The sequence below is a fragment of the Cupressus sempervirens genome, chromosome 8 (assembly GCF_028749045.1).
Source record: "Cupressus sempervirens isolate cs-2001-9-10 chromosome 8, ASM2874904v1, whole genome shotgun sequence".
NCBI lineage: Eukaryota > Viridiplantae > Streptophyta > Pinopsida > Cupressales > Cupressaceae > Cupressus > Cupressus sempervirens.
In genome coordinates, this window is record NC_143125.1 from 298311346 (window position 1) to 298455524 (window position 144179).

At 35.3% G+C, this 144179-nt stretch overlaps 1 protein-coding gene across 3 annotated transcripts; it reads left to right on the forward strand.

Annotated features, from left to right (window-relative positions):
- The first annotated feature begins 13366 nt into the window (after positions 1–13366).
- Positions 13367–85035, forward strand: LOC149542600 (coiled-coil protein). 3 transcript variants are annotated; one of them, XM_089797495.1, is made up of 8 exons: positions 74156–74399; positions 74510–74624; positions 74715–74791; positions 81859–81991; positions 82165–82344; positions 82479–82549; positions 84240–84327; positions 84473–85035. In XM_089797495.1, the coding sequence occupies exons 2-8, from the start codon at positions 74570–74572 to the stop codon at positions 84574–84576; spliced, it is 708 nt and encodes a 235-aa protein (XP_089653621.1). In that variant the 5' UTR covers positions 74156–74399; positions 74510–74569; the 3' UTR covers positions 84577–85035. The 3 variants fall into 3 exon arrangements, with proteins under 3 accessions (XP_089653622.1, XP_089653620.1, XP_089653621.1); XM_089797494.1 differs by having other exon boundaries at positions 74148–74624; XM_089797496.1 differs by lacking the exons at positions 74156–74399; positions 74510–74624; positions 74715–74791 and adding an exon at positions 13367–13657.
- The last annotated feature ends 59144 nt before the right edge of the window (positions 85036–144179 follow it).

Genomic DNA, 144179 nt, shown 5'->3' on the forward strand with positions numbered 1-144179 from the left:
AAGTTCATAATAAATTATTCTAAGTAGTTTACAAATCCAAGATTATGCACTAGATCTCTAGAATATCAAAAAAGGAAAGTTCACAGAATTAGGACTAGAACATGTACACCAATGAGGTGCATTATACCTTTAGGATATCAAAATGGAAAGTTCAAAATAATTTATTCTTAGTAGTTTACAAATCTAAGATTATGCTCTAGATCTCTAGAATATCAAAATGGAAAGTTCACAGAATTAGGACTAGAATTTGTACACCAATGAGGTGCACTATATCTCTAGGATATCAAAATGGAAAATTCAAAATAAATCATTCTTAGGGTGCGGTCCCATGAGGGGGGCTAGAGGATCTATTTTTATGGAGTGAGTGGTCCCATGAAGCCAAAAAAGAATTTTCTACAGGATTAATTGGAATCTTCTCCTAAAAAATAACAATCCCTACTTTTTAGAGTGCAAATTCGAGCGGGTGGAAAAGATGAGGGGCTAGAAATTACTCCACTAGCTTAGCCTTTTCTTTTGCCACTTGTCAATCATATACCAATTTCTATTTCTTTATTAGTAAATATTTTAAACATTTTTATTTATTTATTTAGGAGGTGAATGGAATATTTCAAATAAAAATAATTCACAAGACCACTGCTACCATAAATTATGGGGCTAAAACTTTTTTTAAATAACTTCACTACAAAATTCATGGGACCTCCCACTTTAAAATAGTCCTAAAAAATCTCTAGAACATCTACTAATTTTTTTAAGAAAGCCCCCTTCCATAGGACCACACCCTTAGGGTGCAGTTCCGTGAGCGAGGTTGTGGGATCTATTTATGTGGAGTGGGTGGTCTTATGAAGCCAAGAAAAAGTTTGCTACGGGATTAATTGGAATCTTCTCCTCAAATGTAGCAACCCCTACTTTTTATGGTATAGATTTAAGTGGGTCAAAAAGATTGGCCGCTAGAAATTGCCCCACCAGCTTAGACTTTTCTTGTGCCACTTGTTAATCATATACCAATTTTCAATTTATCAATTATTTTTTGAACATAGTTATTTATTTAGTAAGTGAATTGAATATGTTAAAATAAAATAAAATCATGAGACCACCCACTTTTATAAATTATGGGGCTTAAACTTTGTAAGAATAATTCCAATACAAAATTCATGGGACCTTCCACTTTAAATTAATCCTAAAAATTCTCTAGAGTCCATGGGACCGCACCCTTAGTAGTTTACGAATCTAAGATTATGCACTAGATCTCTAGAATATCAAAATGGAAAGTTCACAGAATTAGGACTAGAATTTGTACATCAATGAGGTGCAATGGTTACATTGATATAAAGATATGCTTTGGGTAGTATATTGAAGTATTAATAATAATAAAAAGTAATCAAAAATGAAATTTTGTATGTTTCAACAATATAAAATTAAACACTTGAAGTTAAATAATACCTATCAAAGATATATGTTACTAATGTGATAAGGAATTTTTCCTACATTCACAAAAAAAATTCAGGGGAAGAGAGAAGCCCAAAAGAAATCAACAAGTTACTCTAAACAGGTCCTCAATGAGAGATCACAAGTATTATGATGAGTCAAAAATTGGACATGATTAAAGCCTTCTATTAGCATGAGTAGATCACTAGCTCTATTTTGCCAAAACCTTTCTTCAACTCCTAGTTCAAAGGGCATTCATAGTCCACTGAGAACCTTCCTTTACACATTCTTGGTTCTAATTCATAGTTTATATAAGTTTATTGATTTATACCTATGATTTTTAACCTTTCCTTTCTTTAGGAATCCCAATATTTGGTTTGAGATGCGACTAGCACAAATTAATTTGAGATATGACTAGCACAAATAGTGTAATAGGACATATCTTAATACAAATAACCATACCATCATAGACAACAAAATAAAAAGTTTCATCTAATCCACCCATGAAAGAAAAATACTCCTTTTATTAGAGATTTCATCCTCCCTTTTTGGATAAAAGAATAATACCACAAGTCACTTTTGAATGGACAATGAATTGGAGGAGAGATTGCAAGATTTGAGGCATCTATGAGATTTTGAAGAATATGATAACATCCCTTATGAAGACCCATTATCTTACCATTATTCCACCAAATAAAATCAAATTGTTTTGAGATTGATCATCTTAGCACCTAGAGATTTACTTGTCCTCCCCTTTTGGATAAAAGTATAATACCATGAGTCATTTTTGAGTGGACAATAAATTGGAGGAAAGATTGCAAGATTGGCATCCATAAGAGTGAAGAATATTGGAACATCTCTTCTAAAGACCCATGAGATTACCATGATTGCACCAAACCCATGATGTTACCATGATTGCACCAAATAAAATCAATATCTAAAGAACCTTTCCTTTGATCCATGCTTTGAGATTGATCATCTAGTGTCTAGAGATTTACATGCAATGAATCTAGGATAAGATGCAAGAAGTGGCCCATAAAGTAATGACATGATTACTCAAATTGGTAGGGCCTATTTTGTTCAATAATGTTGTAGACTATTGAATACTAAAATTGAATGCGAAAACAAATTTTTTTTTTTTAAATGGCTAAGTTATGCTAGGTTTATTTAGTCTGCTCCATGAATAGTTCACATAGAGCATGTTTCCTTAAGAATTTAAGGATGAGGGATTCATTCATCACATCTACATAACCAACATTAAAAGAATCTTTACTTTTTTTAAAGGTTTTGTTAAACTGGCATAATTGTGGAACTAATTGGTTCCATCCTTTTGAAAATAAGTAAAAAAATCTATTTCCTTGTTATCGTGAACACATCTTCTATTTTTTTTCCTAAATCCACCAAGGTGGATTGTAAATTAAATTTTACTTTTGTGAATTTTCTTTTTATCATTTAACCTGTGAACATATCTTCCCATGTGGGTGTTTGTAGATCAAACTTTTGGAAATATAGTGATAGGGTTATCTTTCACAGTAACAATGAAAGGGTGCACCTTCTCACTTGCAAAATGTGACTGTTTTCATGCATCAATATATACATCTCATGTATATGATTTTTATTTTCTTACATCTTATTTTCATTATATGTATTTTTGTTTAATCTGTAAACAATCAAAGCCTTATATTATATTAAATAAGCAAAAAGGATTACAAGATTCTTCATTCTAGCGGGCACTGGTAGGAAAGAATGGAGTAAGAAAACCTCCAGTCTAGCCTGGGACTGAAGTCCTTTATTATACATATAATAAAAGGGACATACCCTAGTGAGAGAAAAGATCAAAATGTCATTAAAATACTCGAGTGAAAAGCATAACAATGAATATCCTTAAGATGCAAGGAACCACGAGCACCAAATAATGTATATTCCTTGGGCAGGAACAAGAGACCTATCAAAAGGGAAAAAACAACAACAAAATCTAAAAGCCAATAGGGTTAGACCTTAATAATATTAAAGGATAGAAGCATAAACCTGATTAGGATAGACTTGTTAGGAAATAAAAACTTCCAAATTCTTAGTTTAATAAATGAGAAGTACCTAATGCCAATGGGTTAGTAAAATGTTTAGAATTGAATTAGCAGTGACCCAAGGCTAAATTTGATTATTATCCAATTTAAGATTTATTTTGATGTAGTTATATCTAATTTTATTCTTTACTGATTTTGAGATTTAACTTTATTAATAGTTTTGCTATTAATAGCTATTTTATTGAGAAATCCATATAAACCTCAACAACCCTTTATAATTTAAGAATTGAATATTGATAATGGGGTGATAGGTGAGAATGCTAGAGTAGAATTCATCTTTCTTGTCTGTAGTGATAAGATCTAATACTAATGAATTGCAAGCGAGTGTCTATTAAGTAAATCCTTAAGTGGTTAAATAAAGTATGAGCAAAATTTAATCTGGTCATTTAACTAGATTTGATGTCCATAAATAACCACAAACGAAAAAACCATACAAAGGGCCGATCTCAAGCCCATCGATTTAAAAATGAATTCTCATAAGATAAAGGTTTAGTATTAATATAAACAAAATTTTACATAAGTAATCCATAATCCATCAAGTACGAGGAAAGCCCTAGATTATATATATTATACTTGTTGCCTATGTAAAATGCAGCACGTCAAAACCTAAAATTACCCTAAACAATATCTATAATTAGACCGAGAGCTACATAGAGAGAGAGAGTAAGAGCCATAGCTGAGAAAAACATAAAGTATGCCCATGATCCTGACTATACTTCATGAGTCTGCTTATCGAAGACCATAATGATTTATGTGGCTTCCCTAATGTTTTTTTCCCTAGAACCAAGTGGGAACTCATAGGTATTCTGCATTTTGCTTGATTTGTCAAAGTTAGGGAGGCAGAACTCAACAACTTCCAAGTCAAAGAAATCCACATCCAGGTGAATATATGCATCAAAGGCATGCAAATTAGTTGTGAGCCACTCCCTTGTTGGGTCCTCTTTAATGCCTCTCCATCACAGCAAAAATTATACACTAGCTTCCATCCTCGACCATTCTCGGAAGAAAAGGATGTTATCTATGACGACCAAGTAGGGGCACTTGGAGACAATAGTGACTTCAAAGCTACCTGGTTGGTAAGCCATGTAGGCTTCAGGCAGCGAGATTTTGAGCTTTTCATCAATGCTAAAAACCACTTCCTCTAAACCTACTAACTAGCTCGGGTCAAATAGATTATAATAGAGTCTGATTATATCCCATTTCTCTACTCTAACCCTAGCTAGGCATCCAATCCATGACCCCAGATGTCATTTTTGGTGTGCCATGAATATTCGTAGTTGAAAACACCTTCCTCCAAAACCCTACTAACCACGACCCTACTCATGTCATCTATGGGCTTGAGTAATCGATTCCATCTTTCGGGTTTGACTGAACCACGAAAGGTCATGGTTTTATTTTTAGTAGCACGATACAAGCAAATATTGGTATTTATTTAATTAGGGGCAACACAAAACCTAATTCAGACAAGGTGAGCTGAATATGAAGATTAGTAAATCTGACACACATTTATAAAATAATAGAAGGGAAGTATCTAGAAAGTCAGGTGGTGATGCCATCTCCATACAACTAAATGATTATTCCTCCACTCGAAATCATAACTAATATGATACCTATAGTCATGATATCTCTGAGGAGGAGATTCAATTTTGCGGAGATATGTGAGCCAAGATTTGCACCAATAAGGATAATCATATTTCCAAGTTGCAAGGGAAATTACATTGAGGGACTAAATCTTATGATAAATATCCTTTACTAGCTATGATTAAATGTTAATATGTTTTCTCCATTTGTATCTTTATTTGCTAAACTATCTACTTTAGAATTTCCTTCTCTAAATATATGTGAAAACCTAATTTCTTCAAATTCTTCTAGTAGTCTTATGGTTTTTTCTAGTCTAGAATTTAATATCCAATTTGGAGTTCTTCCTTTCCTGAGTGCATTTAGAACTATTTATGAGTCTCCTTCAATGATAATTTTCTTGATTTTTAGATTAGAACAAAGTTTTAGTCCTTCTTCTATTGCTTCTAGTTCTGCCATATTATTAGAGACTAATCCTAGAGGCTTTGCTCTTTTTGCGAGCTAGTTTCCAAATTCTTCCTTGATTATACACCCTATTCCTACTTTTTTGAGGTTGTCTCTAGATGCTCCATTGAAATTCAGTTTCTTCTAGCCTTTTGGTGGTGGTTCCCATTTGCATTCTTTTCTGGCTACACTATTGTTTCTCTTATATGTGACAAGTGGATTGATTAGATGTTTCCAATTCTTTTTAATTTCAGCATCCCACTCTGAGAAGGAACCTTCTTCTTTCAAAGTTTTCTTAATATCGCAATTTATGACTTCCACAATGTTAGCCTCAATTTTGTTGCAGAGAGATAGTGGGTTGAGTTCTTCATTCTGAAAGATTTGTCTATTTCTTTCTTTCCATATCTCCCAAACTATAATTTTTGGTGTAATGCTCCATAGTTTTCCATATACTTTATTATCTACTTTTTTTGGCCACCCTATCAAATGGTCTTGCCATTTTTTCAGTAGAGGGGCAGTCTAATTTAGTTTCGATTTGAGCCATATCCAGTATTCCTTCGCAAATTTACATTGGTAAAGAAGATGCTCTGTAGTTTTTGATTCTTCTTTATAGAGAGTACATCTTGACGGGCCTTCAAATCCCATTTTTCTAATTCTATCTACTATTAGGAATCTTTTTTGGATGGCTTCCCATAGAAAGATACCTACTTTAGGAAGCCCTGCTAGATCATAATAGAGATTCATCCAGATGTTTACTGCTTCCCATCTTTGCGAATTTATAATTTGGTTATATCCTTCTTTTACTTTATAGATTACATCTTTAGAAGTTGCCCAGATAAGTCTATCCTCCCTATTTTTGACAATAATCAGATGATCTCTAAGGATATTTTCTAGAATCTCCTGATCTACCTGATGAGACCACAATTTACTAAGGATTTCCATCCTAGGTAGTTTCTTTGCTAGACTAGACCAATTGAATATAATCTTCTACCTTAGTACCCAAGATTGTTTGTAAGTGAATTTTTGCATTACAAGTTACATCAAAATGGTTGAGAGGGGGATACCCATTCCAAGAGTCTTCCCAAAATAGAGCTTTATCTCCTTTATCGATATCCCATGTTGTATATTTAGTTATTAGGGAACAACGCTTTATTAAGAAATTCCATGCTGCTGAACTTTTGGGAGGGTTCCTAGTTTTAAATAGTAATGTACTATCTGACACATTAAGATATTTGTTATACAAAATTCTAGCCCATTTGCTATCTCTTTCTTGATACAATCTCCATAATTGTTTTGCTCCTAGAGCTTCATTCTGCCAGTCTAGATTTTTAATTCCTAGTCCCCCTGCTTCTTTAGGCCTACATATTTTTTCCCATCTTATTAATATTGCCTTCTTCTTGTCTTCTAAGCCATTCCAAAAGAAGTCTCTTAATTTCTTTTCAATTTTCTAATTTATATTCTTAGGTAGTTGTGAACATGAAAGTTGATAACTAGGTATGGTTGATAGAATGACTTTGGTTTTTGTTGCTCTCCTAGCTTTGGTTAGCCATTTCCCTTTTCAGGCTTCTATTTGATTGTCTATTTTTCCCAATGTTTGTTCCCATCCTTGATTTTTTTAATTTCCTTTTTCTAGATATATTCCCAGATATTTAAATGGAAAGGTACCCTTTTTAAATCCTAGTTTATTGCATATATATTCTTCTCTATCTATTATTGTGTTTAAGAAAAATATTTGAGATTTTTTTGCATTGATTTTTTGACCTGAGGCTTTCATATAATTTTAAAAAATTGTTTTGAAATACTCTGTCTCTTTCTTAGTGCTCACTCCAACTAGTATTATATCATCAATGAATTGCTGATGTGTGGTGTTATCTATGTTTTTGGTGAACTTTATACCTTTGATTTTATTTTGAAGTTGCACTTTTTTAATTGCTCTTCCAAAGGATTCCACCATGATGAAGAATAGAAAGGGGGAGATAGGGTCACCTTGTCAGAGCCCTCTAGATATACTAGAAAAATCTTCTTGAGTTCCATTAATAAGGTGTGAGATTTTTGGGGTAGAGATCCATTGAAGAATGATGTTTATCCATTGTTTTGAGAATCCGAAAGCTTTGAGTATTTTACATAGGAATCTCCAGTCTACTTTATCATAAGCTTTTTGTATATCTAGTTTTAATAACATACATGCTTCTTTATTTTTGGATGCTGAATGAATTGTTTCTTGAATGATAGAAATGCTATCTATAGTAGATCTCCCAGGTAAAAATCCTATTTGTTCTTCTGATATTAATTTGAGGAGAAGTTTTTTGAGACGGTTAGCTAAAGCTTTTGAGAAAATTTTATAGATAGTATTGCATAGTGCAATAGGTCTGAAATTTCTTGGTTCTTTAGTCTTATTTTTCTTGGGGATAAGAGTAAGGGAGGTGTGATTGATTTTTCGCTAAAAGATTTCCTCCCTAGATGCTTCCATTGCTTTTCATAAGTCTACTCCTATTATTTTCCAACATTTTTGGAAGAAGAATGCTTGAAATCCATCAGGTCCTAGTGATTTGTCTGGGTTAATATTAAAGAGAGTTGTTTTGATTTCTTGCAATGTGAATGGTTTATTGAGGGATTTATTATCATCTATTGAAATAACCTTAGGTATTGTTTTCAACATTTCTTCTTGTTCTATTTTATTAGAAGTGTCATAATTATTAAGGATGTCTTTAAAATAATCTACAAAAATTTCTGCTATTTTATCAGGATTATCTATTGACTCACCTTGTATATTTTTTTATTTTTGTTATATTATTGTGGGCTCTATGATGTAGGGTGCTATTGTGAAAGAATTTCATGTTGTGATCTCCTTCTGCCAAGCATTTCTCCCTGGATTTTTGCTTCTATTACACTTCTTTATCTAAAATTTCTTCTTGTTTTAGTAGATATTCTTTTTCTAGTTGATCAGTTTCATTATTCATTCCTTTTTTGATAACTTCTTTGTTGAATTTTTCTAGTTTCTTTTATATATCTAGCTTTTCTTTAAATATATTGTTGAATTGTACTTTATTCTATTTAAGAATCTTTTCTTTTATAATTTTTAGTTTGGATACAAAGCAGAACATTTTTGAGCCCTAGAATTGCTCTTCTTGCCACCATTTTTTTATATTATTCATAAAGTTTTTGTCCATGAACCACATTTTTTCACATTTAAATGGGTTTCTGCTAGGCTTGGACTGTTCCTGGATTTCAATTTTAACCGTAATGCAAGAGCATCCAATGGTGTAAGGGCAATCCTATATCACCCAAAAAAATGCTTAGTGTTAGTTTCTGTTTAAAGTGTTTTCATTTCTGGATACCCATTTGGGTCAAATAAAGATTCCAACTCTTATAGTTCCACTATTGGTTTTCTGGGTTAGAGTTTTTGAGCACCTTGGGATACTTGTCAATGTAGAAAATGGGTTACTTTGTAATCGAGCTATAATTATGATGAGTTAGAGGGTGTAAGTTGGAGGGATTATTATATTTGTAATTTAAAACATTCAAAAAAAGAATTAGGTCAAAAGGCTTTATGGTTTGAAAGTTATTGTAGTTTTATTGCCTGGAGACCTCCTAAGAGTGCTTTCAAGTTAGATTTGAGGTATTAAACAACCTTGTATGGGCTTGAAAAATGGGAGATGAGCGAAGCCTGTCCATAGGGCTATAAAGCACTTCAAGAGATTTCTGGAAATGTAAATGGTTTGTCAATCGGAGTCCCAGATCAAAAGTTATGCCTCTTGAAAGTTGGACTACCATTTCTGGATTCTTCAAATTTTGCACTGGCTTCTAACATGATTTCTAGAACCTTTTGTTTTGGCAGTGGATGCCAAATGACATATTCTAGAATGTATTCCTAACTCTAAACCTAATTGGGGTTTATTTAAGAACATTTTTGGCATTGTAAAGGCAGTTCTTGGTGGAGTTTGAGAGAAGGTACTGTGAAGGAGGATTTTCTTCAAGATCTGACCGTTGTAAGCCCATAGGGCATGTCTTTGGGTCTATTTACATGTACTGAATGTAGTAGCATATTTTATTAATAATAATATTTCTCTTTTCCCCTGTTGCATTCATTTTGGTTGTGGTTTGTGTCTTCATCAAGTCGGAAAGTGATCTGATCCTACCATTGGTAGAATTTTTGCAATGATTTCTATTTCCATATTACTTAGCTTTCCATTAAGAAAAATCTTTCCAATCTTTTTGCTATGTAGCTAAAGTCTTTTCTTCTATTATTCCATGTATACACTCCATTTTTTGTAGGAATATCTATGAGAGAATTTCTTTCTATTCATTCTCTGAAATCTTCTGTGGCTCTAGATATTATCTGGATCCCACCGTATTTTTCATCTCTTTTTATATTGCATTAAAATCTCCTCCAATAATAATGTTCTCATTCTGTAGCGTGTAAAGAATTATGTTGATCTCATTCCATACTGCTAATTTGTCTGCTATTTGTGTAGGCCCATAAACATTTATTACTATCATTTTGAGATTAGTTTTTGTGCTGGAAACTCTGCTTCCCATCCAATTAGAATTAGAGGTTATACTTTCTAGATTGACTTCGATTATTCCATATTATTCCAATCCTCTCGAGGCTCCTTGTGATGATTTAAATTCAGATTTCCAAGTTCCTAGTTTCTGTCCTAACTTTAAGCCTTCTTCTTTGTTTAATTTTGTTTCTTGAATTAATAGGATCTCTATGTCAAATAGTGTTAGATTATGCTTCAATAAGCATTTCTTGCTATGGGCGTTTAGGCCCCTAGCATTCTATGTGGCGATTCTCATTGATCCTTGGGAAGGTTCTTCCCCTTCCCACCTTATAGAATTTCGATAATCTTAGTTTGTTTTTTTGCTTGTCTTGCTGCCTCCCTAAGCTCTTTTAATGATTTTTGTCCTTGTTTCTGCTTTTGTTTTCAACAATTGGGTATCTTTAACCCTTCTTGATTAATGGATATACCATTTTTTTCCAAATTTAGTTGATTTTTTACTCTTTTTGCAGTTTCTAATTTTTCTATTTCCTGGTCATCTTCTGCTAAAACTTCTTTAATTAGTTGGTAGTTCATTTGATAATCTTCTACTTCTAGATTTTTCCCTTCATCCCCCATTCTATCTTTCTCAGTTACTTCTTCCCAGTTGGAGTTTTCCACCATTGTTCCAAAATCTTCCCATATTGAGTATTCTTCTTTCTAATTTTCTTGTGCTTCTCCTTGCATGCTCATTTGTTTATTAATCTATTCTATTTTTGTGGATATTTTTTCTATATCTACCAATGTCAATATCTCTATCTCTCCTCTATCTTCATCCCTTCTTATCTCTTCTTTGTCCTGATCAAACATATCCTTTCCACTGCTCAGTGTCTACCAAAATTTGTAACTCTTCCCCCCCCCCCAATGGTGACATTACTCCATTAGGATGATTCTACTGGTGGGATCTTAGGGCTTTGATCATTCTTCTCCATTATTTGATTTTTTTCTTGGTTCACTTCTTCCTCTAATTCCATTTCTATGTAGGACGTTATTTCTAACTATTTGTTGCAATTTTTTCCTTCCTGTTCCATTTTTGTCTCTTCTTCTAATGATTTGAACTATGTATTACCTTTTTTTTCTAATTCCCCCTCTGAATCTGACTTCAAAACAACCTTACCTTTATGTATTGTATGCTTATTTTCTGCTATGATATATTGGTCTTCCAAATCATTCTGTAGGAGCAGTGTCTTATGGGAAAGCATATTTATTTTTTTAACATTGATCTCTATCTCTTCTATTGTATCCTTTTCTATTTTGCAATCTTTACAATTTCTGTATTTTTCTAAAGAATGTTGATAATCTGTATTTGTCGTCCATCTATATTCTACCTTTTCTTCTCTTCTTGAATTTTCCTTTTGAGCCTCTTGAATTGTCTCTGTTTTCTCCATATCTTGGTTTCTTTTCTTATCTGATGCTTTTTTCTCCCTGTTTTCTTCTACTTTTTCTTCCCTTTTCCTGCTTTCCCTTAGTATTTTCTTTAAGTTATTCTTGATGTTTATGCTATTAAAGTGTGTTCCTATGATTTTATTTATTTCTCCTGTATATTCAGTAAAGGTTAATTTATATATTGATTTGTTTGGTATAATTTTCCCATTTGTAGATTCGCCATGTTCTGTTTTTATTAAGAATCTTATCTTGCTTGTTTTATATTTATTAACTTTGAAACCCATTAGAGTTCCTAGAGATTGTCCTATTCATCTTATGATGTGGATATCATTTAACTCTGATGGTATGTTCACACATTCCATCCATTTAATTGTCTATTTTTGTTTATTATAGTTTTCATTAAAATTGGGCTGCCATGCTTAAAAATTTATATGATGCCCTTTGTAAAATAATTTGATAATTCTAATAGTTCATTTCTAAATTTAATATCCTGACATTGTAGAAACCAATATTGATTTGCATGAAGAGTTATGTTACTTACCTTTGCTCCACAGATTTTTGCCAGATTCTGTTCTAGATTGTTTCTGTATTTTGTTGAACCGTTCCAATATGCATGAATGCCTAACTCAGAGCATTCCTGCTATTTTGCTTCACTGTATTTGTCACTGATGATAATAGTGTCGATGTAGTCTACTTTGGTTGAGTTGCTTTGATTGGGGTTTGTGCCTTCGCTTCATTTATTTAATACATACTGCTTTTTCTGATGTGAAGGAACATATGTAGATGATGAGGATGTCTTTGTTCCCTTCTGAGTTTGTTTTTCTATATGGTTTTTCAATATAGATACATATGTTTTATGCTTTTCTGCTAGGACCTGTGATCAAGATGGAGAAAATCCTAAAGGTATGTTATTGGGTTTGGAGATTTGGGTAGGTTGAGATATTTTCTTTTTGTATTTTCTTTGCATCAATGAAGACTTTTTATCTTCTCTGCTGGTGTACTGAGTTTTTTTTGAAAAAGACCTCTTGATTCTTCAATTGCTGGTCCAGAGCTTCGATCTTGGTGTATGGTTTTGGAATCTGCTTTTTGCTACCTTGCTTACTCTTCTTTCTGTTTTGAACAATCTTCCATCTATTTTCATTATTGTTATTTTGATTTTTGTGGATGACGATGTTTCATTTTGCGTGAAGCCTAATTAGGGTTTCAAAGCCTTTTCCACTTTTTTGGTTGTTTGAAATTTTTTTGTTCTTCCTAGATCGTGGAGAGTACTTCGAATTGGTTTTTAACATGAAGAGCGCTTCCCCCTATCGTTTGATATTGATTCGCTTTGTAGTTTGAGGGAGGCCTACGTTTAGGAGCTATCGTGTTTCCTACTTTCTTCGGATTTTTTGTCATGTTCATCATTTTTGTTAAAGATGTTTTGTATATTTGAGTTTCATTATATGTAATTGACTCCACATATAAACAATTAATATAAAAGTAGTAATTTGCCTTTGAACTAGTTATGATAACTCTATCTAAACAAAAAAGTGGCAAGTTGGATTACGTTTTCCACTTTAAAAAATTCAATTTTCTAAAATTGTTTGATTTTTACTAGTTATTTTTCCTTTTTTTAATATGATTAGTCTAATTTCTTGTGTGAAAGATAAAGATGTTTTAATTTTACTATATTAATAAATAGTTCACACTTTTAATTTTATATTCTTTTATTATAAAAATTTAAATAGATTAACTTATATTTTGTAAATAGATAACTTAATAAATAGCTTAATGAATAAAGATTTAATGATCTAAGATTAAACAATAATAAGTAATATAATATAAAAATTTATTATTTTTTAAAATAAAAAATCTATCTGCTACCCCTTGCACCTTCTTTGGGTGCAAGTGCTAGTAATAAAGTTGGTTACATTTGATCACTAATTAAAAGCTGTCCTCGGCTATAATTCCATGACACGAGAATGGACAAAATCTGGAGTTACAATTCCAATAGACAAAATCTGAAGTATCTATTGACAGAGGAACATCCATGGAGAGGACTAGGTAGGTTGCTCCATTGGAGACTTTGGAATCTGCAAGATGGACATTCGAAGTGAAAAGGATGAAGAAGAGGGATTAGACATGAAGGTCATGCACCTTTTGGACGCTACAGATGCCTATCTAAAGCTTTATCACTCCCTGTCTCACAACATGCGTCAGGTATATTCTTTCATTTAAACCAAAGTAGCAAGCATTTTCACATTTACAGAACAATAATCAATCATGGGTTTCTGGGATTTTAATTATTGGATTGACCAAATACGATTGCTTTAGAAGTTAGTTTATTGTTTGTTGTTCACCGACTTTGAAAATTTATAATCGTATAACTAGATGACGTACCGATTTACCGACTTGGGGAAGAAGGCAAAGCCGACATGGAAAATTTATTGTTTTAAAGAGGAAACTAGTTGTATTCTGAACTACCTAAATGGGAGTTTGTAAAAAATGAAATTTGACATATCCACTCAACACAAGGGATATCAGTGAACCAAACTGATAGCAGTGGTGATGCAGACACTCCTTAGATCTGCGAATTAGTGAAGGCATATTCTGTATAACAGAGGAAAAAGTAAATAGAGAAATATGCGACAATTATATCTTATTATCCCATACAGAAACTCTGCTGTTTTCTTTATTCAATAACATGAAATTACATCTCCAAATCGCTTTCCCTAACATCTACAGTTTTCAGCTCCTCCCTTTATGATCAAGAACTACTAAATTAGCCCCTACAAAGACTACAATGAAATATCCAGTTTACAACAGAAACAGCGAGCTCTTAAATCCAAACTCATGGTGACCAACGGTGTTAGAATTTGGTATAGCTCTGATACCATGTAAGAATTTGCCTAAGGCAATAATTCAACACCAAGATCAAGAAGCTCAATAGATAGCACAAGAGAGACTAATGATGATCAAATGAGAATCTCAATAATGATCAAGATGATAATGAATATCTGATGATTTCATATCAGATAATTTGATGAATACGTCACAGAAGTGCTTGTATATAAAGGCAACTAGAATGACTAGGAGTCAACAAAGAGATAAACATCACAACTAAGCACATGTCCACTAAGAGTGGATTATTCTCCATTGAGCATAGGAGTTTGTGCAATGATGAGAGAATAAGTTTACATAGGTGTATCTCATAAAGAGATGTTGTAGACACCATGTGCTCAAATAAGTTGCTAACTCCTGTGTTGTCAACAAAGCAACTCATATGTCTCTGCATATTCGTAAGTAAACTTAAGTAAAGTGCAATAATAATTAATTATTTACACTAACACCCCCCTTAAGTGCAATTTAGTGGAATGCACTTAAGCTCACAAAGCTAAATGCAATATGCAATGTGGGTCTCGGCTACTAGGCCATGTTAGGTACCCATGTACAAATGCAATGCTCTATATACAATGCAATGCAATGCAATCTCTCTGAAAACAGAGAAAGAGGGAAAACCTCAGGGGAAATACCTCCTCCAAAAAGAGAGATGAAGTAGTACAAGATGCATGCAAGGATGGAGTAATCAAAACCCCCCATACATCATGCATGTACAAGCATATATCCCCCATAAGAAAAAATACATGATGGTATCCCCCATATTGAATAATCTCTTGCAAAGATGTCATGAAGACAAAAAAGTATCCAATGCTTACAAACGACATTTCTCCCTTTAGGAAGAAGATACACCAAGTATAGGTGCAACTATACTACCCATTGTGGATAGGAAGATGGATGAGGAATCCATATGTAGTATGCTATGGATGCTGCCTCTGAAGTCTGCTCATATGTTGACTAGTCCTTGATGAATGTAGATGCCACAAGCCAATCTGGTGGATGCCCAAAAGAAGGTGGCAAACAAGGTAACATGTCCATGTAAGAAAGTGAATCAAACTCCAAAGACAAGGAATCATCCTTATAGGAAGATATGGTAAGAGAAGCAATGTAGCCTCCCTCAATGATGAATGCACACCCATGAAAGAAGCTCCTTGATGACTGAAGAAGCTGCACCATGAAAACTAAATGATGTTCCTCCTTGTAGGAAGAAGTGGTGCCAGAGGTGTAGCAAAGAATGCTCCCCAACTAGTAGGAAGAATCCTCAAAAGATATGATGTCTGAGGAAATTGGAATACAATCTCCAAAGACTGATATGTCTCCTTTGAAGTAAAAGAGTCCTCCAACTGCTGAAAAGAAGTGTCCACAATCATGTCAGTCTTAAAAGAAAGATCAATTGGTTGAGGGTCAGAGTGTTCCCTCGCAACAAGTGAAGAAGAATTCTCTTCAACAAAGAGAAGATGGATGTCATCAATAATGTCTCCCACATCTTCAATGTAAGACTCCACAAACAACACTGCAATGTCTGGAAGGAAGTCATCCATGAAGCTGAAATAGGAAGACATGGTGTTTCCTGTTGCACTGAATCAGGAGCATTTGTGGCTGGAACTGGATCAGTAGAAGCAACATGAGCATCGGGAGGTATGATCTCAATTGGAATTGTAGGTACCACAACTAGAGTTACTGGAGGTAGAATGTCCTTTGGTAATAGAGGGACTCGTGGATCTCCATATGCTTCCCAAAGACACATCCAAACGTCATGAGGACTACTTGCCTTACTAAGAGGAGCAAAAGATTCCTTACTCATATTGTTATACATAAAGCAAAGAAGAAGAGAAAGATGTCCCCAATTAGTTTTAGGTGGAAATATCTTCGAATATAGATAAGGAAACACTTTCTTATGTTCTCTTAGATGATCAGTCATCAAAACACTCCATTTCTGATAGTTCCTTTTTGTCAATTTGAATCTTAAACCAAAGTGACACTTTTGACATGACTCCATGAGATCAAATAATGTATGCACCCTCAAAATGCAAAAAAAATAAAAGAACCGCCCCCCCCCCCCCCCCCCCTAATGCATGATTTGGCTCTTTATATTTAGTGCGATTACAATGGCCACTTGCCAATTTAGGGCCTAAGTGGACTTCTGATTTTGCTGTCAACAAGATAAGACACAAGAACTCTCAAGGATCTAATTAATTACAAGTGCCAATAGTCCAAAATGAGACCAAAATTTGAAAGTACTATGTCTACTTAGAATTACTCCAAATTGTTACCAGATTTGGAAAGTGGACAGAAAATCATGCACTTTAAAAAAAAATAGCACCTGAATATGTGTCCAATGAGCCCAAAGTAAGCCTTTGAAATTGCAAAAATCGTGATTCGCAATTTTCAGAAAAATTAAGGAATAGTGATTGCAAACAACTTGCAGCAATGTGTAGATCACAAAATTCTACCAAAAAAAAAAAATTGCTCGAAAAAAGGAGTCCGTATAGGGAGATATTGCTGTTTGAAAATCACCTCTATAATTGGAGATATTGCTGTTTGAAAATCACCTCTATAATTATTTTTCCTGAATCGCAGCTATCACACTTTCAAAAATCAAATGACTCTAGATTTCACCTCAGATGTTTGATTTTGATGAAACAAAAGTCGATTTGGGGTTTTTTTGACCTTCTAAATATGATGCTAATATCTGATTTGCACTAGCAAGTTCCAATCTTGACCTGCAAAAAAAAAATCTCTCCAATGGCTATGCAATGAAGCTCCCGTGGCTTTGATACCATGTAAGAATTTGGTATAGCTCTGGTACCATGTAAGAATTTGCCTAAGTCAATAATTCAACACCAAGATCAAGAAGCTCAATAGATAGCACAAGAGAGACTAATGATGATCAAATGAGAATCTCATATTCAATTATCTGATATCCATTATCATTTTGATCATTATTGAGATTCTCATTTGATCATCATTAGTCTCTCTTGTGCGATCTATTGAGCTTCTTGATCTTGGTGTTGAATTATTGCCTTAGGCAAATTCTTACAAACGGAAGCTAAGGAAATGTTCTCCTGAATTTGGGGATGGGTTGGTCTGTGCCTCCTAAATCATAGAAGTCAATTTTGCATCATTGTCCTCTTCTTTTTTTTAACTTTTGAACCTCCTGGTTCAAAGCTTATTTACATGAAAGTAAGCTTCAACAAACAACAATAACTTAACAATTACATATTTTATTTTGTGATGTGTGAATGCTATTTAACCCAAGATGCTACCACATTTAAGCATCCACGAAAGGGTTTGGGATAGATAATAGAATCATCCCTTTGACTTTAGAAACTAAACCGTAGTTCCCTTCCACCAGATAAGATATGTTTTTAGGTCATCACATTTTTTCTTCTTTCACTTCTGACCACTTGTTGAAATTAAGATCCTCTTCCTTTGCCAATTGGTCTTCGTACTCTTTCTCAAACTCATTGAAAGCTTAATAGTTCTCCTCCACTGGAAATCACTGCTGTTCTTTATACCATTGGTATTGCCTGCACATAAATCATTAGAAACAGAAATAAAGTAAATGGAATAATAATCTTGGACAAGTGTGTTCTCCTCTTTTGCATTATGCCATTGAGGCATGTGTTCCAATTCAGATATTGCGAGATAGCTTTTATCTTCTAGCTCAATGTGATTTTTTTCACAAGATAGATTCTTTTGGACATCATCCTTTAACTCGCACCTATTCATATCTTTACTCTAACTTGCTAGCACCCTTGTTTCCTCCTTAGGAAAGTGATGATCTACTCCTTTTCTGCTTATATTTCTTTGGCTTCGTGTTGCTGCATGTCTCATAATCTTCCAATATACACCATAACTCCTCCAACCCAAACTCTATCTGTTGCAACTCCTTTTGCTGGCCCTTTGTTAACTTCTTTCTTTGTGTCTCTCTCACTTTTCCTTACAACTTGATTATCCAATTTTTATGTTATGATACAGCTCCATAACCATTTCTTCAGCTTTAAGACACAGCTACAACTCTCTTCTCTTATTTTCCTTAATATTGGTGATTCTGCCTATCTTCAAATTTTCCAACACTGATTTCATTTTACACCTCAGATAATCCTCTGCTAGTTGTGGTTGCCACCAATCTACACCCCCTAATTTCATTCTCTCTTTCTTATGCACATCACTTTTCTTGTTATTTTATTTTTCTCCTTTTCTTGTTTGCAGCTCCTCCTGCAATGCGATCTCAAGGCTTGGCAAGTCTTCTTGAGCTCAGCAACATACTTGTGTTCAGCAAATCTCTGCTGTTGAAGAGTTGCTAAACAAACTCATGAATCTCTCCTTAGATCGTCTTTGTGCTCCTATACCAAACTAATGCAGGCACTCCTTAGATCTGCAAATTAGTGAAGGCATAATCCGTATAACAGAGGAAAATGTAAACAGAGAAATATACAACAAACATATCTTATTATCCCATACAAAAACTCTGCTGTTTTCTTTATTCAATAACAGGAAATTACATCTCCAAATCTCTCTTCCTGACACCTTCGGTTTCAGCTCCTCCCTTTATGATCAAGAATTCCTAAATTAGCTCCTACAAAGACTACAATGAAACATCCAGTTTACAACAGAAACAGCTAGCTCTTAAATCCAAACTCATGGTGACCAATGGAAGCTAAGGAAATGTTCTCCTAAGTCATTCGAGTGGATGGAGAGAGAACAAAAATTATTCAACATTTTCAAGAAAGAATTTATAGAGATTCTACAGTACCCTATCAGACCTAACAAATCCTAAATGATTTACAGGTACGCAAGTGGGCATACTACATGAGTGGAGACTAACCCAAGATGATAAGGCTATGGTGTCTGAAAGTAGATAGACAGATAATATGAAGCAAATACCACTATTATCAAGCATGGGATATAACTTCGAGGACAATGGTCTTGAAGTCCATACGGCTTACAATTCTTTATTATAGACATTATAATTATAATTACTATGATGAGTTCAAATATAACTTATCTATAATTTAGAAAAAAGAGAATGTGGTTAGGTGATAATCCACGATTTCAATTGTGAAGGGAAACTAAACATGGCAGAATTGTCAATGAACAAGAAAATAGTTATGAATACAAAGAACAATTACTGACCTCATTAATTTATCAGCGTGTAGATTGGAAGACAACAAAATATTAGCACAAATTTAATATTAGCTGGTCTCAATCATCTTAAATATAAAATCCTCTACAGACTCTGTAAAACTTGGTTTACAAGTCACATTAGTAGAAGTAAAACATATTCAGCTGTCAAAGAGTATCAACTGGAAGAACATGAGAAAGCTAATCGATTAATATGTGATACCTTGGTATAAAAGTGATATGACTTTTCTGAGTATTGCCAATATATATGGGCTAAAACCTAATAATGTTCCTAGCTGTCTATCTACTGATTTATCCTTATTTTTCCAGTTTCTTTGGCCATCTCACTACCTTTAATTAATCACCATCTACTTTTGGAGCTGTCTATTTACTTCTTACTGTTAAATTTATGAACCAGAATTATAAGATTGCAACAATTGAAAACAAATCAACCAAAAAATTTAGAGAACACCAGAAATAATCCTGGGAAAAACCCTCCTCACCAAGGAAACAATCTAGACCCCCCGAAAGATAGATCTTTTATTAGAAATACAAAACCAATTACAAGATCTCAGTCCTTTGAAGTCTTCAATGCTGAATGATCAGAGCTTACATAATTAAACATAGATCACTGCTAAGCTAAGTCTCAAGGTTTGAATTCGAATTCGAGTTCGTTGATCATAAAATTTGAATGAAATTCGGCAAGGGTAAAAATTCGGAAAAAAATTTGATATTAAATTCTAGTTTTATATATTCATGTATTTTTAACTATTACTAATATCTCCACAAAATTTTCAAATTGCTAAACATTGCTAAATAATTTAACTAAATAACTCAATCTCAGTTTAAAATAAAATACTGTTATATTAAATATCATAAAATTTGGATGAGGTCCGAAAATGTTAAAGTTTGTAGCTGCAATAGAGATCTTTATCTCTCAAAATCTGGGCGTTTATTACTGTTATCGTCATCTTCAGCTGAAAATGACACTTAAGTTTAATTTGTAATATTAAATGTAAATGACATGTGTTATTCACATGCATTGAGGCATGAATATTCAAAGAGTTATGATTAATTATAGGAGTTATGGAAATTCAAGAGACCTTCGGTTATAATATGAAGAGTCTCCCCTATTGTTATATATTCGCATTAAGCAAAGGATATTGTACACTTGAACTTTTATTATCAATAGAATGATCTTTTGTTGTGTGGCTGGGTTTTTCCTTTCATTCTAGAAGGGTTTTCTCAAGATATCTTTTGGTGTTGATTTTCTCTCTAATGATTTCTTTATTACTGTATTTCATCTTTAGTTTCTGGGCTCAAGTTTTGACATGGTATCCGAGCCTAGTTTGTTTTAGCAATAATAGAAGCTTGTTCGTGTTGGTTAATATAGCTGTGTTCAAGTCTCTTGTTTTTTGTCATCTCGTAGGTTTGTTTTATGATTCGGTGTGGATCATCTTTTGATTCTCCTTTCAATATTAGTAGTGATTAAATATATATTTCCATTTCTGTCCTTTTGTGATATTATCATTGTTCATATGTTTGGTTGCATTCCTTCAGTTTTTCTTGATGATGTCTTTTCTATATGATCCTCATCATGTTTTCACGATCATCATCACTGCAGTAGTCTTAGGTTAATATCTTGGCTTTATGCATGGTGATTGGGAGCTTAGTATTTGTGCGCATGCAGGAGCTGGTTGTTTGTTTATTAATTTTTCCATTGTGTATTCTTCTAGATTCATCTTTCTGGTAGAATTAGTTGTTAATATTGATGTGGTTTGTGGTTTTATGCATTTAGTTTGGTTTGGATTATATACTGAAGAGCGTTTGGAAAGCTATGGTACATGCACATATATGCATTCTCCGCCAAATTGATGCATTGGTATTTCCATAGATGCTCTTTAAGGCATTCTGTCGCAAATATTAGTTTGCTATGGGATTATATTTTCGAACATCTCATGCTTCTGCTTGTGTTGATTCGATCATATGAGTTTAATTCTGATAAATTTTTTCTTGGGTTCAACAGGGTCTCAATCCATTCACATATTTATCTTGACTTATGACAGTTAGAAAAACCTTCCATAGAGGGATGAGAAGAAGAGGGAAATTTTGGTGGTTGAAATATTTTTAGTGCGGAAGAGAAAGATCAATGGTAGGTATAGGAGTAGGGCCAAGAATAGGTGGAGGCATCTAGAGAAATTGAAACCCAGGGCGCAATGCCAATGACGATGAGAAGCTAATCTTCAAGACAAGTGCTAGTATAGAGGCAATCACTAGCTTTGATCAGATAGGAATCCGCAATGATCTTCTTCGTGAGATATATCAATACGGCTTTGAAAAGCCCTCTACCATTTAGCAGAGAGCTATCATGCCTGTCATCAGTGATTGTGATGTCATTGCTCAAGCTTAGTCTGGTATGGGCAAGACCTCCATGATTGCCCTCACAGTCTGTTAGATAATTGATACCTTTATTCGCAAGTTTTCAAGGAAAATATCTAAGCAATGACATAGACGCGAAATCTCTAGACTCAGATCAATCGTTTGATGTGCCTGTTTATTCCCTATAAGCTACCACACGTTGCTAGAGTGGATAATATTGAGTGCATCCTGTGGAAAATGAACGTGTAATGATTTACAAGCTAGAGGAGTTACTAGAGGAACATCATCAATTTCATGATGATTCCTATTGACATTGGCCACTTTGTCAAAATTTTGTTACTTCAAGAGTTGCTTTGTGTTGATGCGAGTTTTGTATCACTTACATAACATATTAGGATTTGAATATTCGATATAGGATATCAAACATGCAACTCCTCTCTTGAAAAGTTAATGCTCATTGAGACATAACTCCAATGTTCCTTACACTTGTGGATACTCACTCAGTTTTATTAATGTGATTCGCTGGTAATCACGTAGGCGGCCTTACGCAAATTGTTGAGGATAACTTGGACTTCGTTGGGATGAAGGTGATGGTGGTTCGGTTTGTGAAATGTGCGGGGACAAATAATGTTGATGGTGGTGATGATGTAGGATGTGTCTGCCAATGATGATGTTGATGGGAAAGCAATGGTGGTGGAAGGTGAATGGATGTGTTCTGATCCTTGACTAACTTCCCTAACTTCCTTCTCTAAACTTCAACTGCCCAGCTACTCACTATTCTACTCCTACTCCTATGAATGGAAGGTTGGCAAATGGACGGGGATCGAACCTAATGAGAGCTAACCTGCAGCCTTACTTCCACAGGTGCAATGATTCGAAGGAATAATAAACTAGTTTACCACACAAAGCTTCCCAACCAGCCGCTAGGATGCTAGTGGCCTAGTATTGATCCCTATCAAACATTTACCAATGCTACCATACAACTATCCATCTACTTTACTCTTGCTTAAACAACTTGAAATGAAATTTGCTTCAACAACTTGAAAAGAAATCTAACTATGTGGATGTAGAAAACATACAATAACACCCAATGTTCTTAATCAACATGCATATCGCAACAATGAAAAAGAGAGCAATTTTGGTATTATCTTCGCAACAATTTCTCCAACACTTTACAAATAAGAGCAAATGGCCTTTTAGAGGAGCCAAAACTACAATGCACGGTGGAGATCAAAACAAGATCAACGATCTAGATTGGATCCCAAAAACCCTAATTAGGGTTGCCACCCCATCGGCCAATGAGAAGCTGCCACCTCGTCAATGGACCAATGAAAAAAGTTCAAAAAGTGGCAACCAATGAGAAGGCACCAAAATGGTGGCCAATCAGAAATAGACACTTGTCCTATTCTAAAAGAAAGAGAAATTGCCACTTGGGCTTACATCAAATGATCTTCTAATATAACTCTTCCCTTTTCTTTCATCTTCTTAGCTAAGGCAATGAACTTAGCTAGCCTCTCGTTAACTTTTCCCATAGGAAGACAAGGTGTGTGCTTCGACCTGAGTTCCGCTGATTTCGCCACACCACTTGTTGCTTGTAGTATCCTTTCGTGATCCTTCTCATATTCCTTCGCAAATCCAATAAAAGCACTGAGAGAGGAAAGGGTGCCCAAATGCTTTTTTTTGATAACAACCTTTCCCAACTCATCCAACCTCGATCCAAAATCTGTCTCATTGATATCCTCAAAATCAAGTGCCACCCCAACGTTGCTCATCATGGTTGAAATGGAAGTGTTGACGCTTGGGCTGTGCCGTGCAATCTCATTATGTATTTCTTCAAGTGTTCTAAATCTGGTAGTCAATGCAACAAACCAGGATTCAACTATACTCAATCCTCTCTCATCAACCAACCTGGCCCTTTGCAGATATGCCTCTGGTAGCTCAATGAACGCTTATAACCTAGGAATAACCAAATCTTTGATGGGAAGGAAATCTTTCCACTCCTCTTCAAATAATCTGAACTTGTCTCTAATAGCCACTAATGATTGGAATGTCGAGATGAAGGAAGGCAAGAAATTTTGCCCGTCTTGGATTGTATCATGGATCTAATCCCTGACTTCATGTAGCTGAGCTGATATCTCTTCTGAATTGCTCCCGTTGTCTTGAGGAAGGGCTGCCTGGTGCAACTGTTGGATGGGCTGGCAATCTCTTCAATATTTGTTCTCGGCCTCCAACTTTACTATTCTTTCATTTGCCTTCCTCAACCTTTCTCTAATTGATGCTATACCTTCCTGGACCTCCTCACACTCCATATGATCTGTATTCCTTCCCAAGTTATGTTCCACTATTTCATATTCCTAGGCCATGATCTCATCCACTGCCTTGTTGACTGTTGGAATAGCAATCTAAACCTTTCGGTGACCATCACTGTCGTTCTTGATTACCCTTGCCACCATTTTTGCCATTTGTTTTTGGTTCTCGCTATCACCCTTTTCCATTAACCCTTGGATGTCCTTAACTGTATGGGCCATTACCACCTCGCCTCTTGGCATAAGCATTTGCCTCAACCATAGTGGTGTAGTGCATCTCTCCAAATCTGGATTTGGTTCGACTAACAAAGCATCACCAATGGCCTCGGGTGCTTGACTTGTTGCATCAATGTCGATTGGCCCATCTTCTTCTCTACTAGTTTCTGCCATATCATTTCCTTGTTGGTTTTCTGAGAGAGGGGAGTACTCAGTGCTTTCACTATAGCCACTTGATTCCAAATCAGAGCTCACCTCCACTGCGGCCCCTTTATCACTTGAATTGACTTCTTGGCTTCTAGCCTCAATTATACTCTCTTGATGGTGCTGCGTGTTGTCTCTTGGCTGGAGGTTCAGGATGTTCTTTGCTCTTCTCTACCTCCAAAACTTTCTTCTTGGTGTTTCTACCCATCTCCTGTTGCCGGCCACTTCCTTCATTCCTTTGTCCGACTGATTCTGTTTGTCTCTCCTTGGGCCTCATCATCTCATAGGTAAGAGGGATCCCCTGCCTTTGCAGCTTCCTTAGTCTTTCATTATACCATGACTCAGTATGTAAATCCACTACCCTTGTAACTGCCTCCAAGGAAGGATCCTGATGGTCATCCCAATCCACTGGATTCAACTTCGTTCCTTCTACTGTATGGTAATCTTCTCTTAGCACTTTTCCATCATCTTCCAATTGATCCGGAATATCAAGGCCTTTCCATCTGATAACCCTCATCACGTTCACCGACAGCCTTGAGAAAGCTAGCTTTCTCACATGAAAGTCATCTTTGGCGTTGGCCCAAAAGTCTTCTATGGTGGGAACATGCTTGAATTGGTTTCCATGAGATACCTTGATAAGACCATTAGGATCAAATCCTTGCCTTGCTCTGTACCATCCTAGATGATACCATTCCAATTCCTTCTCCATAGCTTCAAAGGACGCTCGATTTGAGCAACTATCATTGCCAATTATGATTGAGAATGTAACGCCTGTTTTCCCTTCATTTCTCATCATCCTATCATAGTGCTCAAGTTGCCTAGCCAATTCCATTAAAACTACCTTGTCAGGTGGGTATCTGTTGATGCGAGTTTTGTATCACTTACATAACATATTAGGATTTGAATATTCAATATGGGATATCAAACATGCAACTCCTCTCTTGAAAAGTTATTACTCATGAAGACATAAGCAATAGCTCCAATGTTCCTTACTCCGTTGGATACTCGCTCGGATTTATCGATCTGATTCGCTGGTAATCACGTAGGCGACCTTACGTTATTCATTCAAAGATGACTTGGAGTTTGGTGGAATGAAGGTGATGGTGACTCGGTTTGTGAAATGTGCGGAGGCAGATAATGTTGATGATGGTGGTGATGAAGGATGTGTCTGCCAGTGATGATGTTGATGGGAAAGCGATGGTTGTGGAAGGTGAATGGATGAGTTCTATCACTTAACTTACTTCTCTAAGCTTTGACTACCCAACTACTCACTATACTACTCTTACCTATGAATGAAAGGTTAACAAATGGACGGGGATCGAACCTAATGAGAGCTGACCAGCAGCCTCACTTCCATAGGTGCAATGATTCATAGGAATAATAGACTAGTTTACCACACCAGGCTTCCCAACCAGCCGCTAAGATGCTAGTGGTTTAGTATTGATCCCTATCAAACATTTACCAATGCTACCACACAACTATCCACCTACTTTACATTCACTTGAACAACTTAAACAACTTGAAATGAAATCTAAGTGGAAGTAGAAAACATGCAATAACACCCAATGTTCTTGATCAACATGCCAATCGCAACAATGAAAAAGAGAGCATTTTGGTATTATCTTCGCAACAATTTCTCCAACACTTTACAAATGAGAGCAAATGGCCTTTTATAGGGGCCAAAAATATAACGGACGGTGGAGATCAAAACAAGATCAATGATCCAGATTGGATCCTCAAAACCCTAATTAGAGTTGTCACCCCATCAGCCAATGAGAAGCTGCCACCTCATCAATGGACCAATGAAAAAAGTGCAAAAAGTGGCAACCAATGAGAAGGCACCAAAATGGTGGCCAATCAGAAATAGACACTTGTCCTATTCTAGAAGAAAGGGAAATTGCCACCTGGGCTTACATCAAATGATCTTCTAATATAAATCTTCCCTTTTCTTTCATTTTCTTAGCTAAGGCAATGAACGTTGCTAGCCTTTCATTAACTTCTCCCATAGGAGGACAGGGTGTGTGCTTTGCCCTGAGTTCTGCTGACTTCGCCACGTTGTTTGCTGCTTGTAGTATCTTTTCATGGTCCTTCGCAAATCCAATAATAGCATTGAGAGAGGAACGGGTGCCCAAATGCTTTTTCTTGATAGCAACCTTTCCTAACTCATCCAACCTCGATCCAAAATCTGTCTCATTGACATCCTCTTCTTTGATATCTTCAAAATCAAGGGCTACGCCATTGTCACTCATCATGGTCATAATGGAAGTGTCAATGCCTGGGCTGTGATGTGCAACTGCCTTTTGTATATCCTTTTATTGTACCACCATTGGTATCGGTTATTCGCCTCATTTTCAAGAAGAAGGGTGTTTTGGGCATCATATCCTCTTTGTCTTTCTCAGTGTTTGCCTTCTTGGGATTCTTACTTGCACTACCATCCTCCATGCTCGTCGCCCTATTACGGGATGGTAGAGTGGTGGACCAGAAGGCAACAAGAACCAAGAGGAGCAATCTTTAGACTAGAGCAAAAGATGGATGTCAACTTAAGGACCCCTTGCAACTCTAAATGATTTGAAATTACCTCTACCTATAGCCAAGGGGGATTGTCCTTCCTTTAGTCTGTCCCTCATCCGTATCATGTCCACTGTACAGATATTGGTGTCGATTATTCTCTTCATTTTCGAGGAGGAGGAATTTTCGGGCGTCATATCCTCTGTCTTTCTTAGTATTCGCCCGCTTGGGATTCTTACTTGCACTATCATCCTCCATGCTCGTTGCCCTATTACAGGATGGTAGAGTGGTGGACCAAAAGGCAAGAAGAACCAAGCGGAGCAATCCTTAGACTAGAACGAAAGATGGATGTCAGCTTAAGCACTCCTTGCAACTCTAGATGATGAAAATTCACTTTAACTAATAAACTTACAACGACTTTTTGGAGCCTAGGATATGACTTTCAAGAATTTCAAATACCTTTGCAAATTAGAAATTTATCATGCAATTCACCTCCCAATAAAATTACCCAACCTAGGGCAAAAATCGCAACCTCTTAAAAAAATCAGAATTTTATCTCCCACAAATTTCGCCTTCCACAAATTTCGGCTTCCACAAATTTTGGCTCCCACAAATTTCGCCTTCTACAAATCTCGCTTTCCACAAAATTCGCCAAGCAAGAAGAGTGCAGATCTGCTCTTGCAAAATCACCAACACCTTGAGAAGGAGAAGTGAGAAGTGAGGAAGAAATGGGAGAGAGGCCTCCTCTTATACCCAACTTTCTTCTTGGACCCTGGGAGAAAGAAAACAAATAATTAATGCAAAATTATGGCCCAAAATTAAATACTTAACCAAAATTAATTTTGCCATGATGAAAATTAACTTTGTAAATTGCCAATTAGTGCTAAATTGCAAAAAGAAATTAAATAATGCCTTGAGGGTGTTAAATATTTCCATTTAATGGGGGTTTAGTAATTAATACGTCATTAAATTTGGATTTTGGCTAACCAAAAGCCATTTTTTCAATATTAAATTACCAATTTCATTGAAGGCAAAAAGTTTTCAAGGCAACTTTAATCTATTAAAACCAATTTTTTTGCAATTTCTCTCCAAATCGATTTAGCTATGCCAATATTTTTTTTTTTTTGACAAAAATAAAATAAAATTTCTTCTAGAGCCAAAAATCGATTTTGCAATTTTATTTCACCATCACAAAAATTAATTTTCTTCACCAAAAAAAATAATTAAGATTTTCCAAAAGACCAAATTTAATAAAAATTTTCATTTTTTGAAAATTATCCAAATTTATACAGTTATATCCAAATTTTCAAAAGAAAATGTCTAAGTACAAAATTTACAATTTTATCCTGCCAAGTGTTGCTCTTTTAAAATTTGTTCGGCCTAAGGATGAAATTGGTGGATTTGGAAAATCAAGTTGAAATCGGGTGAAAATAAATCTAACCCTCTTCCCACTGACCCTAAAGTGTCAAGGCTCAAAATTGTTGGAAAATCCAAAAATTTTCCGAGGCGATAAAAAAAGAGGGGGGTCCCTAAAATTTTGGGGTGATGGTGTGAAAACCTCACAACAGTATCTTGGAAGCCTCTTGGGACAAACTGTACTTCTTGCCACTCTAATGTATGTAAATTGAGGAAATTGGATGAACCAACTCCCATACTTCTTAATTTGCACTTCTGCTTCTGGTGAAAGTCTCTTAGCAGGTGTCCCTTGTAATAACCTTATTGTCTTCATGGAGAAGGCATTACAAAATATTTTGTAATCCTTGTTGTTGTGCAAATGGAGCTGTGGATAGCATTCATGTACCAAATATTGTCCCGGTCCACTACCAACTTCTCCTAAGGCCTTAAGTCCTAGACTCTTGTACAATCTAGCAATTAGGTAGAATAGATAGGAGCCCATGTAGAATTGCCTTTGGTTTTGCAAGGTTTTGAGTTGCAATTCTAAGTTTTCACTTATGATCTTGGCCCAATCAAATCTTCTTTTCCCCTTTTCAATCTCATCAATGAAGTACATCCAGTTTTCAAATTGCATTCCTTGAGCTAGGCCCATGATCTGGCTGAAAAGAACAACGAGATCACCATATTCTGGTTTGAAATTTGCCATTATGAACCTTGATGATTGGCTAACACCTTTCTATCCTTCATGAATCCAATTCTGCTTTAGATGCGTGAAATAGGCCTCTTGGTTATCTTGAAATGATTTGGTGGCCTGATCCATCATCACAATCGTCATGCCCTTGTACTAGGGAATGTTGAATGTTTCTTCGATTGCTTGCTCACCAATGTTGGCCAACACTCTCTTCCCTTCATCAAAAATGATGGATTTACTGTTTAGATCAAATCTGGATGCACATTCCATAATCAGTTCCAGACACGACAATGTGGGATGAAAAGCTGTCGCATGTACAATTCCACTTTTGTATATCCTCTTTGCCAAGGGGGATTGTCCTTCCTTAGTCTTTCCTTCATCTGTATCATGTCCACTGTACTGATATTGGTGTCAGTTATTCTCTTCATTTTCGAGAAGAAGGGTGTTTTGGGCATCATATCCTTTTTGTGTTTCTTAGTGTTTGTCTGCTTGGGATTCTTACTTGCACTAACATCCTCCATACTCTTCGCCCTATTACGGGATGGTAGAGTGGTGGACTAGAAGGCAAGTAGAACCAAGGGAAGCAATCCTTAGACTAGAATGAAAGAAGGATGTCAGCTTAAGGACCCTTTGCAACTCTAGATGATGAAAATTCACCTTAACCAATAATTTTTCAACGACTTTTTGGAATTAGGACTAGACCTCAAGAACTTCAAACCCACTTGCAAATTTGAAATTTATCATGCAATTCAGCTCCAAATAAAATTACCCAACCTAGGGAAAAAATTGCAGCCTCTTGCAAAAATTAGGATTTTATCTTCCACAAATTTCGGCTCCCACAAATTTCGCCCTCCACAGAATTCGACTCCCACAAATTTTGGCCTCTACAAAATTCGCCAAGCAAGAAGAGTGTAGATCTGCTCTTGCAAAATCGCCAACGCCTTGAGAAGGAGAAGTGAGAAGTGAGGAAGAAATGGGAGAGAGGCCTCCTCTTATACTCAATTTTCTTACCCCCCCCAAGCTAGCCGACTTGGACCCTGGGAGCAAGAAAAACAATAATTAATGCAAAATTATGGCCTACAATTAAATACTTAGCTAAATATTAATTTTGCCAAAATGAAAATTGCCTTTTAAAATTGCCAATTAGTCCTAAATTGCAAAAGGAAATTAAATGGTGCCTTGGAAATGTTAAATATTTCCATTTAATGAGGATTTAGTAATTAATATGTCATTAAAATTGGATTTTGGCTAACCAAAAGCCATTTTTCAATATTAAATTACCAATTTCATTAAAGGCAAAAAGGTTTCAATGCAATTTTAATCTATTAAAGCCAATTTTTTGCAATTTTTACCCAAATCGATTTTGCCATGCCAATAATTTTTTTTTTGACAAAAATAAAATAAAATTTCTTTTAGAACCAAAAATCGATTTTTGCAATTTAGCCTCATTTCAACAAAATTAAAATTTTTACCAAAGAAAAATTTGAGATTTTTTGAAACTTAAGTCTAACAAATTTTTTTCCTTTTGAAAGATTATTCAAATTTACACAATTATATCCGGATTTTCAAAGGAAAACGTCTAAGTACAAATTTACAATTTTATCTTGCCAAATATTACTCTTTAAAATTTTGTTCAGCCCAAGGATGAAATTGGTTGCTTTGGAAAATCAAGTTGAAACCGGGTGAAAATAAGCTAAGCCTCCCCACATTTGTCCTGAAGGTGCCAAGGTGTGAAATTTTCAAAATTCAAAAATTTTGGACAACCCAAAAATTTGCCGAGGCGATAAAAAAAAAGGGGGGTCCCCAAAGAATTTGGGGTGATGGTGTGAGAACCTCACAACACTTTGTAATGGCTTAAAGAAGACGTTTCTCAAGATGAATGGAATCATGCATCGAGATTCATTGCGTAAGTACCAAAGTAACAACTATGTGCAGAGTACTCTCTTGATTATCGACATTTTTCTTGCCAAGAACACAATTGTGGGGGATTCAAATTGCCAGGTGTTGTCATTCACGAGGAAAGATCTTAGGCCATTCTATGCATTTAGTTGCATGGTAATTGGCGAGCTACTATTTGTAAGCTTTGGCTACCGAGTAGTTGATGTTGCAGAGAGGGAGTCTTTATTTTATCTTTGCCTTTCTTATAGATGTCTTTTTTTATGGTGGTTGTATTATATAATTTGAGTTCATTATATGACTATTTTTCTTGATGTTTGGGAAATATGAGATCTACATGATTCCGAGAGAAAATATGTTCAACAGATGACTAATAAGGAATTGGGATTAAAGTGGACAATCTATGTTGAAGCCATTGAAGTTTGCAACAAAGATTATGACAGATAAGTTTTTATTATGCAATTGAGTAGTATTTAGAATTCATCATTGCTTTGGTTGCATTGATGGTTATTAATCTCCCTTTGTTACAGGATACAACTAGAAAAGCAATATGGAGAGAACGTTGCTTTCATTAAGAGGAAGATGTTGACTTTTAGAGGGAAATTTCAGCTTCAGAGGGAGGCTTGATAATTAAAAGGGAGTGCTTATGGAATCCCCTTCATTTTCATAATATGCGTATAATGCTTGTGGTATTTGTAAAATTTGAGACTAAATGGAATTGAGTCTTATTTTGTTATTCCTATTTCTATTCTTGTTTGAATAAATGAGATTGTAAGATCAGCTAAGATAACTCTTTCACTATGCGATAGTGAACATCATGTTGAGAGAGTCCATGATGTCATCACATTGAGAGTTTCCATAATGGGAGTTGGATGTCATGTTGAGGGATTTCATGACAGTTCACGTTGAGAGAGTCCGTGATTAAAGGCTTAGCTGGGAGTCTTACAAATCTGTGATGTTGAGTGATTCCATAATCATTAATGAGTAATTGTTACAGCTTTTTCATGTTGAGTGATTACATGAATATAATTAATTGTTACGGGTTTTCATGATGAGTGATTCCATGAATATGAGCAATTGTTATAGGTTTCATGTTAAGTGATTCTGTGAATTTTATAGGATCTATGTAATAAGATTTTATTGCTGATGTTTTGATTACATTCTTTGTGTGATTGTTTAGCTAAAGATCTCTCTCTTGCTAAGAGGGAGTGTTAAAGTTTGTAGCTGCGATAGAGATCTTTATCTATCAAAATTTGGACGTTATTACTGTTATTGTCATCTTCAGCTGAAAAGGACACTTAAGTTTAATTTGTAATATTAAATGTAAATGATATGTGTTGTTTACATGCATTGAGGCATGAATATTCAAAGAGTTATAATTGATTATAGGAATTATGAGAATCTCAAGATACCTTCGGTTATAATGTGAAGAGTCTCTCCTATTGTTATATATTCACATCAAGCAAAGAATATTGTACACTTGAACTTTTATTATCAATATAATGATCTTTTGTTGTGTGGCTGGGTCTTTTCCTTCATTCTAGAAGGGTTTTCCCAAGATATTTTCTGGTGTTGATTTTCTCTCTAATGATTTCTTTATTACTGTATTTCATTTTTAGTTTCTAGGATCAAGTTTTAAGAGGAAAGAGTACAAATTCGTTGAAATCCAAATCTCATGGATGAAATTCGACGAATCCTATGACTTAGCTGCTAAGCATCCACGATATACAAATACACAACTCTCAGAATGTAATTCAGCTGGACATGCACGAGACAGAATATAACACAATACTGCTCATACACCAAGCAGAGAACCATTCACAATATAATATAATATATTCTAACTTCAGACAAACTCTCTGCTTCACACATATTTCAAAATACACAACACAATAGACTGAATTCTCACTTCAGAATTACACTAATTACACATACATCTCTGTAATAATCAAAATGACAGAAAGACTATGTTCTTGTGATACACTGACCACACACAGAAAATGCTGACGATCAACAGCCAAAACAAATGTATATGATACAATATATTGAATGCCACACTTTGAAATGACTCTTCACATAACCAATGAACACACCACAGCATACTCAAAAGTAAGATGCAGTTATGAATATGAACAGCCTCCAGCAAATGTGAAACGACACTTTTATAAAACCAACCAGTGCCAATAAAGAGGTGAGTTGTTGTGGATAGTAAACTGTCAACTCATTAATACAACCATAAACCAAACACGCAATAGCAGAAACGGTAAACACAATGAAGTCTTCTAGTAGAAATAATGCTATGTCAGCATCCACATAGAGTTCAGGTAAGAAGAAAGATATCAGAAATCATATGACATTGGAAACACAATGCCTTTAACAAATGATCTGGGGATGATACAAACAAACAATATAGAATTGAAAAATGCTGAAGTTGCCAATAGACATTAAACTCTTCCATAGAGCAGCATTGAACATAGACCAAGGACAGCAACAACAGGGGAATATGATAATAGGAATAGAGAATATAGGTGAAGAGCTATCTCGCAGCTATAATATTCAACGCTCCCTCTTAGCAAGAAGGATATCTTTAGAGTGCCATCTCATGGCAAGTGCACATAGCTGCAGCCAAAAATAATGTCAACAAAAATCTTAACATAGATTTTCTCAACAAAACATTGTTATCTCACCATAACAATAATCACCATAGCTACTCCTAGAGGGTGGAACAAGTGATTTCACCTCAAACTTCTCTCACAGAGAAAAACTCATTAACGAGGGATTTCACCTCAAACTTATCTTATGGAGAAGAACTCATCAACAAGGAATAGTACCTCAAACTTCTCTCACAGAGAAGAACTCACTAACAAGCGATTGCATTTCAAACTTCTTTCACAAAGAACTCACTAACAAGGGATTGCACCTCAAACTTCTTTCTCATAGAGAGAAGTCATTAACCATATGCAATGAATCATTGAAGCTGGGTCTCTCTCAGCAAGAGCATCATTCTCCATGACACTAAGTTTTCCTTACAAATAACATAACTTCACTCTTGGAAGTGGCTTGGTGAGAATGCTTGCAGTTTGCTTCTCTGTAGAAATGTACTTGAGTTCAATTGCTTTCTGTTGAACCATATCTCTCAAGTAATGATATATAATTGCCACATGTTTGGTTCTATCATGAAAAACTAGATCAACCTAAAGCTTCACACAACTTTGGTTATCACACATAATCACTGTAGGTTCCAAAGGCTGCCCAAACTAACTTGCAAGCAATTTCCAAAGCCAGGCAACTTCTCTTGCAGCCACACAAGAGGCATCATATTCTGCTTCAACTGTAGTTTGAGCAACACAAGACTGTTTCCTACTGCACCAGGAAATCATGGCCAAACCTAGGCTAAAACGACATCTTGAAGTACTCTTCTTGTCAGGTACACACCCTGCCCAATTTGAATCAGAGAAACCCTTACATGTTCAACTCTATAGCTATATCCCATTGTACCACAAACATATCTCAATATGTGTTTGGCTGCCACAAGGTGAATTTGTGTTGCTTCACACATGAACTGACTCAAGGTATTAATTGCATAACATATATCAAGCCTTATGTTAACCAAATACATGAAAAAGCCAATTAACTGCCTGTACATAGCAGGATCCACCAAATCTGAAGTAGCTGCATCATCATGTAACTTTTTCAGATTTGCCTCCATACGAGTCACTAAAGATCTACACTCTAACATGCCAAATCTCTTCAAAATATCAATTGCATATCTTCCTTGACTCAAAATGATTTCATTTGGTCTTTTCCATACCTCAAGCATGAGGAAATAATGCAGCAAACCAATATTTTTTATTTTAGAGTTAGAAGCCAAATCTTTCTTAAATTTGACAACGAGATCATTGTCACTGGTGAGAAACAAATCATCAACATAAAGCACAAGAATCAACACTTTGTCATCATTTACCTTGAAGCATAAATTTGGATCAACATCACTCTTTTGGAAGTCTAAACTTAGAAGATTGTATTCAATTCTCTCATACCAAGTACAGGGCGCTTGCTTGAGGTCATACAATGCCTTCTTTAGCCTACACACATGAGACTCCTTATCATGAATCACAAAGCCCTCTAGCTGCTCAATGTATACGCCTTCTTCAATTACCCCATTTAAGAAGGCTGTTTTCACATCAATTTGCTAAAGTTTCCAACCCTTAACTGCTGCAGTAGCTATGATGGTTTTGATAAACGTGTAGTAAGCTATTGGTGCAAAACTCTCTTCATAGTCTATGCTTTTCTTTTGTGAAAATTCTCTAGCTACAAATCTGGCTTTATGTTTTTCTATATTTCCATCAAATACATATTTAATTTTAAACAACCATTTAACAGAAATAACTGATTTACCTTTGGGCCTTCGAACTGAGATGTCCTTGAACTGAAAAGCTACTGAATTACAGCAAAAACTGAACTACGACAAAATTGTCAAACACTTGGTGCACAATTGTTAGATAATCACAAATGCAATGTTTCGAATCATCCACCAAATTAATGGTTATTAGAGAAATAACAGTGACAATATATATTTCATTCAGGCTTTTACAATTAGAGTAATATTAAAGGAAAACCTGGGAATTTCCTTGCGTAAGCAAAAGCCCTTGCACTTCTTCCTGCTTAGCTGCGATCTCACTGTCAAATCCGAGCCTGTCCCGATCTACCCATTATTGGTACTGTTAATGAATCGTTTTGATGACTCCGATGGGTCTGCTATATTAATACTCGGAACCGATAAAGCTGAGTCACGTCTCCCAATCTGCCCTCATTCTGATTAACACTGCCGCTGGATATTGAATGCGAATTTTTTTAATATGATTCGCAACCTGTGATTAGAGCCCGACAGTTAGAACGAAATCCGTCTGATATTAGGAAAGATCGTGCCTTGGTCGTATATGAATTTGGAGCAGTTTGAAACATTCCTCCTGTCTTCCAATGACGCTTTCGGCTTCGGAAGTTCATGTGCAGTCCCACGAAATGTGTAGAAACTGGCTGCTTCTCAGACCTGATATTGATTCAAATAATTTCCCCCTGTGGTGAGAGAAGTTAAACCCCTAGATGCATGCAAATTGATGTGCCTTCAGCCCGTCTATCTTTGACAATGGTGTATTTAATTGTGGGTTCTATCAAGTAGGGTATCAGATTGTCCTCTGCTGCTGCTGGTTATAAACTCAAATTTCTTCTGTTCGGCTGTTGCCTTTAACCAAATTCTTCACTGTCACCCGTCTTCAATGAAACGTATCATTTAGAATTGGCCTTTGGCCACGAATTTAGCCCTGATGAAATGACTGCCGTGCCACCTCCAACGTGCAACCCTTCGGGGGATATTTCACCTCCTCAGTTATGCAGATCCAAGGGAGTTTTCGTTCCCAAAGACCTAATGGAAATTTGCAGACCAATGACTACAAATTGCTCCAATTGAAATAGAAATCGAATCCACAAAACCGCTTGTTCAAATGGGAGCCTTATGTCCTCTATTTATTCACTTCACTGAGAAGTTACTGGAAGTTTTCCGGAATCATCTTTTATGATGTACTTTAATTATTAAACTTTATAAAATTAAATAAATAACTTTATAAAGTTAGAGTACAACCTTAATTTAATATTAGAACGAGTAGGCCCCACTTGCTGAATTATTATTCTCCGAGAGCAAAATGTGATCATCGGGAGACAAAAATGACCCTCTTCCTATAATCATTTGCCTACGAGAGTCGATGATAGGCAAATTCCCTGTTGAAGTTATGTCGCTAGAAAGGGGACATGACAGTCCGCCCTTCCTGAAATTGCTTGCCCTCAAGCAATATCAAAGCTGGATGCTGCAAAATCGTTTCATTTTCCCAAGTAGCATCTTCGACTGGTAGATCCTTCCATTTAACCAAATATTCTCGGATTACCCTTCTGCGGAGTTGTTTTTCTCTGCTTTCTAAAATGAATTCCGGCACTAGGATCAATTTCCTTTCATCATCCAAGGGTGGTAATACTGCAGAAAGTATCACATTCTGTCCCAGCGCCTTTTTGAGGCGTGATACATGAAACACATTATATACTTTGCTATCTGCTGGAAGCTCAAGCTCATAAGCCAATTCCCCTATTCGCCTGATGATCTTGAAAGGTCCATAATACCTAGGCTTAAGCTTCTCTGACCCACTCTTTTTGAGAGTAGATTGTCGAAATGGCTGAAGCATTAAGTAAACCATGTCACCTACCACAAAGCTCCTCTCCGTCCTCTTTTGATCTGCATATTGCTTATACTGATTCTGTGCCCGAGCTATGTTATCCTGTAGAGAGCTAATAATGTCTTTACTTTCTTCCATCAAATCCCCAGCACGTGGAACCCGAACATCACCCATTAACAAGTCAATGAAACTTGGTGTATCATAGCCATATAATGCTTGGAAAGGTGTCATCTGGATAGACATGTGGAAAGTTGTGTTATAGCAATACTCACACAAATAAATCCATCTTACCCAAGCCTTCTGCTGATCAGCCACGTAATTCCTCAAGTAGCCTTCCACCCATTTGTTTACTACCTCTGTCTGTCCATCGGTTTGCGGATGATAACTGGTATTGGGTGTGAGCTCAGTGCCACATAATCGGAACACCTCTCGCCAAAAATGACTCAAGAATCTACTATCCCTGTCGCTGACAACACTGCGGGGTATCCCATGTAACCTGAAAACCTCTCTGAAGAATACCTCAGCTACCTGTACTGCAGTATAAGTAGTGGTGATGGGAGAGAAATGAGCATATTTCGTTAGTCTATCTACCACTACATAAATGCAATCTCGACCTTGAGCCGTGGGCAACCCGGTAATGAAATCCATGGATATGCATTCCCACTTCTGACGCGGAATGGGGAGTGGCTGTAGGAGTCCTGTTGGAAAGGTGTGGTCCTGTTTATTCTGTTGACAAACAGAACACTCACGAACATACTGCAAGATATCCTTCTTGAGTCCCTTCCATGTAAACCGTTCTCGCACCTGTCTATATGTTTTAAAGTATCCGGGGTGACCAGCTATAGGTGAATCATGAAGAGCTCGCATAATAAACTGCTTCACCTTCGATCCTGGGACTAAAAATATCCTGTTCTTGTAAATAATCAACTCATCCACGAGTGTATACCTGGTATCAACAATTGTCCCGTCAACTATCCCAGATGCCCATGAGTTTCTAGCATATTCTACTATAATCAAATGCTTCCAATCCTCAGAGATCTCAATCATCGAACTAAGATGTGGTCTCGTGACAAGGCATCCGCTACCACATTCTGCGTGCCCTTGACATAAGATATATCAAAGTCATATGCCTGTAACTTATTGACCCATTTTTGCTGCCTATCATTGAGATCCCTCTGCCCAAGGAAATGTCTTAAACTGTTGTGGTCAGTTTTTATGCAAAACTTGCCACCCACTAAGTACTGCCTGAACTTAGCTAATGCATGCATGATAGCTAACATCTCCTTGTCGTAAATGCTGAATGTTTTCTCTGGCCCACGGAGTTTTCTGCTTTCATATGCAATTGGGTGTTTATCCTGCATCAAAACAGCCCCAATACCATCTCCTGAAGCATCACACTGGAGTTCAAATGGCTTCGAGAAATCAGGCAATGCTAGTACCGGACATGAAGTCATGATCTCCTTAAATCTGTCAAAACAAGCTTGTGCCTTTGCTGTCCAAACGAAAGCTCCCTTTTTAAGCAAATCTGTCATAGGAGCCGCATGATGCGAATATCCGCAAACAAATCTGCGGTAGAAGCCACATAAACCAAGGAAGCCTCGCAGCTGTGTCAGGTTCTCAGGAGTAGGCCACTCCACAATAGTGCGAATCTTATCAGGGTCCATCCGTACTCCTCTTTTACTGATAATATGTCCCAAGTATAATAATTCGATCAATGCCTAAATCACATTTAGACTCCTTTGCATACAAGGACTCTGCTTGCAAGGTCTTCAGTACTGTCTCTAAATGCTCCATATGCTCATGCCATGTTCGGCTGTATACCAAGATATCATCAAAGAAAACTAATACAAACTTCCTCAGCTGATGATGGAAAACCTTATTCATGGTAGACTGGAAAGTAGCGGGTGCATTGGTCAATCCGAATGGCATTACTACAAACTCAAAATGCCCACAGTGACACCTGAATGCAGTCTTCTCAATGTCCTGTTCTCTGACTCTAATCTGGTGGTATCCTGATCTCAAATCAATCTTACTAAAGTAGCATGCCCCATGTAGTTCATCTATTAGCTCATCAATCCGTGGAATAGGATATCTATTCTTAATGGTTTTTTTATTCAGCATCCTGTAATCTATACGCATCCGCAATGAACCATCTTTCTTCTTAACCAAGACTACTGAAGAAGCAAAAGGAGACTTACTTTGTCTGATGTGTCCCATTGCCAGAAGCTCCTTGATGGTTTTCTCTATTTCATCTTTGAGCCTTTTTGGATGCCTGTATGGAGTGATCATGACTGGTTTAACACCTTCTTCTAATTCGATGATGTGCTCAATCCCCCTATCAAGTGGTGGACCAGGTGGAATATCACTAAATACCTTACTATATTTTTCCCTCAATGTTCGTATGTCAGGATGATACTCTGTCTTTTGTTGTTCCTCCTGTGTAGGCATGAGAGTACACATGGCTGCCCATTCAATTTCCTCATGTCTGACCAATCTTTCTAATCGTCTGAGAGAAATTGTTCGAATGTCGCTATTCCGGATAGCTCTCAACACATGCTGTTTCCCATCTACTTCAAACTTGATCTCCATGTCCTGGAGTCGGAAAGTGACCTCACCTAATAATTGTAACCATGTCATCCCCAAAACGATATCCAAGTCGCCCATATTGACCACATGGTAATCTGCCTTGAACTCATAATTCTTAAGAGTGTAACCATCCTGTTACACTTAAGAGTGTAACCATTAGCAACCTGTACTCGAAGACCTTCAAATTCTTCTGTCTTAATACCACGGCGCTCGACCAATCGTGCATCGATGAAATTGTGTGTAGCTCCGGTATCAACCAATGTGATCACCTTCTGTCCTGCTAGAACACCACGTAATCTAAAAGATCCTTCCTGCTGAATGCTAGACAAATGCCCTTGCTGTAAATGTAATTCAGTTTCTTCTTTTTGTTCTGAATTTCCTGTCTCTTCCTCAGCCTCTGAACCACTGTGTTCATCCTCTTTTGCTGCACTGTCGGAATCTGATCCTTCGTAATATGCCCACATAACCCTATTGGCTTTTCCTTTAGGTCTCAAAGGACAATCATGATCCCTGTTATATGGACCTTTGCAATAGAAGCATAATTTTTTCCTACGCAAGTCGTTTAATGCTTCTGCATCCAGGGGTGTAGTAGATTTTCCTTCAGTTTCAATGCTCTTCCCTTTATTCTTATCAAACTTCTTATTGTCCCTGAAAGAGGTAGTACTCCTGGAAGTGAACCTGCTAGAAGGTGCTGTAAGTTCCATACTCCGTGCTTTCCTCATGGCTTCCTGCAGTGTTGGTGGATCAAATGCCTTAATCCATCCCTTGAGAGGTTCAGACAATCCTTCTGTAAATAGGATAACTAACCTCCTTTCCGATACATCTGGTACCATGACTGACAACCTTTGAAATTCACTAATATAACCCTCCAAATTGCCAGACTGTCTTAGCTGTGCAAGGTCGCGAAAATAAATTTCTGGATCCTTCTTATCAAAACGTTCAACCAATCTATCCACAAAGTCCTGGTACGATGTTACCTGATTGTGCTGCAAAGTAACCATTCCATGTGACCACCAATCATGAGCTGCGCCTTCCAGATGCAAGGTGGCATACCTGATGGCATCTATTTCAGACATAGGCCTTAATGCTAGGAAGGTGTCCAACTTATGAATCCAAGCTTGTGCTGTCATTTGACCACTACCATCGAAAAATGGTAAAGTGAGTTTGCTAACAGCTCGTTGTAACTCACTATCATATCCTCCTCTAGGCCTCCTATTCTGGCGGCTGCTCCTCATATGTTCTCTTCTTTGGTTTAAATAGCGATCGAAGTTTAATAGTTCACGCACATGCGGGGGTAATGCTTGCCATTCTGCAGTAGCAGCCCTAAGATCATCCTGGAAATCTTCCGGTACATCATCTTCTCCCATCTCCTGAGCCTCTTCCCTTAGGAAAGTGGGACGAGTAGGCCTATTTGCTGTCCATGATCTGCGCCTAGGTGCACCCTGTGATCCTGCCACACTTCTATTATCATGATCAGATGTGCCTCTTCCTTGTTCCTGAATCCTGGGCTGAACAACTCTTTCCATTATGGTAGTCAAAGCCTGTAGTGACTGAGCTATTTCTTGCTGTCCGGTAGTCATGATTCTATAAAACTCTCTGGTTTCATCATCATCGATTTTGGGAAATCTCGGTGGACTCGGTGATTGTCTTTCACCCATATCTCTGTCCTTAAGTATTGTTCTCCTGCGAATATAGTACTTGGAATATGGTTGCATAAAATATTTCTACCCAACAGGATGGCAGGACTACTACTCTGATACCACTGAGATGTCCTTGAACTAAAAAGCTACTGAATTACAGCAAAAACTAAAATACGACAAAATTGTCAAACACTTGGTGCACAATTGTTAGATAATCACAAATGCAATGTTTCGAATCATCCACCAAATTAATGGTTATTAGAGAAATAACAGTGACAATATATATTTCATTCAGGCTTTTACAATTAGAGTAATATTAAAGGAAAACCTGGGAATTTCCTTGCGTAAGCAAAAACCCTTGCACTTCTTCCTGCTTAGCTGCGATCTCACTGTCAAATCCGAGCTTGTCCCGATCTACCCATTATTGGTACTGTTAATGAATCGTTTTGATGACTCCGATGGGTCTGCTATATTAATACTCGGAACCGATAAAGCTGAGTCACGTCTCCCAATCTGCCCTCATTCTGATTAACACTGCCGCTAGATATTGAATGCGAATTTTTTTAATATGATTCGCAACCTGTGATTGGAGCCCGACGGTTAGAACGAAATCCGTCTGATATTAGGAAAGATCGTGCCCTGGTCGTATATGAATTTGGAGCAGTTTGAAACATTCCTCCTGTCTTCCAATGACGCTTTCGGCTTCGGAAGTTCATGTGCAGTCCCACGAAATGCGTAGAAACTGGCTGCTTCTCAGACCTAATATTGATTCGAATAATTTCCCCCTGTGGTGAGAGAAGTTAAACCCCTAGACGCATGCAAATTGATGTGCCTTCAGCCCGTCTATCTTTGACAATGGTGTATTTAATTGTGGGTTCTATCAAGTAGGGCATCGGATTGTCCTCTGCTGCTGCTGGTTATAAACTCAAATTTCTTCTGTTCGGCTGTTGCCTTTAACCAAATTCTTCACTGTCACCCGTCTTCAATGAAACGTATCATTCAGAATTGGCCTTTGGCCACGAATTTGGCCCTGATGAAATGACTGCCGTGCCACCTCCAATGTGCAACCCTTCGGGGGATATTTCACCTCCTCAGTTATGCAGATCCAAGGGAGTTTTCGTTCCCAAAGACCTAATGGAAATTTGCAGACCAATGACTACAAATTGCTCCAATTGAAATAGAAATCGAATCCACAAAACCGCTTGTTCAAATAGGAGCCTTATGTCCTCTATTTATTCACTTCACTGAGAAGTTACTGGAAGTTTTCCGGAATCATCTTTTATGATGTACTTTAATTATTAAACTTTATAAAATTAAATAAATAACTTTATAAAGTTAGAGTACAACCTTAATTTAATATTAGAACGAGTAGGCCCCACTTGCTGAATTATTATTCTCCGAGAGCAAAATGTGATCATCGGGAGACAAAAATGACCCTCTTCCCATAATCATTTGCCTACGAGAGTCGATGATAGGAAAATTCCCTGTTGAAGTTATGTCGCTAGAAAGGGGACATGACACGAACAATGTCCCACACCTAATTTTTGATGATGGATTGATACTTCTCCATCATGACATCCTTCTACACTTGCTGATTTGAAGCTTCTTCAACATTGGAAGGCTTAGATGTTATAATGTGACTCATCAAAGCTACATAACCAACAGACTTATGGCTGCATATTTTTCAGCCTCTTCCATGGTGTGCTTGACCCACGATGGCCTTTTCTTATTGGTTGAAGTCTTACTAGGACCTGCTAAAGTATCTGTTGATGCATGTTTTATGACCCACCGAACAATAGAACAAAATATCGAAATATCTTATCCTCTCTTGAATAAAGTCTCGTGTACGTTAAGATTGCTAGAAGATCATATGATGACTTCAAGGTTCCTTCACTGTCAGGTCTTGACTGTGGATAAGCTTGGTGATTGATGTAATTTGCTGATGATCACAAGGGGCCTTACATGTGTTTATTCAGATTCATTTCAAGCCATACTGGATGTGGGAGCTAACTAAAGGTTTTGCAATGGAGTACTTTTTGGGTTTTCATGAAGTATGCAGAAATAAAATGGGATAGGATTTAGGAATTCTATTCTAATTCTAAGGGTAGTGATGACAACAAATGGTATTCCGGTGGACAAATTCCTCAATTTACCAAGCTCCACTTAACATTATCAGATTTCCACAATCCATTTGTAAATAATTTGTCTTCTGGATTTGATTGTGTGCACTTTTTTTTACCATCAACTATGCCAAGTTATACTACAACTATGTCTGAATTGGTGCAATCTTCAAGGATTATGCAAAAGATTTTCATACCACCACATACACCATCATAAAGAACAATGTATATGAATGATAGAAGTTAAACATATGCATGAAAGGAGTTCAGGCTAACTTTGTACAATGATTTAGAATCACTAAAACGTCTAAAGTGTGAACCAAAGGAATTCATCAATACACCATCATCTTCTCCATTGCAATTACACCACTTTAACTAAATTAAACTTAATCTAAATGAGGGAATTTAAGAGAACAAGCAAGCACCAAGATACATTAAGTATTTACCAAGCTTAAATGAAAATTCCATTATCTCAGTAGCCTATAGCAACAATTTCAGAAAAATCCTCCCTTTTACAAATGACAAGTGAGGCCTTTATATAGGTCCTCGATTACAACAATTGGCCTAGATGATCACAATATCTGATGGCGCAGATTATGGCTCATCAACCTTGATTACGGTCAGGGAAAATAAAAGGAGTCTACATTAATGCAATTAGGAATCCACTACTATAGTGGGTAATAATTACCCACTATGCATGCTTGGTATCGATTCTTGCTTAAATTCTAGGACTGTAACTGCTCTTTCCGCCTTTCCTAAACTTTCCTCCCAATTTGGTAGCAAATCTTGAGTAGTGTGTATGTTATTCGAGAAAATGGAGAAGTTGTCAAAACCATCTCTTTCAAAAACATTTAGCTGAAAGAACTCCTCCAAGTTGACTTTCAAATTATCCGTTGTCATTTCATCCTTTACCAATCTTCATGACAAGAAGGATGCAACTGTATTGGACACCCTTTGCTTGATGTTATCAACAACCCTTTTCCATTGAGCGGATTCCTTGGTGAAACACTCAAACATTTCCCTAGCTGTGATCACTGCACTGTACCATTGAAGGAACTCATAGACATCCTCTTCATTGATAACTTCACCATCGATCAATGCCTGCATTGGGTCTCCATCAGATTTTGAATATCGAAAATCATTTCACCTTGGTAAACATGCCCTGCTTCCCATGATTCCTCCATTCACTGGATCTTGGAGAGTATGGCTAATGCCCTTGTATGCACTTGCAACAATTCTTCTACATGTTTGAAGGCTTCTTCCTGTTTCAACCTAAACTTTTCCACCTCGAGCAGTCTACCTAATCTTGTAAATATCATCTGCTTTAGATGAAATAGCTGTCAGAGGGACAAATGATGGACCTTCCTCTCTTACTGGACGAGGCAAGTTGTTAATGTAATGACAAACGGCTTTGATTTCTCTTTTCTATTTCTGGTATCCTTCTTCCAGCTTCTTCAACCTATCTTTGAAACCCTGAGTAGAGTCATCAAATTCTTTTATTATTTGCTTTTGGGAGGCACAACCAAGACTGATTTCGTGACATGGTACTCATTTGGAGCAATTTCATCCTTACCCTTGTCAATTGTAGGAGTTGCAATCTGAAAATCCTGGACCTCGATTCTCCTTTGATAACTTTGGTGAATCTTTTTCTTTTGCTTGTTCTTTAGATTAATTTGCTTGGTCCAAATTTTATTACAATTCAGCTGTTGGATTAACCTCTTTTTGTTAACTCTTTTGAATTCGTTGCTTTAACCATTCCTGAATGGGTATACTTATTACAGAAGTAGTGGTAAAATACTTGCTTGTTATTAACAAAGACCGAAAGCTCTATATATACAAAAGAATAAAGCGATGTTTCCTTAGGAAACAATCGTAAAGAATAGAAATATTCCATTCTAGCTAAAAGAAAGCTAAAGAAAGCTAACGGATAACTACAACTAACTAATATTAGAAACATTCTAATATTTACAATAGATTACAAACAGATAACCATTAACTAATAATAGAAGCTTTTCTATTATCCTAATACCCTTGCTTAATGGTTAATCTATCCACAACACCAAGCTGTCCTCTTAATTTGACAAACTTATCAAGACCAAGTGGTTTGGTGAGAATGTTTGCAGTCTGATCCGTGGTAGGAACATATTACAGGTCTATTGTCTTGTCTTCAATTAGTTGTCTTATGTAGTGATAGTGAACATCCACATGCTTGGTTCGTTCATGGAAGATTGGATTTCGTGCTAACTTGATAACTCCTTCGTTATCAACAAAGTGGTCGGTCCTGCTGGTGATATCCACATATCCCCAAGCACCCAACGAAGTGAAACAACTTCACAACCCACCTTGACTGTCCCTCTATATTTGACCTCTTTAGAGGAGAGAGAAATTGCCTGTTGCTTCTTACGGGTCCATGTGATGACACCTGATCCCAAACTAAACACATATCTAGAAGTTGACTTTTTATCGTCAATAGAGCTTGCTCTATCTAAATCTGTAAACCCACTAAGCCTAGGATTAAAACTTCGAGAGTAAAGAAGTCCATAATCTGAAGTGCCCTTCACATAACGAAGCACACGCTTTGCTGCCATCCAATGATCAGCGTTGGGAGCTCTCATTAAGCGTGAGATGTAGCTGATTGCGAAGTTGATGTCAGGCCTAGTATCAGAGGGGTAGATGAGGCTGCCTACTAGATGCCTGTATGTAGTATCATCAACAGGAGGAGAATCAAACTTTGCTGATAACTTGAGACCTTTCTTGCAATCCTATATACAGAATGTGTCTAATCGAGCCTTGACATAATTTGACTAAGAGATTAATATTCTAGAAGATTGTTGCCAAACCTCAACACCTAGGCAATAATGCATGAGCCCAAGGTCAGTCATATCAAAAAACTTGCATAAATTCTGTTTGATTCCTTGAATCAAAGATGCCGAACTGCCAATGATGATCAAATCATTCACATAAATAACTAGAAGGATGATGTCACTGTCAGTAGTCTTGCTATACAAATTTGAGTCTGAAGAACTCCTTTGGAAGCCTTGATCATTGAGGTACTTATCAATTTTCATGTACCATGCCCAAGGGGCCTGCATCAAGCCATAGAGGGCTTTCACTAATTTGAACTTGATGTTCTTTACTGATAACCTTGAAACCAGAAGGTTGCATCATGTAGACCTCTTTGTGGAGATCACCATTCAAGAAAGCACTCTTGATGTCCATTTAATGGACCTTCTAGCCAAACTGTGCTGCCATGGCTAGGACTAATCTAATTTTGCTCATCTTTGTAGTAGGAGAAAAAGTCTCATAATTAATGCCCTGACGTTGAGACAAGCCCTTCGCAACTAAACGAGCTTTGTACTTATCTAAAGTACCATCATATTTGTATTCCATTTTGTAAACCAATTTGCAGTCAATGGGTTTCTTCCCTGGTGGAAGATCAAAAAGGACCCAGGTGTTACTTTCAGCAAACTCTAGTGTTCCGATATCATGGCATGTTCCCACTTTGAAATTCCTTTTGCCTCGGAATATGTTTAAGGTTCAAACACACTATGAATGTTGGCCATGAGAGAAAAGTTAACAAACTCTGTAGGTTTGCTCTTTTTCCGAGCAATTCTTCCATCAATGGGCTCATCATCACGAAGATTAGCAAGTGTCTTAGTCCACCACTTAGATTGGAGAGGAGAATGACCAACATTAGTATTAGGAGATGCTCTATGATCAGATTCCTCATCTGAAGAATCTAGATCAAACTTAAGTGAAGCATCTACAAATCGAGGTGATCCTACAGGAGAAGCTGAAGGTGTCTGTATAGGGATCACTGATATAACTGGAGTTGCATGAGCTACTGGAGCCCTCCCATCAGGTGGACCTGATAGAAGTTTAACTCCCAAATCATGAGCCTTCATAGGCTGGTCTGTAGGACCAGGAACATGAGAAACATGCATGAATGGTCCTCGTTGCTCATCAAAGACTATATCACGACTGTACAGGAGACAAGATGTCTCAGTGTCAATCAAGTGGCAGGCCTTGTGAAGACTACTGTATCCAACAAGCATGAGTTTCTAATCTTGGCATCCAACTTGGTGTGTGATGCATCAAAGATCCAAACAAAAGCAAGGGAGCCAAAAACTTTCAGGTGACTGATTTTGGGCTTGCGACCTGACCAAGCCTCTTTTGGAGTTTTACCTTTGATTACCACTGTGGGTGGCCGGTTCAAAAGATAAATTGCTGTGTTAACTGCTTATGCCCGTAACTGCTTTGGAACATGTCTACGTTCGAGCATGGACCAAGCAATCTCGATGATTGTTCTGTTTTGTCATTCAACTACACTGTTTTGTTGTGGTATGGTTAACTGGCGTGTGATGCCATGAGTATCCAAGAAGCTAGATAATTCATTTGAACAAAATCCCTCCATTGTTTGATCTAAGAGTAATAATAGATTTACCAAACTCTTTTTCAACTAAAGGTTTAAACTTCTGAAATACAGGAAATGCATTTAATTTCTTTCTAAGAAAACACACCCACATTTTTCTACTGAAATCATCAACAAACAATAGAAAATACCTATACCCAAGAACATAAGGATTGGTCATAGGGCTATAGATATCAACATGAACAAGCTAAAGTACCTGAGAAGCTCGCCGTGGATCGCCACTGGTGAAAGGTGTGCGATGTTGCTTCCCAGCTTTGCATGCATCACAAACTTCAAGCTATTGAGTCTGAATCTCTGGCAAACCGAGGACAAGCTCTTCTCGAGCAAGCTGAGAGAGATAATGCACATTTAAGTGCCCATATTGCTAATGCCAAAGTGTGCTATTAGAAGACCCTCGAGCTACCATAGCTAAGTCTTGAGAATCACCATAATTAGTAAGGCGGAAAAGACCATGATCCTTAAGACCTACTGCAACAATAGACTGAGTCGCCCTATTAGTGATGGTACACTAATGTGAATTGAAGGTGACATCCACATGTGGATAATGTCAAAGTAATTTCATTGACTGAGAGTAGATTTAGTTCCATCCCTAGAACATAGTACACATTAAGGAAAATGAGATTTCTCCTGGCAGACTGAATCTGAATGTTGCCTTTATTGACAATAGTGTACTATTCTCCGCCACCAAAAATCATAGAATTTGAGTAAGTTTGGTAGTTAGTGAACCAGTCTCTACATTGGGTGAAATGACGAGAGGCACTTGAATCAATATAACAGGCAAACGACTTCACATGATTTGTAGGTCTTTTAGCCATGAAGGCGTAAAAGACAAATTTTGTTTGCTTAGTGTGCTCTGCATTGTTCGCTTTGGGCTGCGAACTTTATTGCTTAGATTGGACCTTCTTGTAACCAAACTTGTGGCAATAGTTGCATTGAATGTTCTTCTTTTGGAAGCCTTCTGAAGTTGGAGTAGAGGACTTCTGTTGAGACTTGCCTTTATCCTTCTGAAAGGATTTGGCAGCAAAGGTGTGCTCTCTGGAGGTGGAGCTAGGACTGCTATCGAATTGTTGTTTCCACCGATCTTGCTGAAGCAGAAGTGTGTAGAGATCGGTGAACTTCAGATCAACACCAGAAGATGTGATGTTGAGAGTCTCGATAAAATGCTCATAGGACTGGTAAACTCTAGAGAGTGATAACCACCATGTCCTCTTCCTCCATCTTGCGACCAATGGCAAGCGACTAATCACGAATTTCCTAAATCCTATTCAGGTGAGCCTGGAGCGATGTTCGCTCATCCATGATAATAAAAAACAAAGTGTTCTTCAAGAAGAAAGCTTTGCTTTTGTTAGAAGTTTCATGAAGATTTTTGAGATGTGTCCATAGCTCGACAGATGTCTTGTTGGATGGGATCTTAGAGAGTTGATCATCAGTTATGGATAATTTGAGAAGCATCACTGTCTCCCGATTATTCAAATCCCATGTATCCTGATCAATACATGGGGTAGTCGAACATTGTGTAACACCCTAAACAATCTGATCGGTATTCCGATATTAAAAAAGTGCTATTATCTGCTACTTCTAAGTGCCATAATTCTGACCATTGATTTTTCAATTGCCATAAATCTATTATATGTCCTATGATTGTGTAGACCACACACATCACCTTTTCTCTGGCTTTGAAATTTGTATGAAATAGGTAGTTGCATGTAGGGGCTTGGGACGCTGAAGATGTTATTGTTGATTAATGATGTTCCAAACCCTATGTTGTTCTTAGCATATGATGATTTAGACCAATCCACCAAGAAATATGTGCTTCAAATCAGCCTTTGATTGCAGCAAAGATCACAACATAATAAAGTTTGTAAGAAAGCAAGTTATTCTAGGATGAGCCCACTCTTTTTTGTTTGTATATTTTATCATAAGTTTGAGGACCCAAGCGTAGTTGTATATGTATTTGCAAATACTTTTTATCATGTTTCATGCATGATTTGATCCACATTATTTTGCCAAGATCATATAATAACAGGTCAAGGCAATAAGCAAAATAAGAATGTGTACCTATCCATGAGAAGTTACTTGCAACCACATAATTTTCTGCATTATCTTTAATTATTTTACAAAATTTTCTTCAACCACCGTAACCAAGAATCCATCGAAAACCTCACAAAGGAATTCAACATAGTTTGTGTTCCTTGAAGCATCAATGGAGTTGAGGAAAAGTGTGCCACTAGAGAAAGAAACAATGAATTTTGAAATGCTTATAGTTTGTGTTCCTTAAAGCATCAATGGAGTTGAGGAAAACTATGCCATTGGAGAAAGAAACAATGAATTCTGAAATGCTTACATTAATTGTCTAAGTAGAATAAAACAAATTAACCACTAAATCAATGGACTTAAGGAAGTACAATCACCCGAGGATAAGATAAGATGAGATAAATTTATTAATGTCCAACAAGAGGCCAATAGGAAGCCAAAGGGATTGACAACAAAAGAGCAGCAATCCATTAAATAGTGGGTGCACCAAATGGTGCCTAGAAAAAGATAGAACAACAAATAGAGTAGAACAAACTAGCTACATCGATCAATTGGGAAAAAGTCCTTGATTGACAGGTAGGCTATAGGATTGGAGATCCCATGATATCTCCTAGAGCCCCTAGAAGTGGTAGAAGAAGAGAGCTGCTTTTGAGTGGAGGATCTATGAGGCCTCACGATCCTTAGAGAGCTCAAGGGGGGATCCATTATAATGAACCTTGCTCTTAGTAATATGAAATAGGGTTGAATTTACCATTTAGTCTTTGATGCAAATATTTTGTAATTACCAAATTAAAATCACTTATATCATTCTTTCCCCATTATTTAATATTCTTATTTTACATGAATTTTCACATAATTTCTAATGCATGTTTATCTATTTAACATGTCATAAACTTAGAACATACACAAATTTATGTGCGTGTGTGTGTGTGTGTGTAATATCAACCCCATGTATATAGTTCCACATCATATTCTACTATATATAGACTTATTTTCTAATAATAATATATTTCATAGTCTTTATATAATAAATTTTCTTACTTCATAATTTATTTAAAGTTTACATAAATAGCAGTCTTGTTATTTTTATCTTATTCATAAAATTGAGAAAAATATATAAATTAAAAAGTAAGTTACTTATCTTTCATAAAATTACTATAAGAATTTTCCTTAGGGCAAAATCACCCAAGATCAAGGAATTCAAGCACAAGCACAAGAATAGACCAGCAAGATATGATTAGAATAACAATATCCAAAATTGATTTATTGTCATTCAATGTTCAGTTTAGTACATTCACACTAGGAGTGCTTTAATATAAAGGCCTCTAGAATGCTTCTAGAATGTCTAGGAGTCAGCACTTGATAAGTCTTACAACCAAGCACATGTCCACTAGGAGTGGGTTATCCTCCATTAAGCACAGGAGTAAGTGCGATGATGAGAGGATAAGCCTACAAAGGTGTACCACGTAAAATTATGTTATAGACACCATGTGCTAAAATAGGAGTGCGTATAACTGTGTTGTCTACATGACAACTCAGTTAATTATGCAAACTTCAGTGTTGTAGACACCATGTGCTGAATTAGAATTGCTTATTTCTGTGTTGTCAACATGACAACTCATAAAAGAATGCAAACTCCTAAGTGTGTCACCTAAGAAATAATAAAATAATGCATTGACCTAGGTAAACTTAAGTATAGTGTAAATAGTGAATAAATATTTACACCAACAATTACACTCTTTATAATTTTGGCTTTCCTTTTATTTAGCCTTGTTTATAGCACATTCCTTCCTAAAAACATGGCTTGATGGATGTGCTTTCCTCCTTTTATGTTGGTATTTCTTTCTTTCTTGTTCTATTTATTTATCCATTTTTCCACTTACCTCTTTTATTTAATTTGCTCACTGATGTTTATTTCCCATTCTCCAACCTTTTATTTTCCTAATCTTTTAGATGCCTTTTATTTTTCTAATCTTTTACATGAGTGATGTGCGTCTTTCCTTTTTAATATAATATTTATATGTTGTTGTACACACCCTTTGGGAAAATGATTTGTGTCTCTTTAGGGGGTTTAGTTTAATTTTAATGTTTTGTTAGTTTCATTTTAACGATCAATAATATATGGGTTAATTTATATATTACTTTGCTTGTTAGTAATTTATTATTGATAGTAATTTCTATTATCTTTTCTTATTTCTTATTTCTTGTTTATAATTACATAATTGATTATGACTTTTACTATTAGTAAGTCATAAATTTAAGTTTTATAGGTATTATTAATTAGTTGTTTCTTATTTTCATAGTTCATTTAGCTAATTGATTATGTCTTATATATTATTGATTTACATGTTTGTAAATGAATTCTTTTGATCAATATATTATAATAGTATTATTGTATATTAATTACATGTAACACTTTCTATATACATCAATTATGTGTTAAAACTTAATAGTAATTTATGATTATAATAGTAATATATTATATCATTAGACTAAGGATAGATCATATTGGTTTGCATCTCATAGTTATTATCTATTAGCTACCATTATTAGGGCTCATGATATCCATTGCCTGCTTGGTGCCTCGCATGGGGGAACCACCATAAGAAAAAGATGTACAGTTCTGTAAATTCGTGAGCCTTGAATCAAACTTAGAGTTGCTGAGAATGATCCTTTTAATAATATGTATATTCGGATTTCTTGAGGCATATATCTTTTATGATTACTGCAGGTCCGGTCCTCTATGCTGGAACTTGTGTGATTGTAGAATCTCTGCTATGTATTCGTGGGAAGGAGAATGCTTGGAAGATTAGACTGTTGTGTATCTGTGTGTCCTCCAAACTACATTCTCAACCTGCATATATATCCTTTTAGGGGGTATGTCCCTCAAGGGACATAACCCTTGGCATCTAACTAACAAATTTGTCATCCCTAAGCCGATGATCTTAGTAGAAAAATTAGTTATGTCTAACTAAGTTTAGTCAAGAACAAACTGAGGTATTTGCCTATAAATGGCCGGCACCTTTAGAGAAAATATAAATTATGTTGAATGCCATTGAGAATATATGAATAGAAGAGCCAGGTACGGTCTGTACCATCAGACTTGTAGATTATCTAGGTTAGATTTTTAACACTCCCTGTTAACCTGATAATCCTACAGAGAGATATCATATCTAGCAACATCAATATAGATGTTTAAGCAAGAATTAATACTTTATATCTGTCTGTCTCTTCTTAGTATTTGGTATCATAGAACACATGATACAAAGTCATATTACTAAAACTGTGATATGACAAATTACTGCTACTAGTGATAAGACACATGTTGTGACTCATAGAAACTGGTATTTCTATATCACAACGAGATCCTGAGTTTAAGATTTACCAGAATACAGGATAAACCGGGAGAATTCTAAAATTCTTCCTTTATCCAATTTGTGACCCATGAACATAGCAATGTCAATGTCACAAGACGATCTAAAACTCAACTGGATTTTATAGTAAAACCTACTGTTTAGTACATTATCTAAGAGATCGTCATCTCTCATAATGCCTTTTACACAAGTATTCATTATTTCAAAGATCATCACCTCTTTAAATAATAATTATACAGGGTGGAGCCCATAACAGTCAATAGTTTGACAAAAATAAAATTATTTTATTAATAATCAAAAGAGTACAAATGGATTACAACTCAACCATACCAAGTCTCTTCTTGAAATGTTCTATCTTTACTTTAGATAGAGGTTTGGTGAGTATGTCTGTTGTCTGATTTTCTATACAAATGTATTCCAATTTTATAGAATTCCTATCTACCATATCTCTCACATAATGGTAAGGAATTTCAATATGCTTGGATCTGTCATGAAAAACTGGATTCACTGAGAGCTTGATGGAACTCTAATTGTCACAATGAATAATTGTATGATTCATGGCTTGCCCAAATAATCCCACTAGTAACTTCCTCAGCCATACTGCTTCTCGAGAAGCCATCGCTGTTGCAATGTATTCGGCTTCTGTGGAGCTCTGAGCTATTGAAGACTGTTTTTTGCATATCCATGAAATCATTGCTGATCCTAAATTGAAACAGCATCCTAAAGTGCTTTTCCTATCTTTAACATTTCCACCCCAATCTGAATCGGTGAATCCATGCAAATCTAAAGCAACTTTATCATATTTGAGTGCATAATTAAGAGTGCCTTGTAATTATCTCATAATGTGTTTAACAACAACTAGGTGAATCTCCTTAGGTTCACACATAAACTGACTTAAGTCATGAACAACATAGCAAATATCAAGTCTTGTGTTTACTAGGTACATCAATGACCCAATCATCTGTCGGTAGAGAGTAGAATCTATTGGAGGTGATTTTGCAGCTACTTCTTTAAGTTTATGCAAATTCATCTCCATTGGAGAAGACATAGACATGCAATTCCACATTTCAAATTTCTTCAAGATATCTGAAGTGTACTTTCCTTGATTCAGTATGATACTATTAGAATTCTGTTGTACTTCCAATCTTAGGAAGTAATGAAGAAGCCCCAAGTCTTTCATCTCAAATTCTCTAGTTAGATCTTTCTTGCACTAATCTATAAGATGATCATCACCTGTGATTAATGAATCATCAACATACAATATCAGTATTACGATACCATCTTTATCTCTTTTATAATATAAGTTTGGATCGGCTTCAGTCTTAGAGAATCCTAAGCCGGTGAGATAATTATCAATCCTTTCATACCAGGCCCTGGGAGCCTGTGTAAGCCTATAGAGAGCTTTCTTGAGCCTGCAAACAAAGGCGTTAGGATCATGGGTTTCAAATCCTTCTGGTTGCTCCAGATAGACTTCTTCTGAAATCTTTCCATTGAGAAATGCTGTCTTTACATCCATCTGATGTACCTTCCATCCCTTAGATGCGGCAATTGTTAGGACAGCTCGAACGGTAGTATATCTGGCAATAGGAGCAAAGGTTTCTTCATAATCAATCCCTTCTTTCTAAGAAAAACCTCTAGCTACAAATCTGGCTTTATATTTCTCAATACTCCCATCAACAACATGCTTTATCTTGAATAACCATTTGGAAGAAACAACAGATTTTCCTTTTGGTCTTGGAACTATTTCCCAAACATCATTTTTCATAATTGATTGATATTCTTTTGTCATAGCTTCTTTCCAGGCTAGATGTTTGATAGCATCAGAAGGATTGGCTGGCTCTGTTTTGGATTAATCAATCATATTTGCTATATAACTAGAGAATCTTTTAGGTCTTTTACTTTCTCCGACTGATCCTAAAGGTGCAGCAAAATCTTGAGCTGCTTCAATTGCTTTTATGGCCCAAAGTGGTCTTTTCTTTGAAGTTTTCTCAAGGTTCATATTTTCATTTTCGTCCTCTTCTAGGTTCTCCCTCTGGGATTCAGATTCACTAATTCTTTTAGAACTTGATAAAGGAGAAGGTTCATTTGAACTTAAGGCTCTTTTGAATGCAAGATCTTCCTCAAAGATTACATCTCTGCTAAGTTCAATAGTTTTCTGTCCAGGTATGAAAATTCTATATGCTTTAGAAGTTTTACTATACCCTACAAGGATACCTTTCCTCCCAAATGGTTCTCTTTTCTTTTGGAACATGAATATATACAAGACATCAAAAATTTTGAGATGACTTAAATTGGGTTTTACTTTAGTAAATACTTCTTCAGGGGTTTTATTTTTAAGATAGGAGTGAGGGCTTCTGTTTTTAATGTATACAACAGTACGAGAGGCTTCTGCCCAAAGATAGTATTCTAGGTTTTGATAAAAAATCATAGCCCTAGCAGCTTCTATAATAGTCCTATTCTTTCTTTCAGCTACCATGTTTTGTTCTTGGTTATAAGGAACAGTGTACTCCCTCTTGATCCCTGATTATTTACAAAACCTTTTAAACAAGTCTGAGGTATATTCTCCTCCATTATCTATTCTAAGGGTTTTAATTTTATGTCCTGAAAATTTTTCAGTTAATGCTTTGAATACTTTAAATCTTTGTAGGATTTCTTTTGATTCTTTGCATTTTAAAAAATAAATCCATGTTTTCCTAGAGAAGTCATCTATGAACAAGACATAATACCAGAATCCTCCAAAGGAGGGAACGGACATAGGTCCACATAAATTTGAATGAATCAATTCTAGTGTATTATTTGTTCTTTTAGTACTATCATGAAAGGGACTTCTAGTACTTTTACCCAGGGCACACCCTTTGCAAATACTAGGGTGATCTTTATTTAATTTTGGTAATCCGGTAACCATCTTTTCCATAGTTGATAAAGTTTTAAAGTTTAGGTGCTCTAATCTTTTGGGCCATATTTCGTTTGAATCTTTAGCTTCGTGAACTAGGGTTTGAATGGATCGACTGGATTCTATATTCAACTCATACAAATATCCTTTTCTTTGACCAATTAATTTAGCTTTCTTGATGGAAGAGTTCTTAGCCCAAGTTAATATTTTGCCATCTATGAACGCAACATTGTGTCCATCATCTTCAAGTGCTGTTATCGAGATTAGGTTTCTTTTAATCCCTGGTACATAGAGTCCACCTTTAAGAAGAAGAGTATTTCCTGTTTTAGTTTTAAAGTGCAGCTTCCAATTCCTTCAACTGAGTGTGCAGAGTTATCACCAATGGTAACTTCACTGTTAAGTTTCTCTAATAAGGAATCTAGAGTTTCTTTGTATCCCGTTATATGTCTGGAAGATCCACTATCTATTACCCATGCCTTATTTGAGATTTCATTTGATAGAGAGGAATACAAAACACGATTCTCCGGATCATAAGTCTCTTCTTCTCTAATGACATTTGTACAATTTGCCTGTTGTTTGGAGTTTTCCGTACAATTAGATCTAGTGTCCAAATTTTTCACATTTGAAACACTTTATTTTAGATAGATCTTTCTTGGGCTTTCCATTCCTCTGCTTTCCCCTTTTCTTGTTGAAGTGCTTTTTCTTGCCTTTATAGGAGTTTGCATTAAGAACGTGAAGTTCTTTATCTTCTACTTTTGGTTTTCCTCCTTTCTTTAGTTTTCTTGACTCTTCTTGAAGACAATCATTCTTGAGTCTGTTAAAGTCTGGACGTTGATCTCTAGCACTTATTCTTTGTGCGAATGTTTCCCATGATTCTGGCAAACCATCTATGGCCATGAGCGTTAGTTCGGTGTCATTAATGATGGTTCCTATGCTTGATAATTCATCTCTAATGCCAACAACTCTTAGGAAATAAGAGTTTATTGATTCTCCTTTCTTTATTTGGATGTGATTTAGTTGTCTTTTTAGTGCAAGGACCCTAGTTGCATTATTTACTTCAAATGCATTCCGTAATGCATTCATCATATCGTAGGCAGTTTGGTGTTTCGTAAGCATAGGTACGATATCATTCTTAACTCCATCCAAGATGATTTGAATGGCTTTTCTATTTCCATTGGTCCATATGGATTTGTGAGGTTCAACTAGTGGCTGTTTGGATGCTCCATCAACAAATTGTTTAACATTGTTTTCTTCAAGAATCATCAAGATGCTGAATTTCCATGCTTCAAAGTGTTCCTTCCATCAAATCTGTCCTCAGGTCTGATTGTATATGCCATTGGAAATGGAAGACAACTACTGAATATATATAAGGTCTAATTACTGAAAATTTGCAGAGCCGTAGATTTGATAACTTGGCTCTGATACCATGTACAGTTCAGCAAATTCGTGAGCCTTGAATCAAACTTAGAGTTGCTGAGAATGATCCTTTAATAATATGTATATTCAGATTTCTTGAGGTAGATATCTTTTATGATTACTGCAGGTCCAGTGCTCTATGCTCAAACTTGTGTGATTGTAGAATCTCTGCTATGTATTCGTGGGAAGGAGAATGCTTGGAAGATCAAACTGTTGTGTATCTGTGTGTCCTCCAAACTACATTCTCAACCCACATATATATCCTTCTAGAGGGTATGTCCCTCAAGGGACATAACCCTTGGCATCTAACTAACAAATTTGTCATCCCTAAGCCGGCGATCTTAGTAGAAAAAATAGATATGTATAACTAAGTTTAGTCAAGAACAAACTAAGGTATTTGCCTATAAATCATCAACACCTTTAGAGAAAATATAAATTATGTTGAATGCCAATGAGAATATATGAATAGAAGAGCTAGGTACGGTCTGTACCATCAGACTTGTAGGTTATCTAGGTTAGATTCTTAGCAAAAGGTGATGAGCTAGTTAGAGTGCGATCTAGGGGTGAGAAAGTGCTAGAGGGTGTGGTCCCAAAGTCTCTGTGTCTTTTGAAGATAGAGCACAAGTCACCTATAATCAATATAAAAGAAGGTCAGGAGAGACTTACTCTCTCTAAATAAGCAGTAGAATCTCCATATGATCTCATAGTATATGGGGAAGAAGAAAATGAAGAGAGTTTGTCTTGGCCTCCCCTAACTTACAAAGCTAGCAAATCTTTTCCTCTCTAGCAAGATGGTGGTTAGTTTGGATACAAGGCTGATCAAAGCCCACTCCGAAGGAACTAAGAGAGAAAAACAAGACATGGGACCAACCACAAGAAAGGCACAAGGGGCACACTATAACCTTATCCTGTAGCTCGAGGAAGTGCTCAACGTAGAATGCCATCCTAGGACGGAGACCCCTAGTGGGATTAGTACAAGTGGTATGAATATTCTGTGGTATGGTATGATTAGTACAAGTGATATGAATATTAAGTTTTTCTTAACATGTATGTTTGACCCTCATCGGGAGGGCGAAAAATGAGAGGGGGTATCTAGGGAGTACTGGAAAATGGGGAGGTAGTTAATATCATTCCCAATATACCCCAATAGAGACAAGGCCTGAGCGAACCAACAACAAGCTTGACTAGTGGGATTAGAGCGTGCAATAACTTTTGAGGAACAATAGGCCAAGTAGGAATATCTACAATGCCCCTCCAGGGAGTCAGCGAAACCCCAATCCTAATTTACCCCAACAAAGACAAGGTCCGAGCGAATCAATAACAAGCTCGACCAATGGGGTCAGAGCGTGCAATAGCCTCTGAGGTACAACATGCCAAGTAGGAATATCTATGGTGCCCCTCTAGGTAGTCAGCAAAACCCCATAGCGATGTAAGAACTAGACTAGATAAAAATAGTACCAAGTCTTAATGGATGAGCACTAAACTCGACCAAAACAATATTGTACAGGGTGAAATGACTACATTGATGATCCACTTGAGAAGGATATTCTGAATTTTCTCCACACAGGCTAGTCTGACTCAAGCAAAGTTGACCCTTAAACCACAGAACCATAGGTCATAATGAGTTTGATCAATGTGTCCAAAAGAGTCATCTTGGAGCTTGTTTCCTAGAAATAATGTCCTAAACACTGTCTCTCAACAAAGGCCGGAGAACCATAACCCTTGTTGATGTGAGGTTGAGCTGCTAGACTTAAGCTAAAGTGAGGACCCAAGAATGAAACACCTGAATAAGTTTATGAAGGAACCAACTTGATCTTCTTGCTCTAGTATAGAAAGTGGATATGAGAGGTCTTGAGGCAATTAAGGACCATTACTTTGGTCTTGCTTGCGTTCACTATCAAATGTCAAAGATCACAAAAAGAGGCAAGGCCATCAAGGAGTCTCTAAATTCCTTTCAGGGAAGAGTCTTGAAGGACCACATAATCCTCGAAGAGAAGGATAGAGATCGAAACTTGGTGTAAGTAATAGTTGTCCTCAAGAAGGGAATGTGCCTGATGGAACTCCTCAAGATCATCAATGTAGAGCTCAAATGAAGTGGGAGACAGAGGGCATCCTTGCTTCACCTTGATGGTACTATGGATGAAGTTAGACAACTTGTGCAGGGTTTTGATGTGTCTCATAGAGTCTCATAATGCCACTCAAAAGAGTCATGGAGATACCAATGTCCCACAGTTTCTAGAATAAGGCAATCCTAGGAATAAAGTTAAACATCTTGCAAAAATCCACAAAAAAATAGTAAACCTTGAAGGAGCGGTGACATGCTTCCTTAATAATAGCTCTAAGAGTCAGGATGTGGTCCATGGTCTGAAAGTCCGGTCAAAAACCTGCGGACACTATAGCTCTAATGTGTTGTCTCTATTCAAGCTCTCAAGTAAGAATGCCATGTAGAACTTTAGCATAAAGCTTAGAGAAAGTGTACTCCACCATGATTGTACTTTATTTGTTGGGATCTGAAGTAGGCCCTTCCTTGTGAATTGGGGTGAACGATATGATGTGACTAAGAAGGGGAGAAACTTGTGCAAACAACTCTGTTAAGAAACTCCATGAGAAAGGGTCCCAAGACCGTGATGCCAAGCTTGAAGAGTTCCACTTCTTCCTCATCAACAACCCTACTACTATTCATGGATCTTGCTGATGTTGGCGAAGGTGAAGAGGTGGTAGTGAGGGGAGGAGAGATAGTGAGGGGGGCTAGATAGGGATATTGGAGAGGGTGGAGGTTTGGGAGAACAAGGAGGTGTGGTTGAGGGTGAGTGGGAGGTAGGACCTGCAAGGAAAGAGCGTGCTCCAGAAGATCTTGGGGGATTGAAGGAGGGAAATCCAAAGGGACTGTCTACGATGTGAGATGAAAGCGCACTTCTTGCGGCAGAGGAAGTGGCGGTAAGAGTCCTTAAGCTGCCCAAAGGAAGTAGAGTGGAGGACAAACGCTGTGTGCAACTTGCAGTAGAGGATTTGCAGTCATCATCATACCACTGGTTCATGGGGTACAGATTCCTACAATCCAGGGAGGGGGTCTTGTGGATGGTGTGATGGGGGAACGAGAGGAGGGCAGCCTCCCAAATGGAAGTAGCAAGGTAATCAAATCAGGAAGAGGTGCAATCAAGAGGGTGGAAGTGATATGAAGGGAGCAACTACCTGAGGTGCATGTTGAAAAGGTCCTGGTTCCCACCATGGAAACAAAGGCAGGTGCAGAATGGGGAGTAGGGGGAGGCCTATAAGGTGAGGCGAAGGAGGGCATGGTTGACAAGGGGGAGGTGGTGATGGTAAAGCTGCTGCTTGTGGGGATGATAGAAGAGCCAAAGGTATAGTCTACAATGCTTGCAGTCCCATAGTGAGGTTGAGAAGGATGGGAATTCTATTCAAAATCACCAAGTCCAAGGACACACATTTGGAGCAAGTGGCAGCCATACCTTGTAAGGGGGCGCAAGGAATCATTAGAGAGCCTTCGGAAGCCTGGGGATTGGGTCATACATGGAAGTACAAATTGGGTCTGTCATCCAGACATGAAGAGGGGTCTGCCAGTCTCAAGTCCATGTATTGTAGTCGCCAAAAAAAAGAATATCCCCCAAAACAAAGAATCTAGTGATATTGTCAAACAGGGTAGCGAAGGGGTCCCCCTTTGGCCTGATGGAACCCTAAAATTTGGCATCCATTTGTTTAAAAGAGTTAGTGTTGAAGATTTGATGGTGTATGGTCACTTTGGTGCAAGACAAGAATAACATAATAAATCATTCTAGAGCAGATATGTAGATACCTTGTGAGCAATTTATAAGGAAACTATGGTCATTGTTGTGACATGATTTGTCTTAATGATAACTGATTGGAGGATGAAGTATAAACAGATTTCATGTACAAGACCAATATCGTATGAGGATTCAATCAGAATAGTACACTCATTTATAGCATGTTAGCACAGGGAAGTTTATACTCAGAAAATATTGTTAACCATCTCATTATGCAGTACACTTAAAACATAAGGAAGTCAAACGTAAAATTATTATGTTGATTTCAATGAAACTGCATACAATAAATATGCATTGGAAGTAAAGATGGCAGTGGTTTACTCTCATACAATGTACTCGAGACAAATTTTTTTCCCCTCCATGTGCTCAGCAACAGGGACTGCCCTATTCTGTTAAGAAATGGTTCAAAGCTTGACCTCATTTCTATGTATTCCTGGCCGGGCCTACAGAGAGCAATTCCTCCATCAGATTCCACAGTGAGATATGTATGTATAGAAGTAATATATAAAAAACATCTGCCTGGCATATGTGTGAATGAAATAATTTAATGGCAATATACATATACAAATCAGGACACTGTTTAATCAGTAAACCGATAAGGCTATCACAGAGCAGATGTTTTACGACAAGATGTGTTTTCCATTGATATAAAATGTTTGATTATGCAGTGACTAAAGAAGAAAACAACAGATTATGTATATGGCAAAGTCTGTGTGATAAAGACTCGCTATGGTTGACGAACGGCGATTGAAGGGAAATTATTCAAATATCAAGTAAAATCCTTCATATACAATACTGCTGAGTAACCCAGCAACGTGACAAGAGCCAGAATTTCGAGGAGGATTTAATCTCGATACCTCAAAATTTTACGAATATTATCATATACGGAGATACCATGAATTGTATGAAGACAAAACCATAGCCCCATGAGCAAGGAATTCATGAATCTGGAGGTCTGATTTTAATGAGGAGTAATGGGAAGACCATTCCTGCCACAAGTACAAGTCACAAACAATGATGGGGAAGAGGAAGAAATAACAAGAGAATATCAGGTAACACAAGATTTGGTGGAGGCACGGGAAGTCTTTGTTGCCTAGTACATGCAAAAGGAAGCTTGGGAGAGTGCAGTTCTTGAGAGCACGGTAGGAGACAAGATTTCAGTGTCACAAGGCGTGTACAATCTTCTTGGTCGAATACCCTAGTTGGCAAGGAACTTGGTACGAGTGGATTTAGAATGAGCCAAAGTGCAAAGAGAGCAAAGAAGGCGACAAGTACTCCAAGATTTTGCAGAAAGCAGCACACCTGAACTCCAGATGAGGGACAATCCAAGAAGGGCATCTAGACAACAAAATAATTCATGCCCCTAATTCCAAATAAGGACCCGAGGCAAGTACCAAAAGAAGAAACTGAGGGGGAAACTACCCTATGATGGATTCTACTTAATAGGGAGCAGGAAGAAAGGCGTTTTTGTTTGAGAAGGTTTATTAACCAATCCCAAGGGCCAAACCAAATAGAAAGATTTTGATTGAAAACACCATAAGGGGAATAGACAATTTGGCAATCTTAGAAGAACAGGGAAGGAAGGAGGAATGGATGGACCCTAAAACCATAGCACATAGAGAACATCATCCTATCTAAGAACAAAACTCTAGCCACATAGAAGGAGAACTACAAGGAGAAGGAGAAGTAATCCTTCTAGGGAACAGTACTCAAGGAACAATTCAGTGAGGGACCAATACTCAAGGAGCAATCTTGTCTGGAACCAGTAGTCAAGGAGTAATTCCATCAGGGATGAACACTCAAGGGAAGAGTGAGATCACAAGAGAAGGATAGGATGATCCAACATGACATTGTAAAAATGTGCATAACCATATTGCAGGCGAATGGGTAGAATGATGTGGACGAGTGGTTAAAGGCATTTTTGGCTAGCCTACAGGGAATCATCATTGACTAATACATGGATTTAGAGGCCGAGAAGAAAGCTACATGGAAGGATTTGCGCACATCTTTTGAGAAGAATTTAGATTCTTACAGGATGACGATGAGATAGTAATAAAATATTCAATACAAGACAATGGAAGAATGAATTTGTAAGAGCCTATAGTAGGAGGATGAAAGAATTAATCGGGAAATCAGAAGATAAACTAGCAGATAGGTTAAAGAAAATATTGTTTATCGAGAGCTTAATACCATCCCTACATAGGAAAATGAAAGTGGTACCACCATCATCCTTCGGGGATGCCTACATGTGTGCTATGGATATAGAAAGTGAAAGAAAAACCTCAAAAGGAACGAGGCATGGAAGCGAGAGTGAGAGCTCAGAAGGAAGCGGAGATGAATCCAAAACAATCCAGACACTATAAAAGGATATGATGAGGATGATGATAGAAATAGCAACCAGTAAGGAAGGACGAAAAGAGGGGAAGGAGTCATGGTGTACGGATTGTGAGAAAGGACACACAACAACCAATTGCCTAAGAAAAGCATTTTGTGATACATGCCAAGTGTTAGGACACTCCATTAAGGAATGCCCTTATAACCTAAAAGCATACAACACTCAGGTATTTTTTATGCAAGGTGAACCATTCACACCCCCACATAACAAAAACATGGGAGTGTCACTAGGTGGATACAAAATAACAGAAGGGGAAGTAATAACAATAGCAATAACAATACACCTTGGAGCCAGATCTAGTATGCCGCCAGGGGACGTCCCATGATATAATGCAAAAGATGCAATGAATGGGGACAGTTTGCTTGTGATTGTCAAGGTGGAGGAATACATTGAAAGTGGTGTGGCCCTGGTAAGCATGGGATGTTGACTGTCATAGACAAAAAAGTGTGAACATATTGGAAATTTCAGATCTAGGAAGGGAAGTCTTAGCCATTACCAGAATGTAAGCAAGAGAATGTATATACAGGGATGTAGGCACAAAGAAAGAAATATTTGAGGAGGCTAGGGGTAATAGTCATGATACCATGGCAAAGGAAGGACAAGTACCTCTAAACTTCTCTCCATTAGGTTGGCATCTGAAACTAACATTATGCAAGAAGTATTAGAGGCCATAATATTGGTGAAGGTTACCGATCTGTTGGAAACATTACCTCAGCTAAGGGTGGCAATAACACAAGGGGGAAGTAATAAGTAAGAAAAATCCATGAAGGGAAGGACGCAAAGACAATGAAGGACACTAACACCTTATTTACCATAGGGATGGGAAGGACACCTACGATGGTAGAAATGGAGATAATGGGATGTAAGTTGACAAATACTATTGTGGATGTAGGCTTGAGCATTAATTTCCTCCCCGAAGAAACTTAGAAGGCCTTCAGGAAACCAACTCTTTAGCCACCCACATTTTAGTTTGTAGGACCAGATCAACATGGAATCAAGCCTAGAGGGACACTAATGGGACAAAAAGTAGTTATTGGCACACAATAGTTCTTCCTAGACTTTGTAGTGATTACTTTGGAAAAGAAGGGATATGGTGGACTATTATGGGAAGGATGACTGGTAACAAGAAAGACAAATCACAATTGGGAAAAAAATACTCTCCATTAAAGTAAATGGGCGAAAGTATACAATTGACCTACGGTACCAAACTGTAAGTCAGGAGTTGGCATATGATTCGGAAGCTGAGGGGGAGGATGGTGGAGTAGAGCTAGATGAAGCAGGCATATTACGACTAGAAGATTGTTTAGAAGATGAAACAAGTTCCCTCAATGGTTTGTTGAGTAACATGGATTGTCTTTTGCAAATTTACTAACATTGCCAATGTAATTGATGTCTTCCAAATGCATATTTGAAGACTCAAATATGAGGAGACATGTCTCATGAAGAGACATGTCTCATGAAGAGACATGTCTCTATAGTTAATCATCATTAGTTAATATATTAATTAAATAAATAACCAAATAGGTCCCTAGGGGTCCTTTCGACACATTTCATGACAACATATGTCCCTAGGGGCCCTAGGACCCCTAGGGACCTATTTGGTTGGTTCAAAACCAACCAAATAGGTCCCTAGGGGTCCTAGGGCCCCTAGGGACATATGTTGTCATGAAATGTGTCGAAAGGACCCTTAGGGACCTCTATATATATTATTATATATACAATATAATGTATGTAATATAATAAATGTAATATATACACAATATAATAAATGTAATATATATATATATATATATATATATATTGTATATAAGACTATTTATCTAATGATGATTTACCATCAACAATGTATCTCATGATCAAATCAATCTGACTGCAACTACAAACTTAACACTCCTTTTTAGTTAGGGAGGATTGATATAGAACACATTGTGCTCTTGAGTACATGAAGAGATATCATCTTAGTATGATATTCCTGGAATGACATATTTAAGGATATCACAGTAAATCCATGAACTTAGATGTTATCTTTTAATATAATCCGAAGTATGATTCAACAAGAAATATTAATAATATGATATTTCATCATACGTATATTCTTTTGGTATGTGCAAAAAAAAAAGTTATATCGTAGAAGGATATGAGTTATCTGATTTCCAGCACTTCGGGACAACAACTTAATATCATGATCTCTATTTTGACAAGTATCATGATCTCCGACACTTTGGGACAACAACTTAATGAAGTCTGATCATAATACGTTCATTATCATGACTTCCAGTACTTTGCGACAACAACTCAATGAAGTTTGTCATGATAACAGGTCTACCATTAATAAGATCGTCAGCTTACAATGGTAACCTTCTATCTGATCATGATATGTTTGTTATTATGACTTCTAACACTCTAGGACAACTCAATGAAGTTTTTCATGATAACAAGTCTACCATTTATAAGATCGTCACCTTACAATGGTTATCTTCTATTTATATATGTCAATGAAATATTGTCACCTTTCATTACATATCATATGCGAAATAGTAACCACCATGAACCAAGTTAGAGGGTGGTACAAAGGCTTACATCTCAATTCTCTCTCATAGAGAAGAATGCAGTACAAGGAATTTCACTTAGAACTTCTCCTCATAGAGAAGATATCATTCACAAAGGATTGCATCTCAAAATTCTCCCTCTGAACAATGATCCCAGGAAGTCAGGTCCAGTAGTTACTCCCTTAGAGGCTCTCTTCCCCCAAGGATTCTTGTCAGACTCACTTTGAATTTGATATCAATCTTCCGATTTTCTAGTGATAAGTTAATACTTCCTCATGATGCATTCAAGAGTAGGCCCATCAAAATCATGCAGTCACACACATGTATTTCTAGACTCCCTCTGAGTAAAAATCTTCTAAGCTCTTGCTCTGCCTTTGAAAAAATGTCGTACTCCCTCTTAATGTAGAACGATACTCATAATCTCAATCATCAAATATATTTGCTTCAAGAGCCTCACTTTATCCAGCTTGATCACAACTTCTTTTAAGCTACTATCATAAGCTGCCTAATTTGTCATTCTTCTTTTCCTGCAAGATCAACTTCAGATACAAAGGAAAAGATCAAGGCAAATAACTCATAGTATGTGTAGAATTACAAATAAGAGAGAGACTACAATAAGCAACGAAATATAATACTCAAGGATAATAAATACTTATTTGCACATTAATTTTCTTGATACAAGTTGCTCCAATGAAGTTCCACATGTATCAAAGAAGATAATGTCTTTGTATAAACATTTGTCAACCAATGGGAATGAAACATTGGTTATAATCCTCCCCCCCCCCGCCCAATGTAAAATCCCCACCCATTCCATCAACATTGTTGGGTGATAGTATCTATTTAGTGATACTTGCTCACCGTTCTATGGAATTTGTATCTTGAGGAATGTATTGAAGTTCTGCTTCCATGAATGATCCATCATTGCTATTATTCCTCATATCATCATCTCCTTGGTGTGAGTGTATAAAGTTCCCTCTATATAGTTGCTTTGATTCTATCCGATTTCCCAATTTCAAGAGGGTCCTTGTAGTTTCCTTGTAGAATATTTCTCACCTTTCACTTTGATATGTAGTAGGGTTTGCCTTGGTTTAAGGAGATCGTATATGTTTTACTCTTCGGAATACATGTTTCCTCTATTTGATCCCTCTCTTTCAAGGTTGCCTCTAATGACATGTCTAGCTTCCTCATAATCTCAAACTTCCTCACATGCAATAAGATTCTCGGTTGGTGACTGATCCTTATGATCTTGACATGGTAAAATCATGTGTGACTGTTTGCAATGCCTGATCTACATCTTATCCAATGTCATGGGCCCTTTGTAGTTGACCGCCCATTTTCCAAACCTCTTACTTGGTAATGTGGGCCCTTCTTTGGTATCCGCACGCTTTCCTTTCAAATCCTATTCACAATCTTTTTAAGTGTTCCAACTGCTTTAATATAACGAAACTAATGTGTTATCCTTGTTTTATAAACCCCACTATTCACATCAATGCCATCTTTTATTAGGCGATTGGTATTTTATTTGTCTATAGTGAGTAGCTATATAATATGTATTCATGTTTCTTGTTCCTCTTGACTACTACATTTTATTGATCACTCAAGAATCCATCTCAACATAGTTTACTCCCTCTGAATCACTATGATCGAGATCGCTGAAGGTTGACTGAATCATATCCTCTATCTGCTCCTTCAGATGGATATGTCAGACTGCCTCTTTTCGTGTGAACACATTTTCAGAGGAAAAGATCAAGGCGAACAACTCTTTCAATACTAATAAGAATATTAACATTAGTTAGGATTTTAGTAATTTAACTCATGCTTGTTGCTAACAATAACATAAGTAACTCATTATTTTATATTTCTAATAATAGTAATTATTGGAAAGTAATTTTTAATAGTAGAAATTTCACATAATTATATTATACATTAAATAAGTATCTAATGTATATTTAAACAATATACATATATTCAATATGTATATATAATCTATTTTTTTTACTATATCATTTCCTTATTAATACCCAATAAACATCCTAACCAATTCAATTGACATTCACTTAAATACATTTTCATAATGAAATAGATAAATACTTATCTCCATGTTATTGCTGACGCAGTCTATAAAGTGCCTTTGAACTCATTGGATGTCCAATCTATCCACATTGAAACTCTTGTTGTGCATTCTATGTAAGGATTGATCAATTGCTAATCTTTTATATTTATTATCATCCGCAAGGCATCGATTAAGATCTCTCTATGCAACAATATGGTGAATTGATAAATTTACAATATTGATTTCATTATGGTCCATGGTAAGTTTTCAAAATAATTTCGCATGGTCGTTGTATACAACACCCTCCTTTCATGCATAGGCTTTTGAGCAGCTTCATATTCCAATTATTCTACGATGGTTAATAGGTTTTAGTATTTGCTGTGTACATGTCTACCACTCGAGCATGATGATTGCTTGGTTGCTTGTTGAGTGCGGCCCACTGTGTAACCCCGCTTTGACTGCACCTTTTATTGCTCATGAACCTATTGAAGACCACTTAGACTCTTGACAACATGCGTTCAAAATTAGTAGTTACAGATGCTTTCAATACAATTAGAGGCTTCTAATTGTAGAAGTCATTTTCAATATGTATTAGTCTGCAACTCTTAGCAGTGACAAATCTTTCAAAGTAATTTTACTTGAATATCCCAAGCTCTGTCCAGAAGAAATTCACATGCATGAAAATGGATTGAATTTCTTCTAGCACCTAAACAATGATAAAATTGCTTCAAGCATTAATGACCCTCAAATATCAACAAAAATAGTCTTTGACAATACAATGGTTGTTTAAACCACAATCTGATTTGAGCACAGTTATTTGATGACAATGCCATAGTTTCAATAGGCTTTGTCAAAGAGGTCGTGTTCATCCACATGTATCTCCAGCTCCTAGACTTGGCTGGTTTTCGTAATGCATCAATGGGTCAAATTTCCGTAGTATATCTTCCATGCGGAAGACCATATTTACCTATTATGTGCTTATTGTCTTCCCTTTATATCTTATTGAATCGGTACCCGATGCCTCTACCTTCCCTTCATCATTGTATTAGTTGACATTTACTTTCTTAAGCTATTTCAAGATAATCATAAGAAATAGCCACAATAAGTGTTCCAAATTCTTATCTCACCCATCCCATAATACATCTACCATAGTATTAATAGAATCAATAACATAAGTAAGAAGTGTGGTTAGTTGGTAGAATTGATTGTGTAGGATAATTTCTTGTACCATAAATAGTCACAGACATAGTCAATACTTATTGGGCTCTTTAGAGTTTTTCTGCAATCAAATGTTATCGCTTAGTATGATGAGTTTATAGTATTCCTCTCATTCTCTATTTTAATGATTATACAAGATCATATTTTGGTCTTTTTCGTATTCAATACTCCCTTATAGGATGTATGTATGTCTTGACTATTTCATTCAATCCATCCATTTGTATAGCCTTCAATCTCGTTTTGATCAGTTGTTGTATCTTATGTTTTTGGTCTTTTCCAAAGTAGTGAATGATGTCACTATATATATTAGCAACCTCAGCCTAAAGCTTTGTTATGTCCTATCGTAGTCTACATAGGATGATAACTTTGATAATTATTTGCAGAGGCCTTGTCATCTTCTTTGCTATCAAACTTCCAATTTCTTTCATTTTTTGATTGTACGCATGTGGTTATTCCTTAATATGTTTTCCTTTCGATGGGTTAGAGAGTAAATATTTGTGGAAGTCCTTGCTACCGCTCGGTAGCCAGTGATTGGTTCAAACTTTTTTTTTCTTCGTTTGTTTGCTCTTCATCAAATGCTCCATGTGCGGGTTTGATACTTTATTCACTGGAGATGGGATTATCATCATTGTGCACTTCTTGTGATTATATCGACAATTTTAAGTGTTGATTGGGCTTCCTATTCTTAGTTTCAAATTGCCTATCATCTGAGACATTATACAAATTATCCTCTCACTGTTGAGCGACTTTCTAATTATTGAATCCCTTTCTTTTCTGCATGTACCATCTCATATATAATGGCCTTTGCATGAATATTGGTCTTTGCAGTCTGGCTCTAATACTCTGCAAATGTACTAACATTACCAATATAAATAACCATATGTATAATATATATAAGAATATATATCTAATGATGATTTACCATCAACAATGTATCTCATGATCAAATCAATCTGACTGCAACTACAAACTTAACATGTTCCATTGACAAATGGGGGATTATGAAGTATTTCAACCAGAATGTAATATGTTTTAGATTCAGGAGATAGAATCTCAGGAAGAATACCCAGGGTGCTATAAGGAGTACAAAGAGGGTACGACCAAACTTGATGACACCTTGGCTCACAAATTCAAGAAGGACAAAGAAATAGAACATGAATAAGCTAAGCAAGAAAGGATGAATCTAGGGAAGGAGGACCATCCTAAGGAGATCCTGATAGGAGATGACTAGGACCCAATATTGAAAGCAACAACCTTTAGAATCTTCTTGGAATATAAGGATGTGTTCGCATAGGATGTATAAGGACTTAAAGGGAGTGCCACTAGAACTATGCGTCCATCGAATACCCCTCATACTTGGAGAAAGACCAGTGCGCAAAATACTTTATCAGATGAACAAGAACTATGCTACGAAAGTATAGGAGATCACTAAATTGCTTGATGCAGGTATAATATTCAAAGTGCAGACCAGTGAGTGGGTTTCACCTATAGGTATACCTCTGAAGAAAGATGGGAACCAAAATCAGATTTGTGTGGATTTTAGATGTCTAAATGCAGTAACAATAAAAGATTCCTTCCCAATTCCATTTACTGACAGTATTATAGAAGTGGCCGGTCATGAAATGTACTCCATGAATGAGTTTTCAGGATATATAACCAAATTAGCATAGCAGAAGAAGACAAATTGAAAACCACATTCATAGTGGAAGATGAGGTGTATGCGTACTACAGAATGCCATTCGAGCTATGCAACACACCTACTACATTTCGAAGAATTAACCTGCTACATTCCAAAGAATTATACTCCACATATTTGATGGAATGTCTGTAGGGGATTTCAAAGCTATCCTGGACTTATGGTCAATCTACAGTGGGAAGAAGCACCATTTGAAAGCCATCAAAGAGTGCATGGAACGATGTTAGAGGGCAAGGTTGGGGTTGAATCCAAAGAAATGCAGATTTATGGTCCCTCAAGGAAGACTCCTGGGGCACATAGTATGCAAAGAAGGATTGAAAACAAATCCCAACAAGATTTAAGTCATTCCTAATTTGGAAGCTCCCTTAGATGTGACTGGTGTCAAATCATTCTTAGGGCATGTGGGACACTAAAGGAGGTTCATAAAAGTATTTGCAGAAGTATCCCTACCTTTGGAGAAATTAACTAGGAAGGGAGAACAATCGTTTGGCAAAAGGAGCAGGAGGTGGCTTTCCAAGAATTGAAGGCGAGACTGGTGGGAGTGCCAATTCTCATATACCTAGAGTGGATCAAGGAGTTACATGTCCATTTAGATGCTTCCAACTATGCAATAAGTGCGACACTAGCACAAACCAGGTAGGAGGGATTAGACCATCCAATGTACTTTGCAAGTCGATTACTTTCAAAAGCTGATTGAAACTACAACACCATAGAGAGAGAAGTACTAGGTATGGTTTATGCTATTAAAAATTATAAACATTATTAATTAGCCAAGACTTTCACATTTTGTTTTGATCATCAAGCTCTCATGTACTTGGTAAACAAGCCTATTATACAAGGAAGGGTAAGTAGGTGGCTAATCCTCCTTCAGGAGTTTACTTTTAAAATCATAGTCCATCTAGGAAAGAGCCATGCGATTGTAGATCAATTGTTTAGGATAAAATTAGAACTTTTCGGGAAGGAAGTGAGTGAGGATTTTCTAGAAGCACATCTATTCCAAATCACAGTACTATCGCATTGGTATGAAGGCATTCACAAGTACCTATCAACTTCTACTTTCCCTAGGGATATGCTAGTCACTGAAAGGATAACAACGTTGGAGGATGTTATGGTTGAGGGGCATCATACAGACCTGGTTGAAGGACACTGTATGGACTTTGCAAGGGTTTTTTCTGTGTAACATATGGGTGAAAAGGAGAAATATTTTTTTACGAAATTGGCCATACGTGTTAGCACTAATGTACGAGCAGGGGAAGAAGTTAGTGTGGGATGAGACAAATTCACGGTATGGACAAACACTCGTGTGGAGTACAAGAAGACAACAATCCTCGTTCCAGCCATACATACCATAGAGAGCACCGTACAAATTAAAGGAAGTGGCATTGTGACGGAAACCATACGGATTGAAGGAAGTTGAACACAAGAAAGAATTGGGACAGCGATACATGTGGAAAGAAATAGTTGTGGGTGTTGGTTGTCAAAACCGCAAGTTGGAATCCTACGAGCCTTGCCTGCTCAATGCTAGGATATCCAACTGGTTAAGGCCAACTTGACGAGATTGATCGATGCGATCTAAATCCCCTGCACTTTCGGCTCTGCAAGACCGAGGCGGTTGTACCTGATCCTGGACGAAACACTTAGATCCAAGACACTTAAAATAGATCAATTAGAACGCGAACGTGATAAAAGTTTTCCAAATGGCAAGAAATATAGGAAAACTTTAAACTTGCAATTTGTGAACTGAGAACAAAAGAAAATGATTGAAATAACGTTTTAAATAAAGTATAAATATAGATTAATGCAACAGATGAATATATTTATTTCTCAAAGGCAAGAAGCAAGACATTTGCCAGCATATGGATTATGGATTAAGAGCAAAAGACCAGTGCTTAATTAGATGGGCAATAGAGTCAAAATTATCAATTGAAACGTACAACTTTATAAAATCTAATATATTCGAATTATAAACAAATTTAATAATCAGATGCGATGGATCAATTATTTGAATGCAATTTTAATTAGTCTAAAATGATCTTTGACTCCCACAGAGACAAATTAGACGTAAATATGGAAACAAATAAAATATTTCACAATATTTATGTTTATCGAATTTAAAATGCGATAATGATCTAGTCCACTTATCCGAATATTAAAATATTTATAAAAAATAAATAAAAGACATTTATAAAGGACACAATTTAATAATAAGTTAAACTCTAATGCAAATAGAAATAAATGCGCTTACAGATTATGCCGGAAAAATTATAAGTAGAGACACTCCCTAAGGATGATCTATCCACAGCAAATATATTAGGACCGAATGAAATTGACTCAAAAATCCACCATCCACAGGCTTGGTTCAACAGGTTACTCCTTTGCCGATGAGAAAATATAATATTTCATAAGACACGGGATAGAATTTTTTCTAGAAAAATAAGAATGCATCTGAATATCATATTATTGTCTTGTTTGATTTTACTTTACATATATTTATAAATGTCTGAAGGGCATCGGTTGCTTTCCAAGCAACGTGCGTCTTCATAACTCAAAACTGAAATAATTAACAAAAATATAATATGGTTGATTGTTTTGGACACTTCCAAACTTTATTAGGATTAGTTTTGTTTTTTATACTTCATCCTAATAAAAGATTTGAATCGCTAACGCAAGCTCTCAAAATATTTCAAAAATCCAAAATGCGTAAACTCCATCTATCCTTGCTGTCGAGACCTGGCGCCTTCTCATCTGCAACATGACACACGATATCATGAGTCCCGTGTCTGTATCCTTCCATTTCAGATTCATAAATCCTGCAACTCCTACGAGGATGACATTATGCAAAATCTCTGGGCGCTGAAGATGTAATTCTCCATCATCCTGTTGCATGTTCATATGATGCAGCCCTTCAAGCCCAGGTCTGCCCACCACGCAAAAACTCAAACTTCAATATACAAGTTCTATGTGCTCCATAATTGGAAAACCTGTTCCAAGCGCTGATAATCTCGTTTTCATCTTTCTGCTGAAGGTGATCTTTATTCAAGCGGCTCCTGATGATGAGTCTTCTTTATATGTGACTCCGGGGGTGATGATGCGATTCCCTCAATCCCGTGGGCGCTTGAGTGCGGAAATACACAGATGGGGTGAGTTGTGTGGAACTCCTCTTTGTCACTTGAAGCTTCTCCGTAAGTCTTTTGCTCACTGATGGTTCCTTCATCCGCAACACGTTACAGGAACTTCCAGTGGCTTCATCCTCAGGCATGACTTCTTCATTCGTGTGGACCATATCCTTCATCGCTTTGGCAGTCGGGTTTGAATTTCAGACCTCCATGGTTATTTTTCTACCTGCAAACAACATAACTCAATATTAGAAATCCATTACTGGTGACAAATAACATGTGAAACTGGTATATTTCCATCTTTAACTCTCAGATAGCGCTTTAGAATCTGCGGAAGAGCATTATCTCTAAATTGAATTTCTGAAGCTAACAAGGCAATCCAAACAGGATTACTTCTTCTTTGCACTTGCTGCAGATTTTCTGCTTACAGAAACCACTCCAGGATTTGCGCAAAACGAAGTCATCACATACTGATAAATATATAAAATTAATAGCAAACAAAACTCCAGGAGCTCTGCTCTTAATCCGAAGTCCTGCCTGTCTCAAATAGATTGCAGAAAGATGAATACAATGGTCTCCTTGCTACCACAGGCTGGATACATCCTACAGTGTTCCTCAGATCAAACTTCTCAGTTCCACACTCTAAACCTGCTAAATCTCTGAATGAAATCGCTGCAGAATTACTGTAATCCATAAAAGTCTCAAGGACACGTACAGCTGTAGTCACCAAATGTATGTGCAGTATATTCAAATTCTTTAAAAGAGGCAGCAATGTTGGTATTAATCCCACACCCTCTAAAGCAGAACAACCTTCTGCATGAGACTGGGTAAGATTCAATGATGGCCACCTGATGTGATGACACATAAAACAGTTGTTTCATGCTAGGTATACGAATGACTTGCAGACCCAAGGATTTCAACTCCTCATCTCCAGAGTTTTCCTTTGTAGCATGACATTTGGAAGTTCAAAATTTGCAGAATTTTATAGTTCCATCAAATACTAACTTTGAATGCCTCAACATCTGATCATACTCTCCACAACAGTGGTGGCATTAATCTTTCTCTACATTCTCCTGATTATGAATTAAGATTCTAAATTTTCCAAAATTTAAGAGTTCCATCAGTGGGCGCGAAAGCACAAAAGCAGGTAGGGTATTAAAAATAATGACAAAATGGAAAAAACAAGCTTAGGAAATCTAGGCAAAGGACTAGTGATAGATTCAAGAAAAGACGAGATTACAGGTAAGGACTATGGCGTATTCCTCAAAGAAAGATAAGGGGAAGAGTAGAGAAATAATTGCAACGATAAGTGTCACATTTGAAAGCGTGGTGGGAAGTGAATGCAGAATATGGTGGGAGAATGCAGAAGAAAACCATGTGTTGAAGGAGGCATTGGCAAGGTAGAGATAGATAAAATCATTTCCATGCCGATTTTTTATTTAAAAGAATTTGTGCTTATGTTGAGAACAATGATTATTGGATATGATAAGAAAGGGCATAAATCAGTGATTCAACAAACCATTACCATTTCGTATTCTTTGAAGGAAATAAACAAGGTATTCAGGGTTCCTAACCGAGGGCAAGATCCAACAAAAACATCAACCAAAATTACAATGGAGGAAAATAAAAAATGGTTGGGATTGATTTGCAAGAGTGATCTCAGAGAACAGGAATGGAAAAGTATTCTAAGCAAGAACAACAGCAGGGGATTGAAGAAAATCTATATAGAAAATCAGGAATGGAGGTGCATCGTGGACTTAGCGAAGAGAAAACTCACTTGTGGGAGCCAAACATTTGACATGGCCATTTGGATGTTGCCATTAGTTAATGGGCTGAATATAGGAAGGGTATACAATTGGGCTGAACTTCTTTCAAAGCAATTAAGGGAGTTTTTGGAATTAAAGCATAATGTGTTTTATATGCCTCATCATGCAATAGCCATGTTCTTGGAAGTAGTTCAGACACAGGTAGCCCCCATAACACATAAGAACATTTGTACCAGCAAATAGAGTAGAACTCTACAAGCAGACCATTGCATATTGGTTCTATATGGCTACATTTGGAGTAGATAGTGAAGGGGGGAGAGCCACAAAGGCAAAAATAAGGCACCAAGTTGCACAAGAGGCTTCTATTCAAACTCAAAGTACAGAACAAAGCAAAGAGGACGGGAGCTCAGATGGAGAAGAAAGGGCAAGTAGAGAAGCATCGTCTTTGTCAGCCTCTAATGAAGGTGAATTTCAGCGAAGTCAGATCAAAGGAACACCAAGGGATGTTGCATTTCATTTGGTGCTCAGAAGTCCATTAGCCACAATTGTACCTGAGCAGGCCGAAATCCACATACCACGAGAACCATTGCTCGACCGTACGGAAGTGGAATAAAATATGAGTAGTATGGAGATACGCCATACACAAGATACTCATACAAAAGGTAAGTAGGGGGAAGGCTATATGCAGGACCACTGTACAGAACCAACTAGTGAAAGTGATTGTACGAGCAAGGATGAGGAGGACCATACGACATCAGGAGAAGACCGTACTCTTGACAAAGATAGCGATATGGTGACACCACATGAGAGTACTAGAGAGACTAGTAATGAGGTAATCCCTCAATGGGAAGCCAAAAGGATTTCATTTCTAGCAGTGATAAATTTGGTTCCACCAGAACAAATGAACCATACTAAGGTGGTAGATCTTTGGTTGCATACGAAGGCTCCAAACACTATCAGACTCAACACTCCTGAGGGAATTGAGGTGGCTCAGCCTATTGCATTGGTAGTAACATCTGTGGGGAAGAAGGGGTACAGGGGATGCCTAACAAAAATGGGAAGTAAATGGAAGGGGCTAGAACTAAAAGAGGTAGTACATGTTAAGGATAAAGTGTTAGATGAGGCAGATAGATTGCTGGAAAAGTTCAAGATGAGTGTAAAGGATGTATCCCCAAAATCACCAACCCTATTGGAGGTAGAAGAAGAAGACATGATGGAAGAAGCTCTGAGCGGGCACATGGAACCGGTAGGGACAGGTACGTGGATACCTTCATTGGAGGAAAAAGCTGAAAGCTCCTCCAAGACTTATATGACATGGAATACACCCGGAAATCATAAAGCAAGCTAAGGGGCAAAATTTGGATACCATGGGCAGAGCGCAATAGAGCCTCTTGTGAAATTTATGAAGGAAGCTTGTCATAAAGGCTGGAGCATACTCATGCAAAGTGGAGTAGGGCACGAAGAGGCAACAACGATATGGAAGGCCGGGAGTATCATAACGACATTCATAGAGAAAACACCTCTCATGTAGTCATTTGCTTAGGTGGAAGTGTTTAGGGGGACATTCCTGGAATTTCAACAAGCAAAGGAATTGACAAGAAAAATGATGGAAGAGTGGGAATTAAAGAAAGCAATCTAGGCAGAGAAGTTGGCCTCAACAAAACATGATAGGATGGAAGCCTTGCAACTATTACAAGGAGACTGAGCTAAGCAGATGGTAGCAAAACGAGATCTACGGCTTTGCAACAACGCACATCCAATTTAGGGACATCTTCCCACCCTAAATCTTGAAGTATAATTTCGTTTTGGTTAATTATTGGGTAGTCGTCTGAAAGATGACTTTTTTTTTTTTGGGGGGGGGGCATCTAGAAGACTACTTTTTTTTTTTTTTTTTTTTTGGGGGGGGGGGGGTGGAGGATAATGCAAGGCATAATAATACAATAGTGTAATTAAACATAGTAGTGAGTTTGGGTGGTTAGGTAGTGATGGGATGTGTCGGTTGGTCTCCCTAACCAATCAAGCACTATTTAAAAGCATTTGATGTAATTGTTGTTTTAGGTAATAAATAAGGAACTTGGGTATGATTATCATTGGTAATATTTTCTTATGTTGATACTAGCAGTATTGAATTCATGCTTTGATATATTGTACTATAACCATTCTACACCTGTGTTACCAAGAAGTGGCCAAGTAGGGTTTTCATGAGTCTCGGTGACAAAAAGAAGATTCATAGAATCTGCCACCTCTTGAAGCAAACTCAACAAGAACCAAAAGGAGTCATTACCATGTGCTATTTTTACATTTGTCCAACCATTGGTCAAGATGGTGCAGCCCTTCTTTCATATCTCACTCTGTTCATCAATTATGATATTCATATTAGCCACCTTTTAGGTTAAAATAGAGCCCTTTATCTCTTCATCATTAAGGGCTTTGAACTCTACCTCACAAACAATAATTACTCTCATGAGAGATGGATTCATCACCTAGATCCAATGAGTGCTAAGTGTTCCATTTATTCTCATGAGAGATGGATTCATGTTGAATCACTACTCATGAAACATGGGTCATCGAGTTTGACTCTAAATCACACAGTTAAATCCTGATATTCACATCACAATAATTACTCTACCATATTTTTCCAATAACAAGACTTGAAACAAATAAAATAAACAAAATAAGTATTATAATATTTAGAGTTTAACATTTAAATTCTACATGTACAAAAATTCAAGAGATAAAGAACTCAAATGATATACTTTAAACCAAAAACAACAATTAATGAATTATTTGGCAACATGAAATAAAATGGTACAATTAAACCAAATGTCTCTAATTGCACTACTTGCAGCATCACGTTTGGTTTTATTCCAATCCACTCTTTCAAGTGACAGATGGGAACTTGGAGTAGTGCATGTTATATTATATGAATCTATTGTTGATCCATAAATTGTAGACCCAGCACGAGCACTGTCATTACCAATTGCAGTGCCATTCAAAGATCCATGGACTGGGGAATTGAAGAAGAAGAGTCAAAAAAAATGATTGCCATCTTTTCTCTTTGCCTTTTTGGCTCTTTTGGTTGCTCAAAGATCTCTAATTGGCTTTATACTTCACATACAATTTCAGGAGATGCACTTGGGCACACTAGCATCTTAGCATGGTGTTTGTGCAAGGTGATATTTTAACTAATTAGTTTCCCCATAATTCCCTAAGGATGGCATGTTGCCAACAAGGGCCCCTTCTTACTGGGGCTGACATTTGGAAATTTATAAATATAAAGTATGATGCCATAAAAAGAACATAAATAAATCAACATTTACAATTTCTAGTTAAATTGAGATAAAAAAAGGTGAGTAAAAAGGGATAGGGTTTGTAGCTATAAAATACAAAAAAAATAACAAAATAACTAGAGTTTGCTCATGAAAAATAATTAATGATTACTAGGTTTTTTTGTTTGTTCTTATGAATCTCCAAAAAGAAAAAAAGAAAAACAACCGTAGAAGACATGAAAAAAAGAAGAAAAAGGAATCAAATTAAAAAGTTGCCTATTTAGATTTGCTTGAGATGGATGGCAGGCTACTCCAAATTAACAACGGACTCTTATAAGTGCTTGATAGGATTCTTTAGATGAAACCACGGTCACTACAAACTAATATTTCTTGCTCAATTTGTGTGCTAGTTTTCTCTTTTATGGAGACTAACTTTTTGCTCTAAGATGTTTTTCTTCTCCTCCTTGTGCTTGCAAATGGAATCAGTGTTACAGTGAAAAAGTTCATTTTGAGTCATTAAGTTACTGTTGTTTTTTAACTCTGCCAGTTGAGTCTTCTTGTAGGGACTCACTGGGTCTAGTGAGTTTATCTGGACTCATTGGCTCTGCCTCAAGACACCAAGTATGCCTCGGGAATTGCGAGTGTTTTTTGATTTTAGGTGTGTCTTTTAACTCTTTTAAATATTTCTAGACAAAAAGGTGTTTCTATCATTAAACATGAAGCATGTTAACTTGTCACCTCTTTTGGTGTGACGTTTTATAACTATGCTCAAATTTGGAGGTTCATTGAAGTTGGCTAAAGTTCCCAACATTATTAGGCATGACATGAAGTTAGAGGAAACAACAAATTAGTGGCAGATGTTTGAGTGTCATGCTGCATTTCAGAGGTGGTAAATTTGCTCTCTCTACATGCTCTCCCAGTCACCAGATGCCAATTTTTATAACAGCATCTTCTTAGTGGGTGTGTCCTGTTGGTCTAAATAAATGTTGTGCAGTATCTAGTTCTGATTAGGTTCTTGTCTATGATTTGGCCACACAAGTAAAGCATCCTTTTGGATTATTGATCAGAGAGCTACTTCTTTCCAACTGTTTTTCCGTGGGGTCTCTCATTTTCTTTGTACTTCATATTTGAGATTCATTATCTCAAGTTAACTTCATGACTAAAAACATGGCAAATGCTCAAAAGCAGGGCTCGCTTATCCTTGACGTCATGAACAATAAGCCAATCTATAAATCGAGAAATCTGGAGGTTAAATTAACATTTTAAGTCCATTATCCGTCTTATAAAGGATAAGTAAAGTGTCAACACTGAATGCGATTGTACTTATGCCATTTTAATGTATTCATGCTTTCTTCCTGGGACTTTGAATTTTAAACTGATGTATTCTTAAGTCAAATGGACCAACTACTAAATTCTTTTATAGGTATTGGTTGTGTGGTTGTCCAGCAGTAAGATGGAGTGCTTTCTTTGTAACCAAGCCATATTTTAATTCTGTTGGGTACAATTCTGACAGATCAACACGTGAGATTGAGTAAAATTCTTAAAACCTCGATGGCCCTCGGAAAGTGGTGTGAATAAAATGCCACGGAGATAAATTCCACTTCCATATTGAATAGCTGCTTTCCACTCTAAAAGATGGCATGCTAACTGTAAAATATAGCTAGATTTAACAATGCTGGTTGTGAACAAAAGACTGAGCTGCATTACCATTCAGAAGCAATTTCCTTTTTACTTCTTATACAGTTCAATATCAAAAGTGAGGATTCATCACATGGATATTTTCTATTAGGTCAACCATCTGGTTAATTACAGAAATTCTTTTTGCTCCTATTTACCCACAGTTGGAGATCTCTAATGGTTGAATTTGAAAATTATGATCAAAGTCACACTATTAAATGTATATGCACAGTGAATTGCTTTTTATTGATTTCTATGAATTCTATCCATTTGCATCATCTGGTTTCCTTCAATATGTAGTTAGAATTACTTAAGATAATATATGGATGTAGATTTATGCATTTTTACTTCAGATGGAACGTGACCCGTGAATTCAAATCCTTTGCCTTTTATATAGTGATTTCTGAGCTTTCATTTGTGTCAATTTTCTTTTCAGCTTTATTTGTTGTATATTCTTATTTTGTTTGTCTCTGGCCTTCAAGTCTAGTCAATTATTTCTATGCTGCACTGCTATTAAAATGTCCTAACAAATTGATTTGCTTGCAGGGATGGTTGGAGATAGCCAGTGCACGGTATTCAATGGGCTTATCACGCATAAGTGAAGCATTATTTAGTTTAAAACCTTGTTCTGCAAGGACATCAATATCTCTTGATTTTACAAATGGTCTTTCTGCAACATGTACTAGTTCTCAATCTAGCAGTTGTTTTTGGTTGCATTATAACTGATATACTCAAGAAATTTCATGGCATGACTGACATGTGTGAGGTTGTATTATACTATTATTTATTGCTAGATCTGACATTCATAATTCTGTCATTGCCTTATTCCATGGAAACGTGCAATGGCTGTAGATGAGAAATCTGTAGCAGAGGAAGCAGGACACATATCTACAACAAGGGAGAAATACCCAACTTGCTTCACTCTTCACAAGTGGGAGATTAAAAAGGAAGTTGAGGATGAAGTAGATGTGGGCTTTGGACAGAAGAGATCTGCATCACAATTGCGGCATCGCCCTCTTTCTCATTCTTCCGGTGACTTACTTTGAAATCTTTTAGAGGCTTGCATGGATGCCTAGATGTAATTAACCAGTCTGAAATTCTTGTTTGTAGAAGTCACTTAAGTTAATTAGGTCTAGATCATTCTCATCCCATTGTTTTTTCTGCAGATAGATCTAGTGGGGGAGCCCTAACAGATCGTTCAGGCTTGGAATCAAGTTCTAACTCAATGGTTACTGATGTAAGTTATCATGTTTGGCAATTATTCTAATATTGTTGAAATTATATTGTCTCTTCGAAATATTACACATAAACCTCCCAGGAGGTGGCAAGAGATAGATGCTTAGTATTGAGATGAAGACATACGAAATAAATTAGAGAATGGAGGTTTATTGTGGTCCTTAAATTAACTACAATAGGTAAACAAGACTGAAAATGAAAGTATCTCTAGCATGATCTAACTCAAGTAGGTAAGTTACATGGCAACAAGAATATGTTTCAAGAGAAAACGATACAGTTTTGAACAAATCACAGGTTTAATGTTTTCATATCTAACCAGCCATTATAAATATGTTGAGTCCCTGGGGATTAGTCTAGCAGTATCTTATAGGAATTCTGTAGGGCCAGTAGAGATGGATAGGATCTTCCCTTTTTATTTGAGATCAATCTATGTAGGATGGTAATGGAGAAATTTGTATTATGATGTCTACCAGAAGCTTAGATGCATAACTCATTTATTGTGAATATTGAGTAAGAAAGGTCTGCTGCTTGGTTGCATTAGACTAGGATTTACATATCTTTACAATTCTCTTAAATGTGCATGAGATTATTATACATTTTATTGAACATGGTATGGAAATCAATAGTGGTGAGTAGAGATATGGTAAGAATGAATGGCTAAACTAAATGCTTATATAAATCAAAACCTGGAAGACTCTAAAAATAGACATTTTTTCCTTTTTGATTAATTGAACCTTAAGCACCAGTTATCATCAAGCTGAAGAGAGTCAAACTGCAACAAAAGGAATGTTGAAAGAGTATGGCCAGCTGTTTAATGATTTAGCAGTCCATTTTTATTAGGATTCACGTAAATATTAGTCTGGGGAGTGGTTCATGGTCGGTTGCTATTATTGAAATTCAAAGCAGAACACGACTGTGTGAATCCCAGATTGTACAATCATCTAATGTACATTCTGAGCTTTAAAATACCCTCCACCTTCTAACTGAACAGCTCCTATACACATGTAGATTATATTCCAACAATTAATAAATGCACAATTAAAGTTTGTGCATATATTGTGGTCACACATCTTCTCTGATGTGTGAACTCGATTGTTTGAGAAAAATATACTTAAAATGCTATGTTGTTATACTTGGGAAAGAGAACTGCGATTCATACGTACAATGTTAACTCCAACTACTGACCACCCAATCTGGGCTCATGAGGAGCATTATAGATATTTCACATTATCAAAGTTGAATCATAAACTCAAACTCTAACAAGCGGAGTGTCAAAAGAGTATAGCCAACAAATCAAGGACCTGACAGGTCATTTTCTAATGATATATGTAAATTAAAATATTGATATCTAGACTGGTTGTGGTCGGTTGCAATTTTGAACATTCAAAGAAGAGCACAGAGAGGTTGGCCAACTTATGTGAGTCCTGTGCATTACATGAAGAAGAGATAGTACAATAATCTTCAACTGATTTTCTAAGTTTTCAAAACAGTCTTAAACTGATTTCACTAATCCTATGTTTATATAACATTCTTGACTGTGATAAATATCCAATCAATAAATGCACATTTATTTTAGTCAACATTTGTCTTTTCTAATGTATAAACTCAAATGTTTGAATGAAAAATGTAGTAAAGTACCATCTTAAACTTGGAAGGGGAATGTGGTTAATAATACTGTTCATTTGGTGCAGGTTCAGAAGCGAAAGTCTGAGGCTCTGTCCTTATTTGGCATGCTAGTTTCTCCACAGCTTCGATTGGCACAAGGTTCATTTGAAATAGGTTAGTAACAGAATACTTGCTTCTATGCAAGACAACCTTTTGCACTCAAGTTGTTTGTATGTAAGAAAATCATATTTCTAGTAAGAATTGATTCATCTAAAGTAAATATGTATTTTCATGAATTACATTTCCTTCTGTACTGCAGCACTTGAAACCCTTGTACAACTTGCAAATGCAAGGAGCACAATGTTATATTTTTTGGATCAAATTTTGAAGGAAAAGGAAAGCAAGTTTTGTGGAGCAGATTGAAACCTAATCATGGATTGTCTATGATAGCACTCTATAACAAGTGTAGAGATCTATGTTGCTCATTCAAAGCAAAAATGACCAAAGGATCAAATAGGCTTCTAAACTGTATTGCACAAATTTTTGTCTTAGGAAGTGAAAATTCATATGATGAAACCAAAAAGCGCACAGAACATGGTTCTTGCCTTGGGAAAGATGATGTTGCACCATCTGGCCAAACATAAATTTGTAGCTAATTTGATTTTTACAAGGTGTCATGAGCGACTGGTATCGTATTTTAGCTTTCGTAAATTGTGGATCGACTCTGACTCAAGATTAGTTGATAGAAACTTATTCATTGCATTCGAAAAGTCTCATTATGGTCATTAATTCTATAAAACAAAATAAAATTCCTTCAGATTTTGAGGGAAGTCTAGCCACTAAACAATGATTATTAATATTTTATTATTGACTTTGAGCTAATTTGATCTCTTTAGAGTTTGGAGGAACTTTTGTTTAGCATACATAACTTCAATTTGGGTAGCAGTTATTTATATATTCTTTAATCTCATTTGGCGTTGGTCACTATCAAATAAAGGCTTTTTCACCGTGAACTACAGCATTTGTGTAATCAAGTTGATTTACATTTTTGGTTGGATACTCATTAGAAAATATAATGGTGGTACTTGTTGAAGCATATTAAGTTGTCCCATACAAAGGTTCTTCATGGTTGGGAAAATTTCAATCATTTTTTTCATTGAAATTATAATGGTGACATTGGTTAAAACATTGGCAAAATTGGAAAACAAAAAAATCATCCTACAAGTTTCTACTATGCCACCGATCAAATTATGTTGGTGATTTCTATTTGTAATTTTGTTCATTGGTTTGATTGTATATTATATAATAGATACCAGTCTTTGGGTAGATGGATTGACAAGGCTCAAATATTTATTCAGTTTGGAAAGAGATTGAAATTGAATTACAAAATTTTGACATATGCAAGTTATTGTGACAATACAGTCCTCTTGTTCCAGCAAAGGATGTTTCATCTGTGTCCATTGATGTGACATGTTGAACTGGGAGATGCCTTTTTTTAAAAATATGACATTTATTAGAAAATCTAAACTGAACCATGTAAAAGGAGGAATATTAAAGAAAAATAAGGGTTTCCAATGGATATGGAGAAAGCAAACAAAGAAAAAACCTCTTACTTGTTTGCTAGCCTTAACCACAGTTCCATGGAGTTCGTGATGGGGGCTGTGGGGACCATGGGCCTATATTTGGGAATAGTGATGTGATTGTAGGGGGGTGGTGGTGGGGGAACGATGGCGGAGCAACAATTGGGGGGTGGCGCTGATATACAAATTGAGGTGAATTGAAGTACTCAAAGCAAAATCTGCAATATACCATCTCCAAGAGTGGCCCATGCAAGGCAAACAACAATTCATGAAATTTGCAATAAGTATCTAATGGCATGTGCCATAGTGAGTGATTGATCAACGACTTCCCTAATAGAGTTGGTGTTGCTGTAGATGGAGTAGCATTACTTATTCCCTTGACCTTTTGTTGATTCCTACCGTAAAGATAATCCTCATGTTAATGTATTAGGTGTGCAGTATGACAATTTTTATTTCAGCTGCATAGTTTACAATTGGTTCAATTATGCATAATTTCTGTTTTTTAATTGTAATAATTATTTTCTTTTATTCAAATCAAAGTAAGAAATTATTTACTAATAATATGCCTCATTTTTAAATTTATTTGAGGAAAAAATATATTTTTGGCGCATTGTGCTTGTTTACTGTTGATTACCCTAAAGAATACAAATATTATTTACCTGATAACAACGATTTTATGGCAAGAGATGTTATAATCCAAAGTTATAGGAGTGATGGCAAACATTTAGATTTCTATTGTAAGTAAACCATAAATAAAGGAGAGAACAATTGATATGGTTAAACTTATTTGAAGGGTATTTTAAGAATGTAAAGGACAATCTTGAGGGTTTTGAATCAGCATACAACAATAATGGCTTATACATCAGTGCTGAAAAATTTTAGTTGCATTGGAACACTTTCAAGCAAGGGATTGTTGTATCCATTTATTCATGAGTAAAAATATGATGCAATTTAACTTATAAAGTGAAAAAAGACTAAAGTTAGGCTGTGGATGTTAGATCAAACTGTACTCATTGAGTGCCTATCAATTGAAAGTTGATGGTTTCAATATTTTGCATTTGGGGTTCTCTATATTTCTGCGACATGTTGTTGAGAATGAGAACTTAATAAGTTGACACTTCTATCGATGAAGCAATAATAGTCACAAAGTATTGGAGTTGAAATCGTAATTTAAATGATGATAATCAATGTGTAGACACATAAAAAATATTCATTAAACTATCCTTTTATCGATCTCAATTACTCAGGTGAATTTATAATACTAAATTTCCATTGTGATATTCCTTCCATTAATTATAGGTCATTATATTTAATCATCTTATTATATCATTAAATAATTTATGTATCCTTTCATCATTAATTCATAAATTCATCAATGCATATGCCATTCTCCACTTATTTAACAAAAAAAAACATCTTTAAATTTAGCTTCTGACCATCTAACATTTCCGATTAACCAATTTCCATTTCCCACTCACCATTTATCCCTCCTATACCACAGATTTCCCATTATCCCACATTCATCGTAATATGGGATTCACCCTAAGGACATCTATTTAAGCAATTCCTCTTCTCATTTCAAATTCTCTAGTTCTTGCTCGCATTCTAATTTTTCTTGCATTATTCATCTTATTTTATCATTCATCTTTGGATCTTTGTTCATCATAACTTCTTGTGCACATGTTGAGAACATTCATATTAATCATGAGATCTTGATAGATATGAGGGAAACGAAAGAATAAATCCATTTGCATGCATGCGTTTTAGATTAGAAATGTTGGTTTGCATATGTGTGTATTTGCCATATATTCCATTGTTGGATGTTAGAAAGATCTAATAAGATAAGTAATTTATTTTCCTTGTCTAAATCATGGCATTCCCAACAAGACAAGGGTGGCTAAAAGAGAAACCAATTCCAAGAACTCTATGGGTTCCTAAATTCCCTGTCGAAGAAATGTGCTCTGAAGAATCACAGGGAAAAGAAAATCCAAAAGCTAGATAGATTCCTAAATCCGTAGTTGAAGAAACACAATCTAAAGAATCTCAAGGAATAGAAAAACCAACATTTATGTGGATTCCTTAAATCCCTTTTTGAAGAAATGCACTCTAAAGAATCACAAGGACAAGAAAAATAAAAAACCATATCGATTTTGAAGTCGCTCATACAAGAAATTCATACTAAAGAAAAATCAAAATTGACATTCATGTTGCTTAATCTCAAGGCTTCCTCTAATCGTCCATCTAAACATCTTCCAATCTCTTTATTCTATTTGGGGTCCTTGTGTCCCAAAGGCTACATCCTTCTCTCTGTCAAGATATCACACTCCAAAACTCACTTTTCCTCCCTTAACCATCCTTCAAGGTGTGTGCCAACATTGACCTTGTCTCCCTTTCCATCTAATCCTACACAAGTTTTCCAATACCCCACCTATAATTTGACTTATGCTATATCCTTCCATCTCCTTATCGAATCCTTTGCATAAAGACTTACCTTCTATTCTATATCCCTTTACCATAACCCTATCAACATCTTTGACCATACCTCAAATGGCCATGGTCTATTATAACGATCTTTCAAGGGGAACTATCCAAAGAACATGATGCTTAAGTTCTTCATTTCCTATCATGTGTCTATAATATTTTGGGAAAAAGTGAAAAACACCAAAAAATTAAAAAAGTAAAGAGAAATAAAATTGTCCATGTGTGAAACCACCTCAGTCGCACCTTGGGAAAGTACCATATGACAAAATTTGATAAATAAGCATCATGTTTGATCCATTAGCTTTTTACACTCTACATTAAGGTCAACTTTCATGTGTGCTATTTGTCCTGCATATTCTTTTTATATCCCTCATCCACCATCATCCTTCATTTATCTTATTTGTATCCATATTCCTTTTTCCTCCATTATTGACACGAGTGGGGGATCTTACTAAGTATCACACATCCTATCAGTTTATACTTGTTTGTATCCTTGATCCCTATCCCTTAGGCTTATTCTTTCGTCCCTCTATCATTCATTACACATCCTATCTAATCTCACTTATCATATATTTATCCTAAACCCTTGAGCTTGATCAAAACTAAGGACACTCAAATGCAAAAATGCGTTTTCAAAAACCTCTCGACATGTCCATTCCTTTGGAACACATGCCCTTCATGTTATTCATTGCCTTATGACAATGCATCTTTTATTGTATTACATTGTCCTATCCCGACCCCTAGCTTGGATAACCCTTATGAGACAATCCTTAAAAGTCACATACACTTCCTCTATCATTTTCTTATTTGTTTATTTCCCACCAATTCCCTCATCACCCTCATAACACCTTATGCCATGCTAGACATCAGGGATAAAAAAATACTTTCTTGCTTGAGAATTAGTGGTCAATTAATCATACAAATCATACAATATCTTGAAAAACTCTTTTAAAAAATTTGAAATGTCCTAGAAATTCCAAATTTTTTTAAACATCCTTTAAAAATCTAAAAAATCATTAAATGTCTTGAAAAAATCCTACAAATCCTAGAAAGCCCTAAATAACATTTTTTTAAAAACATCTAATAATATGTTGCAAAGATACTAACACTTTGACTAAGCATGCAACTTTGGACTCCTACGAAATCATGATTGAAAATGACTATGATCAAGCAACCATAATAACATCTTAAAAACCTATCAAATCAAGTACATGATTTATGATGAGAATCACTTTTGCATGAAGCAAGATGACTATTTTTTTGTTATTCTTTATTGTTTTGATTTTATTCTTTAAAGATGTCTCTTTTAGCTTTTCCAGAATGCCTCTGACTACAAATCTCATCTCTTGGATGTCATTGTCTAGAAGGGCAAGGATGTATGTGTATCATGTGAACTATATCATTCCTTGATTGCATGTCGTGCCTTCCTCCACATAATGAGTATGTTGGTTCATTTGAATTTAATACATATCTAAATGAGTTCATCTCGTCGTAATATTATGATTGGTGATGATATTAGCACTTAAAAGCACCAAAATTCTTATCACCTACATTTCCTCTTTCATTATTTGTATCTCTTTTTATCTCTTCCTTCATTAATCTTATTGTCCATCATCTTCTCATCTTCAATCATTTCTTATTGTTTCTTGTTGCATTGAGACCATTCAATCGCTTTATCCATCTAACATATGCCACTTGAATCAAATTTTAAATCAACCAACTTGCTTCTTGGATTTCATTGCCCTTCAATCAATCAATCCTTGTATCAACTTGTCTTTCCCTTGCAGTAATCTCAATTAACTTATCAACCAACATTAATATTAGAGTAATACCTACCTTTCTGTGATAAAAAAACCTCTGCTATAAAATTATTTCCTATTCCAAAATGCCCTTTTGTTGTATAAAAATATTCATATTCAAATTAACAAGACCATAAGGTTTTGAGTTGCAGAGTGGGAATGAGTGCAAATGGCTACCCTGATGATTAGGGCAATGTGCGTGGAAATGGATATAGAGATCAGCGAAGAGATTGGCAATACCCCAGGAATGTCAAAAAATGTCCAAGCAAATCTCAAGTGCCATGGGGAAATCCCCTTTTTCAACATAGGAGAAGTTTTTATAACACAACAAATGCTAGAAACAAAACAAGGAAAAACCCTAATGCAAAAGGCACATGCTTCTTTAGAAAGCACATATTGGGGACTTCTGATACTGGCTCTAGATTACCAAGAAGGGTGAGAAAAAATGCTCCAAATACTAGTCACACAGGTTTTACAGGTCTTGGTTTCAATTGTAGGGAGGGGAATACTAGTCAGTATGGTGGGAATCCGAGCTATTACATCTATCTAGTGCTCGATAATTTCAAATTCAAAAACATCGAACAAAAATTTTGGAGAAAGAAGGAGCAGGCGAGATTTACTCACAAAGATGAGATTAATACTTCAACGGTAAAGGTATGTTATGATTTGATTCCTAAAGATATTCAAAGAGGCACAACAAATTTTTTTATTAATAATCATGCATGGGAGGAATCGATCAGTAGATATAAAAATTTAGTTTTCTTTATGAAATGGTTGAGGCCGTGGCGTGCTATAACAAAAATACAGGCTTGGATTGATAGAAACTGGGGACAAAATATGACTTTGAAATTGCTCTTAAACAAGTTTTTGATGATCATATGCCCCTCAAAATTGGAAAAGGAAGACATTTTGAAGGGAGGTCCTTATATGATAGATGGGAAAGGTGTGTATATCTGTGATTGGTGCCCCAAATTCAATCCTGATTTAGAAGAGGTAAAGGATGTGATGGTATGGATAAACCTAAAAAATTTACCTTGCGAGTTTAAGGATGAGGAAATCCTAAAGAAGATAGAGGATTGTTTCTAATCTTATCATTTATATGAGGAGGTGGTAAACCTAAATCATTTTTATCAGTAAACAAGAATCTTGATTAGAATGCAAGATTGCTATAAGGTTCCAAACTTTGTTATGCTGAGCACCTCTCAAGGGGAATGAGGGTTAAGATTGGAAGTGGATTGTGCTAAAGTTGAGATCAACAAAGGTAAATTTAATCACAAAGGAAAAGGGTTAGACAAGAACTTATGTGTTGATATTGTAAAAAGCATCGAAGAACAAAGGGAAATTATCCCCCTTGGTCAGCTTCCTTTGAAGAAGAAATGAATATGAACAACTTGGATTTCAATAATTTATCTTGTATAGTTCCTGATACTATGGAAGAGTTGGATCAGAGCCTTCCAAGTTTAGAAGGTATATTAGAGGATAGAGGACAAAAACTAGATTGGATCCTATAACAAGTAATGCCTCTACCCAAAAAGGAAACATGGATGGTTTTACAGAAGGATTCAAAGACATACAAATCTATCCTATTAGAGAATCGGTAATGGCCTTGCAGATAGCTAGGGATAGTGAAGGAGATAGCTTAGTCTCAGATTCAGATTACTAATCTCATGAGGAGGATAATGGACATGATGAATGTGCAATGAAGGATCAAGTAGATATAGAGAAAACTAGAACAATCTCACAAACGCCCTCTCAAATTCAAAAACCAAATTGTAGGGAGAAGAAGAAGAGAGGTCTAAAATCAAAAAAAGTTAAACTTTCTATAGTTGGTAATGAAACATACCAATCGAAATTGCTGAGATCAGGAAGAGGATATACCTCTTCTTGGCAGAAATGAAGATCCTTTCGTGGAATGTCAGAGACTGCAATGCCTCTGACAAAAGGTGTTTGATCAAATGAGGTCTTGATCAAACCCAACAAGATTTGATTATTCTTCAAGAGACAAAGTTAAGTGGGGACAGTTTACAATCTTTTTCTAAAAAGTTTTGGATGTGGGGGAGTTTCTTTGTAGAGGCAGATGAAGCTTCTAGAGGTTTGTGTATCTTGTGGAAGGAAGTGTTGGTAAGTGTATAGATGATAGACTCTGATACAAAATGGCAGTTGATTAAAGTTCACTCTTTTCAGTCGAGGATTAGTTTTTTTGCTTTCAATGTATATGGACCATGTCATCGAACTTTAAAATCTTAGTTGCATGCATCTTTGACAGGTACGTGCAATAATGTGAGATAAAACTTGTTTTTTCTAGGAGGGGATTTCAATGCTATACTATCCCTAGAAGAAAAGCTAGGAGGCAAAGGTTTCCTCAACTAAAGCCATGTGGAATTTGCAGATTTTGTATTAGCTAATGGATTGCAGGATGTGGATTTGAACAATGGTAAATTTACATGGACAAATCATCATAAAGGTTTCACAAATATTTCCAAAAGGATAGACCAATTTCTACTTGGGGGGTCTTGGAATGAAGTGGTTATACCAAGGTGAAGTGATGCCATTAAGTGGATCTGATCACGTTCCTATATGTCTATAAGTATGGGATGATGCAAACCCAAGGAGAGCTCCCTTTCGGTTTGAAAAAATGTGGTTAAGGGAGGATGGTTTTTAGATTTAATCCAAAACTGGTGGAACTCAATGCCAAAAAGATCGGGGAACCTAGCCCTTATTTATTTCAAGAAACTTCGATTTGCGAAGGATCAATTAAACATTTGAAGCAAAGTAGTTTTCAAAAATATTTTTGATGAAAATTTTAAACTTGAAAATGAGCTGACAGATGTAAATGAATCAATTATGAAAGGTGGTATGGATGAAACCATGTACAATCAAGAAGTGAATAAAAGCAGTATAATGAGGTTTTACATAGAGAGGAATCCTTTTGACGACAAAAATCACGGGAGCTTTGGCTTAGAGAAGGGGATCGAAACACAAAGTTTTTTCACAACTTAGTCAAAGGAAGAAGAACAATAAATAAGATTTTTACTATCAAAGATAGACAAGGTAGATTTTTAGAGGAGTTTGAGTCTATAAATAAGGAAGCTATAAGTTTCTACTCAAATATGTTTGCAAAAAACACCCAGGATAGGAATGATACTGATGATTTGTTGGATGGAATTCCCCAACTAGTCAATGAGGATCAAAATGCCATGCTTATGAAATCTATTTCAGAGGGGGAGGTTAAAAATGTTGTATTCAACTTGGGAAGTGATAAATCCTCGGGGTTAGATGGTTTTCCTGCACTATTTTTTCAAAAGGTGTGGAATGTGGTTGGAAAGGACTTATGGGAAGTGGTGGAAGAATCTCAGAAAAGGGGGTTTCGTGTTTAAAGACTTTAACAATACTTTTTAAAACATTGATACCAAAAAAAGGTGCCAAGGACTCATTTGAGGATTTTCAACCAATAATCCTTTGCAATACTATTTACAAAGTTATATCCAAGATCATTGTGAATATACTAAAATTAGTTTTGCCAACCATCATTTTAGGGTAGAAGAGTGGGTTTTCTCTAGGTAGATCTATCTATGAAGGGATTATTGTTGTGCATGAAGCTATTCACTCTCTAAAATTGACTAGAGAAATGGAATGATGATTAACTTGGATATCAAGAAAGCGTATGATAATGTAAATAGAGCCTTCCTTCTTCAAGTCCAAAATCAGTTTGGTTTTTCCACTAGTTGGTGCAACTAGATTTGTTGTTGTATCTCAACACCCATGCTCTCAATTCTGATCAATGTTAGCCCACATGGTTCTTCAAAACTACCAGAGGTATTAGACAAGGGGACACTATTTCCCCTTTTCTCTTTATTATCATGGCAAAGGTATTGGGGCAATCCATAAAAAAATATAATTTGAACAAGGTTTGGAAATGTTTAACAATTGCTAGGGGAATCGACCCAGTCACACATTTGTAGTTTGTTGACGATACATTTCTTATGGGGGAAGCATCAGTACTTGAAGCTATTAACATCAAATTAGTTTTGGAGAAGTATAACAATGCTTCTAGTCAGTTCATAAACTAAATTAAATCTGAAATATTTTTCTTTAATACCCCCAACCTCACCCAAGAGCATATTAGTAGAATTTTGGGTATGAATTTGGGCGCCCTGCCTAATAAGTATCTTGGGATCCCTCTTTTCAATGGAGAAAATCAAGCCAATTTGTGGAAAGATTTGATAGATGCCCGTGTTAAAAGACTTGATAGATGGAAAAGGAAATGGTTGACTTATGCTAGTAAAATTTTACTATTACAATAAGTTATCTTGGCTATTCCAGTCTTTGCAATGAGTTGCCTAAAGATTCCCCTATTTTTTTTGAGATATATAGAATAGAGGATGAGGAGATTTGTTTGGAATGGGGCATAGGAGGAGGAGAAGATTCCCCTTATAGCATGGGAAATGATATGTAAATCAAAGAAGCAAGGAGGAGAAGGCTTTAGAAAATGGCACTTGGTAAACAAAGCACTTGGAGCCAAGTTGGTTTGGGATATGTATGCTAACCCTTCTCAGTTGTGGGTGCAGATACTACATAACAAATATCCTGATCCAAGGGAGGCCTCTAGAATACTAATGGTTAGAAATCCCCCAAAAGGTTTTGTTATTTCGAATTTTATTCTTGATTCTAGACATGTCATAATAAATCATAATTCTTGGCAAATAGGGAATGGTAGAAAGGACTCCTTTTGGGAAGACTCATGGAATGGAGAACCAATGTTTGCTAATTCAGATGAGCTCCAAGGGGTGAAACAAATTTTAGTCAGAGAATGGGGGGATAAAGTAGTTGACTACATGGAAAGAAAGGAATCCCCAGAAGGTCCTCAATGGGGATGGAAAGATTGGAGTCCCTTGGAATTATTAGAGGATCGAAATAGAGTGATTTAGAAAATATTCCAAGATATGAGTGTGGTCTTTAGGGAGAAAGATGATAAGGTTATATGATGTGCTGCAAAAGGTGGTAGATACTAAGAAAACATGGGGTATCAGTTGTTAGGTAGAGTAGAAATTATAGAAGCTTGGCCCTCAAAATTATGTTGGGATAAGGACTATTTGTAGAAGGCAGGGGATTTTTCATGGTTAGAAATACAAGGAAAAATATTAACTTTGAAAGAAGGAAGAAATATGGACTCATAGGATCAAACCGATGTATTTCATCCCTGAAGGAGGTGGAAGATGTAGATAATTTATTAGTTCAATATGAATTTGCACATATATGTTGGTAGAAATTGAGACATCATCTGAATTGGTCCATCCCATTACCAAATAAGATATGGCCGTTGTTCCAAGGTTGGACAAAAGACTTCAAGAATTCAACCTTTTGAAAATTATGGATTATTAGTCCTTCAATAGTTATATGGAAGGTGTGGAAGGAGAGAAATAGACAAAATTTTCAAGATGTTGTAGAATCTTTGGATAGAATTTGGGACATAATTTACAAAGCAATAGGTGAAACCTTGCAAGTAATCACTTTTTGGGGGCAGGCTAATAGGATTTTTTCCTCATGGGACTGCTTGATTCAAAGCAATTGGCTAGATGTTAGAATTAATTGGTATAATGATGGATATAGGAAAGTGGATAAAATAAAGAGAAGGGAGAATGTGATTTGGAAACTATTGGATGAAGGTTGGATAAAAATTAATTTTGATGGAACCTCCAAAGGGAACCAGGGATAATTTTAAGAAACCCCTCCTCAGAAAAATATGTAAAATGTTGGCGAATTCAACATTAAATATGTAGGAAAAATTTCTAATCAATGGTGATTTTCTCATTCAAGGTGAGGGAGAAATTTATTTTCCATTGGCAAAATTTTCCTTTCCGTATCAAAATTTAATAATAATTATGGCCAATTAATTTTTTTTTTTGGTATGAAAATAAAAGTAGGCAATTTTTTTTATTGGTCAAACATTTTCGTAATGTAAGAGGCAAATTATTTATTTGATATAACACAAAATATTAATATAGTTGACTAATATGTTAATTTCCAAAGAGATTATTTAATTTTTTGGTGAATTTATAGAGTCACAAGTGGTCTATGCCCCACATGCCAAGTGTACATTGTATAGTGTACTTGTAGTGTGCCAATCCATTAAGATTCAATTAATAATGTGTCCTTTTTTATTGCCAACTTGGTTGTCATCACTTTTGATGTTATCATTTTTATGGTGAAAGGAATTAATTTGGATTGTCGATGTAATATAGATCAATGGCTTCAGATCTATTTTGGGCCTAATTTTAAATGACATACCATAAAGTCTAAATGTTCCCAAAATTAGGACATGCGTCCCAAAGACCAAAATAGTTGTCTAAACGGGGGTAGTTGTAGGCACATGTCAGTAAAATCGTAGGTGATGCTCTACTTGAGGGAAAATTTATATTTTATTTTAAGGGCGAAATAACATTGTCCAATAAGAAAATATTAGGGAAAGGCTAGCAATTTTTTAAAAATAATTGTATTCTAGATGTAGATTATATTGGCAATTGGATCGGGATTTGGGATCAATTATGTGTTTAATGAGTGATTAGCCTAGAGTTTGGACCCAAATTATTTAATATCTTGGTAGTGTGGTTGACCCCATATGTAGGTTTTATTCTCCAAATTGCGATTTCCCAAAGATACGGAATAGCCAATTGGTGAAGATTCACCATTAAAAAATCACTGAAGGGAACCTAGGAGTTTCAAGAGCAGGGGTAATTGCAAGAAACGCTAATGGGGAGGTCTTAGCCATATCAACAATAAGGTTACCATATGGAATTAACAATGTAGTGGAAGTGCAGGCAACTCTCCTAGCTTTTTAATTAGGAGCCAAGTTGAGGGCGAATAATTTCCATTTGGAGGGAAACTTAGAGAGCATTGTTAATATGTTGAAAATAAGACAATCACATACCTAATATTTACAGATCCAAATAGAGGAAATTACTACATATTTGGATACGTTTACAAACTTTAAAATCAACCATACTTTTAGAGATGCGAATTTGGAAGCTGATAAATTAGCAAATTTTGCAACATCTTTATCCAACATTGGAGAAATGAGAATGGAAAACTTTAGTGATTGTCCTAGATATGAGTTATGATAGTAAGATAATGACATCCTTTTAAGATGGTAGGAGATGTGCGGACATCATGTAATTATGAGACACATTTAATGACACTTCCTAGAAGGACATGATGAGGTTTTCAGTGACATTGCTGCATGCAGGAAAATAATTAAAGGTGAGGTGAGAGATGAAGCATGTGAAGGGAAGAGTGTAGAGAAAATTAAAATGACTATATTTAACATCCACAAAGATAGAGTGGGTAAGAAAGTAAGGCTTTTCTAAAGCAAGAAGAATAGAATGAAGATGGAGGCCACATTCTTGGTTGATTTAGATAGATAGTTGAAGGCTTTCAAAGGACCTGCAGGATGGGAATGAGTGAAAGGGTTACCAAAAATCCAAATTGAGGAGATGATCTTGATAGTGATGGGGGTGATTAGTGACTAGTTTCAAGAGCGAGCAATGAAAAGGTGCACAAACCTGGATGTGATTTCAGTCTTCACTGCATGTAGTTTGGAGCTGAATAAGAGCACAAATGAAGTGGAATCTATAGCACAAGATGTATTTGTAGAAGACATGCTCGATGGGCTGGGATCAATTATGGAGTGGTCGACCCCAGGAATCAGGCAAGATTTAAGTGAGTGGTTTGTTGATGAGGACGATGCTCAATGCTTTGGATATGTACCATTTTTGTGCTGAAAAGCATGGGTTGTCAAATCCTTTATGTATAGGAAAGCCGAGGAAGCATGAAAGAGAGTGGTGAGGAAACTTAGGTGTGTAGAATAGTCAGAGCAAGCAACAAGCATTGAGCCTTGAAGAAATGTCCCTCGGTGCAGAAGAAGTAGTAGAGGTTCCCAAATGATATCAGGTGGAGACTGAGAGAGGTGGCACAGGGGTAGATGGAAATACATTTTTGTAGATGATGAATAAGGGTGGCAAGAAATGGGTAGAGCATTTTGTTGCTTGGAGCTAATGAGAAGGATAACAAAGAAAGGGAAAGGAATTCTCCAGTCAGCCAAGCAAATGAAAATGGAAACTAGGTTTGAATTTTACTAAGATAGAATTGTAGGCAGACAAAAATGTTGCATAGGAAGTGACAAAGCTCAAATTTTGATATTACATAAGAGGTTGTAGTTTGTTTCTTAAATATTTATTTCTGGGTTATTGTGAAGATTATAAAACTTTAAATAGTAAATGTCTAGAAGAAAGAAATAACATATAGATGTAAATAAGCTAAAAGGGGAGGAAAGAAATGTAAGGTTGAAGAGTAGCAGAGGTAGATGATAGATGAACTTATTCTTCTTGATGATGCAATGTACTTATGTTTTTTATTAATATTCTAAAAAAACTATTATCGATAAAAATAAATTAGGGTAATACCTCATAATCATTATATATCATTTTATCTAGCAACAATTAATCTTCCTCCCACCATATTATCTGCTTGCAACTAATCTATACTATAGTAGCCTATCAATCAACATCAACCTCATCTCATTTTTTTGTAATAAATAAAATTACCACAAATCAATTCTAATATGCACAATCAACCATCAACTAGTTCAATCAACTTTATTGGTTATCAACTAGCCTTTCCATCTCGATTGACTATAAACTATCCCGATCAACAGATACCATTTAGTTATTTGGATCATTTTCATCAACTAGTTCATTACACTCATTAGAGTGCATACCTCTCATCCATAACTAATCAAATTAGGGCATAAATCAACAATCACAATTTTTTTATTTGAAAGATCTTTTTTTCTTTTAAATAATGCTACAAATTTCATTATTTTAAAGAGCAGAAAATGCAGACATGTAGAAATGTTCATTAAATTATCCTTCACCCTCTTAAAAAAAAAAGGGATCTTAGATAAGAGAAAATATAGATCACCAGTCTTCAAATGTCTTAGGAGAAGACTATCTTCTTGAAATACTCAGTTGTGTTAGTTATGGAGCATGTTGGATTTGTTCATTGTTTTTCTTGGAGCACCAAACCATCTATCCACCCTTAAACAATGAAGTTGTATCCAACATCAAGGATTGAAAGGAGAACTCCAAAAACTCATCTTAGCTAGGTTAATCTCCTATTGGATGTGAGAGATGTGGAATTCTATTGTGTGAAAATTCATCCTCCAAAAAAAGTATTCTGTCAAATACAAATCCTTAGATAAGGCCTCAAGCATACCTAAGGTATGCTAGAGGATACTCTACATTGTCTTCGAATCTCAATAATCCTTAGATCATTTTATAGATGAAGAAACATTTGCCACAAACTAGGAATGTATTCACAATGATAAGGTTGATCGACAACCCAATCAACAAAAAATAGTAACTTGGGTCCATATCTAATTGAGACCCCAACTAGTACTTGTCATGTGCACTTGTTTGCTTCATCCAAATTGAAAGATTCATAGATGTGATGACTTTGGCAACTTCATTCATCTTTTTTCCACTGGGCATGCCAAATAAATTGTTGATTGCTAAAAGGATCATCCCTAAATAAGGGTAGTTAGGAAGTTCTATAAGAGTGGAACATAGTGCACCTTGAAACACATCCAAGATTTTAGAAGATAAATATTTGTGGGAAGTGTTTGGAGAAAAGGAAGGGGGAACCTTGAAAATTAACCTTAAGCTAAGGGGAGGCAAAGTGCTAGATCAAATATTTTTTGAATAGACAAAGAATATGACATATGGTATTTGTAGATTTAAACTATTTTTGGTCAAAGGTTCAACCCTAGATTGTAATGATCCCTAAAAGGATCCTAGTTAATTTTATCTAAAATTCAATATTAGAGTTTACCTCATGTTTATTTCATTCTAATAGAGTTCCAAATATTTATTATCATCACATATAGAAATGATAATTGACTTATAATGTATACTTAAGCTTAATTCTTCCTTCATCTCCTAACCAACAACACTAAGTAAAATGGTAGAATTACTGCTACTTCATAACAAAAGAAATCTACTCAAGGCTCCCTCACGAACACAACCCATTTTGGAAATCTTTGACTAAACGTGACTGGATTACTCCTTACCCTATGCAAACTTCCCATCTGTTTGGTTGCATTTATGAGTGAGTAAAGAATTGACTTAAAACATATTGTTATCTTTATACAACACAATTCTATGTTAAATATAACATTTCTTAGATAAGTAATCGAGCTTGTAATGTATTTAGCAAGTAACATGTTTGATTTTCTACTCTTTATTTCTCTCCTAAATTCATTTCCAGGGAGAGCGTGGATTTACTTGTTATAGGGTGCTCGACACCTTTGGCTATAACAAGAGATACAAAAATAGACTACAAATATATTTTAATCTTTGAATTGAAAATACAAATAATCTACAATTCTAATGATCTATTATCAAATCTATAAATAATTTTTTATTTCTATTTATAAGAATTATTAATTATAATATTCATCATATACCATACGTATTATACAAATGTATATAATATCTCTTCAATAGTAAAAAGAAACATTACTTATACAATTTCATAATCATTATATAGAAACTACCACATAGTGGCATGTACTTGCCATAATAATTAATTGTATTTGTATTAATATTATTAAACATAAATTGTTATTTTTATATATTTTTAAATAAATTTAATTTAATATAATTCAAATATTGATATAAAAGAATAGCCATCCTTGATAATTTAATTTTGGAAAGTAAAATAGAGAATATATAATTAACAAAAATTATAAGTATAATAATAAAATAAATAAATAAAATACTTTTAAAAATAAAACTTGTTATGTATTTATATTAAAATTAAACTATGAAAGTAATTGACAAAGTAGATAAATTTGACCTAAATTGAATAAATAGAACTCAGATGTAGATAATATTAATTAGGTTACCTTAACCTTTCATGTTTTTATAAATGTTTCTATTTATTTGTGTTAGAGATATATAGCATAAATATTGAAACTATTCAAAAATGTAATAATTTTGGGTAAATTTTAATAAACAAACAATCAATAATTAATCTAAAAACTCATCCTTAAAGATACGACGGTTCCTTTCCAACTAGATATGGCAAATAATAAAGGAGGGTCCAAGAGTCCAGGCAACTTGAAGGAATGAAGTCTTGACAGGAGCCTTACCCCAGTGAGCAAAGAATTTTGCCAGTGAGGAAACATGCCAACATGATTGGTTCCACACATTCCACCAAGAGTGCCAAATATGTCTACTAAAAGAGCATTGGAAAAAGAGATGAGAGATATTTTCTTTACTAGTCCAAAATACAACACAAATTGAGGGTCCTTGGAAGCCACACTTGCATAAATTATCCCACGTAAGACATCGGCTATGGACCACAAACCACATAAAAAATTGCATTTGGGCCAAGAAAACTTGTACCAGACTTGCTTCCACCAAGGCATCTAAATGTCGCCCAACGTCTACTGAAGAAGCTTAACATACCCTATTGACACTGGAAATTTTCTAGAAAAAACTTTGCTATCCCAAGCTAGAACATCATTACTGACCAAAGGAGTATACTCATGAGACTACAAAATCTAAAACAACTCCTTCCTATCCTCCTCAGATCCTCTTGGAGGCCATTCAAAAAGGTGTTTACAATGAAAGTAAGGAGCCAAACCTCTAACAAACCCTATCTTATAAAAATTAACTACATCCCAACTAGTAGCACTAAAATTTTGATAGAGGGCATGTAGCTGAGGATGAGTGGTAAGAATAGGAGGGTGCCCATCCCAAGAGTCAAGCCAAAATAAAGCTTGTGATCTCGAATGACAAATCCATAAGGGACCATCTTTAACCAACTGAGCTCCAAACTTTAGCATATTCCAAATCATGTATCCTCTTCCTTCCAGAGGAAAGTGGTGAACTTCAACCACATCAATATCTAGAAAATACTTATGGGTGAGAATACAAGCCCAAAGTTGATGATAGTTAGTACACCAATGCAAATAAAGTTTTGTAGTGAGAACCTATCCATTTAAAATAGTTGATCGTAAGCCAAGGCCATGCTCCTTTTGAGGTCTACAAACTGTTTCCCATTTAACTAGAATTCATTTAGAAGTTGAAAGGTTCTCGCTCCAAAGGAATTGATAGGAGAGAGCATCAAATTCTTGAAGAAAATACATTGGAGCAACCTAAACAAAACACCTATAAATAGGAAGGGCTTGAATAACTAATTTTAATAGAGTCAGACGAGCAATAGTTGATAGCCATCAATGAGTCCAATGATTAACCTTTTGCCATATTTTATCAAGCAAAACTTTCCAGGAAGATCTAGGATTTCTACCAATAGTAAGAGGAATACCCAAATGAACAAAGGGAAGCGACCCAGTCTGAAACCTTAAAATAGTGGCAATACACCTCTAAATAGCCTAGGGAGTATTGAAGAAAAAATGGAAGATTTGTTCTCATTAACTTTCTATCCCAAAGTTGCAAGATACACATCCAAAGCATGCCTAAAAGAAGTAGCTTCCTGAAGATAGGCTTGTCCCATAAATAAAGTATCATCCACAAATTGAAGATGTGAAATAGGAGGCAAGCCAACACCCAATTTCAAACCCTGGTAAGCATGAAGCTTAAAAAAGCAGCCCAAACTCTTAGCTAGAATGATAAAGAGCTAAGGTGAAATAGGATTCCCTTCGTGAAGTCCTCTAGAGGCACCAAAGGGCACTAAAGGAACACCATTCACCAGAACAGAAAAAGAAACTGAAGTAAGACAACTCATAATCTAATTCACCCATTGTTGGAAGAAACCAAAGGCCAAGAGGATCTTTTGAAGAAAACTCTATTTGACTCTATCATAAGCCTTAGCCATATCCAACTTAATGAATACAACTCACTCTTTTGATGTATGCATAGAATGAATAACTTTAGAAGCAATAACAATTCCATCAAGAATTTTTTTACCAGCCAGAAAACTGCCTCGTTCCTTTGAAATCACAACTGGAAGGCATATCTCGAGTCTATAAGTAATAAATTTGGTGATAATATTGTACACAACATTACAAAGAGCAATGGGATGAAAGGAGTCAAGATTTTCAACACCTTCTTTCTTATGGATAAGAGTCAATAAAGTATAGTTCAATGCATGAAGCATTTTCTTATTTTGAAGGGATTCCTTAACCATAACCACCTCTAAGAGATCCATATTTATAATTTCCCAAAATTCTTGAAAGAATTCCACAGGGAAGCCATTTAGGCTTGGAGCTTTACCTTTATTCATCCCAAACACAACCTCTTCAAGTTCAGATATCAAAATTGGATGAAGAAGAGAATCATTCATAGCATTGGTGATAAGAGAAGGAATGCATGAAAGAATTAAGTTCTCCACATTAACTGCAGGTTGAGAATCCTCAGTAAAAAGGTTAGAATAAAATTGAAGGGCTTCCTTGGTCATAATAGATTGAGAAGAAATCTTGAGTCCTTCAGTAGTAACAAGAGAAGAAATATACCCTTTATTACAACGAGCCTGAACAGAATGATAAAAAAGTAGTATTTCTATCCCCTTCCTGTAGCCAATCAATGCAAGCCTTTTGTTTCCAATAATTCTCTTCCTGAAGCCCATTCTTCCACATCCAGCATAGCTTGGGATTCTGCCTTGCCTAGAGCCTCTGTAAGCCTAGAGTCCCTGATTTGGTGAGTAATCACTGCAAGATGATTAAAGCATTTATCTTTCTAGATTGAAGGTTCCCAAAGAAAGAAGTATTCCATCTCTTAAGATGATATTTGACATATTCAAGTTTCATCTCAAAGACAAACATAGCCATGCCATAAGTTGGGCCACCCTCTCTCCACCACTTAGCCACCAAATCATAAAGGGATGAGTCTCAGGGCTACATAAGTTGGAATCTAAAAGAAGGGTTCTTAGGGAGTGAAATAGGAGAAGATAACTTAATCGACCAATGATCAGAACCTCTCTAATCAAGAATTTTAGAACTTGTAATTAGGCCACCGCCAACTCAATAACATGAAACAAGAAACCTATCCAAATGTTCTGAGATAGATTCCTAACCACTCTGTCTATTGTTCCAAGTGAAAACCCCATTTGAAGGCTTAACATCAATAACAAAAAGAACATCCACCTGGGCTTGAAAAATATCAAAAGTAGGGCCAAGCCTAGGCCAACCTCCTATTTTCTCATGAAGACTTAAAATAGAATTAAAATCACCTCCTAAAATCCAAGGAAAATAAGGAGCACAAGAAGCACATACCTAATGTGATCCCAAAGATGAATCTTCCCATGAATGTCAATAGGGGCATAAATATTTGTCACAAGAATAGTCTCACCAGAGTCCAAGGCAGTAGCCACCATAGAGATTGAGTAATGACTAGAAATCCACCAAAGGGGAGAAATTTTATGAGGGTCCTAGAATAGAGCCAAACCTCCAAAATTCTCTTGTGAACCAATACTTTGATAGTGACCAACATACCAAATGTGTGGAGCATGCTGATGCATAACCTCAACAGAAACCTTAGTCTCTTGAACACAAAAGAAATCTAGAGAATGAATTGCAATCAAATCATGAATAGATTTTTGATGATAGGTGCTATTCAAACCCCTCACATTCCAAGAGAGAATGATCATTGAGGAGTTTGAGAAAAGTGAGCATCAATAGGTTTAACATGCCTAGATTCCACCAATAGATCTCCATTCATTTTTATCTTTTCAAGGTCTATCTTCTGCCCTTTTAAGGAGCTATCAACAGGACTATTCGTAAGGGGTCATTGTTGCACTCCCAATCTATGAGATGAACCCTTATTATTTTGAGATGAAACTAAAACTTCTCTAACTAAATTTGCCAAAACAATGTCATCCTCTATGGAATTATTTAAAGTCACCTGAGCCACTTGTTGTCCATGAATAGCTTGAACTGGGTCTAGTTCAAGAGCTGGTACAACCTCCATACTGACCCCAACACTATTAGAAGTGACCACATGTAGGACCCCTTCTTCTAGAGCTAAATTCTCTAGCACCTCAACCCTGTTAAAGCTTCCATCTATCTGTCTATCCTTGAATGGCCTCTTCTGACCTCATCCTTTAGCCTTAGTCTTAATAGGTACAAATCCTTCCTTGTCCTTTCCCTGAGGTTTAGTCATCATGGGAGCTTTCCCTTTGTCCACTTTACCTAGAGGAGGAGGTTCTAAAGAGGGGGAATGAACATCCTTATGAACTTTAGGGAAATGTCATAGGAGATGCCATACTCATGAAAAAATTGACATTGAAAAGGTAGAGATTCATAATCTAACTGCTGAATCCATGATGAAGATCCCAAAAAAATTTCCATCAAATCTGACAGGGGATTACTTAGATCTATCTCAACACAAATCCAGGAAAAAGAAATCACCTTTTTATCAAGGGTTTATGTAGCAACTGCCAAAGGGTTTCCCAAGAAATTGGCAATTTTATGTAAAATATCTTCTCACTAAAACTCTAGGGGGAGGTGAGGTAGATGTACCCAAACAAGAACTTGAGAAGGCATCTCTTCAGTTGAATTGAAACCTACATGACATGGTTTAATAAATAATCCAATCTGATAATAAAAAAATGGGCCACCTTCAAAAACTCTATTTTGATCTACAATATTCAAAAAAATAACCATAAAATAGCTATTTGCCGCAAGCATAATGTCCATATCTCCTTCAATCTGCCAGGAACACTAGATACAAGCCTCAATAGTGGAAAAAGGAATATGAATACCAATAAACTTATAGATTAGAGCATGTCTAATCCAATATGAGACATCTTCTTCGACCAAAATTGGGTGATTCTGGGATTCTAGGAAGACACCTATTAACCTTCTTCATATTAGGGCTAACACTTGTATAAAATGTATCTACTTGCTAAGCATGCATGCTTGAAGAGGACCCATTATGAGCCTTGTCCATGCGAGAAAGATCCACATTGATGCCATAGAAATCTTTGCCATGCAAATATTGAAATCAGGAAACAAACAAAAACTAGAATAGTTGCCAGCAAATTGAAAAAGTCCCCGTAGATGCCAAACATAAACAATACCCACTGCAATAAACAAAAAACTACTCTATTGTTGAAACACTTCCAAAATACTTATGCATGCAAACCTAAAACCAAGCTAGGGCACCTCCATTCATTTGTTCTATCATTAATTATTGAGTAATAGGTCACAATAGTATTAATATTAATATTGATGGTGTCTTATATATTACTAATTATTATTTTTAATTAATTATACTTATAGATTTCTAATATTAATTTGTACATTTGATCAAACAGTGTATTCATATATTAATATATTTCTTATATCTCATTTTATTAATATAATCACCAATAATATTATTTATATAAATGTAAACATGTATAAGAGTATTTGTATATAAGTTTGTGATATATATCTATATGTGATTATTATTTTAATTTATTGTTTTGTATTGTAATTTTATATTTATATATTCCTAATCTATTATTATTAGTCATGTACTATAAGGATAGATGAAATTAATTTATATCCTCTAGTCATTATCTATTATCTATCATTATTAGGGCTTACACAAGTCCACCCTTCCTCAAATTGCTTGCCCTCAAGCAATTTCTATTCTACACAAAATATCTTATAACTTGGACATTATTTTAAAATAAGTAGTTTTGATTATTTTTAAAGAGATTCTTATAACTTGATCATTCTAGGCTAGATTATGAAAATAATGATCATACTCAATAGAATGCTCATGTCCCCAACTCAAAGGTTGTTAATAATCACATTACAATACACACAATTTAATTAATTTTAAGTAATGATAGAGTCTTATAACTCCTCTGGTGATTAGCATAAGTTTTAACCCTTGATTCCTTACTTTTCTCCTATACTCATCCTAAGGAGAGCATGGATTTACTTATCGTAGGGTGCTTTACTCCGCCTCTCATTACATAACACCATCTATTAACTCCGAAGAATTTAGCTAGTGAATAAGAGAATTAGCTAAAATGTCCTAATCCATTTTGTATAGGTTATATACATTTATATAAACATAATTCTCTTTGTATAGTGATTTAGACTTGATACACCAACATTTATTTACATTGATATTACCAATAGTGATTCTTAATATTAAGTACTGGATGAAATTTTCTTGATATTTTTTCCCCATTTCTATAATTAATGGTAGAATTACTTGCCTAGGGAGCATCAGGATCCAAAAGGCTCCCTCATGAACAAAGCCCATTTTGGGTATCTTCTCCTCATACACCCAAATTAGTCTACCTTTCACAAAATCCCTCTCCATTAGAAATATGGAAAACTCAGGTTGAATCCTGAACAATTTATTGAGATATGTGAAGACATAAAGTAGAGAGGACGATGGATGAGCACATGAGGCATACACATCATACACATATTTATAGATTGATTTTTATTTGGTTAGAATATTTCTTTCTTTAATCTCTTACCCTACAAGATGGAAAGATCATGCTCTTATACCATTGTAATGACCCATAATAGGATCCTTTTAATTTTATCTCAAATTCTAAATTAGGAATTAGATCTTGTTTATTTCATTCTAATAGAGTTCCAACTCTTTATTATCATCACATATAGAAATAGTAATTAATTTATAATGTATATTTAAGTCTTAATTCTTCCTTTATCTCCTAGACAACAAGTCTAAGTTGAATGGTAGAATCATTGCTACTCAAGTATGGAAATAGTCTATTTGAGGTTCCCTCATGAACACATCCCATTTTGGGAATCTTTTCCTCAACGCAACTAGATTACTCCTTCCCCTGTGCAAACTCCCTATCCGCTTGATTGCTTTTATGAGTGAGTAAAGAATTGACTTAATGCATATTGTTATATTTATACAACATAATTCTATGTTAAATATAGTATTTCTTAGATAAGTAATCAAGCTTGTAATTAATTTAGCAAGTAACATGTTTGATTTTCTACTCTTTACTTCTCTCCTAAATTCATCTTTAGGGAGAGCGTGGATTTACTTATTGTAGGGTGCTTGACACCTCTGGCTATAACAAGAGATAAGCATATAGACTACAAATATATTTTAATCTTTGAATTAAAAATACAAATAATCTACAATTCTTATGATCTATTTATCAAATCTATAAAATAAATTTTTATTTCTATTTAAAAGAATTATTAATTATAATGTTCATCATATATCATACATACATATATATAAATATATATAATATCTCCTCAATAGTAAAAAGAAACATTAATTATACAATTTCATATTCATTCTATAATAAGAGAAATTATTTCATAGAAGACTATTTCAGTCTCATTCATAAATAATCTTAGAAATATCTATAATTAGATAACAATAAGAGAAATTATTTCATATAAGACTATTTCACTCTTATTTGTAAAAAATCTATAATTAGATGAAGTAAATAAAATGAAGATACTTACCTTTATTTCTTTTCTATTTTCATCCCTTAAATAGTGGCTTCACTTTTTCCCTATTTTCATGCCTGGAATGGTGGCTTCACTTCTTCCCTATTTTCATGTCTTGAATAGAGATAATTATTTCAAATTTAATTCTCTAACTCCACCCCTTCTATTTTATTTTTCTATATATGATGTTTTAGTTTTTTATTCTTAAATCTTTTTCTCCCAGTAACATTGTTATCTATATTTTAACTTCTACTCCTCCAATATTTTTCCCTCCCATATTAATATCATGCCCGTGTCCTTTTCTACATGAGTCTGATGTTAGATATTAACGTCATGACCAATTTTAATTTTGATAATAATATTGTAGAGGTATTTTATTTTGATTAGTTGAACATGCTTTGAAAAGGTTATTATTGATATTAATAATATATTTGATTACTGATTAATTATTGAATAATAGGTCACAATAGTATTATTATTAATATTGACGGTGTCTTATGTATTATTGATTAATATTTTTTTGTTAATTATACTTATCAATTTCTAATATTAATTTGTACATTTGATCAAATTGTGTATTCATATATTAATATATTTCTTATATCTCATTTTATTTTATTGATTGATATAACCACCAATAATATTATTTATATAAATGTAAACATGTATACAAATATTTGTATATAAGTTTGTGATATATGTGTGTGTGTGTGTGATTATTAATAATAATTATTTTGTATTGTAATTTTATTTTTATATATTCTTAATATATTATTATTAGTCATGTATTATAAGGATAGATGATGTTAGTTTATATCTTCTAGTAATTATCTATTATCTATTATTATTAGGGCTCATGACATAGATTCACCTATAACATGTTGCACCAAAAATCCTTATTTTTGATAGGAGAAAGAGAAGCTAAATTCATTAGACATAGATCTCATGTATTCATCTTTGACCAAAGGAAGCACCTACAAGGGTCTAAATAAAGGCACCAAAATATGAAAGAAAGTGAAATCCTTTTCAACCAAGGATAAGGTACCTGACACTCTTTCAAGGAAGACAAATAATTTGAATAAGGGTTGCAAGAAAATTTCTCACTAAGCTAAACCTTCTTGAGGAGAAGGTTGAAGTCATTAACAAATTAGATCACCCCTATGAAAGTTCAATGCATGACACAATGATTCATAAAAAGAAAAGGGCAACAAATCCATAATCCCCATAATTTATTAAGATAGAACATGCCAAGGTGACAGAGAATTCCTTAGAAAGTAAATGCTATAATATGAACCCCTAATTGATAGACCATAGGGCCTTGTTCTCATAAATGTAAAACCTACCAATAATATAATGTATTTCTTCATCTATTGGATAAAAGTCAAATATTTACAACTTTTTTTTTATTATCACAAGTCTGTGGGGCTTTATAGATCAATCACTAGTAGATTTGGTGTTAATCTTTGACCTTAATTTTTTACCTTATGCCATTTTCCATTTGATTTTAACTTTTGTTAAGATCTCGAGTTGGTCAAAAATTCAACCAACATGAGTTTGGTAGAAATTTTGACCAACATGAGTCTGGTCAAAATTTCAACCAACATGGATTATAAACAAAAAAAAAGTGTGTGGTAGGTTTGATTTTCACTACAAGCTAATCACTTGCAGGTGTGGGAGGAGGGACCAAGCTCATTTCTTTGGTAAGTCATCGATTCCATGCCATTTCAAACATAGGTTATAAGTGTAAGGAAACTTGTAACAAAAAAAATAACTATTTTCACATAACCCATAATAGATCTGAAATAAATATGTAATTGAAATCCACATGCAAGAGAATAGACAACATACCCACAAAAATTGTGACACAAGATATACCAGAGGAAACCCTCATTGAGAGAAAAATGCATCCTCCAAAAGCATCCATCACCATGTATTATTTAGTGAAAACACCACTAAATACAACCATGGAAGCCTTCAAAGCCATAGGCACAACCAAGCAATCCATGGGAACAAGCATGAATCCGCACATCCCATGCCATGCTTCCAACCTTCACAAATTCTCTCTTGGCTAACCTGTCAAGCCTTGTCTTTCTCAACTCTTTCCCTTTTTTGCCTTCTTCTTCTCACACTAACAACTACCCTTGTGGTTGCTTATATAGTAGTAAGTCCCACAAAACCACTAAGTGGTATTACATAAACCATGTTCTAAAACCATGTGCTACCTAACCCATCGACCCCACATTTAATATTGAAAATTTAATTATTTTCTCCAATATTAAATAATTACATCAAATATTGTCACAATGTTACAATACAACTCATCAAATATATCCCATGGAAATCTTTACATGTTGCACATCCATCTAGGTGCAATATTAAATAATAAAATAAAATAATACAATATAAAAATAGTATGCAATGTGTGCAACACCGTTATCTCAACAATAAGTTGCAAGATTTTGAATGCAAGTGAATGCAAAAGGAGGTTATAATAGCCATGCCCTCTAATCACAAAGAAATCGAACTCATTTTTGTTTTAGTAATGGTAGAAAGAAAGTGAATACAAAAGGAGGTTATAAGTTGTAGGATTTTGAACCAAAGCCAAACCCTCAAGTGAATGGTAGTGTCTTTGGTGTCATTTCTATTTAAGCTTTACCTCAAATTACATTGTTCTATCTAGTGCAAATTTGATAGGGGTCTCTGGGGCATTGTAATATGATTTGGTAAGATCAATGTTCTGTTTCTAGTAGAATCTATAATGTTGGTATGCTATAGCACCTATAATTGCACTACCATGAATTTCAATTTAGTATTCTTTATAAGTGAGGATGCCACCATATAACACTCCTTTAACTATACCTCACACATGGCTAGAATGTTTTGGGTTTATAGATAGATAGAACTAGTGTTTAATGATGTAACAATTTTGGTTTGATTTTGTATGTAGTTGCATGCTAACTGATGAGTAGCAAATATATGAGGATGGATTTTAGGTAAGAAGAGTTATTCCAAATTGTCTTGTAGTATAAAATTGTTGTAGAGCTATAATTACTCTTAGAGAATTGGTTTAATATTGGAAAAATTGTATGTTATAAGATCTGATCACAACCCTATATTTTTTATATTAGTATTTAAAATAATAAATAAAAATTATTATAATTTATAGATACTATATATCTGATTGAGTCCATCCATCCATTTTGGATGTGTAATTCATTTTCTATGTGTAGTTGTAGCAACTCTATTTGATTCTCTTTCTTTTAAGTGAACTTATCCTTATGGGTTTAGATTATCAGTGTTTGAGGATTAAAGTTCATTAGTAAATAAAAAAAATTTATTTCCTAGGATATTTCATTGACAATTTCATCTATGGAATTACTATTCTTATTCCATTGTGTAATTTTCATAATTCTGAAGTGTTTTACTTTGCCGAAAAGTTCCTCTCCAATTCATCTTGATCCAAAAAGCTTCTTTAAATTTGTTCATACAACTTCTTGATCTAAGCATGCTATGTGGTGGAAATGGGCCAAAAAAACAACGCCATTTGCTATTTGGTGAAGTTAAGTCTCTTCTTCTAAGTTTAGGGATAGGGTTTCTAATCTCTTTTTGTCTCTTTCCTCTTTCACCCAAGATACTTTGAATTTATAAATCTACTATTTTCTTCAAAGTTTCCTACCTCCTCAAAGTCCAAAGAATCTTCATATTTCCCTTTTCTGAGATACTTTGAATTTGTAAATCTACTATTTTATGCTAAATCGAGAAAGACCTGATATGCAATAATTCAACTTAAGTACTCTGAGGTTTTTTGTACCCTATAAATAGGAAGGCATATAATTAGGAAATTTCAAGTAGGTCTTCATATCTTTTTATTTTATAACACTAAAGATTTTGTGAATGCATCTTCAATATCTTTTACTTTTTGAAATGATGGAATTCTAGAAATCACCTCTATATTGACCACCTCTGACCACAACACCTCAATTCCTTTGTTGAAGCTTAGATCAATTACTACTAGATGTTTCATATTCCATTCGCATGGTAAACATTTTAGAGAGTAGTTTTCCCATCTTAGCCACTTCAAATTTGCAATCATTTCCTATAATACCCCTCTACATGAGCTACATTAAACCAAAGCAATTGTAATTGACACATTCCTTGAAAAATATGAGTTTGAAGTCTTACATCTTGCTGAAGGTAGATAAGACATTTCACCCTTTATGTTCCTTGATTAGGCTATAATTGATACATATTATTACTAAGTGCTAGTATTGAATTTGAATTATTCTATGGGAAATAGAAACAACTACTTTCCTATGCAACATACCAATGAAATACAATGGAAGTATCGAATAAATATATAAACTAGAAGCACATCTCAAATATTCTATCTATAATAATGTTAGGTACAATTCATAAATAAATTGACTATCACTTCACAAATTTAGTGTAAGGACTAGAAAAGTATTGGGAGTAAGAATGAAGTAAAGAGAACTCAAAACCTCACATATTCTTTCATTAAAACTAGTTCAACCTCTTCTGGCTTCCACAATCTGCTACATTTCCTTGGTTCTACTAATTCATCTACTACAATAGCTTTTCTAATATCCTACAATTTACTATACATTCTAAGTCTATTATGCTCATCTAATTTAATGAGCAATTTTAGCTTCATTTCTGGTATGCCTTCATTAGGATGCAAATGACTTGCTTCACAAAAGATAGTAACACTTTCACTCTTTCTTCCTATGAATATATTATGTCTCTATTCCATATGTCAATTTCTTTGGCCAAAAATCTTGATGTTATTAAGAAACAATTTTCTTGGGTAGGTGTTGAGGAGAAAAATGTGTGTCTTTCACTTATTAATTGGGAAACTATTTGTTCCCAGAGGGATTAGGGAGGTCTTAATGTTAGAGACTCTCACCTTCTCAATATTTATTTATTTTCCAAGTTCGAATGGAATGTTATAAATGTGGACGTGGATTGGTCTAAAATAATTTGAGAAACTATTTGCATAACTAGAAAGGCTCCATACAAGTAAAATTATCTCCCCCACTTGGTTCCAATATATGAAATCCTATGAAAAGAACCAACCCATTACTAGCCCAAATAAGTTTATAGAAAATTTGGAATGCTAATGATGTGGACATTTTTTGGATAACCGGACTAACTAGCCTCTGCTAGCTTATCATCCAATATTTCCTATGTTAATGAATGTGTTGATTGTGAGCTTGGGACATAGGGTGAGTGATTAGTTAGATGCTAATTGTTTTGGGAATAGGCTAAAAGGGATTGTGTCTTAGATCATCCAATCTCTCCCTTCCTTGAAGTTACATAGAGTAGACTGGCTAGATAATTTGATCTAGGAGAACTCAAATTTGGGAGATTATATTGTTAAGACTAGCTTTGATCTTCTTAACCCTAAATGTCCTTAGAAATTTTATTGGACAAGAATCTCTAGAATACTAAATATTTTCCTAGAATTTAATTTTTCTTGTGGATGATTTGTCACAAAAATATCCCCACCTTGGATAATTTGCAGAAAATAGGTGTCCATCTTGTCAATAGGTGTGTGTAGTGTGAATAGGATATAGAAACCACTTCTCATGTGTTATTTTTGTGTCATTTTGGTTGGGAAATTAGGAAACATACATTGAATCTATTTAATCTTAGTTGGTGCTAGAATAATGACCCAAAGAGGTTACAAACTCTTAGACTTCCCCTAATAATCATCCTTTCACTAAAGAGATCTTGAGGAAGTCCCTCCTTTATGGTGGTTGGTCTATCTAGAAAGAGAGAAATAATATGATTTTGAAATATAGAAATATGCCAATGGTGTTTTTTAGGCCCTTATCCATAAAATCAAGGAAAATATGATGATTTTGCATCCTTTTAGTCATGGTTGACCTCTCAAGTCCTTAGATTGGGATATCACTAAAAAATGGAAACTTGTGAAGTGTCATAATAATTACAAAAATTTCATGGTTAAAATAAGAAGAAATATAAAATCCCCCCACACCCCACCACCCCCACCCCTCCCCCCCCCCCCCCGCCCGCACACACCCCCACCCCCCCCCCCCCCACACACACACACACCCCCCAACCCCTTGTTATTGGTTGTTGATCGTATGATTGACAATGATGTGGTGGTAGCTCATATTTTTGGAGTGTAGTCTAGTGATTTGGTTTTAGATATTAATGAATAGTTGTTACAATATGAAATTTATTATCAGTGTGTTGAGAAGGAAATGGATAAGAAGTATAACATTTTATTATAGCTATTGTCCCTTGCTATCAGTTAGATCGAAACATGTATGGAGGAAATTAATATCTTCTACAAATATTATCTATAGTGGCATGCCATGTAGTAGCTAACTTTCAATTATAATGTGATTAGATCAAGAATAATCTTAGTGATATTGATAAAACCTACAGAATTATCAAGGATTTGAATGGTGTGTACAAGAAAAGAGTCAGTGAGCTATAGGTTGAGTTCTACCTTAACAACAATAGAGGGAAGACTTGATCAAGATGTTTTGGCTTACAATGGATATGACTAAAGTTAGAATGGAGCAAGTTGCCAATCTATTGGCTAAAGCAAAACCACATGCTCAAAATTATGGTATCAATAAAAAATAATAATAAAAACTTCTCAAACTTATTCAAGTGATTTGTTTTGCAAGCTCTCGTGCACTTGCTCGTACACAAAGTAGAGTCAAATATCAAAAAAGGAATTAGCCAACCATAACAAAAGAAAGAGATTTCCTACCACACCACAATGGTGCATATAGATGCAAGAGAATTAAACTAATTTTTTCTTGCAAGAAACGAACACTTCATACTATAAGGAAATTAACCCTTCCCTAATGATGACAAGGAAATCCCTACAAAAGTCTTCCCCTTAACATAGGGTAAAGGATGCATAAATATTTTTATACTAAACAAGATTATTCAAAAATATTCCCCTACCATATATATATACACAAAAAGTACACACATATATTATACATAGTGTCCATGAGATTGGTCAAGGACAAAAGAGTGGAGGAGTTTCCATGGGCAAGGAGTAAAATTAGATTAAAAACAAACTTGAGATTACCATCCCATATACCTCCAAATTTTCTTGATTCTATCAACTCATGGAATATTTTAGCTACCCAACATGTCTAGCACAAGATCACATTGGCAAATAGGTAATCAACATCACCAAATAAGAAAATCTTGTGCTATCACAGATCTAACTTAAGTTGCTAAACTTTTTCAAAGGAACCTACATTGATACCAACTATAAGGGAGACATGGGGGTGAAACAATATATGAAATTTTAAACTTAATCTAACTTTAATATAGCTATTATTCATAAACTATAACTAATACACAATATGAAATCTTTCACAAGTACAAAAGAGTGGTAAATTTATGTGAAAACCCAAGATAGGAAAAATCACAGGACAATCAACCTCATAATAATAATGAATCACTTACGATAAGTAGACAAAAAACAATAGGAGACACCAATCTTAGATTGAATATATGACCACCAATCAATGGATTACATTAGCATCTTTTTCCCAATGATTGAGTGATAAACTAGTGACAAGGACATCAATCTTGTAATATCCTCTTATATTAGTTCTTAGGAATTAGGGACAATTAACTCATAAAAATCAGTGAGAAACTTCCTTCCAAGAAGACTCTAAAAGTCCTTTACAAGACTTGTAATGATGGTAATTGACACCAATTAATATAATAATGAAATATTATTATTTAAAATTGATACTACTTATAATATGATGCTATAAGATATATTACTTATCAATAAAATAGAGTATCACAACTATCTCAAATATATAGATGATATTTATGCCAAGATGATCTTTACTATATATCAGATTTGCATTTCTATCATAACAATATGAATTGTGTGAAGTCTCCTTCAAATTGCTCCTATTCATTTCTAATATATCAATATAAGATATACTACAAGTCTTCTCAATGTGCTGATAGCTAACTTTGATATGGCACTAATATATTGAAGTTTACTTTTATCACGTACAACAATGATGTATCTTGTTGTTCCTAATCTATCTTATAAGTACAAAAATATCTCAATATCACTTATAGAATTGATATAGTTGTTTCTTATATGTACTTGTCTCCAACATCACTTATAGTGATGATATTGATAATTCTGATCTGTACCTTATACGTATGCAATTGTCATCAATATTGGTTACAATAATGATATTGCTATGTCTACCTTGTCTTTAAAAATATACAAGATAGTGGGCTCTTCATGATTACTTTCCTTCAATATTTTCAAACTAATTTTCAAAAGGCAAGTACTCCATTGAGCAATACAATAAGGATAAATAGCTAATAAGAAATACTCATTGATGTCTTTGAGAATGGGATTGATTCTTATAATAGATATCATTGTTATTGGATACTTGCACCCATAGGTTAGGATAACACCTTTCCTTTTTAGAAATGGGAATTTAATGATTAATCACTAATGAGCTTCTAAAAGGCCATTATTTTGAGAACTTTTTATCTTGTTTTTTAACATTAATCTTGCAAGAAATAGTTTATGACTCTATGGTTTAAGAAAAAGAACTTATGTTTTATGAATATGTTATCTATATGCTAAGACATGAAGATTGAAGTATAGATTGATTAATTATACTGTGTTTTCTTGAATCTATGTTTTTTTATGGTTTAATGAAGGATATTATATGCTGTTAAATATTTTCTCATCCATGCTAAGTTTGGGTAGGTTTCTTCCTGCAGCCATAGGATTTGCAAGAGTGATAATTTGAACATTATACCTTTTCTAACATTGATGATGAAATGAATGCATGTATGTAGAATTTGTTGTATTTAATTATTTGTAGGTGTTGCCACACATGTTGAAGAAAAAATTTCAGTGCTGAGTCAAAGCTAACCAAATGATTGATGAATCATTGCATAAGTAGATCATGGTGGAAATTTTGTTATGGTGACACACAAAGATAGCTTCCTCAACCTGCTATATTTCTAGGGGAGTTAAAACATACTTAATAAGTATTTTTGTTGTAAAATTTATGATCTATAATTTATCCTCATTGATGGAGTGATTGTAAGAGTAGGAAGTTGTTGAAGCTTTCCTTTAAATAATTTATGCTTTAACCTTAAAAGGGCATTTTGATCTTTTCCTAGTTTGACTAGAAGGAAATAGAGTAGATTGTTTTGTTCAATAGAGTAGAATCTTATTTTCAAATGTAATCTCTTATTATGAATGAATAGAATACAAAGTTCAAGTTTCTACCTTCAGACTTGATTGTTTTCTATTCACTCATCCAAGGGGGGCCACTTGGTTAGTGAACTGATTTGTTATAATAGATTCCCTTTCTTAGCTTGTTTTCTTGCAAAGTAGACTTCTACTTGATAACATAATCATTGAATTATTCCTGCAGCATAGGTGTTTGAGTAGATTTACTATTTGCAACATTACTCTAGGCTTTAAGGCGAATGTCATTTTAGTTCCTAGCTTAGTTTCCTTTAGCATTCCTTTTCTATTGTAGTTGTAATGACTTAAAGATGAATCATAGCATATATTTTGCAACCACCCTCTCAAGCTTACGCTCCTGGGTTGAAAAATAAAATGAAGTCAGTGTGTTATTCTTAGGAAAATACATGATTCTATCTAGTCATGGAGTCAATGTAGAAGGATGTCCAATTCTTTATTACTAAGGTATTTAGCTGACCATACAGTCATTGTCTTTGAATAGTTATAAATAATCAATACTAATTAGTTTATTCACTTCACTTGTCATTATTTGATTAATCTTCCATAGGTGGTAATAAATACAATATCATGTTGATTTTTGTTAATATGACTACCTATTTGCTGATAGGAAACTACACACACACACACACACACACACACACACACACACACACACACACACACACAACTATGGCTACATTTATGTTGTTTGATGTGAACATGGGAATACTTAAATGGTGTGACAATTTTTTTCCTTTGATGTTCAATCTTCCTAATCAATACCTCTTGTAATGGTTATAATTGATGGGTGATTATGATGATCATTTGAGCAATACATAAGGTGATAATCATGATATGCTTGATAACTAATATTTCATGTAGATACAAAAAAAATTCCTATTATGGGACTAGTAAGTATAACATTTAAACCAATTTCCTCCAATTAATATTGACTGCAATATACAATCTACTATTTTATTAATAATTTTTTTAGTAAATCTATTACTTTCATTTTGTTGCTGATTGTAAGAATTACTAATCTTTTCCATAGGGTAACATGGATACACCACAAGGCACAGGCGGTGACGCACCTCACACACCTTCTTCAGAAAAGGTAAACCTTAGTTAGTGTAATTGTACAAATTATGTAGAAACAAATGTCATATTATTATGTTCTTCTCTTTATGGCTTTGGAGTTAGTTTGATTGAATTTTATTGATATTCATGTCACAGCTTGATACTTATTGATAGGAAAAAGCATAAATGAGAGTAAACAAAATGAAATCTAAAATTCAGGCATCATTTGTAGATGAAATTGTGTGTAGTGCTGACCTCATCTTCATGGCCTATAAGATTACAAAAAATATAGTGATGAAATTATTAACTTTTTCCTCAACCAAAAAAAAATCAGGGAGACAGAGGCATTGAAAGATGAATTGAGACATAGAGTCAATTCTTTGCAGGTAAGCAGTAATTAAGCTTAAGCAATAATAAAAGTTTAATAGATATTTATATTTTATAGTATCTTATGGATCATGATCTAAAATATTATGTGTTCTTCTTAAAATATTGTGTGACAACTATGAGACCATGTGGCCAATATGGTGAGGGTTGTAGTGCACAATCTTCATGTAAATAATCCTTAAACTTTTAACCATTCATTTAACCTTTCAGATGCTTCTAGATAGTATCCAATTTGATCTTTATCCATTATAAATGTTTTTGGCAACAATTTATTCTTCAACCAATGATGCATTGTTTTTTTTGTTGGGTTGATTTTATACTCATGGACCTATTTTGTGCACTAATAGATACACCTACAGTTGTAGAACAATAAAGACCACTACTAGTGAAGCTGAACCATTTCTTGGAGCAGCCTGTGTGACTAGTACTAGTTCATTTACGAGGACATTGTTGCTAAACAAGAAAGCTATGTTCTGTTAAAATTACCAAAGCTTCCAAGTTCTTTGAAATTGTTATTATTTACAACATAATTGTAGTTTACTTATACATAACTCATTTTGGACTATTAATCCCATGATGTTTTTGTAGGAAATGATGTTTTCCATGATGCTCTTTTTGAAATGATATTGAAGCTATTTGAACCCACCATACATAAAAAGTACGTAGTTTCATATCATTTCTATAATATTTTTCTTTTCTTCAATTTGTTATACTATAGTAAAGTTATTGATCTAACAATTTTATTTTTTCAAAAAAGGTGGAATGAATAGGGTCGTGAATTAAAAAATCAGCTCATTACATCTTTTGAGGACCTCTTTGGAAAAAAACATTTTTGACAGTGCCCTACTTCTTAAAAGAGCATCCAAAGATATACATACTATAAAGGACCAATATAGAAGAGGTCTAAAGGATAATCCAAAGTACGTGCATCCTCCTATGATTCCATTGATGGAGTGGAATTAAATAATAGAAGATGCAAAAGAGAAAATACTACATGATAAAGGAACTGAACCACAAGAGGAAAAAATAAGGTATGTCATGATAGTATTAAGTAGAATGTAATCATGCACTAATTAGCGATCATTTTATTTATATAATCTAACATGTTTTAAACTTTTCATAGACTAAAGGACACATCAAAAGCTATGGAAGTGAGACTATAAAAGGTTGACCAACATAAACTTGGCTTTGGTGGCTATATAAATCTTCACTCTTGACTTGTAAGTAGTAGCAATGGAATTTCATATATATATATTTTTATATAATGTTGCAAACAATTTTTTTAAATCAGATCATACATGCAAAACTAATGATATTAAGCAAAAAATAAAGGGTACATAATTCAGTGTAGAGCCCACAGATAAAGATTAAAAAAATTCCTTGAAGGAAGGCTATAGAGTCATGGCTACACACCTACGCTAAGAATTTGAAAGCCAAAGACAAGAATCTGGTGCAGTAGATGAGACATAGGTAAATTGGTCAAATGAAAAGTAAATCAAATTTAGTAGTTGAGAAATTTCTTTTTTGGTGTTAGTTTCCAACATTAATTGACTACATAACAATGCACATAAAATTTCACCATAGCCTTCAAATCCTATCATAGAACTTACACGTGATGAAGGCCATGATGTGAATCATAGTGGTGGAGGTATTAATTTGCTATTCAAAAATAATCACACAATTATGAATATAATTTAACATCTTCAATTAAAATTTGATGTGTAACCTTTTTTTGAATATTTTATAGCATGTTGAACATCACAGTGAACAAGTGGAGCATGTTTGAAGTGTTCAAAATGTTGAGGTGGAAATGGATCTAAATGTTATTGTATATGATGTGGCATTGTTAGGTAAGAAAAATGAATGTTATGTTCTACTAGTTAATCAAATACTTGTAACAGTAAAAAAAAAGAAAAAGAAAATGCCAATTTAATCCATTTACTTCTTATTGCAACAAAGCCCCCTTTAGTGTAGCAATCTCATGCTCCTCAAAATAGGAGGAGGCATTATAATTTGACATCATATGTTCCAAAAGAGGAGGAGAATGAGGAAGATATTGATACTTCTATCAACCTTTACCTTAAGAAAGATAAGAAAAACAAAAAGAAGAAATGATTCCAAAAAAATGCTCTTTGATAAACCTTGTTTGATAATGTTGGATAATGAGAGAATGTTGTTTTAAGTAATTATCTATAAATGTTGAATATAATTATTGATTTTTTATGTCATGTTAATAAATATTTTTATGTGTTAATGAAGTCTTGATTAGTATTGTGTGGTTGGCCCTGTTAAGTAGAGAATATTAAAGTGTTCTTGAAACCAAGTGAAGCTGAAACTAACATACTTTTATTAATTAATCAATTTCATTTATTGTAGGTCTAGAATGATGGGATGATACTCTATGGTATATGTATGAATATCTAGAGGAAGATTAGTTACTTGATCTTCCAAGTTCAACAACTTTACCACTTGCCTCATTTTTGGTCTTGTAGCTGGATTTGGATGGGAGCACCACAACTCTATCCCTACCAATTGTTCCATTTCATCCTTCTCAAACTCCACATTTAACTTTATATTTGTAGCATCCAAAATTTTTCCTTGACCATAGGTCTACTGCTCTCTCCAAACGCTATAGTGGATTAGAATTCTATCTATAACTTCCTAGATTTTCTTCTTTAAGATAGTCTAAGTAGTTTCCAAAAGAAAACTAGAATTCAAAATAAAACCTATTCTAGTGATCCCATATTTACCTCTTGCAAATTTTGAAATGAAACTTTTCTAAATCTGGAAAACCAATGAATTCTACAATATAACATAACCAAATTTTTATTTTCTTGCCCTCCTTATCTTTGATTTTTAAAGAGACCTTGTTGTTGTCTAAATTGGCCCTTCCTAAAAAATCCCCACCCCCTCGCCCTTTAGATATTTCACTTCACCTTATGATAGATTATTGCTCTTTTAGGGTGAGTTTACTACAATTTTGGGAGGAGAATGTCACCTTAGATGAAGAGAAATAAATGCTAACAAGAGAAGCCACTAGTAATTAATAGAGTTAAAACATCCTTTTTTTGAATGTTAAAATGAATTCATGTGTACTTAATATAGGCAATGGATACCTTGATTATGTGTTTCCCTATAAAGTTTGACTTAACCTATTTAAGCTAATAAAAACATTTTATTCAATCATTTTATTCCTCCTACAACAATATCGACTTGTTTTTACAATGAACTAAAGGCATGTTTTTATCTTTTGATCTCTTAAAGCATCTCCTTTTTCTTCCTTGGTACTCTTCTTCATGGTGGAATTTGAGCATGAGGGAGGATTGATTCATCCCGCCATCCCTCAAGGAATTATCTTGATTCGTCTCTAAACTTCAATTCCATTCTTCAAATGTTTTTCATCTTCCTTGTTGTTCTATGTGAATTATGAGATAAGTGATTATCTCCTTCCCTCTCCTTGTGAATTTGAGAGCCAACACATTTTATATATTTTCTTAGAATCTTTGTATGATAGCTTTTGCATGTGACCTTTGGTTTGCTTTCATGTGGATGCCTTATCACAACATGACATGGAAGTTTGTTGGGTATAATACATACCTAGAGAGGCTTGCAAAGAGGTAGAAATAGATGTTGTTCATTTACACATTTTTTTTATTATCATAAAAAGTGGAGGTCTTATATGTTTATTTCTCTATAAGTGAAGGTCTTGTATGTTTATTCCTCTTTGAAACACTACAAAAAATTGGGTGTTGTGTTATGTTTTTATCTTATAGATATAGTGGACAATCTATTTCCAAGCTTCCTACTATGGATGTGTTGGGCGTTCATTTTGCATGAGGTCAACAATAGGAATCCATAGTGTAATTCCTCTCTTGAAAAGAAAATCTTTTAAGGATCCACTCCAAGGTTCAGTATTTGTCTTGTGACGTACCAAAATTTGCTCAGTAGAAGATAAATGTGAGTGTTCACAAGGAGGCCTTTGTTGGTTCTAAAAACTCTTTTATCTTGGAATCGAAGTAAAATTTGTTTGTTGTCTCAAAATATCACACCAAAAGAACAATATTTTTGTATTTTCTATTTTTCAATGAATGCAACTTGAACAATGCAGCTAGTATGAGGTCCTATTCTAACAGGGGGTTAGTAAAGCAAATAAAAAAATTGAAAGAAAAATAACATGAAAATTGAAATAACATGAAATTGAAATTCCTAAATGGACATAAGCTACAAAACACAACACGCTGTGAGTTAAACCTTCGAAGAAATTGGTAGGAAACCAATGAAAATAGGAGCAGTGCTTCCTAGAATCCACTGATGCAATCATCGGTGAGAATCTTTAACAAATCGAATGATGTTTCACTCTTCATCAAATTGCAGGGCCACAAAAAGTGCGCTCATGCAAGACAAAAAGCTATGTAGACACAATCGGGTGATCTCTTCTCAAGCTCGTTATGTTAGTGAAATTCATATATTTGTAGCAAACACCAGAACTAAAAGATCGCACATCCAAAAATAATGCAATAAAACTTTGGCTCAATCAAAATCTCATGAATAAAATCCACAAAACAATGACACATTTAGGCAAGAATAACTACACTCCGAATGCTGGCACCAAAAGCATAATTTTATTGCATAATAGCGGTGACCCTTCTTACATTTTACAATGGGGTATTTATAAGAAATCATCTCCTCAATTTGTATTAAGAGTGAGAGATATCTTGATGCAATAAAATGCTTTTAAAACATTAAAACAAACTAAATATATACAAACTGACAATCTAACTGGTGCTTAGAGGAACTCCATCCATATTTTTTCATTAATTTGATGCACAAGTCCTTTACATGTCAGAAATAGAGAAAGCATGAAAGAGAAAGTAGGAGGAAGCCATCAGTCAAAGTGGAAGTGCCTAGAAACGTTAAAAATTGAAACTAATCCTTCACTAGGCATGTGTCGGAGTTAACTTGCCATCAAGATGCACTCTTGATGCATGGAAAGTGCTATTTTTAGAACTGGCAGTAAACTGTCGATGCACCTTTGAATTGTGGAGCTGCGAACTTGTGGACTTATGGAGCTGTGTAGCTATAGAGCTATGAAGCTGTGAACCTTGACTGGATCAAAATCTCAAAATTTCACTAAGTGTCAAAATAGAAATTCTGGCATCTGAGTTTTGTTCAACTTCATCCCAAAGCTATGTTTGGATGTTTGCCCTTGAATTTCTCTATAATCTTAGTGATTTTGGCTGCATCCGACAAATCCAAAGCCTCATATTTGTCCTTAACCTTTCATTTGTAATTGTCTACTCAATTCAAGTATCATCAAAATCCCCAAGTTTGGTATCCAACTCTAACAATGCTTGCTCAATTTTGAAGGCCTATTAGATGTCCTCCTCATCATTAACTTCCACAAAAATATTCTTGAAGTTCTCCACTACTGTCTCTATAGGTAGCAATCTCTCACATTCCTCATCTTCAAAAATATCCAAGTAGGCATCACTATTTTGCCTCTCTACTTTCAAAATTTTCTCTCGGGCTTGGTCATTAAGTTGATGAATTTCATCATGCATTGTTTCCATTACTTTATTTCTATCTACTATCTTTTCTATCCAGTCATCAATCATATCCAATTCATTACCCGTGTATACATTAATCAAAACTCAGTACCTTTGTCCCTTTATAGCTTGTAGAGTCCTTAAATCTTTTCTCCAAGCTTGTACTTCATCAATAATGCTAAAGTCCTGCTTCAAAATTGCCACCATTTTATTTACATTTTCTTGTGTAGCGTGCAACATCTTTAGGTTTTCTGTGATGATCATGACTCCTTTTTCCTCAAAACTCTCCTACCATTGTTGACAGGCTCTCAAAAATGGATCCATATGAACTACTCCCCCTTCTCTGAGAATAATATTCAAGGTCTCCTCAGGGCACTCAGGATCAAGAGGACCAACGACTTCGGCCAAATATCCCTTTAGGATCTCAACCTACCTTCAAAGTGCTTGGATTTCCATCTCATCTTCCCCCATGTTCTTCATGATTTCCTTAATTCCCATGGTCACCATTAATCGAGATGCATCCCGTGTGGGTTTTCCCAACATGATTTTTTCCAATTGATAATTCTTGGGACCAAGGCTTTCTACATTTGTATCTCTAGGAGGAACAACTACCTGTGCAAATAACTCTGAGCTATTCCATGTAGTTGTAACAAATGCCAATGGTATTGCCTCACGTGACGGGGACTCAAGTTTATTCAAAATTTCCACAATCTCATAAATGTCTTCCTCAGAGGCTTGGAATCTAGGTCTAGAGCTTCTTATGACTTCTTTTTGCAGCCATTTTAGAGTGTGTTCAGCCGAAGGTCTTCTTATTAAAGATGAGGGAGTATGTTCTGCAACTTTCTTCCCCTTATCACTCCTCCTCAAAGTTGTTTCTATTTGTGAGGGATCTCCTTTGGTTTGCTTGGTCTCAGTGGATTTGGTAGCTTGTGCCTCAGTATCTTGGGGAGGTGATTGAGAATATTCAGGTATTTGCCCCTCCTTTGACATTTCATTGGTTGCCCTTTTTTTTGGTTGCTCCTCTTGCGATGGTTCCTTCTAAACTTTTTCCCCTAATCCTAGAAGCGTGGGAGTAACCAAACCTTTATCTACCACTGTAGCTTGTGGTGAAGATGGCTGAGTAGGATCAAGACCTTGTGTGCCTGGTGGTACCTATGTCCAGCCTTCCTATTGAGATTGACTAGTAGGAGTACATCTAATCTTGCCATCAATTAACATTGTTCTCACAGAGATAAAGTCAAAATCAGACATTTTAAATACATCATCCCCTTCTTCACTTTGCTCATCCACCCAATGTTGCACTTCATCTTCCAAAGAAGAGACTTGCAAGGGTATTGCCTGAGTGGATGGTAATATGCTCGAGGTACTCCTCCTTTCTTCCTCCATGGCTCTAACTAGCTGGGTTCTTCTTTGTATGGTCACTTCTTCCTCTTCATCTGTCTCCTCTTCTTCCTCTTCTTCTTCTTCTAGGATGGTTTCAGGAAAAAAAGGAAAAGGCACCATTCTTTTAGTCACCCTTTTCCTTTTCTTCATTCAAATCTTAATCTTCTTTTGTTTTATAGAGGTAGAAGGGGAAGCGTGTTCTTCTTGCATTAGAGGTATAGAAACCTGATGACTCTCTTCCTCTTCTGATTGGGTAGACACAAAGGGAGGCAGTGGAGAATTATCCTAGACTTGAGAAGCTTTGATATCCTCAAATCCTTGTACCTCTTCTTGTTGCTGATGGGGAGGTGCTTGCACTTCACCCTATTTCACTTGAATTCTTTGCGGGGAAGTCCTCTTCCTTTTGTTCTTTCCTATTCTCTTTGGAGGATGATAGTATCCAATTGGGTAGTCAAGTTGGTATACTGTCTCTAGCCTAATGGGAGATTGGAGTGCAAAAGTAGGAACTGTAACTTTCCTTCCTCTACCTTTGTCAGGTTGGGCTTGAGCATGGAAGACTACAGTGTTAGGTATGGGATCAAGTAAAAAGGGTTGCTTGATCCATTCCTTCATCATTCTCACCACATGTCTTGCCCGATGATTGATATCATCGCCCTCCTCCCTGTCAACTTCTACATTCATAATGGGTCTTTCTTCGATTTTGTCCAAGTTGAACAGGGGGTCCAATAGCTCTTTAAAATCTTGTTGCCTTATTTCCTCTGGAATATTTAGATTGAGGTTCTTCTCTACCAGATACAAAGTCATCCTACAATAATCCTGTATGTGGATATCATAGTCATTTGTCACATTCATCCAATGATCTTCAATAACATCTTCATGATGAAACTCTTTACCTGCCATACTCTCCACCTTCCTGACATTATCAAAATGTATCCTAGGGGAATTTTACTCCTCAAGGGGATAATTCTCCCATTCCCTTTTCAAAGTTAGAATGTCTTGCTTCCGTTTTACCTGGTATGGTCCAATGATGAGAGAACATGTCCAACAAGGTCTTCTTTGTCTCTTCACCCTTTCATATGCTTATTCAATTTGCTAAAAAATGTCCAATAGCACTAACTTGTCACTCGGATATCTGGGGAGCTTCTTGGGGTTGATAGTGGCACCACCTACCCATAGATATGTAAACATCTTAAACTGAATGAAATAGGCCTCGATAGTTGTTATCTATGCCTTTGCTTTATCAGATAGCCTCTTTCCACAATCTCCTTCAATGAATCGAATGATTGCAAAAATGAATGCATCATTCATGATTCTATATTCCTTTCTTTAAGGAGACAATTTCTTCTTCACCAGCTGAGGGTAGACTATGTAAGGCTAGGCATTGTCATCCTACATATTGCCTCTTCTATACATCCCAGGGTAATCCATCGCCCTCACTGCAAGCAAGTATACTATCTAAGACATCATCTACAAGTTCTTCTTATCATTTACCATCCTCAACTGCTCACACAAGTTTTCACTTAGTTTGGTGGCCCAATCCAATGGCATCTTTGATGTTTTAATGGTCTCAATGAAGCTAATCATGAAGGTATTAAGGTGGCTAGCTATAGATAAACCCATGAATTTGCTCAAGAGGATGATGGAGTAACCAATATCTTCCTTCATATATCCCTGAGTCATATCCACTTTCCTTGTTATCCTTCCTTGAGGAGGTCTCTCAATGAGATAGGATGATTGGATGATATCTATTGCCTACTTTGCATGTTCCTTGTACCATCTCTCTGTTGATTCATTAGAGAGCCTAATGAACTGATCCACTCTCGGGAGATGGAGGACCCTCTCAATATTGTTAGGTCGAAGATCAAGAACTATTTCTCTTGTTGCACTTTTCACCACACTTTCTTCAAGAACAAAATGTTGCGCCAGAGTCATGATTAGTTTTGATGACTACACTGATATGGGATGTGATGCTGAATTCACCAACCTAGAACGTATCAAGGACAATACCAGATCTTATCTCTTGGTTGGCTTATTACAAGTTTTTAGGAATTCCCCTAAATTAGTGTGTCCTAGATCAGTATCTCGGATCTCAGCATAATCATCGTGAAATCTTGATTTGGATGGTACACCTTGGAATTTGAACACTACTGGTTTGGGTGCGACCCCAGATGTGGATGCCATTTAATCACCTACACACAATGAGATAAACATTTATTAGTCCAAAGTTTAAACATATAACTCTTAAATTTAAATAAGCGTAAAGAGAACAAAAGAAATGTACCCTTTGGGTATTTTTCAATATTTTTTTATTTTTAAAATTTATTATTATTTATTTTTAAATTTAAATTTATTATTTATTATTTATTATTTTTTTATTTTATTATTATTATTTAAAAAAAAATTAATTAAACTAAAAAAAAAAAAATGTGAGGTGTGTCTGTTGGATTGGGCACAACGAAAAGTTACACGTTGGCATGTGGACGCGCAACGTCGAGTTAGGTTTTGAAGTGGGTGGGCGCACAAAGGTTTTTTATGGTGGTTGCGCGGAGCATGGATGGGTGCGTCATGCCATTGGTGGAGGTGCGCGGCAAGAAGGCAGGTGCAGGCGTAGAGTGAGTGGAGGAAAGCGAGGGTGCGGTGGCGGGGTGAGGCTGTGGTCGTGACGCGGCACGGTTATGGCTCGGCATGGTCATAGCTTGATGCAACACAGGCACACTATGTTTACGCTACGCGCAAGACCAAAAATGGCACGGGAGACTGTAGCGTGGTGTTTACCTTGTGTGCTAAAAGCGAAAACCCAAAATGCTTAAGTGTTGAGAGGGCATGGCAAGGGTTTTATAGCCTCTCTTTGTGCTGAGCCAAGTGCTTGGTGCACCTCGACACGTGCACCAATGCACATCGTGCATTTGGCTAGCGTGCATGCGTTCTCCTCTTTTTTTTATTTTTTATTTTTAAATAAATATTTTAAATATTTTTTGACTCAAACACTCTAACTATAATGAAATTTCTTCTCTCAACTCTCACACTACGAGTTCAAGAGTTGAAAAAGGGTAGGGGGTCCCCATTCCTATTGAGGAATGGGGCATGTGTTGTGGACACCACAACAAGATGTTATCATCACTACAACATATCTATTCAAGGAGCCCACATTGAAGTAAGAAATAATTTACTATCTTTTCTAAAGTGATTATTTAAGAGCTTTATAACATTTTTGGCCAAGTTATTACATGATTATAGATGTAACAAAGGAGATGTTGGGTGTATGTAGACTATTGGGAAGGGATCAAATGCACTGCAAGGCCCTCTTTATGGAGGAACCAACTACTTTCATAGAAGAAAAGGCTTTTATGGGTTGCTGCCTCAGATCGATCACCACCACAGGAAAGGAAGTGAAAGGCAAAGACAAGGTAATAGAAAATCTTTGACATTAAATTGGTGTAGAGATTGAAGTTTAGTAAATGGCATGTTGTTTTACCAAATTCAAATATTTCCCATGAAATAATGATATATATTACTAAATATATTTCAATATCATAATGTTCATAATAGTATTATATATTAATAGTAGATGTTTAATTATTTTTATATTTAGGTATAATCTTGATATCTTTGCTATTTTTTTTATTGACTATTTTTGCATACTAAAAACATTGTAAAACTATGGGAGTCCTTTGGAAAACTCCCTGGACCTAATTAAAAAACAATAAATTATAATTTCAATTCTATTTGAAGCAAGCTTTCTAGAAGTTTATTTTATAGTTGTACACCACTTTGTTTTTAGGTGCACAAAAAATATAGTGCCTAGTAGATGCTTGAGGCAATTATGATAAGGACTCCTCTTTTTGACTTTCTTTTATGTACTAAGATTTTATTGCACTCGATCTTGTTTTAATTAGTTGTCTTTGAGAAGCTTCATCTGATAATGTATTATTATCTTTTATTAAATAAAATCTATTTATAGAAAATGAAACATGAGGAACAATCATGTTGACATGTGGTTGGAATAGTTATTCATAAAAGGCTTATAAAATTTGTTTTATGAACCCTTTAAATATTCAATCAATAACATGTATGATGTCGCCCAAGTAGAGATTCTAGACTTTGCATCATCTTGTTTATCTAAGGCACCAAGGAAAGTATTTGGAGATTTCCATACCCTAGTTGAAGCAACTTGGGCTATACTAAGTGACATTCCATGCAATAACCATACCCTTCCTTCCCTGGTTATAGAGGAAGCTTTGACAGTTGCTAGTTGCAACCATGAAACCAAAACTACTTGGGACAAAGTGGTAGAAGATGCATAACCTTATTTTTTCTTTTCTTAAAAGTAACTCCTACTAAAATATTTCCCATTATCTTATATTAATCTTATCAGATGTCCACTATCCATTTGAAATGTAAATTTTTGTTTGTGGATATGATTGTGTATGTTTTTTTTAGCATCAATTTTTTAGACACATTTTCCAATCCATCATCATGATAAGAGAAATCAAGAATGGAAAAGTGAAATATGAAGACCAATCCTCTTTTTATTTTTATTTCTCTTTGGTTGGGCTTGGTATGTATATTTCACTTTTCAATGCATTCTCTCATCTTGATGATGGATTAGGAAGCATGATCCAAAACATTGATGCTAACAAAAAATCCAAATACAAAAAAATACTTATCACCTTATATATTAATTATTTGATGCAACCCACAAAAATCTTCTATAGCATAGATGCTAGCTCACTTTTGACTGGTTGCAAGTGATTTGATAGTTTTTGATATTGTTATCGAGAAGTTAGGTTAGGGTTAGTATCTTGATGAGAGTTTTGGTTATTACAAGTATTATTAAACCACATTACAATTTCGTCCATATTTTGATATTGTTAAAAAGTCTTAATACAAAAAATGCACAACAGTTTCATCCATATTTTCATTATGTAATTTGATACATTTATATACATAAAAATTTCATCTAAACCATACCATCGAATAAACATTGTAATCCATCATTCGACATTTCATTTAATCATTAATGAGATTTATTTCACATAGGTGCATCAGAAACCTCAACCGACAAAATTATTGTTTCTTTGTTCGATGTTTCATAGACCACTATAGTTACAACAATTAGGCTTCATGAGTTGGGATACACTATAGAGATCATAGTATGGTCAAAAGAGATTTTGGGTATTGTATCGCTATAGATTATAGAAAACTTTTCAATCGCTATACAGAGAAGGCCTAATCTTGACTGAGCAATGAGGAAAGTATATCAGTATGACATATAGTGATCCCTTTTATCACTATGCAAAGAAAATACAAAAATAATACAGCAATGAGCGATAAAGGAGGCTTATCACTATAATATATAGTGATCATTGGAAAATGGAAGACAACTATAATCATTACAATGATGAGCAATAGAGATGTTGTATTGCTATAAGTCATGGCAATGAGTGTTTTTGGTGATTGGAAAGGAGGATATATCGCTATAGAAATAATGAACTCTTCTATCACTATACAGAGAAGGCCTAATCTTGACACAGTGATGAGTAATGAGGAAAGTATATTGCTATGACATATAGCGATCCCTTTTATCACTATGCGAAGAAACTACAAAAAAAATATAGCAATGAGTGATAAAGGAGGCTTATTTCTATAACATATTGCAATCATTAGCAAATGGGAAAAATAAATATAACCATTACAAAGATGAGAGATAGAGATGTTATATTGCTATAAGTCATAGTGATGAGTGTTTTTGGTGATAAAAAAGGAGGAGATATCACTATAGAATATAGTAAACTCCTGTATTGAAAAGGAGGAGATATCACTATAAGTCATGGTGATGAGTGTTTTTGGTGATGAAAAAGGAGATATGCTATAGAATATAGTGAACTATTCTATTGAAAAGAAGGAGATATCACTATAAGTCATTGCGATGAGTGTTTTAGATGATAAAAAAGGAGGAGATATCACTATAAGTCATGGTGATGAATATTTTTGGTGATTGAAAATGAGGATATATCACTATAGAATATAGCCAACTCTTCTATTGAAAAGGATGAGACATCGCTATAAGTCATGGTGATGAGTGTTTGCATTGGTCAATTTTTTTGACCAATTATATCATTAACAAGGGAGGCCATTTTTGACCAAATGCATTGTCAAAATTCTAACACTGACAATAGTTGGTCAAAGTTTTGATGACAAAATAAGAGACAAAATAGTTTGTCAAAAAAATTGACCAACATGAGTCAAAAATTTAACCATTTTTTGTCAAAATATGAGTCAAAATGTACAAGTAAAACCTTGTTTACCATGATCAAAGAATGATAAAAATTTGTTGCAATCAACTGGCATGTTGAAGAACCCTACATGGATCACTTGATTTCTCACCTTATGTGAAAATGCATTTATTTGATTGGTTAATCATAGCATACTTCTAATTGAGCTTGAAAGAAAAATTGTGGAGAACTGATCATCAAGGCCATGATTACATGCACTAATCTCAATGACATGAAGGAAAAAAATTCATATACTGTTGTTAGCCACAAAATCCTTTATGGAGAAGAATATTTATTGATAGGATCCTTTAGAGTGAAAGTGTTCAAGGGTGATAATGTTTGGTAGCTTTAGTTGGATAAACCGATGAGACTAAACTGAAGATAGATATGTATATGTATATGTATGTATGTATACATATATATGTATGTATATATGTATACATACATATATACATATATGCATATATGTATACATATATATATATACATATATGCATATATGTATACATATATATATACATATATGCATATATGTATATATACCTATATACATATATACGTACATATTTGTGTGTGTATATGTATATAGTTAAATAATTAATTGTTATATTAAATAAATAATAATGAATAGACTTGTCCCATAAAAGGAGATGTCTCTCCATGTGTTTTCCTCAATATAAGAAGATAGATCAATGCTCTTGGAAAATATATATGAAACTGGAAATGTTAATACATTTGCAGTGATCCCAAAAAATCTGTATAGTATCAAAGCCAAATTGCAAATGTATAAGTGAATATAGAACATTGAATTTTGCAACTCCATACTATGCCACAATGTAGGTCAAACCATTTAGAGGATGTTTCAAAGAAAAGGTGCCCATGAGTTGTTACAAGTACAAATGGCAAAGACCAGACATAATAAATGTCTAACATAATAGCTCAAATATACATCTCTCCAGAGAGATGTTATGGTAGAAAATTTAGGAAAAATGTGTAACCATAAAAAAAGTTCAAGAACTGTTTGACACTATTTTTCTCAAGCCCCACAGTGGGCATCAAAAATGTATATGCAAAATGTGGCCTCAGACTTCACACACACTTCAACACGGTCCTTATATATGGATTCATCCTAGAATGAACATAAGATTGTTTAGCCAAGAGTAATCTTACAACATGACCTGTTACCTTCTATCTAGAAGGATTTTGCCTGTTTATGCTCTTTGATTTGAGGTGCAGGCAACTAGACCATTCTAGAACGAAGGGTTTGAATGAAATTAAGTCTATATGATTGTGTAAGTAATCTAAATGCGATATATAATTATTCTAAGAACATATAAAATAAAATTAAGTAGATGTATGCATATTAAATCTAAATGACATTTAATTTAGGAAAATGAAAGTTTATGAAAATAATGAGCTTAAATGAGTGCACAATTCAGTAGAGATTCAATAAAAATTCAATTCAATCCTTGTAATGAGGAATTATGAGCCTCCTAAATAGAATTTAGGAATGAATCAATGGTCAAGATCAACCTTGATGAATGGGTAGGATTAGACAGAAGATTCAGTTAAAATGGAAACTTCCTTGTGTAGGTGAAGTGAACTGTTTCAGATCTGAGTGTGATGAGTAGTTAACTAAACTTGTCATAAGTGTGAGAGCAAGTTAACTAGTTTGATTCTAATTTCAAGAAGTTGTTCACTCAGAGTTTCCATTTAAAACTGAAGAGAGGATTTTGAAGATATTATTTAATTTAATAAGTGAGACATGACCTCATAAATACCCTTTTCATTTAATTGAATAATCTAATTCAATTAATTAAAGTGTGCATAGTTATTAAATTAAATATTTTAATTCCCTAGTACATTAGCCTTAGGATATAATTTAATTTAACTAAAGTATAAATACTTAAAATTAAATTAAATCTTAATAAGTAGGTTTAATGTGACTAATATGAGTCAATACATTAGGAATTAAATAAAGAGTATCATGAACGTAGATTTAGGGTTTTCTGTATTTGAAAATTAAGTCAAGTAGCTAATTAGTAGAATAAGAATTGCCTAGTGAGATAGGACTTAGGATTGATTGAAATAGACTAGAAATTGTGATCATGGCAATGAACCAATTTTGGGGTATTACAATATGTTCCCTCTATACAACCTGGTGTACACTTGGGCTTTGCTAGTTAAATATGGTGCCACTCAATATTCTTTAAACTTGGTTGTAATGCCCTGCTTGAAGATCCTTGGAACACAAGGATAAAACATGCACTAAATAAATTTTTTCTTAAGATAAGTTACTTAACAACATCATAAAATAACCAAGTGCAATAATGAAACTCTAGGACAAGGTGATGAGAATCGAGAATAGGGAAAGACTCACATGTTCACCTATACCAAAATAAGTCTTACAACTACTTCCAAAGATCTCCAAACTCTAAACCATAACCCAAAAACAAAGACCACACAAATTAGGAGAATATACCGAGGGAATGTTCTCATTCAAAACCTATGTAGAAGCTCCTAGCATGGTTAGACATATAAGTCCATATCCATAAATCATATCATAATCTAGAATCACAAGAAGAGACCAACAATAGTCATGTAGAAGACAATGGCTCAAAATTACACCACTCATCTACTAAGCACCATGCTGAAAGATAAATGACAACTCTTGAAATTTGGCTAAATTTGAAATCTTGAAGCCCTAAAATTTCCTAGAATCTTTAACTTAACTTGGAGAGGTCTGGAACTTATAAGAAATGAACCATCATAAATATTAAAATATATACATCAACTGACACTTAAATTATTTATTTTAAACCCCATAGAATGACTATTTTGAAATGGAAAGGTGTGAAATCCAACAAGGTGTCCAAAATAACCTTTAAAACTCTCCTTGACCAAGCCTAAATGCCCCTTGTTTCTCATCTAAGGAAGTGCACTGGTCTCCAGTAACACACAAGGAACTACATCATTGCATGTGAAGAACTGCATTACTCTATGTGAGGATTCACATCATGTTGTGGGAGGAAGCACAAACTCCATGTGGGGAAGTAAATTCTCACATGAAGGAGAATGTATGCCTATGTGAGATAATACATTCTTGCATGAGGAACTACCTTTCCCATGTAAGGATTGCCAAAAATAAAAAAATGAAGCAAGATGAATGCATAAAAACATAAAACCTCCACACCAGGGAATACTAGATCTACGTAAATCAAGGAATGATCAATTGAGAGCATAAGAGACAAGACAACAAGCAACAAGAAGGAGAAAAAACCATCCATGTAATCCATAAAAGTTTATGAAAGAACATACAAAAAGCAACATTGCAATGTACATACTGAAAGAAAGTATATACATCTAAGCACCACACGATTAAAGCTCACACAGTTCCTCCCAACTGTAATAACATCATAAGACCTCAAAGGCACTAGCCATCCCCAATGTGTAACATCCCAAACTACCAACTAGATATTCAGAGTTGTCTTATGAGTGCATTGCTACTACAAAAGTAACTAATATCATAAGAACAAGAAGATCTAACATGCTAATCCATCAAAGCATAGATACTCCAACTAGTAGGGAATCATGTCATCTAACCATATGATATAATATCATAATAAAGGAATGCATAAAATAAAAACTAACATCATCTAAACATGATATCCATACATTCTAATGAAAGCATAAATCACAAGGAAACATACTCTGACAAACCCAAAATACCAACTAAACATCAAGCATTTGTCTCAACTAGGAAATAGGTTGTCTCTATACACTGGTCCCCAATAGTGGTATAGGTAGCTACACCTCCCAATCACATGAAACCCATAGGTCCACTCCCACCATGCTAATGAAGATAATGATCCAACCACAAACACAGATAAAGAAAACATCCATGGCTAACACTCATGCCAAACTATAAAGAGGACTACAAACAAGATCATGAGACAATGCAAGTGGATCAGGTCCTAGTTAGACACTCTATGGGTCACTATGTAGGGGATCACTAGAGGGTAAGTAGCTTGGTATCAAGTAGCCTAAGCTAGTGTTGGCAGCTCACACTTTCCAATAGAAGGAGCACAATACTGTGTCTTTAGACTTAACTAGGTGCTCACATAAATTTTTTTTATCTTAATTTATTTTCCAATTAATTTTTTTAGTTATCACTTGATTAGAACTTCTTTACACCAACCCTTTCAGAAATTGTCACCAAGGTTGCAAGAGAAGCCCCTCCATTCTACCTTACATACCCATGCTCATCACAATGATGAGTGCCCATAGAAATGCATATTCCCAACCCAACCCCAATGAACATAACTCACCCAAAATGAAAATGGAATATTGGGCCTCGCAAGTCACCCAACAAATACATGTGAATATGCTTGTGTGTGGGTGCACCACCATCACAGAGATCATAAAACAAGGGCTAGATGAGAACACAAGAAAAATAACACTCAACCAAATACAAGCTCATGAGAATAGATTCTACATGAATCTCAATGAACAATAAAACCATACATCATGAACTCATTCAACTGGCCTCAATATGGGAATATGGATTCTACATGAATTCAAATGATGTAATAAAACCAAGCATCATGAACTCGCTCAACCAACCTCAATCCAAGACTATGGATTCTACATGAATCTCAATGATGCAACAAAACCAAACATCATGAACTCACTCAACCAACCTCAATCTGGAAGTATGGATTCTCCATGAATCCTAATGTCCACAAAATAGCAACAAGGGTTCGATCATGAACAAAACACATCTATAAAATCACTCGACCAAACAAAAGGTCAGGAGTATGGATATGACACACATCCCAATGCAAACATAAAGATGCAATAATGGTTAGATTGATATCCTTTGGATAATCTAAATCCATGACCAACACCATGCTAAAAAAACTCAAAAAAACTCGGTGACACGTAAATCAAGGTAAAAACTTCAAAACTCAAAAACTTTGAAATTAGAACCCATTTGTTCTCAGGGAACAAAGGCCAAGAATATAAAATATATGGGTTTGGAGTCCATTTGAAAAAATTGCTAGCATAATAGTGCAAAACCCCAATCTCCCATCCTATAAAATAGGGAGATGCTCATACCCGCCCAACCGAGTAGAGCTAGCATACAAAAATAGAGGCAAACACTAGTTCTCAACCTCCTAAGAAATGACTACAAAAAAAGAAAGTAGAAATGGAGCTGAAATCATTAAATGGGAGAGCCCTACCTTGCAACCAAAAGGGAAAATACAAAAAAATGAGCAATAAAAACCTTGTGAAAAAACTACTGAAAGTCATAATAATCCAAGGTTTCATCGAGCTAGATCCAGTGAGACCAACCTCATGAAAATCCCACACCCATTGCTCCCACAATGAACAAAACAATATTTCCTCTTGAAGAGTTTTTGAAAATTTCTCTCAAATTTTCTAATTCAAAAGTGAGAAGTGAGGAATAAATTTCCTTTTTGGATACTTATTCACTTTTCAAGTGAATAATGGATTAAGGTAAATAAGCAGGTAACCTAGTTAAACCCTGAATCCATTCAAATGAAAAACAAGCTATTCCAAGTAATTAGAATTCAACTATGAAAAACTGCTAGAAATTAAAATTAATTAAAATAAAGCCCAAAAATCCCTAAACCAAAATCACAGAATTTTTTAATAACTTTCATGACAAATGCAAACCTCTAAATGCACAGACCCACTCACAGGTCTAATCACATAATGCAAATGAGTCCAGATTTATTAAATCATAGAAATTTTTAATTTAAAAGCTCCATGCACCACTTCCAAGGACATAATCCTTGCACTCTAAACAACATGATCAAGTGCAATTGCATATAATAATATAGCTAAAGTGATACATGCATTAAATTACATTAAATTACCATTTTACATAAAATTACCAAAATGAACAAGGAAAATATTCATATCACATAACTAATGAATCCAACATGGAAAATTAATTCCTAATTATTTAAGTATTTAATTTTTTTTGATTAAACAATATCAAAAAGGCACTTAAAACACATAAGTGAACATGGTCAAATACATGACTAACCATTGCTATAGTAATCTAGTCTAGCGTAGTAGGATAATATACATAGTGCAATAGGTAATCATGAAACAACAACAACCTAGTAACCACTAGCACAAACCTCATTGAACCATCAAATACATCATAATCTCATAAATCGACCATAAGCATAATCACAACAACTAATACAATAACATTAATCTAATCACCTAAAGGGTATAGACCACTCATGGTCCCACTTATGATCACTTCCCAAGGAAAGATCATCAAGGTTGCATCCATTGGGATGAGTTACACAAATCAAATTGGAAATGCACTACATCATCCCCCCTAAAGACTAGGCTTACTCCTAGATGCGTATAATCTAAGAATAGAAACTAGACACACCAAGCATGGAATGAAAATCAAACAATAGGAATGACTAACTGACTTCTTCACAAGTCCAACCAAATCACTCCAACATTCTCAAACCATCTCATCAACCCCTAGATAGGTTAACCATAATAGAATACACTTGTCACATTGACACAAGGTCTTCCAACAAGGAACTTCCTATGCACTAGGAAAACCCATCCAGCCATAAATTAAACACTAGAAGGTAAGGAAAAAGCCACTCTACCTCATCAATAGGTGCCTAACTACAACATGCACATATAAAGTGACCAGTACAAAACAAGGTCAAAACACTAAACACTTCCAAAAAGAGTTGAAATCATGGGGAATAACCATCCCAAAATTCCCAAGAATATTATCATGTCATACATGAGCATCCTTGTATCCAAGAAAACTCACCCTTTGAATAAAGAGGATGGGATTTTACTAAAAAAATTGCACACTCCAAAGGATACTCTCCTCAACTAACCCCCAAGTAGAGGATCACTGAGTCTCTATGAAACAAAAAGCTCAACTATCATTGGGGACTAGGGTTACATAACCCAACTTGGAAAAGATCAACTTTCCACTGTTGGATACAATTGTTAATTGTGTATTGTCTTTGATGTTACACAAATGTCATATCGGCCGTTAGACAGAGTCTACTGAGCTCAGATGGTTAGCAAAGCAATTTATAGTGACTACCGAGCATTCCTGAACTTTACACAAAAAGTTAGCTTTTACCGAGCTCACTCGGTAAGCAAAGGAAAGTCAACTTTTACCGAGCTCACTCAGTAAGCAAAGAAAAGTTAGCTTTTACCGAGCTCAATTGGTAAGCTAAGGAAAGTTTTCTTTTACCGAGCTCACTCGGTAAGCAAAGGAAAGTTAGCTTTTACCGAGCTCACTCGGTAAGCGAAGAAAAGTTAGCTCTTACTGAGCTCACTTGGTAAACAAAGGAAGGTCAGTATTTACCAAGTTAACTCGGTCTTCGAAGGAAGTTGTAAGGTTTGTAGTGTTTACCAAGCTCCATTTGGTTAACACTAAGGAAACCATTCTGAGTAGTGGTCACCGAGCTGGGTCGGGCAGTGAAGAATTTTATTGTTCTAAAGAATTAAGTTTAATGCAGCTGACTGATTTATGTTTTTTAGTTGATTGAGCCAACTTGACAATCTATAAGGTATATATGAAAGGTCAAGTTGTGAATTCAAAATATGTAGAAGTATGTGGATGCATAAAAGTGTGAATGTATGAATAAGCAAATATATGAGCGAATGTTGAGGAAGAATTAGATATCCCTATGAAGCGGCAAAGTTGCATTCGATCAGTGAGGATCTAGTGAAGTAAAACAGAGATCTGTATTCAGAAAAGATAAGTTGCATATATTTCAGATCACTTCATTGTTGCTTTCTAATCATTGTAACAGTGATTCAAAATCTCTTAACAGAGTTGGTTTGACAACCATTTTGTAAATCCTCTAACAAGGTGACAATTTAGTTGAATTGTTTTAAAGACCTCTGATAAGGCCACTTCTAACAAGGTGATCAAATCCTCTAACAGGGTCACACCTAACAGTGTGTTTTGTAACCTTTAACAGGGTTGGCTCCTAACAGGGCTCACTTCAGAAGAGTGAAAATTGGTAACTAGTTACTTGGTGGTTTTTCCCAAATTGGGTTTCCACGTTAAATCTAGTGTCTCTTGTGTTCATGTCATTTCTTTATGCATGCATGTTATCACTTTAAATGCTAAATAAGTTATCAGAACATCTATCAAGTTTCAGATTTATTTGTGAGATTGTCAATAGCTATATTTTAAGACATCTAAGGATCTATGATTTTTTTTTGGAGTAACTAATTCACCCCTTCCCTCTCAGTTACTCCATTTCTATTTCCAACATCCAAAAGGTTGTAAAGAATTTAATTAGTGGAAAAAATCATGTAATAAATTCATGCAAACTCATTAGATGGTAACATGTGTCCAACAATACCATGTCCCTTTAGCAACATGTTGGGAAAACTACACCCCACCTATTGCTAAACTCAATCTCCAGCCTCAAGTCAACTATCAATGAGAAACTTGGCTACGAAAATACTCTTGATGGTAGAAGCTTAGGAAGGTGGAAAATACAAAGTATTAGGACTTAGAGGGAGTCTCTCTCAACCTCTACACTAAATCATCCCAAGACACGTTAGGGAAACTCAAAATTCCACCAACCATCAACATTTTCAACCAATATGAACTGAGCTAGTGGCATAACCAAGCTAGCCTACTTTCTATTAGAAAGGTAAGGGTATGGAGATGAGCCAAAGTCAACATCCAAAAGGAGGATCTAGAATCACCAAAAAAATGGGTCATTCCCAAATGACAAGGGCAACATCAACCTTAAGGAAGGAACACTCACAACCCACACTTCTCCTCACAAAGGTGGATTAATGTTATAGGGAATACACAAACTAAAACACAAATACCAAAAAGTACCTAGTATATTATGAAGGCTTTTTAACTCCTCCTTTAAGAATAAAATGAAGGGTTAAACTTATCCAATGGCTATAATTATGATTTTTCATGACTGAATTGGCCTCTACTCGATAAAGGGTACTTGGAACATCAATTTGTATCTTTTGAAGTGTGGAAGAGTGCATGTTGTTCCCATGGTGACATTTTTCATTGGCATCCTCTCGTGCAAGGTTTTCCACATAACCAAGAAGATAATGCAATGTCTTAGGTGATCAAATGCATGACACTTATTTACTGACACAAAATTTTACATCAACACAAAAATTGCCTTCACTCCAGAGACCATAACTTTCATGTTTGGACTCTGATTGACTCCATTTGAAATATAGTGGAAAGATATCAACAAGGTCTACAAAATGATGGATTTTAGAGAGTTCTAAGACCTAAGATTTTGTATCACTACTCAAGATAAAAACATTACAGGCAAGATCAGACAATCTCAGTTACCAAGACAAGTAACGAATGCAACATCCAAACCAACAAAACAACACACCACCTAGGAAAAAATAAGACATGAAATGAAAGGTAATTCACACATTGAAATGAATATTAATTCTCTTTCATAATTCTATTAGTTAGTCATAACACAAGCATGAAGGCACAACGAAACTGAAAGGTTTTCCAAGCAAGGGTTCAAGAGTCACTTTCTATACAACAAGTACATATATTTTCAAATTCTTTCTAGAAATGCATTACATTTAATCATAATTTAAACCATACAATTATAATAACAACTTTTCATATATTACAAACACACTAGTATGATATCTATGGTATTATCCCTTGTACTTACTACCAGAGGTTCAAGATGAACATGATAGAGTCAAAACACACAGCTGGGCAATAGTAAAACACATTCAAAATAGTCATCATGAACCAAAAACAAAATGCCCAAATGGGGGAATTGTCAAATCTAATAATAAATCACAAAATATCTCATTTCAACAATAAGTCAAGTATGACAATAGCTACAAGGAGAGCGATAGAGAAATGTGATGACTAGTCCAAGAAAGGAAACTATTGAAAACTAATGCCAACCCAAAAACATGAGGAAAGTACCTCCAACCAAATAAAATAAGGCATTAATCAAATCATATTACATGTGATGAGTGAGAACAATCACACAAGAGGGATAAATCACTACACAATGCTAAGGAATACATCATCCTAGCAGTATTAGAGCTCACACATCAAGTAGTATACCATCAATAACCTCATGCATAGGGAGATTATGATAACTTCCTTAATTATTTTCCATGCAATGCAACATTTAGATATCCATAAATTTTAATATAGTTTCCATAAGATTAATAAAAAACCTACTCCTTTATAGTGATTCACAATAAACACTCATTTCTCAATGAAAGAAAACATTTCATTAGTATATTGACATAAAATAGAATAAAAAATAAGATTCATTTATTTACTTACAATAGGAGAAGTAGGGAAACAATAAAATTTACTCCACAATGAGAATAAAAAGAGGCACTCAAAGCCAACACATGGACACCAATTAGTGGCTCTATCCAATAGGGTCACAAAAGAACCCAAAAAATTTAAGGTACATCAATTCCATCTACAAAACTAGGATGACTCACTCCCTTCTCCCCATACTACTCTAGTTGCATCTAATAGACAAGAAATTCCATCACAAGTAGACACCCAAGCAACAAGATCATGAGTCATCAAAGAAGGACTCACACAAACACAACATCAACCATATGAGAAACATATACACAGAGATCCCAATGTTTGAACATAAGCTCTGATACTAGATGTAATGTCTTTCCTGAAGATCCTTGGAGCACAAGGATAAGTTAACATGCACTAAATAGTTTTTTTCTTAAGATAAGTTACTTAACAAAATCATAAAGTAGCCAAGTATAATAATGAAACACTAGGACAAGGTGATGAGAATAGGGAATATGGAAAGACTCACATGTTTGCCTACACTAGTGGAAGTCTTACAACTACTTCCAAAGATCTCCAAGCTCTAAACCACAACTTACAAACCAAGACCACATAAATAATGAGAATATACTGAGGGAATATTCTCATTCAATCCCTAACAAAAATCTCCTAGCATGGTTAGATATACAAGTTCATATCCACTAATCATATCACAATCTAGAATCACAAGCAAAGACTAACAATGGTCATGCAGAAGATGATGACTCAAAACTACAACCACTAATCTACTAAACACCATGCTAAAAGATAAATTCTAACTCCTAAAATTTGGTTAAGTCTGAAATCTTAAAGCCCTAAAATTTCCTACAATCTTTATCTTAACTATGAGAGGTATAAGGAATAAGGAATTAAATATACATCAACTTATATATTTTAAACCCCATAGAAAGATTATTTTGAACTAGAAAGGTGTAAAATCTTAAGTATAAGAAATTAAATACACATCAACTTATATATTTTAAACCCCATAGAAAGATTATTTTGAACTAGAAAGGTGTAAAATATAACAAGGTGTCCAAAACCAATTTTCAAACTCTTCTCGACCAAGCCTAAATGCTCCCTATTTCTTGTGCGAGGAAGTGCATTGGTCTCCAATATTGCACAAGGAATTACATTACTACGTGTGTGGAACTATATTGCTCCATGCGAGGATTTGAATCAAGTCATACGAGGAAGTACATTCTCACATGAGGGAGAATTTATGTCTATACAAGACAATACATTCTCACATGATGAAAAAACTTTCCCATGTGCAGATTGCCAACAATACAAAATTGAAGCAAGATGAAAATGCATTAAAACATAAAAAATCCACACTAGAGAGTACCAGATCTATGTAAATTGAGAAAT

What these genes read in the sequence shown, in the direction of transcription:
- LOC149542600 (XM_089797494.1), top strand. Translation starts at nt 74,444, where the DNA reads ATGTGCTCCATAATTGGAAAACCTGTTCCAAGCGCTGATAATCTCGTT. An exon ending in TGCGGAAATACACAGATGGG is followed by an intron (nt 74,625 to 74,714) that starts GTGAGTTGTGTG and finishes AACACGTTACAG; the next exon opens with GAACTTCCAGTGGCTTCATC. An exon ending in ACAAGGTTCATTTGAAATAG is followed by an intron (nt 84,328 to 84,472) that starts GTTAGTAACAGA and finishes TCTGTACTGCAG; the next exon opens with CACTTGAAACCCTTGTACAA.